This window comes from Bufo bufo, chromosome 3, assembly GCF_905171765.1.
Source record: "Bufo bufo chromosome 3, aBufBuf1.1, whole genome shotgun sequence".
NCBI lineage: Eukaryota > Metazoa > Chordata > Amphibia > Anura > Bufonidae > Bufo > Bufo bufo.
In genome coordinates this window covers 136725689-136869867 of record NC_053391.1, presented here as the reverse complement: position 1 = coordinate 136869867, position 144179 = coordinate 136725689, and positions in this window count along the sequence as shown.

Below are 144179 nucleotides of genomic sequence, written 5' to 3'. Positions count from 1 at the left end.
CCCATTTCGGAAAGAAGACACCCCAAGGTATTCCGTGAGGGGCATATTGAGTCCATGAAAGATTTAAATTTTTGTCCCAAGTTAGCGGAAAGGGAGACTTTGTGAGAAAAAAGAAAAAAATATCAATTTCCACTAACTTGTGCCAAAAAAAAAAAAAATTCTATGAACTCGCCATGCCCCTCATTGAATACCTTGGGGTGTCTTCTTTCCAAAATGGGGTCACATGTGGGGTATTTATACTGCCCTGGCATTTTAGGGGCCCTAAAGTGTGAGAAGAAGTCTGGGATCCAAATGTCTAAAAATGCCCTCATAAAAGGAATGTGGGCCCCTTTGCGCATCTAGGCTGCAAAAAAGTGTCACACATCTGGTATCGCCGTACTCAGGAGACGTTGGGCAAATAAATATCTTGGTCAAATGCCATCTTTGTATAAAAAAATGGGAAAAGTTGTCTTTTGCCAAGATATTTCTCTCACCCAGCATGGGTATATGTAAAAGGACACCCCAAAACACATTAACTAACTTCTCCTGAGTACGGCAATACCACATGTGTGACACTTTTTTGCAGCCTAGGTGGGCAAAGGGGCCCACATTCCAAAGAGCACCTTTCGGATTTCACCTGCCATTTTTTACAGATTTTGATTTCAAACTACTTCGCACGCATTTGGGCCCCTAAAATGCCAGGGCAGTATAACTACCCCACAAGTGACCCCATTTTGGAAAGAAGACACCCCAAGGTATTTCGTGATGGGCTTAGTGAGTTCATGGAAGTTTTTATTTTTTGTCACAAGTTAGTGGAATATGGGACTTTGTAAGAAAAAAAAAAAAAACATCATTTTCCGCTAACTTGTGACAAAAAATAAAAAGTTCTATGAACTCACTATGCCCATCAGCGAATACCTTAGGGTGTCTACTTTCCGAAATGGGGTCATTTGTGGGGTGTTTGTACTGTCTGGCCATTGTAGAACCTCAGGAAACATGATGGGTGCTCAGAAAGTCAGAGCTGCTTCAAAAAGCGGAAATTCACATTTTTGTACCATAGTTTGTAGATGCTATAACTTTTACCCAAACCATTTTTTTTTACCCAAACATTTTTTTTTAATCAAAGACATGTAGAACAATAAATTTAGAGAAAAATTTATATATGGATGTCGTTTTTTTTTGCTAAATTTTACAACTGAAAGTGAAAAATGTCATTTTTTTGCTAAAAAATTGTTAAATTTCGATTAATAACAAAAAAAGTAAAAATGTCAGCAGCAATGAAATACCACCAAATGAAAGCTCTAGTAGTGAGAAGAAAAGGAGGTAAAATTCATTTGGGTGGTAAGTTGCATGACCGAGCAATAAACCGCTAAAGTTGTGGAGTGCCGATTTGGAAAAAAGGGCCTGGTCACTAGGGGGGTATAAACCTGTGGTCCTTAAGTGGTTAAAGGCTATGTACACCTTTTGGGGCAATATTTTTTTATTATTGCATTGTACTCATTTTGGATTAAAAATCATTTTTTCACTTGGTCTTTATTTTTAAAAAAAAATTTCAGCCCTTCTGTCACAAAGGGTTAACTGTCTAGCTCTGTGAATCCTACTTTCATGAGGTTTAACACTGACAAATGTAAGGTTATGCATGTGGGAAGGAATAATGCAAGTCACCCGTACATACTAAATGGTAAAACACTGGGTAACACTGACATGGAAAACTAAGTTGCAGAAACCATTGTCAGGCCAAAAGGATAATCAGTTACATCAAAAGGGGCATAGATGCCCATGATAAGAACATAGTCCTGCCACTTTACAAATCAGTTCTGGGCTCCTGTGAACAAGGCAGACATAGCAGAGCTGGAGGGGGTTCAGAGGAGGGCAACTAAAGTAATAACTGGAATGGGTGGACTACAGTACCCTGAAAGATTATCAAAATTCGGCTTATTCACTTAAAAAAAAAGAGAACTAAGGGGAGATCTAATAACTATGTATGAATATATCAGGAATCAGTACAGAGATCTCTCCCATCATCTATTTACCCCCGTGACTGTGACGAGGGGACACCCTCTGTGTCTGGAGGAAAGAAGGTTTGTATACAAACACAGAAGAGGATTCTTTATGGTAAGAGCAGTGAGACTCTCTGCCTAAGGAGGTAGTGATGGTGAGTTCACTAATAGAGTTTAACCTCTTCAGGACACATGACGTACCGGTACGGCATGTTGTCCTGGTACTTAAGGACACATGACGTACCAATACGTCATGTATAGTTCCGATCACCGCCGCCCGGCGGGCGGTGATCGGAACCCGATGCCTGCTCAAATCATTGAGCAGGCACCTTGGCTAGATGCGCCCCCCATGTCGGCGATCGCAGAAAACTGCAGGTCAATTCAGACCTGCGGTTTTCTGCGTTTCCGGGTTATTCGGGTCTCTGAGGACTCGATAACCCAGAACAGGATGGTGATCGGTGGTGTGATTTTACCCCACCAATCGCCATCCTGCGATCCTGAGATGTGACGGTGACATCACCTCTCAGGATCGCCTCTGATTGGTAGTAGGGCGGGCCGGCGGGAGATTCAAATGATAGCAGCGCTCCTCTCCTCCTCCTTTTGTGTCCGGAGCCTGAGGAGAGAGGAACGCTGCCTGCCCCCTGCCGGTGAACTTGTCTGGTGTACCCCAGAGCGATTTGAGCCCGTGATTCCTGATTTTGTAGGCCAACCAGGAATCCAGATTTCCACAGTGGGCTTCACTGAATATGACTTTTTTAGTCATTTTTTCAGTGACCAACTGGTAAATCTAATGGTGGAGCAGACAAACCTGTACGCACAACAGTTCGTTGCTCAACACCCGGGCTCCTTTTTGGCTAGGCCCGGTGGCTGGACGCCGGTCAGTGCAGCCGAGATGAGGACATTTTGGGGCCTCGTGCTGCATATGGGCCTAGTCCAGAAACCCAATGTCAGGCATTACTGGAGTGGGGACGTCCTCTACCAGACCCCACTTTACAGTACGGCCATGACACGCTCCCGGTTTGAGGCCATCCGGAAATGCCTGCATTATTCAGATAATGCAGCATGTCCCCCCCCCGAGGTGATCCTGCCTATGACCATCTGTATAAGATACGGCCGGTCATCGATCACTTTAGGGCCAAATTTGTACAGGCCTATGTACCTGGAAGGGAGGTCGCGGTTGATGAGTCTCTCATTACGTTCAATGGGAGACTAATTTTCCGCCAGTATGTTCCCTCAAAGCGGGCGAGGTATGGCGTGAAGCTTTACAAACTTTGTGAGAGTACCTCAGGGTACACTTACAAGTTTCGTGTGTACGAGGGGCGAGATTCCCGTATTCAACCCCCAGAATGTCCCCCAACTCTGGGTGTTAGCGGGAAACTTGTGTGGGACCTTTTGCACCCACTGCTAGATAAGGGTTACCACCTTTACGTGGATAACTTTTATACTAGTATCCCCTTGTTCCAGTCCCTCGCCGCCAGATCCACGTCCGCTTGTGGGACCGTGCAGAAAAATCAACGCGGCCTCCCTGCCCACCCCCTCCAGGTACCTATCCCAGGGGTGAGACCCGTGCCCTTACCACTGGAAACCTGTTGCTGGTCAGATATAAGGACAAGAGGGATGTCCTTGTACTGTCCACAATTCATGGTAACGGCATCACCCCTGTCCCTGTGCGAGGTACCGCGGCAATGGTCCTTAAGCCCAATTGTATCGTCGACTACAATCGGTATATAGGAGGAGTTGATCTCTCTGATCAAGTTCTCAAGCCATATAATGCCATGCGCAAAACCGGGCATGGTACAAAAAAGTTGCGCTCTACTTGGTGCAGGTTGCCATGTACAACTCTTTTGTGCTGTCCCGGAGCGCTGGCAACACAGGGACATTCCTTTAGTTCTATGAGGCAGTCCTCAAGACCCTGATCTTTTCAGACCGGGAAAGAGCAGGCCAGAGTACCTCGGGAACTGGAGGCGCCCGGATCGTCCCTGGCCAACACTTTCCAGGTGTGGTCCCCCATACTGGAAAGAAGGGACGAACCCAAAAAAGGTGCAGAGTGTATCACAGGAGGGGGATACGGAAGGACACCACTACTCAATGTGACACGTGCCCTGATCATCCGGGCCTCTGCATTATTGGTTTCTTCAGGGAGTACCACACTTCCATGGTGTACTACTGTAAATTTATATCCCAATGTAGCCACTGACAGTCGGATAAAAAAACTATGGTTCTCAGACTTAAGAGACACCCCAAAAAATTGTAAAAACTAAAATAATAAAAAAAAGTATACAAATTAGTTATCTCCTCTATAAAAATACCCCATGACCTAACCCCCTAGATTAACACGGTCCAAAAAAAAAACGGTGCAAAATTTTTTTTTTTGTCACCTTACATAACAAAAAGTTTAATAGCAAGCGATCAAAAAGTCATATAGCCCCCAAAATAGTGCCAATAAAACCGTCCTCTCATCCTGCAAAAAATGAGACCCCACATAAGATAATCAGCTAAAAAAAAAAAAAAAAAATGACTCTTAGACTTTATAGATACCAAAAAATTTTTTTTTATCAAAAAGGATAATATAGTCTAAAACCTAAATAATTGTAAAAAAAAGTTGACTTATTAGGTATTGCCACGTCCGTAAGAATCTCCTCTATAAAAATACCCCATGACCCAACCCAAAGATTAACACGGTCCAAAAAAAAAAAAAATGACTCTTAGGCCTCTTTCAGACGGGCGTTGCGGGAAAATGTGCGGGTGCTTTGCGGGAACATGCGCGATTTTTCTGCGCGAGTGCAAAACATTGTAATGCGTTTTACACGCACGTGAGAAAAATCGCCATATTTGGTACCCAAACCCGAACTTCTTCACAGAAGTTCGAGCTTGGGATCGGTGTTCTGTAGATTGTATTATTTTCCCTTATAACATGGTAAAATAGCGCTGGAGGGGTTAAAAAAATAATAATAATAATTTAACTCACCTTAATCCACTTGATCGCGCAGCCCGCATCTCTTCTGACTTCTTTCTTTGCTCTGTGCAGGAACAGGACCTGTGGTGACGTCACTCCGGTCATCACATGGTCCATCACATGATCCATCACATGATCCATCACCATGGTAAAAGATCATGTGATGGATCATGTGATGACCGGAGTGACGTCACCACAGGTCCTGTTCCTGCACAGAGCAAAGAAAGAAGTCAGAAGAGATGCCGGCTGCGCGATCAAGTGGATTAAGGTGAGTTAAATTTTTTTTTTTTTTAAATTTAACCCCTCCAGCGCTATTTTACTTAGCATTCTGTATTCAGAATGCTATTATTTTCCCTTATAACCATGTTATAAGGGAAAATAATAATGATCGGGTCTCCATCCTAGCAACCGTGCGTGAAAATCGCACCGCATCCGCGGATGCTTGCGATTTTCACGCAACCCCATTCATTTCTATGGGGCCTGCGTTACCTGAAAAACGCACAAAATAGAGCATGCTGCGATTTTCACGCAACGCACAAGTGATGTGTGAAAATCACCGCTCATGTGAACAGCCCCATAGAAATGAATGGGTCGGGATTCAGTGCGGGTGCAATGCGTTCAATTCACGCATCGCATCCGCGTGGAATACTTGCCCGTGTGAAAGGGGCCTTAGACTTTAGAGATACAAAAAAAAAATTTGTATCAAAAAGGATAATATAGTCTAAAACCTAAATAATTGTAAAAAAAAGTAGACTTATTAGGTATCGCTGCGTCCGTAAGAATCTCCTCTATAAAAATACCCCATGACCTAACCCCCCAGATTAACACGGTCAAAAAAAAAAATTTTAAACGGTGCCAAAACAGCTATTTTTGGCACTTTTCCATTTCAATCCGTTTTGTCCGGTAACAAAGCAAGGGTTAACAACCAAACAAAACGTAATATTTATTACCCTGATACTGCAGTTTACAGAAACGCCACATTTGTGGTCGTAAACTGCTGTATCAATAAAAGGGAGGCGCAAAAGGAAAGGACCGACATGGTTTCTGAAAGGCCAATTTTGATGGCCTTTTTTATTGCCACCATGTACCTTTTGAAGCCCCCTGGTGCACCCCTAGAGTAAAAACTCCCTAAAAGTGACCCCATCTAAGAAACTACACCCCTCAAGGTATTCAAAACCGATTTTACAAACTTTATTAACCCTTTAGGTGTTCCTCAACAGTTAATAGCAAATGGAGATGAAATTTCAGAATTTCAATTTTTGGTAACCTTGCCTCACAAAATGGTAATATAGAGCAACCAAAAATCATATGTACCCTAAAAATAGTCCTAACAAAACCGCCACCTTATCCCGTAGTTTCCCAATTGGGGTCACTTTTAGGGAGTTTCTACTCCAGGGGGGTTGAAACAAGACACGGTGTAAATAAACCGGTCCATAAAAATCAGCCCTCCAAAAACCACACGGCGCTCCTTTCCCTCTACGCCCCGCCGTGTGGCCGTACAGTAGTGTACGACCACATATGGGGTGTTTCTGTGAACGGCAGAGTCAGGGCAATAAAGATACAGTCTTGTTTGGCTGTTAACCCTTGCTTTGTTTGTGGAAAAAATGGGTTAAAATGGAAAATTGGGTAAAAAAAAATGAAATTCTTAAATTTCATCCCCATTTGCCAATAACTCTTGTGCAACACCTAAAGGGTTGACGACGTTTGTAAAATCAGTTTTGAATACCTTGAGGGGTGTAATTTCTTAGATGGGGTCACTTTTAGGGAGTTTCTACTCTAGGGGTGCATCAGCGGAGCTTCAAATGGGACATGGTGTAAATAATCCAGTCCAGCAAAATCTGCCTTCCAAAACCATATGGCGCACCTTTCCCTCTATGCTCTACTGTGTGGCCGTACAGTAGTGTACGACCACATATGGGGTGTTTCTGTAAACGGCAGAGTCAGGGAAATAAAGATACAGTCTTGTTTGGCTATTAACCCTTGCTTTGTTAGTGGAAAAAATGGTTTAAAATTGAAAATTTGGCAAAAAAATGAAATTCTCAAATTTCATCCCCATTTGCCAATAACTCTTGTGCAACACCTAAAGGGTTAACAAAGTTTGTAAAATCAGTTTTGAATACCTTGAGGGGTGTAGTTTCTTAGATGGGGTCACTTTTAGGGAGTTTCTACTCCAGGGGTGCATCAGGGGGGTTGAAACAAGACATGGTGTAAATAAACCGGTCCATAAAAATCAGCCCTCCAAAAACCACACGGTGCTCCTTTCTCTCTACGCCCTGCTGTGTGGCCGTACAGTAGTGTACGACCACATATGGGGTGTTTCTGTAAACGGCAGAGTCAGGGCAATAAAGATACAGTCTTGTTTGGCTATTAACCCTTGCTTTGTTAGTGGAAAAAATGGGTTAAAATGGAAAATTTGGCAAAAAAATGAAATTCTCAAATTTCATCCCCATTTGCCAATAACTCTTGTGCAACACCTAAAGGGTTAACGACGTTTGTAAAATCAGTTTTGAATACCTTGAGTGGTGTAGTTTCTTAGATGGGGTCACTTTTGGGGAGTTTCTACTCTAGGGGTGCATCCAGGGCCGGGCCGACACAGAGGCTGGTGAGGCCCCAGCCTCAGGGCGCAGGCCAGCTCCCCAGCCTCTGGGCGGCAGGCAGGCCACTGAGTCAGAAGATCCGATGGTATATTCTAACCCCCAGGCGTTCCAATGGTGACGGGGACGCTTGCCTGGGGGTTAGAATATACAGGGCCACGCCGCCCCCAGGAGCACATTTATAAACTAATCAGTAACTTTAACTTTAATCATTGCTGATCACTTTACTTGAATATCTTACTCTGTCTTAGCTCCGGTAACAGCAGTAAGTACGTGCGGGCGGCGCTCACTCACCGACGTCACGCGCCTGCTCCTCCCACTAGGCGGCGCAGGCGCGTGACATCAGTCAGTGAGTGCCGCCCGCCCGCACTGCCTGCTGTTACCAAAGCTAAGACAGAGTAAGATATTCAAGTAAAGAGATCAGCAATGATTAAAGTTAAATTTACTGATTAGTTTATAAATGCACTCCTGGGGGCGTCGGGGAGGGGGATCTGTGCATGGCACTGCTATGGGAGGGGGATCTGTGGATGGCACTGCTATGGGGAGGGGGATCTGTGGATGGCACTGTTTAGGGGAGGGGGATCTGTGGATGGCACTGCTATGGGGAGGGGGATCTGTGGATGGCACTGTTTAGGGGAGGGGGATCTGTGGATGACACTGTTTAGGGGAGGGGGATCTGTGGATGGCACTGTTTAGGGGAGGGGGATCTGTGGATGGCACTGTTTAGGGGAGGGGGATCTGTGGATGGCACTGTTTAGGGGAGGGGGATCTGTGGATGGCACTATTTAGGGGAGGGGGATCTGTGGATGGCACTGTTTAGGGGAGGGGGATATGTGGATGGCACTGTTTAGGGGAAGGGGATCTGTGGATGGCACTATTTAGGGGAGGGGGATCTGTGGATGGCACTTCTATGGGGAGGAGGATCTGTGTATGGCACTGTTTAGGGGAGGGGGATCTGTGGATGGCACTGTTTAGGGGAGGGGGGATCTGTGGATGGCACTATTTAGGGGAGGGGGATCTGTGGATGGCACTATTTAGGGGAGGGGGATCTGTGGATGGCACTGTTTAGGGGAGGGGGATCTGTGGATGGCACTGTTTAGGGGAGGGGGATCTGTGGATGGCACTGTTTAGGGGAGGGGGATATGTGGATGGCACTGTTTAGGGGAGGGGGATCTGTGGATGGCACTATTTAGGGGAGGGGGATCTGTGGATGACACTGTTTAGGGGAGGGGGATCTGTGGATGGCACTGTTTAGGGGAGGGGGATCTGTGGATGGCACTGTTTAGGGGAGGGGGATCTGTGGATGGCACTGTTTAGGGGAGGGGGATATGTGGATGGCACTGTTTAGGGGAGGGGGATCTGTGGATTGCACTATTTAGGGAGGGGGATCTGTGGATGGCACTATTTAGGGGAGGGGGATCTGTGGATGGCACTGTTTAGGGGAGGGGGATCTGTGGATGGCACTATTTAGGGGAGGGGGATCTGTGGATGGCACTATTTAGGGGAGGGGGATCTGTGGATGGCACTGTTTAGGGGAGGGGGATCTGTGGATGGCACTGTTTAGGGGAGGGGGATCTGTGGATGGCACTGTTTAGGGGAGGGGGATCTGGATGATGATTAATAACAAACATACATATCTAAATGGCGGCGGGGGGGGGGGGGGGGCGCACTTGGGCAGCTCAGCCTCTGTTGGTGGTGGACCTTGTCCCAGCCCTGGGTGCATCAGGGGAGCTTCAAATGGGACATGGTGTAAATAATCCAGTCCAGCAAAATTTTCCAGAATGGGGTCATTTTTGGGTGGTTTATATTATGTAAGCCTCGCAAAGTGACTTCAGACCTGAACTGGTCCCTAAAAATTGGGTTTTTGCAAATTTCTGAAAAATTTCAAGATTTGCTTCTAAACTTCTAAGCCTAACGCCCTGGACTCACTAGTTCATATGGAAGAATTAAGCGCTAGAGATTTAGGATCTGCTACAGCCTTTAGGGGGACTTGGGACCCATGGAATCAATTTCGTACCTCCACATCTTTCCATGATTGGTTGACAACAGGTATTGTACCCGGTAATAGCTCCTAAAATACTAAACTAAGTAGAATCTCCTATCCTGTCCTATACACCTCTCCCCCTCCCCTTCCCTTATGTATATGTCTTGGTTTTGGTCTGTCATGTCTTGTGATGTCTTCCCGGTCTTATGTGGTTATTAGTTTGGAAGTTAGAGAATAAATGCCGTGTATGCTCTTAGATTCATTTATGGAAGCCCCAACGGCACTAATACTTGAAATTTTGTTCCATAAGACTAATTATTGAATGTAATACTACCTCAGACTTATTGGTATGTTCAGTTTTTGACCTTGTACTTTACTGTTTTGTATACTCATTGGATGTATTTATACATTATTCAATTATACGATTTAATAAAATAATGATTGAACCGTAAACTTCTAAGCCTTGTAACATCCCCAAAAAATAAAATAGCATTCCCAAAATGATCCAAACATGAAGTAGACATATGGGGAATGTAAAGTAATAACTATTTTTGGAGGTATTACTATGTATTATAGAAGTAGAGAAATTGAAACTTGGAAATTTGCAATTTTTTACAAATTTTTGCTAAATTTGGTATTTTTTATTTAAAAAAATTAATTTTTTGGACTTCATTTTACCAGTGTCATGAAGTACAATATGTGACGAAAAAATAATCTCAGAATGGCCTGCATAAGTCAAAGCGTTTTAAAGTTATCACCACTTAAAGTGACACTGGTCAGATTTGCAAAAAATGGCCTGGTCCTTAAGGTGAAATAAGGCTGTGTTCCAAAGGGGTTAAGAGGGGCCTGGATGTATTTCTGGAGTGTAATAATATTGCAGGTTATATAGAGATGGGTCATTGATCCATGGAGTTATTCTGATTGGAGTCGGGAAGGAATTTTGTTCCCTAAAGTGGGGAAAATTGGCTTCTACCGCACAGTTTTTTTTTTTTTCCTTTCCTCTGGATCAACTTGCAGGATACCAGGCTGAACTGGATGGACAGATGTCTTTTTTCGGCCTTATAAACCATGTTACTATGCTACTTTTTTTTTTATTCACTTTTTATTAAATATTTTGATTATATAAACATACAATGGAATATCAGTAAATGCAAACAAAGAACTCGACTATTACATCCATTGCAAAAAACAAAAAAAACTTATGAAGAGGAGAGGATAGGACAGGGCAGGAATAGATAAGGAAAGGGAAGACGGAGGGAAGTGGAAGGTGCAATTCATTAATGGCTTACGGCAGACCCATAAGAAAGAGACTAATGTACTGAACCATCAATGTATTGTCAGAGTACTATTTAGCATTCAGAACAGCAATTTAGTGATACCAAGGGTCCAATATTTATTTAAAGGTGGCATTGGAGTCATTTACCCAACTGGAAATGTCCTCCATTCTATTTATATGATGTAATTTGTCACTCCAGAGCTTCAACAAAGGTGGAGAAGTATTCAACCAACGTAGAGGTATAAGCGCTTTGGCAGCGGTTTTAAGTGAATTAAGTGTGCAGTGAATTCGGGGACAAAACCACCAGATGTGCATCAGAGTTTCTATTTCTCCCTGACACCTACAACATAGGTTTGAGGCTGTAAATGTAATCTACAGAGAACATCTGGTGTTCGGTACCAGCGTGTTAATAGTTTTAAGTGATTTTCTTGTAACCTTAAACATTTTAAATAACCATAAGAATGCCTCAGAATTTCCATAACTTCATCAGTATTGAGGGTGAGATTTAAATCTTGCACCCAAGCAGTAATATACGAAGGGTTACAAGGTGACTATGAGTAAGCAAAAGGTCATACAAAGCAGACACCTTGAACAGCTTATGAAGACCACTCCACATTGTCTTCTCGAACTCACTTAATGAGAATGGGGGAGGAAATTGTCAAGCTGCCTCTGAGAGAGTAGACCGAAATTGAAGAAATGCGAAGAACCCTTCTCTATGCTCTCCCACTAATTCCCGAAACTTGATTTCAGTTATCTTTTCACGTTTTTGAAGAAGGTCTATTATAGAAGTGGACCTCAGGCGGTCGGTCCCACCATTCCAACTGATTATGACATTCCCCAGAAAGATAACAAGGTAGGAGATGTGTTTGGGAAAGCAATGAAGGCAAGGGGAGTAATTTAAATCTATTATTTAAGTCATGCCAACTTTCATATCGTTATTTGTTAGAACACTGCACAAACCTAAAGGAGAACTAAGTCTCATGGGGAGCCACAGAAGGTCTCTTATGTCCTTGCATGAAATGATAAGCCAATAATAAATATGAAGATCTGGCAAAGCCATGCCTCCCTCATCTCTCTTCCTAATTAAAATGTGGCGTTCCAATCTAGGGCGTCTCTTTTCTAAAGGAAGGTGGAAAATAGTCACTTTACAGTACTGAAAAAAGTCTACATGTATAGCCAGAAGCTGCATTACATGAAGCAGCTTCGGGAGAACATAGCTCTTTGAAAGGTTCTTATGACACATCCAGGAAATCATTAGGTGGTTATAATCAGACAATAATTTCTAAACTTGGGTCAGCAAGGGCAGGTAATTCTCTTTATAAAGATCCTCTGGATCAGTAGTTAGTAAGATACCAAGGTATTTCATCAAGGACAAATGCCATGAAAAAGGGGATGAGGCCTGCGATCACTTGTGAGGGTAGGTTGACATTCAAAATCTCCAATTTATCCACATTCACTTTGAAACCGGACAAGGTAATTAAATGTAGAGAAAAGATCATTAAACCGAAGTAGAGCTTGTTGACTGTTAGTGACAAGAATTAGCAAATCATCTTCAAATGCAGCAGTATGATGTGTCACACCTCGAACCTCTAACCCCTGAATAATTGGATCCTGCCTAACATGTTGAATTAAAGTCTCTAAAGTGAGTATAAGTAAAGAAGGAGACCAGGTGCCACGACAAGGTCCCATTTATGTGGAGCCTGGCATGCGGGCTGGAGTAAAGGGATAAAATCACTCCGACAAAGGAATTAGGCAGACCAAACTTAAACAAGGCCTTCTTCATGAATGAGATCTAGCATAACAAACAGTGTGCACTAAACGTGACACATTATCCTTTCCCTAGCTTTCACAAAACTTACTTTTTCACCTGAAATAAGATGGGGAAGGAATTTACTAAGTCAAGTGGCCAGCAGCTTTGCTCAGATTTTCACATCTACGTTTAAAAGGGATATGGGGCAGTAACTCCGGCAAGCGTTAGGATCCTTACACTCTTTTTGGCAATATGGTAATATATGCCTCAAACATGGTTCATGATAATGAGGAACCCTGTAGCAAGCAATTACAAAATGTGGTGTCAATATAAAGCTAAATGTCTTATAGTTTGCAACTGGAAACCCATCCAGGCCAAGGCTCTTACTAGAGGGAAAAGAGGCTATGACCAATTTAATTTTGTCCACAGTAACGAGATGCCATAACTCTTCTTGATATTCTATAGATAGGGAGTAGAGTTGAGCGAACACCTGGATGTTCGGGTTCGAGAAGTTCGGCCGAACTTCCCGGAAATGTTCGGGTTCGGTATCCGAACCCGACCCGAACTTCGTCCCAAACCCGAACCCTATTGAAGTCAATGGGGACCCGAACTTTTGGGCACTAAAAAGGCTGTAAAACAGCCCAGGAAAGAGCTAGAGGGCTGCAAAAGGCAGCAACATGTAGGTAAATCCCCTGCAAACAAATGTGGATAGGGAAATGAATTAAAATAAAAATTCAAAAAATAAAAATTAACCAATATCAATTGGACAGAGGTCCCATAGCAGAGAATCTGGCTTCACGTCAGCAGAGAATCAGTCTCTTCATGCCATAGCAAAGAATATGGCTTCATGTCAGCAGAGAATCAGTCTCTTCATGTCATAGCAGAGAATCTGGCTTCATGTCAGCACAGAATCAGTCTTTATGTCATAGCAGAGAATCAGGCTTCACGTCACCCACCACTGGGACAGGCCACTGTCACATATTTAGGCCCCGGCACGCAGACAGAGGAGAGAGGTCCCGTAACAGAGAATCTGGCCTTATGTCAGCACAGAATCAGTCTTCATGTCATAGCAGAGAATCAGGCTTCACGTCACCCACCACTGGAACAGGCCACTGTCACACATTTAGGCCCCGGCACCCAGACAGAGGAGAGAGGTCCCGTAACAGAGAATCTGGCCTTATGTCAGCACAGAATCAGTCTTCATGTCATAGCAGAGAATCAGGCTTCACGTCACCCACCACTGGAACAGGCCACTGTCACACATTTAGGCCCCGGCACCCAGACAGAGGAGAGAGTTCCCGTAACAGAGAATCTGGCCTTATGTCAGCACAGAATCAGTCTTCATGTCATAGGAGAGAATCAGGCTTCACGTCACCCACCACTGGAACAGGCCACTGTCACACATTTAGGCCCCGGCACCCAGACAGAGGAGAGAGGTCCCGTAACAGAGAATCTGGCCTTATGTCAGCACAGAATCAGTCTTCATGTCATAGCAGAGAATCAGGCTTCACGTCACCCACCACTGGAAGAGGCCACTGTCACATATTTAGGCCCAGGCACCCAGGCAGAGGAGAGAGGTCGCGTAACAGAGAATCTGGCTTCATGTCAGCACAGAATCAGTCTTCATGTCATAGCAGAGAATCAGGCTTCACATCACCCACCACTGTCACACATTTAGGCCCCGGCACCCAGACAGAGGAGAGGTTCATTTAACTTTGGGTTGCCCTGCAATATAATGGTAAAATGAAAATAAAAATAGGATTGAATGAGGAAGTGCCCTGGAGTAGAATAATATATTGTTAAGGGGAGGTAGTTAACCGCCTCACGTCCGCCCATAGGATATAAACGTCCTATGGGTGGACGTCTATTTCTGACAGCACGTTTTAAAACGTCCTGTCAGAAATAGCAGCTGCACGCTAATCGTGCAGCTGCTGATCGGGTTGCCCGCTGTCAGTGACAGCAGGGCAACCCTAAGACAAGGCAGGGACAGTTCCCAGGTGTCCCTGCCTTCACGATTGCTGCAGACACAGCGCTCACCGAGCGCTGTGTCTGCAGAGAAGGAAGCGCTGTGCGATTCCTGTTCCGGCCCGGCGGTCATGTGACCGCCGTGACCGGAGTGTGCAGGAGCTGTGTGAGGTCTCTCAGAGACCTCGATCAGCCCTGCACTGAGGCTGTACAGCGCTGGATTGCTGCTGTACAGCCTCTCTAGGGGTGCATTTGTCCTGTAACTGGGGCTACTATGTCAGCCCCAGTTACAGGAGAAATCAACAGTGTAAAAAAAAATAAAAAGTGAAGTAAATGTCCCCCAGAGGTCTTGTATGACCTTATGGGGGACGAAAAGTGTAAAATAAAAAAAAATAAAAAATAAAGGGTTGAAAAAATAAAATAAAAAAAAGTTTCACATGTAAAAAAAAAAAAAATCCCAAGTAAGGAATAAAAAAAAATAAAATAGACATATTTAGTATTGCCGCGTCCGTAAAAACCAGCTCTATAAAAATATCACATGACCTAACCCCTCGGGTGAACACCATAAAAAAAAAAAAAAAAACTGTGTCAAAACAAGCAATTTTTGTCACCTTGCATCACAAAAGGTGCAACACCAAGTGATCAAAAACGCGTATGTCCCACAAAATAGTACCAATAAAACCGTCACCTCATCCCGCAAAAAATGAGCCCCTACATAAGAAAATCTCTCAAAAAATAAAAAAACTATAACTCTCAGAACATGGACACATTAAAACATAATTTTTTGGTTTCAAAAATGCTATTATTGTGTAAAACTTTAATAAATGAGAAAAAGTATACATATTAGGTATCGCCACGTCCGTAACAATCTGCTCTATAAAAATGTCACTTGACTGAACCCCTCAGGTGAACGCTGTAAAAATAAATAAATAGAAACTGTGCTAAAACAACCAATTTTTTGGTCACCTTGCCCCATAAAGTGTTATAATGAATGATCAAAAAATCATATGTACCCAAAAATAGTACTAATAAAACTGGCACCTTATGCCCTAGTTTCCAAAATGGGGTCACTTCTTGGGAGTTTCTACTGTAAGGGTGCATCAGGGGGCTTCAAATGGGACATGGCATCTAAAAACCATGTGGAGTTCCTTATCTTCAGCGCCCTGCCGTGTGCCCATACAGCAGTTTACGACCACATGTGGGGTGTTTCTGTAAACCGCAGAATCTGGGTAATAAATATTGAGTTTTGTTTGGCTGTTAACCATCGATGTGTTAAAGAAAAAAATTTATTAAAATGGAAAATCTGCCAAAAAAGTGAAATTTAAAAATTTGATCTCCATTTTCCTTTAATTCTTGTGGAACGCCTAAAGGGTTAACAAAGTTTGTAAAATCGGTTTTGAATACCTTGAGGGGTGTAGTTTCTACAATGGGGTCATTTATGGGGGTATCCACTATGTAGGCCCCACAAAGTGACTTCAGACCTGAACTGGTCCTTATAAAGTGGGTTTTGGCAATTTTCTTAAAAATTTGAAGAATTGCTTCTAAACTTCTAAGCCTTCTAACGTCCTAAAAAAATAAAATGACATTTCCAAAATGATGCCAACATAAAGTAGACATATGGGGAATGTTAAATAATAAATATTTTATGAGGTATCACTTTCTGTTTTAAAAGCAGAGAAATTGAAATTTAGAAAATTGCGAATTTTTCAAATTTTTGGGTAAATTTGGGATTTTTTCATAAATAAAGGTGAAATATTTTGACTCAAATTTATGACTATCATGAAGTACAATGTGTCACGAGAAAACAATCTCTGAATGACTTGGATAAATAAAGGCGTTCCAAAGTTATTACCACATAAAGTGAGATATGTCAGTTTTGCAAAATTTGGCCTGGTCAGGAAGGGGGCAAAGGGCCCAGATGGGAAGTGGTTAATATCTAATCTGCACAAGGGATGGACAGGTCCTGTGGGATCCATGCCTGGTTCATTTTTATGAACGTCAGCTTGTCCACATTGGCTGTAGACAGGCGGCTGCGTTTGTCTGTAATGACGCCCCCTGCCGTGCTGAATACACGTTCAGACAAAACGCTGGCCGCCGGGCAGGCCAGCACCTCCAAGGCATAAAAGGCTAGCTCTGGCCACGTGGACAATTTGGAGACCCAGAAGTTGAATGGGGCCGAACCATCAGTCAGTACGTGGAGGGGTGTGCACAGGTACTGTTCCACCATGTTAGTGAAATGTTGCCTCCTGCTAACACGTTCCGTATCAGGTGGTGGTGCAGTTAGCTGTGGCGTGGTGACAAAACTTTTCCACATCTCTGCCATGCTAACCCTGCCCTCAGAGGAGCTGGCCGTGACACAGCTGCGTTGGCGACCTCTTGCTCCTCCTCTGCCTTCGCCTTGGGCTTCCACTGGTTCCCCTGTGACATTTGGGAATGCTCTCAGTAGCGCGTCTACCAACGTGCGCTTGTACTCGCGCATCTTCCTATCACGCTCCAGTGTAGGAAGTAAGGTGGGCACATTGTCTTTGTACCGGGGATCCAGCAGGGTGGCAACCCAGTAGTCCGCACACGTTAAAATGTGGGCAACTCTGCTGTCGTTGCGCAGGCACTGCAGCATGTAGTCGCTCATGTGTGCCAGGCTGCCCAGAGGTAAGGACAAGCTGTCCTCTGTGGGAGGCGTATCGTCATCGTCCTGTGTTTCCCCCCAGCCACGCACCAGTGATGGGCCCGAGCTGCTTTGGGTGCCACCCCGCTGTGAACATGCTTCATCCTCATCCTCCTCCACCTCCTCCTCATCCTCGTCCTCCTCGTCCTCCAGTAGTGGGCCCTGTCTGGCCACATTTGTACCTGGCCTCTGCTGTTGCAAAAAACCTCCCTATGAGTCACTTCGAAGAGACTGGCCTGAAAGTGCTAAAAATGACCCCTCTTCCTCCTCTTCCTCCTGGGCCACCTCCTCTTCCATCATCGCCCTAAGTGTTTTCTCAAGGAGACATAGAAGTGGTATTGTAACGCTGATAACGGCGTCATCGCCACTGGCCATGTCGGTGGAGTACTCGAAACAGCGCAACAGGGCACACAGGTCTCGCATGGAGGCCCAGTCATTGGTGGTGAAGTGGGGCTGATCCGCAGTGCGACTGACCCGTGCGTGCTGCAGCTGAAACTCCACTATGGCCTGCTGCTGCTCGCACAGTCTGTCCAGCATGTGCAAGGTGGAGTTCCACCTGGTGGGCACGTCGCATATGAGGCGGTGAGCGGGAAGGCCGAAGTTACGCTGTAGCGCAGACAGGCGAGCAGCGGCAGGGTGTGAACGCCGGAAGCGCGAACAGACGGCCCGCACTTTATGCAGCAGCTCTGACATGTCGGGGTAGTTGCGAATGAACTTCTGCACCACCAAATTCAGCACATGCGCCAGGCAAGGGATGTGCGTCAAACCGGCTAGTCCCAGAGCTGCAACGAGATTTCGCCCATTATCGCACACCACCAGGCCGGGCTTGAGGCTCACCGGCAGCAACCACTTGTCGGTCTGTTGTTCTATACCCCGCCACAACTCCTGTGCAGTGTGGGGCCTGTCCCCCAAACATATGAGTTTCAGAATGGCCTGCTGACGTTTACCCCGTGCTGTGCTGAAGTTGGTGGTGAAGGTGTGTGGCTGACTGGATGAGCAGGTGGAAGAAGAGGAGGAGGAAGCTGAGTAGGAGGAGACAGGAGGCAAAGAATGTTGCCCTGCGATCCTTGGCGGCGGAAGGACGTGCGCCAAACAGCTCTCCGCCTGGGGCCCAGCCGCCACTACATTTACCCAGTGTGCAGTTAGGGAGATATAGCGTCCCTGGCCGTGCTTACTGGTCCACGTATCTGTGGTTAGGTGGACCTTGCCACAGATGGCGTTGCGCAGTGCACACTTGATTTTATCGGACACTTGGTTGTGCAGGGAAGGAACGGCTCTCTTGGAGAAGTAGTGCCGGCTGGGAACAACATACTGTGGGACAGCAAGCGACATGAGCTGTTTGAAGCTGTGTGTGTCCACCAGCCTAAATGACAGCATTTCATAGGCCAGTAGTTTAGAAATGCTGGCATTCAGGGCCAGGGATCGAGGGTGGCTAGGTGGGAATTTACGCTTTCTCTCAAATGTTTGTGAGATGGAGAGCTGAACGCTGCCGTGTGACATGGTTGAGATGCTTGGTGACGCAGGTGGTGGTGTTGGTGGTACATCCCATGTTTGCTGGGCGGCAGGTGCCAACGTTCCTCCAGAGGCGGAGGAAGAGGCCGAGGCGGCGGCAGCAGCAGGAGAGGCCGAGGCGGCAGCAGCAGAAGAGGTAGCAGGGAGAGCCTGAGTGACTTCTTTGTTTTTAAGGTGTTTACTCCACTGCAGTTCATGCTTTGCATGCAGGTGCCTGGTCATGCAGGTTGTGCTAAGGTTCAGAACGTTAATGCCTCGCTTCAGGCTCTGATGGCACAGCGTGCAAACCACTCAGGTCTTGTTGTCAGCACATTGTTTGAAGAAGTGCCATGCCAGGGAACTCCTTGAAGCTGCCTTTGGGGTGCTCGGTCCCAGATGGCAGCGGTCAGTAGCAGGCGGAGTCTCTTGGCGGCGGGTGTTCTGATTTTGCCCACTGCTCCCTCTTTTGCTACGCTGTTGGCTCGGTCTCACCACTGCCTCTTCCTCTGAACTGTGAAAGTCAGTGGCACGACCTTCATTCCATGTGGGGTCTAGGACCTCATCGTCCCCTGCATCGTCTTCCACCCAGTCTTGATCCCTGACCTCCTGTTCAGTCTGCACACTGCAGAAAGACGCAGCAGTTGGCACCTGTGTTTCGTCATCATCAGAGACGTGCTAAGGTGGTATTCCCATGTCCTCATCATCAGGAAACATAAGTGGTTGTGCGTTAGTGCATTCTATCTCTTCTACCCCTGGGGAAGGTGGATGCCCTTGGGAAACCCTGGCAGCAGAGTCTTCAAACAGCATAAGAGACTGCTGCATAACTTGAGGCTCAGACAGTTTCCCTGATATGCATGGGGGTGATGTGACAGACTGATGGGCTTAGTTTTCATGCGCCATCTGTGCGCTTTCTGCAGAAGACTGGGTGGGAGATAATGTGAACGTGCTGGATGCACTGTCGGCCACCCAATTGACTAATGCCTGTACCTGCTCAGGCCTTACCATCCTTAGAACGGCATTGGGCCCCACCAAATATCCCTGTAAATTCTGGCGGCTACTGGGACCTGAGGTAGTTGGTACACTAGGACGTGTGGCTGTGGCAGAACGGCCACGTCCTCTCCCAGCACCAGAGGGTCCACTAACACCACCACGACCATGTCCGTGTCCCTTACTAGTTGTTTTCCTCATTGTTACCGTTCACCACAATAAGAAAAATATTATTCGGGCCAATGTATTGAATTAAAATTCAGGCCTTTTTTTACAGACACCTAACACTGTCTGGCTATCTATTTAGGTACCGTATTACACTAATACAGGCACACAAGTAATGACAGATTTGGTTGAATATAAATGTGAGGCCTATTTTTTACGCGCTGTGTGACAGATATACCTTTAATCACAGAATTAGACTTGTATCTGCACGGTAGCGTGTGTGTTAAGTTTTTCAGAATGACACTATCAGCACCTTGAATCAAAGATATCCTTTTTGGGATAGATTTAAAGTAGGCCTGATATAGCAGAAACTACTAATTTTGAGAATGGCAAATTTGGGAATAGTTTTTCAACCCAGAACAAAAACTGTGCTTTTACGGTCACTAAATATAACTTGACCAGCTAAAACAGTACAGATTTGGTTGAATATAAATGTCAGGCCTATTTTTTAGGCGCTGGGTGACAGGCTCAACCTGCCCCTGATGTAGTATATGGCCAAAAAATAACCACACTATTGATGGTTAAATGCACTTGGGTGACACAGGCTCAGCCTGCACCTGATGTAGTATATGGCCAAAAAATAACCACACTGTTGATGGTTAAATGCACTTGGGTGACACAGGCTCAGCCTGCACCTGATGTAGTATATGGCCAAAAAATAACCAGACTAATGATGGTTAAATGCACTTGGGGGACACAGGCTCAGCCTGCACCTGATGTAGTATATGGCCAAAAAATAATCAGACTGTTGATGGTTAAATGCACTTGGGTGACACAGGCTCAGCCTGCACCTGATGTAGTATATGGTCAAAAAATATCCACACTGTTGATGGTTAAATGCACTTCGGTGACACAGGCTCAGCCTGCACCTGATGTAGGATATAGCACAAAATAACCACACTATTGATGGTTAAATGCACTTGGTGATAGCTTGTGCTGGCGCACCACAAGCCACAAAATGGCCGCCGATCACCCCAGAAAAAAGTGATCTAAAAACGCTCTGGGCAGCCTAAAAAAAGTGAGCAATTGAATATCAGCACTTCAACGATCCACAGCTGGAGATCGATCACTGAATTAAGTCTTTTGGAGGAGTTAATCTGCCTAATCTCGCCCTAACGTTGCAGCAGCAACCTCTCCCTATGCTTGAATCAGCAGAGTGACGTGCAGCGCTATGTGACCCAAGCTTATATAGAGGCTGGGTCACATGCTGCACTGGCCAATCACAGCCATGCCAATAGTAGGCAAGGCTGTGATGGCCCCTTGGGGCAAGTAGTATGACGCTTGTTGATTGGCTGCTTTGCAGCCTTTCAAAAAGCGCCAAGAAAGCGCCGAACACCGAACCCGAACCCGGGCTTTTACGAAAATGTTCGGGTTCGGGTCCGTGTCACGGACACCCCAAAATTCGGTACAAACCCAAACTATACAGTTCGGGTTCGCTCATCCCTAATAGGGAGGGTAAATTAAGCTATTGCAAAAAGCATGCTATCCTAGAAATCCTATCTGTGGCCTCCACCAAAGACTCTTGACCCTTGATATAATATAATGAAGTGTAGTAGGAATGAAAAACCTCTGCTATGTCTTTAGTGGCCACCTTCTCAATCCCCTGCACATCTCTAATCCTAGTCTTTTTTAACATGGAAGCCATCAATTTTTCCATCCTTGTCCCCATGATCATAGAACTGATGCTTGGTGCGCATATATGTCTTAGCTGTTTTTAAATTCAGTAAATCTATGTCACAAAGTCACTAATCTGACTAATTATACAGCTCTGGACCTCATATACCCTTTCTATCATTGATATCTGAGCTTAAAAGGAATCTCCCTGTGTGTTTAAAAGTGAAGAATTCAGTTAACTTATCTGATAGTTCCTGGACATGAGAGTTGTTCCCCAGAAGGTTCTCTTTTATACGCCATATCCACTCTCTCGGAGGCAGCTGGGCAGCTGAGGTGTCAATAATGACAATAGGAGAATGATCAGAGATCATGTAATACTGCTGCCGATTACACGATGAATTAGCAAACACTCGTTCATCGGGTAATTGGAATCTTTCAACAGGTTTAAAAATCCTTTTTTGCTGGCGGCAGATCATGCTGTGTAATCACGATCTGCTGCTGGCAAACAGTGATTCAGTATGGGGATGAGCTGTGGCATTAGCGATCTCACCTCCCCATACAGTGGAGGAGATTGCTGCATGTAATAGCAGCAGTCTCCTCCGCTGATGAACAAGCAATTGCCAGGAAGGAACGCTTCCCTCCTGACAATCGCCTGCATGATCTACTTATTTAATATTATCTTTAGAAACATTGCACAGACATGAAGAGATAAAGATATAGTCTAATTGCTGGAAAGAAAGATGTCTATTGGAGTAAAAAGAATAATCCTTCTCACATGGGTGCAATGCTCTCCAGGACTCAATCAAGGATAAATCCCATTGAGCACTATTTTTATGCATCTCAAAGCCCGAAAAGTAAGAGCAGATTTTCCAGTGAAGGAATCACATAGGGGGTGCAGTGTGACATTAAGATCCCCAGCTAATAGGATCGTACCCTCAGCGAATTGTTTCAAAATCTGAAGAATAGATGGAATTCAGTGAGATTGGCCTGAATTAGGGGCATACAAGGAAACCAGAGTGTACTTTAAAGGGGTATTCCCATCTTGGACATTGGGAACCTGCACCTATACCAGGGCTGTGGAGTCGGTAGATAAATGGTCCGACTCCTCAGTTTTTGGTACTTCCGACTCCCCGACTCCGACTCCTCTGTATTTAACCACCTCAGCCCCCCTAGCTTAAACACCCTTAATGACCAGGCCACTTTTTACACTTCTGACCTACACTACTTTGACCGTTTATTGCTCGGTCATGCAACTTACCACCCAAATGAATTTTACCTCCTTTTCTTCTCACTAATACACTGCGTGCAGAATTATTAGGCAAATTAGTATTTTGACCACATCATCCTCTTTATGCATGTTGTCTTACTCCAAGCTGTATAGGCTCGAAAGCCTTCTACCAATTAAGCATATTAGGTGATGTGCATCTCTGTAATGAGAAGGGGTGTGGTCTAATGACATCAACAGCCTATATTAGGTGTGCATAATTATTAGGCAGCTTCCTTTCCTTTGGCAAAATGGGTCAAAAGAAGGACTTGACAGGCTCAGAAAAGTCAAAAATAGTGAGATATCTTGCAGAGGGATGCAGCACTCTTAAAATTGCAAAGCTTCTGAAGCGTGATCATCGAACAATCAAGCGTTTCATTCAAAATAGTCAACAGGGTCGCAAGAAGCGTGTGGAAAAACCAAGGCGCAAAATAACTGCCCATGAACTGAGAAAAGTCAAGCGTGCAGCTGCCAAGATGCCACTTGCCACCAGTTTGGCCATATTTCAGAGCTGCAACATCACTGGAGTGCCCAAAAGCACAAGGTGTGCAATACTCAGAGACATGGCCAAGGTAAGAAAGGCTGAAAGACGACCACCACTGAACAAGACACACAAGCTGAAACGTCAAGACTGGGCCAAGAAATATCTCAAGACTGATTTTTCTAAGGTTTTATGGACTGATGAAATGAGAGTGAGTCTTGATGGGCCAGATGGATGGGCCCGTGGCTGGATTGGTAAAGGGCAGAGAGCTCCAGTCCGACTCAGACGCCAGCAAGGTGGAGGTGGAGTACTGGTTTGGGCTGGTATCATCAAAGATGAGCTTGTGGGGCCTTTTCGGGTTGAGGATGGAGTCAAGCTCAACTCCCAGTCCTACTGCCAGTTTCTGGAAGACACCTTCTTCAAGCAGTGGTACAGGAAGAAGTCTGCATCCTTCAAGAAAAACATGATTTTCATGCAGGACAATGCTCCATCACACGCGTCCAAGTACTCCACAGCGTGGCTGGCAAGAAAGGGTATAAAAGAAGAAAATCTAATGACATGGCCTCCTTGTTCACCTGATCTGAACCCCATTGAGAACCTGTGGTCCATCATCAAATGTGAGATTTATAAGGAGGGAAAACAGTACACCTCTCTGAACAGTGTCTGGGAGTCTGTGGTTGCTGCTGCACGCAATGTTGATGGTGAACAGATCAAAACACTGACAGAATCCATGGATGGCAGGCTTTTGAGTGTCCTTGCAAAGAAAGGTGGCTATATTGGTCACTGATTTGTTTTTGTTTTGTTTTTGAATGTCAGAAATGTATATTTGTGAATGTTGAGATGTTATATTGGTTTCACTGGTAAAAATAAATAATTGAAATGGGTATATATTTGTTTTTTGTTAAGTTGCCTAATAATTATGCACAGTAATAGTCACCTGCACACAGAGATATCCCCCTAAAATAGCTAAAACTAAAAACAAACTAAAAACTACTTCCAAAAATATTCAGCTTTGATATTAATGAGTTTTTTGGGTTCATTGAGAACATGGTTGTTGTTCAATAATAAAATTAATCCTCAAAAATACAACTTGCCTAATAATTCTGCACTCCCTGTAGAGCTTTCATTTGGTGGTATTTCATTGCTGCTGACATTTTTACTTTTTTTGTTATTAATCGAAATTTAACGATTTTTTTTTGCAAAAAAAAGACATTTTTCACTTTCAGTTGTAAAATTTTGCAAAAAAAAACGACATCCATATATAAATTTTTCTCTAAATTTATTGTTCTACATGTCTTTGATAAAAAAAAAATGTTTGGGTAAAAAAAAAAATAGTTTGGGTAAAAGTTATAGCGTTTACAAACTATGGTACAAAAATGTGAATTTCCGCATTTTGAAGCAGCTCTGACTTTCTGAGCACCTGTCATGTTTCCTTAAGTTCTACAATGGCCAGACAGTACAAACACCCCACAAATGACCCCATTTCGGAAAGTAGACACCCTAAGGTATTCGCTGATGGGCATAGTGAGTTCATAGAATTTTTTATTTTTTGTCACAAGTTAGCGGAAAATGATGATTTTTTTTATTTTTTCTTTTTTCTTACAAAGTCTCATATTCCACTAACTTGTGACAAAAAATAAAAACTTCCATGAACTCACTATGCCCATCATGAAATACCTGGGGGTGTCTTCTTTCCAAAATGGGGTCACTTGTGGGGTAGTTATACTGCCCTGGCATTTTAGGGGCCCGAATGCGTGAGAAGTAGTTTGAAATCAAAATCTGTAAAAAATGGCCGGTGAAATTCGAAAGGTGCTCTTTGGAATGTGGGCCCCTTTGCCCACCTAGGCTGCAAAAAAGTGGCACACATCTGGTATTGCCGTACTCAGAAGAAGTTGGGCGAAGTGTTTTGGAGTGTCATTTTACATATACCCATGCTGGGTGAGATAAATATCTCGGTCAAATCCCAACTTTGTATAAAAAAATGGGAAAAGTTGTCTTTTGCCAAGATATTTCTCTCACCCAGCATGGGTATATGTAAAAAGACACCCCAAAACACATTGCCCAACTTCTCCTGAGTACGGTGATACCAGATGTGTGACACTTTTTTGCAGCCTAGGTGGGCAAAGGGGCCCACATTCCAAAGAGCACCTTTCGGATTTCACCGGCCATTTTTTACAGATTTTGATTTCAAACCACTTCTCACGCATTCGGGCCCCTAAAATGCCAGGGCAGTATAACTACCCCACAAGTGACCCCATTTTGGAAAGAAGACACCCCAAGGTATTTTGTGATGGGCATAGTGAGTTCATGGAAGTTTTTATTTTTTGTCACAAGTTAGTGGAATATGAGACTTTGTAAGAAAAAAAAACAAAAAACATAATTTTCCGCTAACTTGTGACAAAAAATAAAAAATTCTAGGAACTCGCCATGCCCCTCACGGAATACCTTGGGGTGTCTTCTTTCCAAAATGGGGTCACTTGTGGGGTAGTTATACTGCTCTGGCATTCTAGGGGCCCTAATGTGTGGTAAGTAGGTAAATGACCTGTGAAATCCTAAAGGTGCTCTTTGGAATGTGGGCCCCTTTGCCCACCTAGGCTGCAAAAAAGTGTCACACATGTGGTATCGCCGTATTCAGGAGAAGTTGGGCAATGTGTTTTAGGGTGTCTTTTTACATATACTCATGCTGGGTGAGAGAAATATCTCGGCAAAAGACAACTTTTCCCATTTTTTTATACAAAGTTGGCATTTGACCAAGATATTTATCTCACCCAGCATGGGTATATGTAAAATGACACCCCAAAACACATTGCCCAACTTCTCCTGAGTACGGCGATACCACATGTGTGACACTTTTTTGCAGCCTAGATGCGCAATGGGGCCCAAATTCCTTTTAGGAGGGCATTTTTAGACATTTGGATCCCAGACTTCTTCTCACGCTTTAGGGCCCCTAAAATGCCAGGGCAGTATAAATACCCCACATGTGACCCCATTTTGGAAAGAAAACACCCCAAGGTATTCAATGAGGGGCATGGCGAGTTCATAGAATTTTATTTTTTTTTGGCACAAGTTAGCGGAAATTTATTTTTTATATTTTTTTCTCACAAAGTCTCCCTTTCCGCTAACTTGGGACAAAAATTTAAATCTTTCATGGACTCAATATGCCCCTCACGGAATACCTTGGGGTGTCTTCTTTCCGAAATGGGGTCACATGTGGGGTATTAATACTGCCCTGGCATTCTAGGGGCCCTAAAGCGTGAGAAGAAGTCTGGAATATAAATGTCAAAAAAATTTTACGCATTTGGATTCCGTGAGGGGTATGGTGAGTTCATATGAGATTTTATTTTTTGACACAAGTTAGTGGAATATGAGACTTTGTAAGAAAAAAAATAATAATTTCCGCTAACTTGGGCCAAAAAAATTTCTGAATGGAGCCTTACAGGGGGGTGATCAATGACAGGGGGGTGATCAATGACAGGAGGGTGACTAGGGAGTCTATATGGGGTGATCACCCCCCTGTCATTGATCACTCCCCTATAAGTCTCCATTCAGATGTCCGTATGTGTTTTGCGGATCCGATCCATGTATCCGTGGATCCGTAAAAAACATACGGACATCTGAATGCAGCCTTACAGGGGGGTGATCAATGACAGGGGGGTGATCAATGACAGGGGGGTGGTCGATCCAAACAAAAGGGACCACCAGAGGACCAGGTAGCAGGTATATTAGACGCTGTTATCAAAACAGCGTCTAATATACCTGTTAGGGGTTAAAAAAATCACATCTCCAGCCTGCCAGCGAACGATCTCCGCTGGCAGGTTGGAGATCCACTCGCTTACCTTCCGATCCTGTGAACGCGCGCGCCTGTGTGCGCGCGTTCACACGAAATCTCGCGAGATGACACGTATATGCGTGACGCAGGGCTGCCGCCTCCGGAACGCGATCCTGCGTTAGGCGGTCCGGAGGCGGTTAATATGCAAATGTATTTTATACATTCCTTGAAGGAAAAAAAGGCAACAATACATGTCATTACCACAGAACTACTGGCTAGGAAGCTGCTGCCTTCTCCTTTGTGTGCTGATCTTCTGCTGAAGATAGGGCAGTGGGAGGATCCAGGAAGGGGCATTTATTTTAAAACATGATTTCCCTAGTAGAATCCCATAGTCATGTTTAAAGTTTAAGCTAACAATCTGAGTTTTTGAATGACAGCAGTTTTTCAAATGGTTTACAGCTTCAGTCTTGAGCTATTGACTATCCATTCTTTTCACTTATACAAGTGTCTAGTCCTGCAAAAAACATATTTACTTAAAGAGGACCTGTCACCGATCCTGACATTGTGAACTAAGTATCATGGCATATACAGCGGCGCCCAGGGATCTCACTGCACTTACTATTATCCCTGGGCACCGCTCCGTTCTCCCGTTATGTCCTCCGGTATGTTCGGGGACTTGGTTATAGTAGGCGTCTCCTTCTCCTAGGCTGTAGTGCTGGCCAATCGCATCGCAGAGCTCACAGCCTGGGAGAAAAAAAACTCCCAGGCTGTGAGCTCTGTGCTGCAATTGGCCAGAGCTACAGCATAGGAGAAGGAGACGCCCAGCAGAACCCGCCTACTATAACCAAGTCCCCTAAGTCTCTGCCTACTACAGGGAATGCAGAATTATTAGGCAAGTTGTATTTTTGAGGATTAATTTTATTATTGAACAACAACCATGTTCTCAATGAACCCCAAAAACTCATTAATATCAAAGCTGAATATTTTTGACATTCAAAAACAAAACAAAAACAAATCAGTGACCAATATAGCCACCTTTCTTTGCAAGGACACTCAAAAGCCTGCCATCCATGGATTCTGTCAGTGTTTTGATCTGTTCACCATCAACATTGCGTGCAGCAGCAACCACAGCCTCCCAGACACTGTTCAGAGAGGTGTACTGTTTTCCCTCCTTGTAAATCTCACATTTGATGATGGACCACAGGTTCTCAATGGGGTTCAGATCAGGTGAACAAGGAGGCCATGTCATTAGATTTTCTTCTTTTATACCCTTTCTTGCCAGCCACGCTGTGGAGTACTTGGACGCGTGTGATGGAGCATTGTCCTGCATGAAAATCATGTTTTTCTTGAAGGATGCAGACATCTTCCTGTACCACTGCTTGAAGAAGGTGTCTTCCAGAAACTGGCAGTAGGACTGGGAGTTGAGCTTGACTCCATCCTCAACCCGAAAAGGCCCCACAAGCTCATCTTTGATGATACCAGCCCAAACCAGTACTCCACCTTGCTGGCGTCTGAGTCGGACTGGAGCTCTCTGCCCTTTACCAATCCAGCCACGGGCCCATCCATCTGGCCCATCAAGACTCACTCTCATTTCATCAGTCCATAAAACCTTAGAAAAATCAGTCTTGAGATATTTCTTGGCCCAGTCTTGACGTTTCAGCTTGTGTGTCTTGTTCAGTGGTGGTCGTCTTTCAGCCTTTCTTACCTTGGCCATGTCTCTGAGTATTGCACACCTTGTGCTTTTGGGCACTCCAGTGATGTTGCAGCTCTGAAATATGGCCAAACTGGTGGCAAGTGGCATCCTGGCAGCTGCACGCTTGACTTTTCTCAGTTCATGGGCAGTTATTTTGCGCCTTGGTTTTTCCACACGCTTCTTGCGACCCTGTTGACTATTTTGAATGAAACGCTTGATTGTTCGATGATCACGCTTCAGAAGCTTTGCAATTTTAAGAGTGCTGCATCCCTCTGCAAGATATCTCACTATTTTTGACTTTTCTGAGCCTGTCAAGTCCTTCTTTTGACCCATTTTGCCAAAAGAAAGGAATATAGGGTGTTGATGTCATTAGACCACACCCCTTCTCATTACAGAGATGCACATCACCTAATATGCTTAATTGGTAGTAGGCTTTCGAGCCTATACAGCTTGGAGTAAGACAACATGCATAAAGAGGATGATGTGGTCAAAATACTCATTTGCCTAATAATTCCGCACGCAGTGTATAACCAAGTCCCCGAACATACCGGAGGACATAACGGGAGAACGGAGATAGTAGTAAGTGCAGTGAGATCCCTGGGAGCCGCTGTATATGTCATGATACTTCATTCACAATGTCAGGATCGGTGAAAGGCCCTCTTTAATCAGTTAGCAGTGAGAGGCTAGGTTAACCATGGGCATTGCGTTCCCTGTAACAGCGGAACACAACACAATGGAAAGTATAAGTATTGCCGCTCCTTAACTGTGCGTTGCGTGCCATATAGTGAAGCACATGAAAAGCATGCTTCTTCACGGTCACTTAACGTGTTCGTTTTGCGGCAATGTGACGCACTGCATGCATTGGCCTTTATTCTTACAGTAGAGAAGTACCGTATTTTTCGCAAAAGTGGGGGAAAAATAGCAGTGCGTCTTACGGGGGCGAATGCTGCGACCGTCCGGTGAATAGGCTGAGAGGGAGGAGGGGCTGGGGGCTGGCATCTGTTTCTGTAATGGCAGCGGGGCCCGGTGCAGTCACTGTATTCTACTACACTGAGGTATACGGTAATCATATCTAACTTGTGGGTATTGTTAAAGTATTCCAATCATCTTAAAGGGGTATTATCAACACGCCGTTTCATACTTACCTGCTCCCGGCGCGCTATCCACTTACTGGTTTCGGCACTCGGCAGGGGGCGGGCTGCAACTTGATTGAAGTCTTCTCCCGGCCGGGCCGCGCGCTGGATTGAACGCGCACGCCGAGGCCGCGCATGCGCCCTGGTGACTTCTTCCTGGCAATTATACTATACTGGACAGGAAGAAATTACCATAGCGCATGCGCGGCCTCAGCATGCACTTTCGGGACTGTGCACGGTCGGCCGGGAGAAGAGAAGTCATCTGCACAAGTGCGGCCACCGCGATTCCTGAGAAGAGCAGTGGCCATAACCAGGGGAGACGGAAGACAACAGTCAGGTAAGTATATGTTTATTTTCTTCTAAGGGGTGGGAATTAGTTAATTAAATATATTTAGAAAAATGATCACTGTTAAATCATTAACAGATTTTACAGTGATCATTAAGATGAGAATACCCCTTTAAATCTAGAGCTGTACTACTTACTACTAACTTCTTGGCAGTCAGAATCCTGTGTATATATGAAAAATAACAAAACACAACATAACATAACTAAAAATTAAAATATACGAGAACCATTGCTACAGTTGAAATATGAAATGACTACAATAACAAGTGCAGAAGCACTAGAGGGTCAGAGCACATTCTAGTCAGTGATGGCCAGTTCGCAGTGTTCGCCAGCGAATACACATACGGGCTGCCATCTTGACTCACCCGTCCGACGATGCACAGGTAAGCCCTTACCTGTGCCTGTGCCGCAAGCCGGTCTGAAATCAAATGCGGTCACCGGGAGCAGGCAGTTCCGAGAACAGCCACCGGGGGCCTTCATCGGGCTGTTCTCGCCGGACTTGTGAGTCAAGATGGCAGCCCGCATGTGTTCGCTGGCAAACACTGCGAACTGGCCATCACTGATTCTAGTTTCCAATCTAATCAAGTAAGACTCCAACCTGTCAGAAAGAGCCCTGTATATTCCAGGGAATGGGTCATTATACAGACCCCCTCAATAATAAGGCAGAACAATGTATCTGCTAAAGAAGGACCTACAAATGAAGTATAAAAAAATAATCTAAATATAAACAAAAATTAAATTGACGTCCTCAGCAGTTAGGTAGCCCCTGTTCACCGCCTTTGTCTTGATCCATTGTAAGCAATAGGGATCCTGTACCGGTAACAGAACGTCCTCCAAATGGCTGCTTGTTCTGTTTAGGCGATCTTTGCTTGGTCACAGATTGCCCACTATCCAGCTTCTTCATAGTGGGGGCGAATACCACATTGTTGTTACCATCTGCCAGAATTTCCAATGACTAGATACCTAGGCATTGCCAGGCTTTTGGTAAATCAGTTGGAGTGCGGATAACCACCAAACAACCTTCTTTAGTAAAATGCAGCCTAAAAGGAAAAAGCCACTTGTACTGAATGTTCAGTTCCTTTAACTGGAGGAGGTAGGGTTTCAAACTTCTCCTCTTTGCCAGTGTCGATACCGCCAGATCCTAACAAATGCTCAGTAAGCCACAGATAACATCATACAATGGTGCCGTAAACTCTGGTTTAGGTCTCGAGATCCATTGGATACGTTCAATAACTATGTTTTTGGCCTTGTTTGGGCCCAGCATTGATTTGATCTGCCGCATTGCGCAGGGCATCTGCTGTACACAGTTCAGAGAGGCCTTTTATGCAAATATTACAGAGCCTGCTCATATTTTTCTAATCCCTCAGCATATCAAAAGCTTGATTAAGTTGCTCATCTTTCAGCTGCAGCTTGGCTTGTGTCAAATCTGCAAAGCACAGGAAATCTGCCTCGGCCATCTCAAGTTCCTCTACCCTGTGGCCAATACTGTATGAAGCACATCACTTTTAATGTCTCCAAGCTCCTTCATAACTGGCTTGAGCGACAAAGCGATAGTCTTTTTAAGGAACTGCTTGGAGAAGGAGAGATGTTCCAGGCTACTTGCATCCTGCTCACCTCCACTCTTTTCCTCCAGTTCCTCAGACACCATGACATCTTCGGGTGCTATCTTGGAGAACCGCGTGACGGACAGTTAAACCGGTATAGTGAGGTATGTCCGCTTGATTCTGTAATTCGGGATGTTTTTCCCCAGTGCCCCTGGCGATCCTTTCCAATCTTGACCATGGTCACAGTGGTTCTCGGCTGTAAAAGCAGGATTCTCAGTGGCAATGGCAGGGAGCGCTCCCGCTATGCGTCCATCACGGCTGACAGACAACCTCCATAATCCTACTTTCACTTTGTGCTGGTCATCTAATCACCCTTATCTCTAAATTACTAAAATGTCATAGACACTTAGTTAAGCCACATTCTTATCAATAAGATAAGAATTAAACTATAATGAGTGTTTATAAGGTCAGAGATAAGGAGCCCTCAGCTGAGCTGTCTGACGGAAAAGAGTGAAAATTCAGAGCCTGCTTCTAGAAAAACTCAAGGCTGCACAAAGACAGTGGTTTAAATATTTTTAATACAGGCTTTAGACTCTTTGAAAATGTTCGCTGAAGGGATTGTAGTACTAGGAGGAGATCTCAACCTTGCACTAGATCAAGGGATGGACTCCACATCTGCCACGTCTCAGCTATCGGGAAGACAGAAGCGTAGATTGCAGATAACTTTGGCAGATATGGGCTTATCTGATGTGTGGAGAATGATTCACCCAGATGAGAAAGATTTCACCTTTTTCTCTAAAGTGCACGGCTCCTACCAGCGCATTGATTATTTATTTTTATCCAACACTGCTATTCCCATGGTTAAAGAAGCCTCCATAGGGTCGATCACAATATCAGATCATGCCCCGGTGAGCTTGAAGTTAGTATTGAGTGGTATGCCAGTGAGGTCCTGGTCATGGAGGCTCAATTCAACTCTTTTGGAGGAGAATGAACATAAAGATAGGGTTGAGAAGGTACTCCTAGACTACTTCAGCTTAAATGAAACCCCTCAGATGTCATGCCCGATGTTGTGGGAAGCCCACAAAGCTGTAGTAAGGGGAGAGTTTATCAGTATAGGTTCCAAAGTTAAAAGACAAAGAACACAGTTGATAAACTCTCTGCTTTTACAGATTGCCACACTGGAAAAGCTACATAAAAAGTCGCAGACAATTGAGGTTTTGAATCAGCTGAAATCCCTAAGGTCACAGTTAAAAGACAAACTGAACATAAAATCAGCTAAAATATTACAGGCTTTACGTTTTAAATACTATTCGCACGGAGATAAGGGCTCTAAATTGATGTCGAACTTACTAAAGTCCCAGAGGAATAAGTCCTTTATCCAAGTAATTAAATCTAAAGATGGCCACAGATTAACGGCGACACCAGCCATAGCGAAAGAATTCTGCAAGTTCTACACGTCGCTATATAATCTAGAGGGGGAAGGGAGGCCCGAAACTAGGGATAATGCGTTGCTGCAAGATAACATAGATGATTTCCTGAAATCTATTGATATGCCTGCCTTGTCTGCCGAAGATAGGATAGATCTGCTGAGACCGTTCACTGAGGAGGAGGTTGCCAAAGTTCTAAATAGCATCCCATTGGGAAAAAGCCCAGGACCAGACGGTTTTCCTATAGTGTACTATAAGAAATTTACGGATATATTGATTCCACATTTCACTAAGATGTGCAATTCCCTCCTCGGTGGCTCGGTCCTCCCTCCGCAGGCTCAGGAAGCGACTATCACTATCATCCCCAAGGAAGGGAAAGATCCTGAGGCGTGTGGTAGTTATCGCCCAATCTCGCTCCTTAACACAGATTTAAAATGGTGGGCTAAATTACTAAGTCACCGTATAGCAGGTTTGCTTCCTGGGTTGGTGGGGGAGGAGCAAGTGGGGTTCGTGCCCGGCAGAGAAGGCAGGCATAATGTTAGTCGAGTGGTAAATGCAGTTTGCTATGCCAAAAAGAAAAACATACCTTTAATATTGCTAGGGACAGATGCTGAAAAGGCTTTCGATAGGGTTGGTTGGCCTTTCATGCGTAGTACTTTATTGGCGTTTGGCTTCCCTGATACATTTGTCAGAGCAATTTTCTCCCTGTACTCAGCTCCCACAGCCCGTATTTTAGTTAATGGTACAATGTCTGATCCCTTCATTATTAAGAATGGAACCAGACAGGGTTGCCCCCTATCCCCGTCTTTATTTATATTAGTCCTAGAAACGCTTCTACTTAAGTTCAGGCAGGACCCTAATATTAAGGGAATCAAATTAAAGGGGGATTCGCAGAAAATGGCAGCTTTTGCCGATGACCTGCTACTATTAGTCACCAACCCTATCGAAGCAATGAAGCAAATACTAGACACCTTTAAAACCTTTGGGGAGATCTCCAATTTCAAAATTAATATGGAAAAGTCTGAAGCCATTGGGGTTTCTCTAACCCCTTCCCAATTGAAAAAGATTAGAGGTATGTCCCCCTTTAAGTGGCCCTCCACTGCGATTAAATACCTGGGAGTTATGATTCCAGCCAATCCCACCCAGCTGTTCCAGCTTAACTACACTCCGTTATTAACCAAAGTGCAAACGTTCCTGAATAAATCCTTATCACCCAGGATTTCTTGGTTAGGAAGGAAAAGCGTATTAACCTCATATATCCTACCACAAATACTATATATGTTTCGATCCCTCCCAATAGCAATACCCAGATCATTTCTGAACAGATTGAGATCTATTATGGGGAAATTTTTATGGGGCAACAAAAAAGCTAGATTACCTTATTCCCTACTCATAAGGAAGAAGAGACATGGGGGAATATCTTTGCCGGATATCTCTACTTATGTTCAAGCGATCCATCTAGAGAGATGGCTGAATTTGACTAGATCTGGAGATAGTCCCCTGCATGTACGCTTTGAAAGAGAAGTATTGGGGAAAAACAGTGTACACTGGCTATGGCGTAAACCTCCAACCTTAAGTCCTCAGGAACTTATAAGTGTTATAACTAAAAGCACTATTAAAGAGTGCCAGAGGTCACCAGCGTTAAACCTAAGCAAGGGAGATCTATCCCCTATTGCTCCCCTTAATATACTGCCCTATGTCCTTTCAGAAAGAGTTATAGAGGCCAACCCGGTGTGGGAATCTGTATCAGAGCTAAAGGTAGGGGACCTTTTGAAGCTGCCTCTGGTCGCAGATATCTATGAGTCTCTCAAAGGGGAGCCACCGAAAGTAGGGACAGACATTCAAAAATGGGACTTTGAAGTAACATGTAAGAAGTTTAAGGTATCTAAAAACCACTCGAAGATAGATCCATCTTGGTTAGAGACCATGGTCCTTTTACCAAATTTGCCATCTAAAACTTTATCCCTAATATACAGACAGATTCTAGAAAAAAAAGGGGACAATTCGCCCACTTACCTTAAAGAATGGGAGAGGGAACTAGGGATAAGCCTTGATGAACCTAGCAGAAAATTTATTCTGTCACACTCGCATGGTTTTTCCAGATGTGTCAGAGTGCAGGAGAATTCACTCAAAACCTTAACCAGATGGTACCGTACACCCGAATTCCTCCAAAAAATCCACTTAATCAGCTCCAGTGAGTGTTGGAGATGTATGGAGGATGTAGGTAGCATTTCCCATATATGGTGGCATTGTCATAAAATTAGACAGTTTTGGGATTCAGTGGAGGGTGTAATGAATAGGATCTGTATAGGAAAATTGTCACTTACTCCCCCCCTAGTCCTACTGTGGAAACCAGAGGGCAATTTCACCCCTAATAAAAATAATCTGCAGACACACATGATAACAGCCGCTAAGTTGTTGGTTCCAGCATTGTGGAGAACTACAGAACCGCCTAGTATAGATATGTGGTATGAGAAAATGAATCACCTATGCAGGATGGAGGAATTGGCAAGTTGGGAGTCTCATAACAGAGAGAGATTTTTGAAAACTTGGCAACCTTGGCTGTCGCACATGGTCACTCAACAAGTTCAGAGATCATGAGATACCCCCTTCCAGAAAGTGCTTGAGAGAAAGAGGTCCTTTAACCCAGAAGGGTACTAGTCTGAGTGTAAGGATAGATTATATCTAAGTATGTGTCTACAGTTTTTGCGGAAGATAAACAGGCTACAACATATACTAGCTGGTATATAGACTTCAGAATGTGACTGATCAGGCCTAGGAGGTGAACCAACTCGACTTTTATGTTTTGTTTTAAGATTATGCTTTAGTTTGATATGTGATTTATTGAATGTTCTTTGAAGTGGGAAAATTAATGTATTGAACTTGCAATATCACAACGCATGATAAGTTAGGTTTGTGAACCACCTGCTGTATTTTGATAGAGGTTATACTTGTGACTTGCACTAATTTGCCATTTAGATCAGTTGCACTGGTCATGCCTTTTCCTAAATATTCAAAATGTATATGTGATACTATGCTTTTATTGTTGTCTACTTTAATAAAAAGAGAATGTTTAAAAAAAAAAATATATATTTTTAATAAAGACCAAATGAAAACATGATTTTTATCCCAAAATGAGTAAAATGCAATCATAAAAAATGCCCCTGAAGGTGTACATAGCCTTTAATAACCTGGAAAACCCTTTAAAATAGTAAACAGAAATGTGTTACATCAGAATATGTTTTATGTTTTATATTCTTAAAAGTGTCCTCCTTTTGCTTTGATGACAGCTTTGCACACTCTTGCCATTCTTTCAGTCAGCTTTATGAGGTAGTCACCTGAAATGGTTTTCATAAATTTAATTTAAAAGGTGTGCTTTGTCAAGAGTTAATTTTGTAGAATTTCTTGCCTTCATAAAGACAGAGCCGGACTGGGGGCGCAGCCTTGGGGGGAGGCGACCATGACGGGGGGCTGGTTTGAGGGAGCCCCTGGGGAGGGATTGGTCAGTTTAAGTTATGGGGGCGGTGGAACGAGGGGTTAAATAGGTGAGGGCCCGGGATGAAGGAGGCCATTTTGTGGATAGAACGGAGCTGTATACACCTACACTCCGTGCGCACTTACATTTATCATGGACGTGGAATCACTCCTGTCGGATCTCAGGTCGGCAGCAGCTGCTCGGGGACCCGGCTGGCTCCAGGAGCAGGTCCAGCAGCTGCTCAGAGGGGCGGCTGAGGCTCCCGCTTCGCCTCAGCCACGGGCATCCCGGCCGCGGCGGGCCCGGCCGCCGGCGCGCCTCAGCCCAGATATGGCCTCCCCTAGGGCTCAGCGCCGCAGACGGAGCCCTGCTTTTCAGGACCCTTCACGCCTGCAGGCGCCGGGTGCAGCTCCTTCCCGGGCGTCCAGACGTGGAAGGAATCCAGCCAGGAGGCGGAGCCCTCAGGCAGGCCTCAGTAGGCCTCTTCAGCAGCGCAGCAGCGCCACCTTGTGGTCGGGACCAGGAACGGCGGGCTCTCTCCAGGATCCTGATGTGGATGAGGCCCCTCAGCCAGAGCAGTGTTCCAGAGGGCGCGGGGCTGCTGCGGACCTTGGCAGCAGGCCCTCGGCGGCCAGGCAAGTCGAGGAGGAGGTCGTCGCTGGGCAAGTCGTTTCCAGAGAAGATCCGGAAGATCGCGTCCCTGGCCCCAGCCCGGCCAGGGGACATCCGTGGGAGCTCGCTGTGCCAGGACCGTCTCAGAGGACCGAGCGGCGGGAGTCAGGACCTTCGGCTGATGGGGTCACAGCACCCAGGCAGCCAGGTGAGGCACCTTGGGGACCTTTATGTCAGTTAGTGTCTGGGGGGGCTGGGGGGTCTCAGTCGGATTTGAGTAAGGGACTGGGCCAGCTCTTGGGGGGTTTGGTGGGGTTGTTAGCAAATTTGGGGGCGGCAGGGAATCCCGTGTTACCGGTGGGGGGCTTGGGGGGTGGCGTCGGCGGGGCGGTAGCGTCAGGGCCATTGCCGGCGTGGGGTGTGGGGGCGGTCGCTGGGGGGCCGCCAGCTTCGAGTGCACCCACGGTGGTTTCATGTGGGACTTCGGCGTCCGTTCAGACGCAGGTAGGTGGGTCTGATCAGGAGGATGGAATGCGGTTAGACGATAGGGCTAAGGGGGAAGTTTATGTTTGTTTCGAAGGCCCGTTGGGGGCACATTTGAAGCAGGAGGTTAGGGAGCGCATTTGGAAAGGGGAGTATGTGGATATATTTTCCTTACTCCCTTTGGACAGGTTCAATTTGGATAGGGCGCGGAAGGATGAGGGTAAGAGGGAGGACGAGGAGAAGCGTAGGCACCGCCTGATACCGCGGACGTTCCCAAACTGGTTGCAGGCGTTCGCGATATTGGCCAGTGTGATAGGGGAGAAGGCGCCGGAGTGCTGCTCCGCGCTTTTTTGTTACCTCGATGCTATTGGGGAAGCTTACCGGGTGTATGGGGGTATGGCCTGGCTGCGTTACGACGAACAGTTTAGGCAGCGGAAGGCGGTACGCCCTAGCATCAAATGGGACCACAAGGATATCGCTTTGTGGCTCAAAGTGACGGCGCCGGTTCGGTCGGGTCAGCCCTTTCGGAGTGAATCAGGGGCAGGGGGACAATCCGGATTCGCGGCAGCATCTGCGAAGGGGTTGTGTTTTTTATTCAATGAAGGGGGGTGTAAATTTGGAGCCAAGTGCAAATTTAAGCACGAATGCTCCACCTGTGGTGGGTCTCACGGAGCCACGCGCTGTTTTAGAGGGGCAAGACAGAAGGGGGGTGAGAGTTCTGGAAAAGGGGGAGACGCCAGTGCGGCTGGGAGAGATGGACCGGTTTCTCGCTAGATATCCGGATAGGGAGGCTGCGCAATTGTTGCGGGAAGGTTTTTTGGGGGGGTTTAAAATTCCGTTTGTTCCTTCGGGGCCTGTGTTGCTTAAGAAGAATTTGCAGTCGGCTAGGGAGCACCCTGATGTGGTGACAAAAAAGTTAGAGAAGGAAGTTAGACTTGGAAGGATGGCTGGCCCGTTTTTGGAACCACCTTTGCAGAACCTGCGTGTGTCGCCTCTGGGGGTGGTCCCAAAGAAGGAGGCGAATACGTTTCGCCTGATTCAACATCTATCCTTTCCTAAGGGATCGTCGGTCAACGATGGTATTGACCCGACGCTGTGCTCGGTAGTCTATACCTCGTTTGATGCGGCAGTGAAGTGGGTTAGGAAGTTTGGGAGGGGTGCGTTGATGGCGAAAACAGATATTGAGTCAGCTTTTAGGTTGTTGCCGGTGCACCCAGAGAGCCTGCATTTGTTGGGATGTTTTTGGGAGGGTAAGTTTTTTGTTGATCGTTGTTTGCCAATGGGGTGTTCGTTGTCCTGCGCGTATTTTGAGAAGTTCAGTTCTTTTCTAGAATGGGCGGTAGTGGATTCCTCCGGATGTGAATCACTTATTCACTATCTGGATGATTTCTTATGTATTGGCCCCCCGGGATCCAGGGTGTGCTCTTTGCTGTTGCACACGATGGAGGCGTTGTTTGATTCTTTTGGGGTTCCCTTGGCGGCAGGGAAAACGGTGGGGCCGACCACGGAATTGAGCTTCCTAGGCATAGTGATTGACTCAGTGAGGATGGAATGTAGGCTGCCCTTGGACAAGGTTGAGGACTTGAAAATGGAGGTCGACAGGGCGAGGCGACTGCAGAAAATCCAATTGCGGAGCCTACAGTCACTCCTGGGGAAGCTGAATTTCGCCTGTAGGATTATCCCCATGGGTAGGGTATTTAGTAGGCGTTTGGCGGCGGCAACGGCGGGGGTGGCGGCGCCGCACCATTTTATTAGATTGGGGAAGGAGCTTAGGGCGGATTTGCAAGTTTGGGCATCGTTTCTGGAGTGTTATAATGGCAGAGGTCTGTTTATGGGTGAGGCGGTAGACTCATTTGATTTTGACCTTTTCTCTGACGCGGCAGGGGGAGGCGGTTTCGGGGTCTATTGTGGGGGGCAGTGGTGTGCGGGGGGTTGGCCTGATACCTGGGTGGAGAGAGGCTGGGTCAAGAATTTAGCGTTGCTGGAATTGTTCCCCATTGTGGTGGCAGTAATGTTATGGGGGGAGGAGTTTAGGAACAAGAAGGTTCGTTTCCATTGTGACAACTTGGGGGTGGTGCAAGCGATTAACGGGTTGTCAGCTTCTTCACCGTTGGTGGTGCGTCTGTTACAGAGGCTGGTGCTGGAGTGCTTGTCACTCAATGCTTGGGTGGTAGCAGTACATGTACCAGGGGTTGATAACTGTATTGCTGATGCTCTCTCTCGTTCACAGTGGGAGCGTTTCCGCCAGCTGGCCCCGGGGGCAGAGGAGCGCGGGCTGGACTGCCCGAGTGGCCTGTGGGAACTTCTGGAGACACCGTAGCGGGTCTCATACGGGCTTCACTTGCACCCGGTACGTGGGACACATATGATAGGGCATGGCAATGCTGGGAGGATTGGAAGGCCAGGTTGGCTGTTGTGTCGGATGACTTTGAGATTCCCTTGCTATTGTTCATTGGGCATTGTAGAGAGGAGGGGTGGTCTGTCGCTAGGATTAATAGTTGTGTTTCAGGATTGGCTTTCGGTTTTCGTCTTAGGAATCTGCCAGACGTCACCAAGTCTTTTCTGGTGGTGAGGGCTTTGAAGGGTTGGCGGCGTTCTCAGTCAGTGCAGGATGACCGTAGGCCGGTGTCTTTTGCTTTGCTGTTGAGGCTGGGGGATCAACTAGTCGACGTTTGTGCCTCGCCGTGGGAGTTACGTTTGTTTCGGTTGGCTTTTTCGCTGGCATTTTTTGGGGCCTTGCGTTTGGGCGAGTTGGTTTCTCCGTCGGTTAAGAAACAGGGTGGTTTGTTTAGGGATGATGTAGACCTTTTTCAGGACAGGGTGGAGTTTCGTATTAGGCGGTCAAAAACTGATGTGGAAGGGAGAGGTCGGAAGGTTGTTTTGTTTGCGGTCCCGGGTTGCGCAATGTGTCCGGTATGTTGCTTGAGGGAGTACGGGGTCGCGGTGGTGGGGATGAATTCCCCTCTCTTAGTGCATGCGGACGGGTCTTTCCTTTCCCGTTTCCAGTTCACGGCGGTCTTCAAGCGGTGTCTAGGGCAGTTGGGCTTAGCGCTTGGGGGTTACTCTAGCCATTCTTTCAGAATTGGGGCTGCGACGGAGGCGGCCAGACGCGGATTGGGGCAGGATGTGATCATGCGGATAGGAAGGTGGGAATCGATTCGCTTTAGATCATATATTCGTCTAGATCGGTTGTGATATTGCATTGTATTCTGTCTCATCCCGCACGGTATGCTTTTGTTATTGTTATTTCGTTGCAGGTTCGGACCCAGCGCTGATCTGGATAATGGGTCACTCCTATGTTTTCTGGGGAGCCATCCGGGCAGCGGTTCGGCCGGATGGACAACAGTTGGGGATTGACCGGTCGGTGGCGGTGGTAAGATGGTTGGGGCGTAGGGGTATGGTGTGGGGGGGGCGTGCTACCTGAGGTCCACAAGTTTGTGAGGTTGGATAGGGTGCCGGATGTGTTGGTGTTACACGTGGGGGGCAACGATTTGGGGGCGCGGCCGTTGCGGGAGTTGGTGAAGGACGTTAAATTCGATCTACTCCGGTTGTGGGCGCTGTTCCCGGGTCTTATTTCCGTTTGGTCGGACATTGTTCCCCGCAAGGTGTGGAGGGGGGCGCGTTCAGTGGAAGGGATAAACAAGGCTAGGATAAAAGCTAACCGGGCAATAGGGCGGTTTATGGCAAGGAATGGGGCAGTGGTAGTGCGGCATACCGAGCTGGAAAAAGGGGTTGGAGCTTTTTGGCGGTCTGACGGCGTTCATTTGAACGCAGTGGGGATTGACATGTGGTGTCTGGCAATACAGGAAGGCATTGAGACAGCTTTGCGGATGTGGAGGGACGCACATGCTTAAGGTGTCAAGCATGGGCGTTCATGGCGGTGGGAGGTCCTTGAAGTTGGAGAGATTCAGGTGACGAGGATGGGAGGGCCCCACGGTTGGGGCTGGACTCCTATGGCTGGTGGTCGGTTGTGGCGGAATTTGGGCGAGCCGTCAGTGGTGCCTCTGAGCTGGTGCTTAACGGCTGGGGGCAAGTCGGCTCAAAAAGGATACTGGGAAAATTCCGAGGTTTGGGGCTTCCAGGACCTCCCCCGTGTTACTCAGGTGAATTAAGTTGGTTATATCTTATGGGGATGTTTTGTGGGAAATAAAAGGTTAATTATTCATGTATATGTTTTCAATAAACGGCTGCTGTGGCCGATATAATCCAACTTGGTGTCCGTGTCTTATTGGGGTTCTGACGGGGCCAGTTTAGAAGGTTGGGGCTTGTGGTAAGTGAGTCAAGGGTTAGTAGGTGACTGATCATGAGGGGCGAGCGGGTAATAACCAATACCCCGTCAAGACAGAGCCGGACTGGGGGCGCAGCCTTGGGGGGAGGCGACCATGACGGGGGGCTGGTTTGAGGGAGCCCCTGGGGAGGGATTGGTCAGTTTAAGTTATGGGGGCGGTGGAACGAGGGGTTAAATAGGTGAGGGCCCGGGATGAAGGAGGCCATTTTGTGGATAGAACGGAGCTCCCACCCACCCACCCTTGTTGTTCAGGTTCCAGAGCCTGGGTCAGATGGGGGGGGTTGGGGAGGGGACGGAGTGGGGTGATCGTGTAATGAACAAGTAAAATAAAATGTTATTTATTTTGTCACGGCGGCTGTGGCGGTGGGAGGTCCTTGAAGTTGGAGAGATTCAGGTGACGAGGATGGGAGGGCCCCACGGTTGGGGCTGGACTCCTATGGCTGGTGGTCGGTTGTGGCGGAATTTGGGCGAGCCGTCAGTGGTGCCTCTGAGCTGGTGCTTAACGGCTGGGGGCAAGTCGGCTCAAAAAGGATACTGGGAAAATTCCGAGGTTTGGGGCTTCCAGGACCTCCCCCGTGTTACTCAGGTGAATTAAGTTGGTTATATCTTATGGGGATGTTTTGTGGGAAATAAAAGGTTAATTATTCATGTATATGTTTTCAATAAACGGCTGCTGTGGCCGATATAATCCAACTTGGTGTCCGTGTCTTATTGGGGTTCTGACGGGGCCAGTTTAGAAGGTTGGGGCTTGTGGTAAGTGAGTCAAGGGTTAGTAGGTGACTGATCATGAGGGGCGAGCGGGTAATAACCAATACCCCGTCATGTGTTTCAGACCATCAGTTGTGTTGTGCAGAGGTAGGAATGGTACACAGTTCCATATATTGTTTTTATTATTCTACTGTTATAATCCTCATTATGGCAAGAGCCACTCAACTAAGTAAAGGGACAAGACAGTCTATAAATACTTTAAGACATGAAGGCCAGTCAATACAGAAAATTTCCAGAACTTTAAAGGTATCCTCAAATGCAGTCATGAAAACTATCAAATGTATGATGAAACTGACTTTCATGAAGACAGCCCCAGGAATGGAAGACCAAGAGTTAAGGTTACTTTACACAGGACAATTTAGGCGATTTTTGGGAAGGAAGCGTTTTCTTCCCGGCAATCCCCCTGCTCGTCAGTGAAGGAGACCACAGCATACACATGCAGTGATCACCTCCACAGTATGGGGAGAAGAAATTGCTAATGCTCTTGCTCCTTCCTGTACAGACTCGTTTGCCAGCAGCAGATTGCTGTTTAGACAGAATGATCTGCTGCTGGCAAACGACGATTTAGGCGCCTGCACAAACGAGCATATTACCCGACGAACAAGGGTTTTGCTCGTTCATCGCCTAAACGGTGGAACCATTACAGTGCCAGATAACTGCTAACGAGCATTCCTATGGCCTGTGTAAAGGGGCCATAACCTCTGCTGCAGAAGATAAATTCATTAGCGTTATCAGCCTCAGAAATGACTAATTAACAGCACCTTAGATTAGAGCCTACAAAAATGCTTTACAAAGATCAAGTACCAGACATATCTCAATATCAACTGTTCAGAGGAGACTGTAAAAATCAGGCCTTTGTGGTCGAATTGCTGTAAAGAAGCCAGTACCAAGGAAAAAGAAGAAGAACAGAAATGCTTGGACCAAGAAACAAATAGAATGGACATTAGACTAGTGGAAGTCTGTACTTTGGTCTGGTGAGTCAAAGTTTGAAACTTTTGGTTCCATGTTTTTGTGAGACGCAGAAAAGTTAAGCGGATGGTTTCTACATGTGTGGTTCCCACTGTGAAGAATGTAGGGGGAGGTGTGATGTATAAAAAGTGAGGGGGCACACACACACGGGAAACACCAGATGATTAACTATATATCATTTAATATTCTAAAAACAGACCCATAAAATGACTAAAATATATACCATATAATATTACAGCCCCAAAGATACAGATATATGTCAATGCTAACAGATACGCTGGCGTGTTGAATTCATATATAGTCCATACAGTGTCCCAATTGAAGTGCTACAGTGTAGAAGCTACTATGAGTATGGTAAGGTTACATAGAGTCCATCTACACACTGTCTCAATTGGTATAGACAAGTGGTAGCACAATATGTTCCAATGCCTGTAGTGTTAAGTCGCCGGAGGTTTTATGGGCTTAGTCCAATTGTAGTGGAACACTCGTGTCCAATGTTCAGAGATCAGTAAGACGTATTTGGATAAACTTCCCAGTTACTTACTGTATCCAGCCGCTTGCGCTCCCCCGGTCTCTCCCCTCCTTGCTGTCTGGCCACAGCGTTGATTTCTCAGGTGGCCAAACCAGGCCGACTGTGGCGTCCCACGTGACCTGGTGGTATGGGGTTCCGGGCGGATGCTTTGGTGACGTCACTGTTGTGCGGCGGCAGTTTCAAATCTGGAAGTATTGGAAGTGAATCTCTGAAGTGCTTACAGCTCGATGTCCAGTCTCTTTGGTCTCTTTGGTCTTTGACTTGAATCCACGCTCACTCTGTGATGCCAGACGCGTTTCAGGGTCCTACACCCCTTCCTCAGTGGCCACCGAGTGAGTGGATTCTCACTCCTTTTAAATGGTATTGACCCACCATTGTGCTTTTTTCAGCTTTCTCCAATATGTGGAATGGATTTTATAAATATTGCCTTACAATGGTGCATAAGACAGTTTAAAAGAACATAATAATAAATATTAAACCCCACATAGTAATCACAATGTTAAAACATTAAAATAATATTCTCAGAGAGGAACTGCAAGGTCAAAAATGTATTTTAAGGAGAAAACGCATCAAAACCGCAGCCATGTGAACTGCGTTTTGTATGCGGTTTCTGTAGTTCTGTGTACTACAGGGCAAGCTGATCCCCATCCAAGGGACTTGGACCAAAACCGCACCGTTATAATTAGTTTTTTTCTGCGGTTGTATGATTTGTTGGTTTATTCCTCAAGATCCGTGTGTTAATGGGGTAATTGATAGTAATGTATAAGAGGAGCCGTCCCGTGGGGAGGAGGATCACAGTATCGATTAAAACTAGCTGCGATATCTCATCCCCACCGGACAACCCCCCATGATCACAGGAAACCGAAGACCTCCATCTCGGCATTTAGACCCTTCGGCATAATGGTATCATACTCGAAAATTCTACGAGATTCCTGTCGTGACATGTGTGCAATGTGGTTGCCTCCTCTCCACATTTTTTTGACCCTTTCTATGGCAGTGAATTTTAGGCCAGTTGGGTCACAGTTATGTTGTATTTTAAAATGTTTCGATAGGCAGTGTGTTTCTAGACCTTTCTTGATATTGGCCACATGTTCAGCTACCCTCTTCTTAAGTGTCCTTTTGGTCCTGCCTATATATTGTTTCCTACACCCGCATTCCAACAGATATATAACATCTGTAGAATCGCAGGTTAGGCATTCCTGTATTTCTACACTAAAGGGATTTGTTGTGGATTTTACCCAAGTTGTTTTTTTGGGGAAACTAGTGATCTTGCAATTTGTGCATCTGCCACATCTAAAAAATCCATTGGTTGCTAACCAATTATTCTTTTGTGGCTGTTGCCTATCCTTTTTGTTTTTCACTGTTGGGGCTATTTTGCCTGCCAAATTGTTTGCCCTTGTGTACGTTATTTTTGGTACATCGCTCAAAAGTGGGCCGATTAATTTATCGTTTAGCAGATGTCCCCAGTGTTTACGAATGCTTCTTTCCATCACTCTATATTGTGAGCTGAATGGAAGAATAATTCTGAGTGTTTCATCTCGCAGTTGTGGTGCCCCTATCTCAAAAAACCCCTTACGTTCCATCTTCTTGACTTTTTCCAATGATTTGTCTATCAGCTGGACTGGGTAGTCTCTTTCTAGCAGTTGTTTCTTCAAGTCCGCAGCCTCTTCATCAAACTTGTCCTCAACCGTACAGTTCCGCTTAAGTCTGCGGAACTGACTGGTTGGTATGTTGGTCAGCCACCGCGGAAGGTGGCAGCTAGCAAATCTGATGAAGCTATTTTTGGCTACGGGCTTGAAAAACGTATTGCATTGCAGCCTGCTGTCCCTAATCCATATCTCTAAGTCTAGGAATTCAACTTTTTCTTGACTGATAGTTGGACTAAATACAAGGTTCTTGTCATTTGTATTGAGGTCACTAAGGAATACATCAAGAGACTCAGCAGTATTAGACCAAATAAACAAGATATCATCAATGTACCGCCGCCACAGCACCAGATCCGTCCCCAGCCTGGGTCGAATGGTCTCCCTCTCCCATTGAGCCAAAAACAAGTTGGCATAGCTGGGGGCGAATCTGGTGCCCATGGCGGTACCGGTACACTGCAAATAAAACTCCTGCTCAAAGGAGAAGTAATTGTGAGCTAAAATATATCTTACTCCATCCAACAGGTATTCTAACTGTTCAACAGGGAGCCCAGCATCTCCCGACAATTGCTCATATAGTGCCTGTGTCCCCCTGGTGTGTTCAATGACTGTGTAGAGGGATCCAACATCCAATGTCCCCAAGATCCACCCATCAACCCAATTGACTTCTTCCAATGTTTTAATAATGTCAGTGGTGTCACGGATATATGATGGCACTCGCTTGACATAGGGTTGAAGCCATTGATCGATGTATTTAGAAAGATTGCATGATATAGATTGTATCCCCGACACTATCGGGCGACCTGGAGGTGCTTCCAGGTTCTTGTGGATCTTGGGGACACAATAAAACATGGGAATTCTCCTCTCTGTATCCAGGATGAACTTGGCTTCCTGGTCGGAAAGAAACTCAGCTTTTACCCCCCTTACACAGTACTCTTTCAAAATATTATAATATTCCTGTGTGGGGTCTCCCCTCAGTTTTTTGTAGGTGTTTTCTGATCTTAGTTGCCTATAGCATTCCTCTATATAGTCTGTCGTTTTAAGAATGACTACGGCCCCACCCTTATCAGCTGGTCTGATTACGATATTGTTCTCTTCCTGTAGGGATTTGATAGCTCTAACCTCCTCTCTGCTTAAATTTGTATTGATCTTGCGGCTCTTTATTCGTCTCAGGTCACGTTCAACATTGTTCCTGAACGTGGCCATTTCGCTGCTGATTTCCTGCCTCGGGAATTTTTTTGATCTAACTTTAAGATCTGTATGTGCATATTTATTGATGTTCCCTCCCATGTCGGTCTCCCTGTTAATGGGGTTTTTTAGAAAATATTTTTTGAGACATAGGCGTCTGATGAATTTTTCCACTCCTATGTATGTGGCAAATTTGTCCATAGCATTCGTAGGGGCAAACTTAAGGCCTTTATTGAGAAGTTGCACCTGGATTTCTGTGAGTGCAACATCACTGATATTTATTACATTGGTGGTTGGTGCTTTTAATTCTTGTGTTTTCTCCTTTTGTGAATGTCGTCCTCTCCGAATTCTTCGTTGTGATTGTGCCTTTGTGATCTGCTGGTGGTCGGTGTGTGATGGTGTACTGTGTTGTGATGGTGTCTGTGTTCCTGTCTGTGTGTCTGGTAGTGCCCCTTGCCCTGTGCATATTCCCTCGGACGCTCCCTCAAATTGTAATCGTGAACATACCCTTGTGCTTGGTGACTGCGTGTTCTTGTCTCTTGTCGTGGTGGAGTGGGAGTGCGTGTGCTCCTTATTCGTGCCTTGTGGTGTGGTGGTGTGAAATCTAAAAAATGCGGTGTTGCAAGTGTTTCATATCTGTTTGAGATTTTGACATTCTCAAACTGTGCATTTGTGTGTTCAACCTCCCTTTGTCCGTATATCTCAGTGCTCTCTTTTCTTTCCATGTGTTGTAATTTTCTAGATTTTTTGCCTATTATTTCCCTTTCCAATATATCTAAATTTTTGCAGATTCTTTCATGCCATTTATGGACTACATCGGTATCTGGGAATGTTTCCATTTCCCTTTTTAGGGTATCAATTTGCCCTGCCATTTCCTCTGTCATTTGTATCCTCCTTTTGATAATCATTTGGACAAGGGCCTCTGACTGTGTTTTCAAGAAGCCATCCCATTCCTTCTTGAATTTCTCACTCATCAGGTCAGACGCAGGTGTCTTGGCCAATGTTAAGCCTTTAGGGATGAAACCCTTGTCCAAATATTGCGTGAGAGATCTTATCTCCCATTTATTACGCAATTGACGTTGCAGAATCCTCTCTAGAGTTTTAAAAACATCATCCATTGATCTTGTGCTTTCTGTTGATACTTCTCCTTCTGTTGATGTGTGGGTGTGCTTTGCGTGTGATACTGTTGGGGATTTATTCAAAATTCAAGGCCCACAACCAAAATATCTTCTGGTAGATCTCTTTTGACACGTGACACGCTTCTATAATTTTGTGCAATAAAGTGATGTGCAGCTTGACACCACCTAAACACAATCATCATAAAATATATACCGTACTTGTCAATGGAACATTTTGTATGAAACTCATCTCAAGTCTGATGTTAGTGGGGGTTGTGGTTGGTGAGGGGCTCTGACTTGTTTCATGCCATAGGCCCAGGAAGCTGAATCTAGATCATTGTGGTAAGCTCTACACTATGTAGGCTTTCAGCAATAAAAAAAAACGGCTTGGTGGTGAAGCAGTTAAAGGGTTGCTGAGATGAGCAGCCTGTAATCACTTCCCCTGGGTTGTATATAGAGAGAGGAAGGAGTGGTTTGTCACATCTTATCTGTGTAGACCTAATACAGGAGTTATAGAGAAATGAAAGCTCAGTGCAAGGTCAGAGCAAAACCGTTTTTTGTACTGCATTTTATATATATATATATAGCGATTTAGAGGATAATGATACTTTAAGAGATGTTGCAAACACCCCCACATACTGTAAACCATGGCAACTAAACATCTGCATTCATTACCCTTTTGTATTTAAAGAGGATCAGTATCATTGTAAAGTATGCCTTGTTGTGACCATGGGTGGATCATTGGACCTATTCCCATGTAATACTCAAATTATTGGTTGGTCATTTGCAAAGAGTGCAGGAACACCCACCTAAAGTGAGTACTTTCTTAATAATTTTGAGTTAAACCAACCATTATATAATCCTATATTGCTGAGGACACCATCATTGTTATGGACATTGCAAAAAGGTAATGTACTGTATATATTCGTATTTGCCTCATTTTTAGGCTACTTTCACACTCGCGTTTTGGCTTTCCGTTCAGGGCTCTCACAAGCGGTCCAAAACGGATCAGTTTTGCCCTAATTCATTCTGAATGGAAAAGGATCCGCTCAGAATGCATCAGTTTGCCTCCGATCCGTCTCCATTCCACTCTGGTGGCGGACACCAAAACGCTGCCTGCAGCGTTTTTCTGTCCGCCATGTGGTGCGGAGCAAGACGGATCCATCCTGGCACACAATGTAAGTCAATGGGGACGGATCCGTATTCTCTGACACAATAGAAAACGGAACCGTCCCCAATTGACTTTCAATGGTGTTCATGAGGGATCCGTCATGGCTATAGGAGACATAATACAACCGGATTCGTTCATGACGGATGCATGCGGTTATATTATTGTAACGGAATCGTTTTTGCAGATCCATGACGGATCCGCAAAAAACGCTAATGTGAAAGTAGCCTTAATTTTAGCTAGTTTACAGTGGAGAATACCTCTGTACATTCATAAGGAATCCAAGCTTTTTCCTCTGGATGAAATTGGTACAGTAGTGGTAGCATCCACTTGGATTGGTACTCTATTTTGATAAGGCACCATAATTCAGATTGATAACCTAGAAATACCAGCAAGCGCTTTGTAGTTCAATCGGGTATATCCTTTATTGTATTCCAGCAGATATAATCTCAGGACGCGTTTCGGCCCGTCCAGCCTTCCTCAACTGATACACATGTAACAAAAGTACAATATTTTTTATAGGAGAAGTAATCAAGTCACATACAAATGACGTCAGACGCACCATATGTAGTGCCAATATCATTTTTATAATACCACATTTAGGACGTCTGACATCGCTTGTAAGTGACTTGATTATATCTTCTATAAAATACTGTTCTTTTGTTACATGTTTATCAGTTGAGGAAGGCTGAACAGGCCGAAATGCATCCTGAGATTATATCTGTTGGAATACAATAAAGGATATACCTGATTGAACTACAAAGCGATTGGCGGGATTTCTCTGATATTGACTTGGGGAATGCCCCTTCCCGTTGCAGCGTGCACAACTGATCGAGTGCTGGCTGAACTGTGAGACATAATTCAGATTGATGTCTGAAATCATAGCTGTAACACCTGGACAGATTTAGATCACAAAGGATAGTAAAACTGCGGCACACCTCCTTTGCAATGAAGCAGTAAAGACTTTATTCACCAAATTGTGCAACACTTCGATACAACTCTGATTCACCTGAGTGCAGCTGATCAGCGGGCGTGCCAGAAGTCAGACCATCACCTTCAATATTTAAAGGGAATGTGTCACCTATAATTTTTTTTACGATTTACAACCAGATTTTGACAAGTATCCTGTTTTTCTAGTCTGTTTTTATTTTCTGATTGTAGATTTTTTTATTCTATTTCCTGAACATGATTATGGGCTGTCATCTTGCATGAGCTGTTCTTAACAGCATTTAAATATATATATTTTAAAGCAGCCACATGGGGGAACCCGTTGACTTCTATGGGAGAGTTTTCTAGGCATGCTCTGTGACCTGTGCAGAGGTCATTGCATAAGGAAGGAGTACGGATAAGCTTTGACAATCACCTAATGTGAATGGTGGATCCTGTGGACTCTATCTATCTATCTATTTTTGAAAGATAATAGTGGTATAAAAAATGAAATATAACAACACCAAAGATTCTTTAAAAATATGTTTAACATAAAAACTTGATTTAAACAATAGGTCATTTTATGATGACATATTCCCTGGAAAACACCATTAAAATCAGTAGCAAACTATTGTAACATCTATAAGGACAGACAAGCTTAAAGTCAGCAACAGGTACAGTTTCAAGATGGGGAGAGAAAGATGAAAAAACTCCCAGGCCTTTATTAGGAGTGAAGCTTAAAGGGGTTGTCCGGGTTCAGAGCGGAACCTGGACAAACCTCCATTTTCACTCAGGCAGCCCCCCTGACTTGAGCATCGGAGCAGTTCATGCTCTGATGCTTTCCTTTGCCCTGCGCTAAATCACACAGGGAAAAGGCTCTTTTGTTTACAAGAACACACTGCCGGGCGGTGGCTTCTGCCCAGCAGTGTGTTCGGTGACGTCACGTGCTCTGATGGGCGGACTTTAGCACTGCCTTAGCCGTTTTACTGGCTAGAGCAGTACTAAAGCCCGCCCATCAGTGCCGGTGACGTCACCGGGCTCCCAGTGCAGCCGGAAGAAGAGGCTTCAGCTCGCCTGCAAGAGACCCGGTACGTCACCAAGTATAAGAAAACAGTCACTTCCGGTTAAGAATTTCCTATATGAAAACGGGGCTTCAGAAATATGTGGCAAAGGTAGGACATGCATGTATGTAATATGTATGTCCCTCTAGTACTATTACACCAATGTCCCCAATCCCGGACAACCCCTTTAAAGTCAATTATGTAGTAAAATAGGTTTTGTATTACCCAAGATGAGTCCAAGATATAAGGCGGTGGCTTCTGGTGCATGTTCATTGTGCATATGCAGAAAGTACAGTGGTTATCGCAGGTAATGGATTAGATCTATTACACCAGGGATGCCCAACCTGCAGCCCTCCAGCTGCTGCAAAACTACAATTCCCAACATGCTCTGAAAGCTGTAGGCCATCAGGGCATGCTGGGAGTTGTAGTTTGGCAACAGTTGGACGGCTGCAGGTTGGGCATCCCTGTATTATATAATGAAGGAAGAGAACCATCACACTAGCGCCACCTCTTGGAATTGGCTCCCTGTAGCTGGCCAGCTAAGACCTGTCCTAGGTTGCTAATATAGATTATATGTTTATACAGCTAGACCTGCCAATAACCTTAATACAGTTCCTATGTTTTTGTGTTAGGCAGAGTTATTTACAGATAATTCATGTTTGGATGTCATATAACTGTTATATATTGTGTTCAAAGAAGCAGAAAAGATAATATGCCTTCAAGATTCATTATATAATGTAAGGTAAGCTCAATGACACAGCAGACACAACAGAAAGCATAGAGTTAAACTGTTGTTGCTAAGCAGGAGTCTTGACCAATCCTAGCTAGCCTCACACAGCCCAGGAGTTTTGACCAATTACAGCCAGCCTCACACACAGCTTGTGTGGGAAATTCCCCTAGCAGGAGCTGCTAGAAATCATAACACCAGAGGAGAGAAGCTGAACAGACATTTACTCCACTAAGAGCTGTGTTTTATGGAAGCAGAGAGGCCAAAATAGGTATTTAAAACAGTTGTTCCTACTGTTCCTACTGTTAATATAGTGATTAGAACTATATATTGAACCAGTTATATGTGTTTACTTACAGTTCCACCAATTGCAAACTACAAATACCATACAAACAATTGCAACCATTCAAATTCCATATTGCAATCCAAATTGCATACAACCATACCAGATCATACTCAACCAATCTGCAATTAGTTACTGCTAACTGCATATTAAAAATTGCAACCAAATTCAGCAAGTGAACTATTAGTTAGACCTCAGATATACCTCTGAGAGAGATCATAAAGTGCTTAAATAACTTAAAGTGAGAGTACAGACACTCAAGAGAGAAATGTATCCACCATTTTATGTTGAATGACAAGATTGAACAGTTGGACCACCATCTTATGCATACCGCCATCTTGTGATATCTTTTCAACACGTTTTTTGTACATGGACTATCTGCTGCAGAGGCGGCAGTGTTATATATGAAGAAAAGTTGAAGTTAATAAAGAAGTTATTTCAAGCATTTGGTGTGCTCTTTAAACCTACTGTTTCCATAGAAGGGCGCTAGAGGAATTACAGAGTAACAGACAGTCTGGTTAGACTAAAAGTCAGAGATATCAAAATTCTTCTAATGCCACAGCGCAAAAGGCACTTCATACTTCTGCGCCTGCCACAGTGGAACTATTACCCTTAGAGGGCGAAGTGATAGCGCTCCTCAACTTGCATAGTAAAGAGCGCATTAGAGCAGCGGAGCGCCAGCATATACTGTACCGCCACGCAGCAACTTTTCCCTGAGTGAGCAAGCAAAGACACCTCAGCGGAGCTACCATAGAGGCCATAGAACGTGTGCAATAGTCAAACTGCAGCCGACACTTAAAGTGACAGAACGGCAAAGGCAAAATAGTCAGAGAAAGAGCGCCAACCCTCCTGCGATCCCTAGAGAAAAAAAGAGACGCATGGTGGGAGGCCAAAATCCAGAGCTAGAGTGCCCGCACCGATATCCACAGAGAGACCACGTACTGCAGCCAGCTAGTTTCATGCCACTAGGCCCAAGGTCTGCAGCAGCGTATCCAAGCCAGCGCATCGCAAGTTAGCACAAAGAATCGCAAGTCATCACAGTGCATCGCAAGTCAGCGCAGAGCAGAGTATCACAGCAATAAAAGACACGTCTCCTGACATTTGTTCCTGCTCTTCAGAATAAGGTCAGAGCTTTCCTTGTATTACTTATTATTGCACATAGGTTTTGGTATAAAGCAGTGGTCAGCAACCTGTGGCTCTAGAGCCACATGCGGCTCTTTAGCCCCCTGATGTTGGCTCTTCCAGGTGCGGGCTCACATGTACAGTGTGATAGCATTTTCGTATCCCGTAGCAAAAATAGGCAGGAGGGTGAAGACCAGGAAGCGGTGAGGGCTCTGTACTCACCGTTTCCTGGTCCTCGGTTGTAGGCTGTGCAGGGCTGCGCACAGTGTGAGGCGCTCTGTGACGTCACGCTGTGCACGCCAGTTCACAGCACAGCCGACAGCAGGAGGAACACAGAGCGCGGGTGGTGAGGAGCAGCGGCATCCAGGAGCCGGAGAGGTAAGTGCTTTTTTATTTTATGAAACTTGGGGCTGATCTAAGGCAATGGGGTGATGAGAATCATAATGGGGGATATGAGAGGCATCATGGATGATGAGAGGCATCATGGATGATAATGGGGATGATGAGAGGCATCATGGATGATAATGGGGATGATGAGAGGCATGGGGCTCTTATCTGAGGTCTGATTGAGGGGGTCATTTACTTTGGGGTCTGAGCTGACGTCTGATCTCAGGGAGGTCTTATTAACATTGGGGTTCTGATTAGTGGTCTGACCTGAGGTGTAATGAAAAATATTTTTTTCCATATTTTCCTCCTCTAAAACCTACGTGCGTCTTATAGGGTGAAACGTTGTGGAGTGAAAGAAGATGTAGTGTCGAGGATTGCGAAAGGTATGTTCAGATGGTTAGGAATACCCTTATGAAGTAAATAACAATGTACCTTCCTATATATTTGAAGTTTAAAAAATTTGGCTCTCAGAAAAAATAAAATCGCTGTTTTGTCGATATTTGGCTCATTTTACTAATAAGTTTGCCCACCACTGGTATAAAGGAATAAAAGACAAAGGACAGTTTGTAATACACGGACTCTATTACATTTAAAGTGAAAGTCATTTATTGCCTGCATTTATCGCTGTTACATTTAAAGTGAAAGGCATCTTATTATTCGTATTGATTGTCAGTATTGCATTTAAAGTAAAATGTCTGAGCCTAGTATTACCATGCCACTGTTAGAGGATACAAAGATAGATAGAGTAGAAGTTGAAGAGCAAGGGAACCTGTCTGATGCAGCATTAGTCTTACCTCAAACAAATATAGCCCAAACAGATGAACTAAAACGTTCATCACGTGCCAGAAAACCGACCTCAAAGTTCGCCCGGATGTATAATAGGTGGAATTCATACATTAAAGACATTCGTAGAAAGCTAAAGCAAAAAAGTATAAAAAGGAACTTGAGTGATATGGTAGAGATCGTAGAAGAATCGGAATCAGAGCTTATGGCGGCATATGTCAACCTGCTGTCATTTGAGACACCTTCCCAGGATATTGTAAGTAACATGGACACATGTACGGCAGTCACTAAAGATTTAGTAAAGCTCATGAGAGAACTTTCATCTGCAGCTAATTATGATGAAGTTAAAGCAAGAAGTAGAATGAATGAGCTTTTTATGAGAGAATATGCTAGGTCCTTATGGGGAACCACAATCTCAAGTGTGACTTCCTTCGCTAGCAGAAGTGCCACCCATATATCAGAGTCCTCAAATACTTCAGCCAAAAGAATTAAGGAATTAAGCAAAAAGGAATTAGTTGAACAACTTGCTGTCAAGAGAGCAGAAATTGAAATGAAAGCTGCCATCGAGGCACAGCGCTGTCAAATGGAAGCACAGCACCATCAAATGGAAGCTGAAATGGTTGCACAATGCCATCAGATGGAAGCTGAAATGGAGGCACAGTGCCATCAAATGAAAGCTGAAATGGAAGCACAGCGCCAACAGATGAAAAGTCTGGAAAGGCAGAAAGAAGTTAAGATCATAGAAGCCAGACTCAGAGTATATGAGGAGGATATGAGTCAGAGTAGTCATAGTTTCAAATCTGTACTAAGTGAAGAAAAAGACCCCTATTTTCCTTCATACACTTAAGAGAATGAAAGGAAATCTCCAGCATATAGTGAAGAAATAAGTCATTATCCTTCCATCCCTGCTCAGAAAGACAAAGAGAGGCCAAGTCCAGTGTTAGGAAAAAGGTGTGTGGATTTACCCTTTATCTCTACCGGAAAAGAAGAAGAAAGAGACTCACCTATTTCAGAACTAAGTGAGAAAATAGAACCGGATGATTCAATTCCTAGATGCCACGGCAATGCTCAGGAGAATGTTATAACCATTGTCCCAGCAAGACCACAAAGAACAGTCCTAGCTAGACTTCCCGTTCCGGAATCTACTGTATTTTCAGGAGATGCACTGAAGTTCATAGAGTGGAAGGCAAGTTTTGAAATGATCATTGCTTCAGTCCAGTCGACAAGTTATTCTACCTTCAGAGATATGTTGGTGCGGAAGCAAAGAAAGTTCTTGAAGGTAACTTCTATAGAAAAGACGAAGAAGCCTACAAGCAAGCTTGGGGAAAATTAAATGCAAGATATGGTCATCCTTTCTTAGTACAAAGAGCTTTTAGAGAGAAATTGAATAACTGGCCTAAAATAGGTCCTAAAGAACACTTCAGACTCCAAGAGTATGGTGACTTCCTGCAAACATGCAGCAATGCCATCCCACATGTTAAAGGTCTAGAAGTACTGAACAACTAGAAAACCACAGGATGCTAGCCAAGCTACCTGAAGAAGTGGCTTCTAGATGGAATCGCTATGTGACTAAATAGTTAGATCTAGGCAAGAACTTCCCAAGTTTTAAAGAGTTCTCTGAGTTCGTCAATAAGGAAGCCCGGATAGCATGTAATCCAGTAACATCATCTTACGTCTTAAAATCCTTAAAAGAAAGACCTGCAAGAGAGATAAGACGTGTAAGAGCAAATAAATTTGCAACCAACGCAGGAGCTAAAGATCCAGATACCTACGAAAGCAAGTTCAAAGTCACTACTGGGATCAGTAAAGAGACAGAACCGACAAATCTTCAGACTACCTTCAAGTGTATGTTCTGTGGAGAGAACCTCTCCATACACAAGTGCCAACAATTAAAGTTGAAGCCCCTAGATGAAAAGAAAAGGTTTGTACTTGAGAACCAACTGTGTTTCGGTTGTCTAAGAAAAGACCATGTTACTAAGGAGTGTAAGAAAAGGGCCACATGCAGCATTTGCAAAGGACGTCATCCTACACCACTACATGAAAAACGTCCAAATATAGATAAATCCTCAATACCTAAAGATACTGAGGAAGGAAAGAAAGTATTGGTATTCTCTTGCAGAGTGAGGGAAGGAGAAAGCAACGGAACATCAATGGTTGTACCAGTTTGCATTTCAAATCCTAAAAGGATGAACAAGAAGGTATACGCCTATGCGCTACTGGATGCCCAGAGTGATGTCACCTTCATTGATCAAGAAATTACAAGTGGCTACAGAACCAGTGAAGCTCAAACTCACCACAATGATGGGGAGAGACACATTAGTGAACAGTCAAAGGGTCAAAGAACTGAGAGTTAGAGGACTTCATTCAAACTTCACATTAGATCTACAGTTGTGTTCCAAATTATTCAACCCCCAATGCTGTAAAAGGTTTTAGGGAATTTAGTGTACATTTGTAATTGTGTTCAGAATGAAATCTTACAAGGACTTTTTAAAGAACCAAATGCAACTAAAATGACATCAATTGTTTTTGTAATACAGTATTAAATGTTTTTTTTGTGATTTCTTCCTTGACACAATTATTCAACCCCTTAAAGACTACTACTCTTAAGAACAGAGGTTCATTCAAGTGTTTTCGATCAGGTATTGAAAACACCTGTGGATGTCAAGGAGCAGCAATCAAGCATAATAAGCACCAATTAGGCAGATTTAAAAGGACTGTGATACTCAGCTCCTTCTAGACATTTACTGGTGTGTTTACAAACATGGTGAAGTCAAGAGAATGGTCCAGGAAGACAAGAGAATAGGTGATTTCTCTTCACAGGAAGGGCAATGGCTATAAGAAGATTGCAAAGATGTTAAACATACCAAGAGACACCATAGGAAGCATCATTCGCAAATTCAAGGCAAAGGGCACTGTTGAAACGCTACCTGGTCGTGGCAGAAAGAAGATGCTAACTTCGACTGCTGTGCGCTACCTGAAGCGCAAAGTGGAGAAAAGTCCCCGTGTGACTGCTGAGGAACTGAAAAAAGATTTGTCAGATGTGGGTACTGAAGTTTCAGCTCAGACAATAAGGCGCACACTGCGTAATGAAGGCCTCCATGCCAGAACTCCCAGGCGCACCCCCTTGCTGTCTCCAAAGGATAAGAAGAGTCAACTGCAGTATGCCAAAAGTCATGTGGACAAACCACAAAAGTTTTGGGATAGTGTTCTGTGGACTGATGAAACAAAATTAGAACTGTTTGGGCCCATGGATCAACGCTATGTTTGGAGGAGGAAGAACAAGGCCTATGAAGAAAAGAACACCTTGCCTACTGTGAAGCATGGTGGGGGGGTCAATCATGCTTCGGGGCTGTTTTGCTTCTACAGGTACAGGGAAGCTTCAGCGTGTGCAAGGTACCATGAATTCTCTTCAGTACCAGGAGATATTGGATGAAAATGTGATGCAGTCCGTCACAAACCTGAGGCTTGGGAGACGTTGGACCTTTCAACAGGACAATGATCCCAAGCATACCTCCAAGTTCACTAGAGCATGGTTGCAGATTAAAGGCTGGAACATTTTGAAGTGGCCATCGCAGTCACCAGACTTAAATCCGATTGAGAACCTCTGGTGGGACTTATAAAAAGCAGTTGCAGCGCGCAAGCCTAAGAATGGGACTGAACTGGAGGCTTTTGCCCATGAAGAATGGGCGAAGATACCCGTAGATCGCTGCAAGACACTTGTGTCAAGCTATGCTTCACGTTTAAAAGCTGTTATAACTGGAAAAGGATATTGTACTAAGTACTAAGATTGAATGTCACTTGGGGGTTGAATAAAACTGATAATGATGTGAGCACAGAAAAGACATTTGTGGTTATTTCATTATAAATGTTATGTTATATTTGTCTGACTTACAAGTGCCTCTTTGATTTAATTGTAAACAAGATGACTGAAATGATCAAAATCAATGTCAAACTGGCCAAAACACTCAATTTCAGTGGGGGTTGAATAATTTTGAAAACAACTGTACCTCCAGCTTATACGAAAGACGATCTACCTCTAGATCGAGATCGCATACCTACATGTGAAACAGCCAATAAATGGGAGCACCTATCTGTCATATCTCATGAAATGTCACCGCTGAAGGAGTTTGGTGTTGGACTATTGATAGGTTATGATTGCCCCAAAGCCTTGGTACCACGAAAGGTAATCACAGGAGGAAAGGGTGAACCCTACGCTGTTCAAACTGATCTAGGATGGGGTGTTGCTGGAGGAAAACAGCAGATCGCAAACTCAAGACAGGTAACAGGATTGTGTCATCGAATATCTGTCCAAGAGTTACCAACTGTAAGTCCAGCAAAAGTAATCAAGATCCTTGAATCCGACTTTGCAGACATAAGTTCTAAAGAAAAGAGTGTATCCCAAGAAGATATAAAATTCGTACACTTTCTAGAAGAAAGTATTCAGCAGAATCAACCAGGTCATCTTGAAATGCCCTTACCTTTCAGAGAATGACCTCGTCTGCCAAATAACAGAAATCTTGCCCTAGTAAGATTGAAATGTTTGAAGAAAAGGATGGGATGAGATCCCAAACTCAAGAATGATTATTTGAAATTCATGGAAGGCATCCTCAAAGAAGGACATGCAGAGAAAGTTAATAACCAACCTAAAGAAGGAGAAGTGTGGTACATCCCACATCAAGGTGTTTACCACTCAAAGAAACCAGATAAGATTAGAGTAGTATTTGATTGCTCAGCAAAGTACAATGGTGTTGCATTGAATGATCATCTACTAAAAGGACCAGATCTTACAAACACTCTGCCTGGAGTACTCTGTATATTCAGAAAGTATCCCATAGCAGTCATGTGTGATGTTGAAAAGATGTTCCACCAGTTTCATGTGAAGAATGAAGATAGAGACTTCCTGAGGTTTCTATGGTGGGAGGACGGAGATACAGATTCAGAGCCAGCAGAATACAGAATGAAAGTACACTTGTTTGGAGCAGCATCATCTCCAGGTTGCGCCAATTATGGTATGAAGTATCTGGCCAATCAGAATAAAAAGGATTTCCCGTCAGCAGCAAATTTTCTGAAAAAAAACTTTTATGTAGATGATGGTCTCATAAGTCTAGAGTCTACAGAATCTGCAATCAAGCTAGTGAAAGAAAGCCAAGAGTTATGCGCAAGAGGAAACCTATGCCTTCATAAATTCATCTCAAACAACAAAGAGCTACTGGAATCCATCAATGACTCTCAACGTGCATCAACAATGAAGAATGTAGATCTCAATTATGATCATCTTCTAGTTCAAAACGTACTTCGATTGGGATGGAATGTAGAGAATGACAAGTTCTTCTTTGCAGTATCTATTGAAGAGAAAGTTGCAGCTAGACGTACCATTTTTTCCGCAGTGGCTTCTATATTTGATCCATTGGGATTCTTGGCCCCAGTAATCCTCAGAGCAAAATAAATACTACAAGAATTATGCAGACAGAAGTTGGGATGGGATGAGCCCATACCTGAAAATTTTAGACCAAGGTGTGAGAGTTGGATAAGAGACTTGCAAAACTTGAGAGGAGTTTGGATACCCAGATGTTTTGTACCTCATGATTTCGGAAAGTACAAGAAAATAGAACTTTATCATTTTTCAGATGCCAGTAATTATGGTTATGATCAGTGCTCCTACATCAGAGTAATAGGAGAAGAAAAGATACACTGTGCCCTGGTTATGGGGAAGGCCAGAGTTGCACCTATCAGTATTCAGACAATACCAAGACTTGAACTGACAATTGGAATTGAAAATAGATGAAGAATACTCACAAGTTGTCCTAGGATACATAAGCAACGAAGCTCAAAGATTCCATATCTTTGTCGCCAACAGAGTTGAGAAAATTTGAGAAATAACAAATCCGGAACATTGGCATCACATTGACACAAAGTTGTACAAACATTAAGCACTGCTGCCAAGTGTCAAGATGACATACTTGAAAGACTAGCCAGATGTTCAAAATGGAATACAGTCATAAATATAGTAGCTCGAATTCAACGTTTGGCAAAGTGAATCAGAAAGAAGGAATTATTGAATGTAGAAGAAAAAATGAAAGCTGAAGAAACAGTCATAAGACTCATTCAACAGAGATTCTACAGTGAAGAGTTGAAGAGATTTAGTCAAGAACCTAAAAGGCTTCTAAACAGCCACCGATTGTATAAGCTTAATATTGTTCTACAGGATGGTATACTGAAGGTGGGAGGAAGACTGTAAAATGCATCATTACCTAGCAGAGTGAAGCATCCAGCAATTCTACCCAAAAACTCTACCTTCACAAGATTGATTATTGATCACTACCATAACAAATCCTTGCATCAAGGAAGAAGCTTTACCCAAAGCTGTTTGAGAGAAGGTGGTTACTGGATTGTGAAAGGAAGCAAAGTTATAGCAAAGTATATAAGTAAATGTGTAGTCTGCAGAAAGGCACGTAGACCTACCAAAGAATGGCAGATTTACCGGCAGATCGTGTAAACCGATCACCACCAAAAATATGTCGGGCCCATCTACCAGACGACAAGGTGGCTTCTAATCAGATGGGGCCTACTGTAACATGCCTCTCCTGGGCTTACAGCCTACAATCTGGGCAAAGTAGCACCCAGCTATATCCTACACATGCCTCCCCCAGGCTGTCAGCCTGCAATATGGGCAAAGTAGAATACAGCTGTACAATCTATCTAATTAAAAGCACATGGTAAATGGTTGGTGGTGCACGGTTCAAACTCACCACCAGGGGGCGCCACCCCCCCCCCCCCCCCCCCCCCAGTGGCAGTGACAATAGGGAAGAAAAACAAACGATCAAGCACCTCCATCTACTTTGCCCATATTGCAGGCTGACAGCCTGGGAGAGGCATGTGTAGGATATAGCTGGGTGCTACTTTGCCCAGATTGTAGGCTGTAAGCCCAGGAGAGGCATGTTAGAGTAGGCCCCATCTGATTACAAGCCACCTTGTCGTCTGGTAGATGGGGCCGACATATTTTTGATCAATTATATGCACAAAGAGCTTCTAACTGCCCTTGCAGTAAGTATGGCCACCAAGCAGCTATTTTTATTCAGTGTTTGCTTATATCTTTGTGCAATTGACCAAACACCACGAGACATGTAACACCAAACTAGACATACCAACTCCCTGAATATAACCCACTCCATACAAATAGGGACAGGAAGGGAAGGAGACATCGGGATAACATTGATGACCACAAGGGTGGCCCTCACTGGACAGATGGAACACCCTGGACTGGAGCAGAGCTCCAACCACAGCTGAAGTACAACTCACTCCAGCCAGGAAACCACAGAGGATATAAGCCAAGTGACCACACCCAGTCAGGGAGTTAACCCTTACAGCACCAGACAGAGGGAGGCTACAACTTAAAGGGGAAGTGCATACACAAGCATACAAAACCATACGTTATCACCGGCAACAGCATGCGTGGCAACCATGTCACGGCAATCACCCAGAAGGCCGAGACACTGCTACTGCATGCTCTCACAGCAACATATTGCCGCGGGAAACCGCAAGTGTGGCAACAGTGTCACAGCGCAAACCAAAGGCCGTGACATCTCCTTAGCCATCGTGTCCCCGCGCTGCAGAGGCGGGGATCCGATTTTTGCCATGGCAGCCCCAAGCCATTCCAATACACTGATAGTCAATGCAGTACAATACAGATGTATTGTGCTGCATTGAAACAGGGATCAGACCCTGTAATGTTGAAGTCCTGTCAAAAAAATAACATAACACCGTCAAAAAAATAACATAAAAACCGTGCCAAAAAAAGCCATTTTTATCACCTTACATCACAAAAATTGCAACACCAAGCGATCAAAAAGGCATATGCCCCCCTAAATAGTACCAATCAAACCGTCACTTCATCCAGCAAAAAATGAGCCTCTACCTAAGACAATCGGTCAAAAAATCTAAAAGCTATCACTCTCAGACAATGGAGACACTAAAATTTTTTATTTATTTTTGCTTCAAAGCTGTTATTATTGTGCTAAAGTGAAATAAATGAAAAAAAAGACATATTAGGTATTGCCGCGTCCATAACAACCTGCTCTATAAAAATATCACATGACCTAACCACTCAGGTGAACACCGTAAAAAAAAAAAAGTAAAAAGTGTGTAAAAAAAAAACATTTTTTGTCACCTTGCATCACAAAAAGTGTAATACCAAGCTATTAAAAAGTCCCATGCACCCTAAAATAGTACCAATCAAAACGTCATCTCATACCAAAAAAAATGAACCTCTACATAAGGCAGTCGCCCAAAATGTAAAAACACTATGGCTTTCAGAATATGGAGACACTGAAAATATATATTTTTTCAAAAATGCTTTATTATGTAAAACTGAAACAAACAACCAAAAATAGCAGTCATATTTGGTATCGTCGTGTCCGTAACAACCTGCTGCTCTATAAAGAATACCACACCACATGATCTAACCTGTCAGATAAACACTGTAAATAACAAAAAATAAAAACGATGCCAAAACAGCTATTTTTTGTTACCTTGCGCCTCACAAAAAGTATAATATAGAGTAACCAAAAATCATATGTACCCTAAAATAGTACCAACAAAGCTGCCACCTTATCCCGTAGTTTCCAAAATGGGGTTATTTTTTTGGAGTTTCTACTCTATGGATGCATCAGAGGGTCTTCAAATGTAACATGGCAGCTTAAAATTATCCCAGGGAAATTTGCCTTTCAAAAACTATATGGCGTTCCTTTCCTTCTGCGCCTTGCAGTGTGCCCGTAATGCAGTTCATGACCACTTATGGGGTGTTTCTGTAAACTACAGAATCAGGGCAATAAATATTCAGTTTTGTTTGGCTGTTAACCCTTGTTTTAATACTGGAAAAAAATGGATTAAAATGGAAGATCTGCTAAAACAGGGAAATTCAGAAATATTATCTCCATTTTCCAATAATTCTTGTGGATCACCTAAAGGGTTAACAAAGTTTGTAAAATCAGTTTTTGAATACCTTGAGATGTGTAGTTTCTAAAATGGGGTCACTTTTTTTGGAGTTTTAACTTTAGGGGTGCATCAGGGGGTCATCAAATGTGACATGGCAGCTTAAAATTATCCCAGTGAAACTTGCCTTCCAAAAACCATATGGCGTTCCTTTCCATCTGCGCCCTGGCATGTGCCCGTACAGCAGTTTACGACTACATATGGGGTGTTTCTGTAAACTATAGAATCAGGGCAAAAAATATAGAGTTTTGTTCGGCTGTTAACCCTTGCTTTGTTAGCGAAAAAAATTGATTAAAATGGAAAATCTGCCAAAAAAGTGAAATTTCATCTCCATTTTCCATTAATTCTTGTGGAACACATAAAGAGTTAACAAAGTTTGTAAAATCAGTTTTGAATACCTTGAGGGGTGGTTTCTAAAATGGGGTCATTTCTGGGTGGTTTCTATTATGTAAGCCTTACAAAGGAACTTCAGACCTGAACTACAGTATTTTTGGAGTTATTACTATCTATTATAAAAGTAGAGAAATTGAAATTTGGAAATTTGCAGAGTTTTCCAATTTTTCTGGTAAATTTGGTATTTTTTTAGAAATAAAAATGTTTTGACTCAATTTTACCACTGTCATGAAGTACAATATGTGACGAGAAAACAATCTCAGAATGGCCTGGATAAGTAAAAGCGCTTTAAAGTTATTGCCACGTAAAGTGACACATGTCAGATTTGCAAAAAATGGCCTGGTCCTTAAGGTGAAAAATGGCAAGGTCCTTAAGGTGTTAAGGAGATTGAGCACGCTACATAAATGACAGAATGCTAAAATGGATGGCTGGTTTTGACAGGGGCTTCTTTGGATTGATAAAACTTATCTGCACAAGAATATGTTGGTGGTTTAGTGGTCTCAAACCTAGTGACAGGTTCCTTTTAAATGTACAGCAGGAGGGGTGGCCACAAGGCGACCTGTCGCATGACAAGAAAGTTGGGCAACATTATTACTATCATTATTATTAAAGTACCATTTTTTCCATGGTACTGTACATATGATAAGGGGTATACATACATAATACAGACAATTGCAATAACTATGAACCAGGCGAATTACAAACTGGTACAAAAGGAGAGAGGACCCTGCCCGCAAGGGCTTACAATCTACAAGGGATAGGAGAAGGACACAGTAGGTGAGGGTAAAACTGGTCATGACAGTATAGAAGCAGTAGGGTTACTGTAGGTTGTAGGCTTGTCTAAAGAGGTGGGCTTTTAGGTTTCTTTTGAAAGTTTCCACTGTAGGTGGAAGGTTGATATGTTGGGGTAGAGAGTTTGAGAGTACGACGAAGACACTTCATGTAATGTCGTTATGTGACATGTCGGATTGTGTCGCAGGTCATGCGCGACCAGGGCCGGCGTGGGGGGAAACAGTGTGGGGTAAACTACTGTGTGGGGGCAGTAGGGGGAAATTACTGTGTGGGGGCAAACTACTATATGGGGGCAGTGTGGTGGAAATTACTATGGGGGGATTACTATGGGGGGCAGTGTGGGATAAATTACTGGGTGGGGGGCAAATTATTATGGGGGGATTACTATAAGGGGGGGCAGTGTGGGGGGAATTACTGTGTGTGGGGGGGCAAATTATTATGGGGGATTACTATATGGGGGCAGCTTGGGGGGCCTTGCTATTTGGGAGGCACTGTAGGGGCAATGCTATTATTTTTGGGGACACTATACAGGGATTATTACCTGGAGCACAATATAGGGTGTTATTATTATTACTGGGGCACTCTAGGGGATATTATAGCTGCTGTGGACACTATAGGGACGTTTGGGGTAATTTATCAAACTGGTGTAAAGTAGAACTGGCATGGTTGCCCATAGCAACCAATCAGATCTCACCTTTCATTTTTGACAGCTCTTTTGGAAATCCAGTTCTACTTTTCACCAGTTTGATAAATGACCCCAATTATGTCTATTAGGGTCACTATTTTATCGGAAGTATAGTACCTGGGACATTGGGGAGCACAACAGGCACAATATTGGGGGTGGCAGCAGGATGACACTGTGGGGACACCAGGATGGGGAGGTTGATGGAAAATTGAGAAATCTAACGTGTCTGTATTACAAACTCTGTGGAGACTAGATGCGGCTGAAAGAATTTGTCATGGCGGTCTGGGTCAAACGGAGGAGAAGAGGAAAGAGAAGGTCTACATGACAGGAGATGTCCCTGTATGTAAGAGGTATGTGGTCACTATGACATGTAGAAAGTGTTTTTAAAGGAGAGTTACACTTTAAAGGCTATATTTGTTTGTCTTTCCAACCTGCTTCTTGTTTTTTTCAGTTAAAAGGTTTACCTGGGAATTTGATATGGATGGTCTATCCTCAGGATAGGTCATCAGTATCAGATCAGTGGGGATCCGACTCCTGACACCCCTGCTGATCAGCTGTTTGAAGAGGCCATGGCGCTCACAAGAGCTCCGGTGAGCACTGTGGTCTCTTTATAGTTTACCAAGCACAGCGCCGTACATTAGACAGCAGCGATGCTTGGTATTGCAGCTCATCTCCTTTCACCTGAATGGGACTGAACTGCAACTAGGCCATGTGACTGATATACAGTGACATCACTGGCCTCCCAACAGTTGATTGGCAGGTGTCCCGGGAGAAGGACGCCCGCCGATCTGATATTGATGACCTATCCTAAAGATAATCTTATACACCTTGCTGGTACTGTATTACACTGCAGTTTCTCTGCACGAGAATCTGCGTGGAAAAACCATGTGTAATCTGCAATCACTGCAGGCAGGCTATGTGTGAATGTGTTGTCTGAGCAATATTTATTTTCGGGCCCCACTTAAAACTTTGCCCAGGGCCACACTTTGTGCGTGACTTTTACCCCATTGACTCTAAGTCACTCGTACGCAACAGGTGACTCACCTGCAACTTGGTTATGTTTTCTCAGTTCTAAAATAGTTGCACGACAGCAAGTTGCAAACAAGTCGTACAAATTTTATGGCCAAACACTGTACATATGAGCGCTGAAATCTGAAATATTGTACAAGGAAAAATGATTCAATAGGAAGATACCGAGTAGCAAACACAAGCCTGCAGGGAGGTGACTTCCGTGATTAATTAAAGATAGAACAAAGATAACATTTTTACCACAAAGTTAGGGCTCATGCACACGAACGTATTTTCTTTCCGTGTCCGTTCCATTTTTTTGCGGACCGTATACGGAACCATTCATTTCAATGGGTCCGCAAAAAAAACGGAAGGTACTCCGTGTGCATTCCTTTTTCGTATGTCCGTATTTCCGTCTCGCAAAAAAATAGAACATGTCCTATTATTGTCCGCATTACGGACAAGGATAGTACTGTTCTATTAGGGGCCAGCTGTGCAGTTCCGCAAAATACGAAATGCACACAGACATCATCCATATTTTTTGCGGACCTCAAAATACATACAGTCGTGTGCATGAGGCCTTACTCGTATGTTGGCACATTAAAGTGCTGTGAGAAATCTGTCGCTTGTCATGCTGGAGCAGTAATAGTCTGATGACAGCGCAGGAACATTTTCTGAAGTGTAATTTCATCCATGTGATGTGTGGATGTGTCAGTCTCGGGGTGATTGAGTGCATTGCGTCCTAGTTTTTTTACTGTCTGGAAAGTACCCATGTGCCATAACAATACAAATGTATCATTTCTTTTCTGCAGGATCCGTCTTGTAGCCCAGGGCCCATGCTTCATACCGCCTAGGTGATTGTTCAGTTCTGAGATAATAAGCCAGAAAATAGGACTTGTGAACAGTAGAAGGGACAGTAAATTGCGGAGGAGCTCAAGATGACATCTGTGCAGCTTGTTCTTGTAAGAACCCTGTAATTTGTGTGCTGGAGAACAATTGCGTTGGTGTGCAGTCATCTGCCGGCAGGATGCATTCCTCACTGTAAAATCATTGATGATCTATTTTTCTATTCTTTGCAAAAATCTATATGCAACTTGATGAGCAGAAAAAAAAACCTTGTAGGGAATTGTCCCAGAAAAAGAGCTTATCACATATCCACTTCATAGGTAATAAGTATCTGATTGGTGTGGGCCTGATCACCCCCACTGATCATGAGAACTGTGTCCTAGAGTGAATGGAGCGACAGACGTACATGCACACCGCCGCTCCATTCATTCTTTATGGGACTGCCAGACAATGGATCATAAAAGGAGACAAAATATAGAAGACGGATTCGACTTCTCCTCTTTTTTTAATTTACTTCTGGTTTTTGTCTTTCAAAACTGCATTCAGACCCTATTTAATATTGCATAGTTCCCTCTAAGCTGTGCTCCTGGGAAAGGAGAGGGTTAAAACAACAAACTAATGAGGATTAACAAGCCTAATAACAGCTTTAGTGTCCATTCAAACATCCGCAATTTCATTCCGCATTTTGCGGAACGGAATTGCGGACCCATTCATTTCTATGGGGCAGCACGATGTGCTGCCTGGACACGGAATTGCAGACCCGCACTTCCGGGTCCGCAATTCCGTTCCCGAAAAAAATAGAACATGTCCTATTCTTGTCTGCAATTACAGTTCCAGTGAACACAGTTTAAGCTTATATTATGCGGGCAGATAATCTTTCAGATCATTGCTAACAAGCGTTCGCATGAACACTCATTAGCGATGATCTGGCAGTGTAATACTGCCGCCGATTACCCGATGAACGAGCAAACGCAATTCTCTTTCAACAGGTTTAGAAAAGCTTGTTTGTCAGCGGCAGATCGTGCTGTTTAATCACGATCTGTTGCTGGCAAACATTAATTGAGTATGGGGACGACTGATGGCATTAGTGATTGCTCCTCCGCATACAGTGGAGGAGATCGCTGCATGTAATAGCAGTGGTCTCCTCTGCTGACAAGCAGGCGATTGCCGGGACGGAAAGCTTCTCTCCCGACAATCACCTGTCTGATCTACATGCTCCGTGTAGGAGTATGATTTCCCGTCCTAGGGTGCCTTCACACATGGCAGATTTTGTGGCAAAAATTCCACGACTGAAAATCAGTTCCATTCATTTGAATGAGGCAGCAAGCACAGGAATTTTCTGCCAGAAGAACCCAAGGAGGTCGTGGTATTGTGCCCATAATATGGGTGCTAAAATGCGCCCATATAATGGCACTTTAGGTGCCAAAAATGCGCCTCATATAATGGCACAAGAGCTCTTTAAGGCAACTTTCACACTAGCGTTCGGGGCTCCGCTTGTGAGCTCCGTTTGAAGGGTCTCACAAGCGGCCCCGAACGCATCCGTACTGCCCCAATGCATTCTGAGTGGATGCGGATCCGCTCAGAATGCATCAGTCTGTCAGCGTTCAGCCTCCGCTCAGCAAGCGGACACCCGAATGCTGCTTGCAGCGTTCGGGTGTCTGCCTGGCCGTGCGGAGTCAAACTGATCCGTCCAGACTTACAATGTAAGTCAATGGGGACGGATCCGTTTGAAGTTGACACAATATGTCTCAATTTTTTAAACGGATCCGTCCCCCATTGACTTTCAATGTAAAGTCTGGACGGATCCGTCTGAACAACTTTCACACTTAGAATTTTTTCTAAACTATAATGCAGACGGATCCGTTCTGAACGGATCCAAACGTCTGCATTATAGGAGTGGATCCGTCTGTGCAGACATCAGATGGATCCTCTCTGAACGCAAGTGTGAAAGTAGCCTAATGTTGTCACATTTTTTGGGGGGTGGGGGGGAATTTGCACTTTTTTTTTTAGTATTTAAAAGTTTGTTTGTTTTTTACCGTTTTTTATGCGGCCAGATGTTAATTTAAAATATATAGTGGATTATGAAATTTAAAAAGCAATATGGTCTAGGTATTGTATGTTTTGGCACAGATTTAGGCCTCTTGCACACGGCCGTTGTGGTTCTGTTCCGTGCATTGGGGACCGCAATTTGCGGTCCCCAATGCACAGGCAACGTCCGTGCGGCGGCCAGAACGGATCCAGAAGCATTCAACTTGAATGGGTCCATGATCTGCCCGTTCCGCAAAAATATAGAATAAGTTCTATTTTTTAGCGGAACGGAAGCACAGATCGGAACCGTTCCATGCTTCCGTATCGCACCGCATCTCCAGATTTGCGGATTCAATCAAGTGAATGGGTCCGCATCCGTGATGCGGAATGCACACGGCCGGTGCCCCGTGTATTGCGGAACCGCCATATGTGGCCTGCAAAAGGCCACGGGAGCACAACGGCCGTGTGCAAGAGGCCTTACTAATATGTCTGTCTAAAAAGTCTTGCAAATTGGCACAATTTGGTGCAACAATAGTTTCTTTACATTCTTCTAACTTGCTTGAAAAGGGGGTGGAATTTAGCAGGAAGGAGCACGGCTTTGTGGGGATAGTGGCATCACCTATGATGCAATGTTTTATGGCAAAATGGCACCACAATTCTTGGAGTTAGACAAAGGTGTCAATCCCTGCACCACATTTATCATCCAGCCTTAGCCACTGTGATAAATTTATAGTAAACCTGCTCATTATAAGTGTTAAAAAAAAAACTATGTAAAAATGCTGCATGAAACACAAAATGCTATAAATTGCGTGGAATATTTCAAAGCAAAAAAAGAAAAGGAAGGAATCCTTATGCACATGTGTTCAGACACTGGTCTATAAGTAATTACCTTGTGTCTAGTGATAAGGGCAGCTCATAAGTACAGTTGCACCATTTCTGGGTATGCAGCCTTAGTGTCACAACTACGGTATATCCTTGCATACCCACAGTGTCAGAATTGCAACACTTGCTTCCTGGAACTGATAAAGTAATGCAAAAGGGCTTGGTTTTAAACTTGTTGAAAAAGAAAGATGATTTAATTGGAAGAAAGAAAATGGCCAAGAGCAAAGCAAGATAAAAGAAAGCTAGACGTTTATCCATAGCAACAAATCAGATGTGGAGTCTTTCACCTATACTGACCGTTATAGAATTCACATATGGGGACTATAATGCTGATAATGGTGTTAGTGTTCTATAATGGTCAGTATAGGTGAAAGACTCCCTTTAAACCTATGTACATAATAATACATATAATGTGAATAGTTGTCACGGGAAACACTACTGTTTGTCCTTTGTTTCTGTTTGTCCTAGTTTTAAGAAATACTATATAACTAATTGTTATAAATTATTGTTTCATGCGTCCACCTTTTGTCTGTTTCAATCTCCCAGGAAATGGTGTGATCATATCACCTATATAAAATCTAGAAGGTAAAACACAACTAAAACATGTAGATGTGTTAAAGATGACCTGCCATGTCTATTTTATAAAATAATTGTATTCCTGCTGAAATAGTAACTATGTAGCTACTTTTCTTGTTGGAGGTGAGTCTCTACCCATGTTGACACTGTCTAATCCATGCTTGCAGTGTCTGTGTTTATGAAATGGTAACACCCAGTTGTCAATTTATTCATAAATCTCTAGGAAGAATAACTCCATATAAAGTGTTATTTTTGTTTATTACACTCCTGAACATTGAAATTGCAACACCAAGAAGGACAAGCCAGAAGGTTATTCAAATCAAGGAAGCAGGTGCTAAGATCTGCAGATGATCACATTTTCAAGCACCTAGCTTCAATTTGTGGCATGTGGGAGGGGCATAAAAGCAAAGTTTTTGAACCACATGAAACCTCAAAAATTGTTTGACATGCTAGTTATTACCACTTGTCACAAACTGAGAGGTACAGAATTCTTTAAGAGAAAGACCTTGGTTTATTACTCCAGCAGATCACTACACGCTTAGGCCATGATGTCAGCACTCTTCAATGTTGCATGTCCTAGTGGTTGGGAGAACAGTAACTAACTGGAAAGACAGCAAGAGGTGCACAGAGGAAAACTTCCGCACGGACAGGTCGTCTGATTAGAAGAATGGTGCATAGTGATCCATTCTGTATTGCTAGTGAAATTGGAAGTCACATCCCAAGCCTAGGGTGGCAAACAGTATCTATACAAACCATCAGAAGGCGGTTGCGTGACATTGGGCTATGAGCCAGACGTCCAGCTACAGTTATTCCATTGACCTCACACCACCGTTCTCTAAGACTATTATGATGCACAGCAAGACGGCAATGGTGGCTGGAATGGAGGTCTATCCTTTCCATCAATAAGTTGTGCTTTTGTCTTGGAAGCATTGATAGCTAGAGATTGGTCTGGAGAAAACGTGGGCAACACCATAAAGAGGCCTTCACAAGGGAATGTCACACTGGTGCTACTCTCGGACCCCTCTAGTCTTTATTTCAGAGACAATAACAGCTCAGCATTACATTGATTTGGTCGTGGAACCAGTGGTACGGGCATTTCTTCAGGAGCTGTTTTCCAATAGGACAATACCAGGCCGCATGTTGCTCGTGCTGCTGTTAGCAGCCTGTGTGGCCTAAACGTGCTACCATGGCCTGCAGTGTCTCTGAACTTGTCTCTCATTGAGCACATCTGGGATGTCATTGGTCAGGCAAATGCAAAGGGAGCTGCCAGCTGCATATCTTGATCATTTGTATGACCAAGTGCATTCAGTGTGGCAGAACATTCCTCAGACAACCATTAATAACCTCATTGAAAGCCTGCCAATGCAAGTAAGTGCATGTATTTCTGTGCGTCACACTCAGACTTGATGCAGAATAAATTGAGATGTTTAGAATATTTTGTTTCTATTTTATTTTTATTTTCAGATTATTTACAAGTCTATCCTTAATTTCCATAATTCCACGATTGTGGGGGGTCATTTACTAAAGTTTTGTGCCAGGTTTTTGAAGTACAAAGTATCAAAATTTGGTGTAAAGGCCATTTTACATTTTACACTTTACACTTTTTGTGTTTTGAAAAAGTGTGTAGGTTATAGCAGAAGGGTGCTCCACACATTTACAATAATTTATGCAGGAAAACTGGTGTAAATTATAACTGAAATTTACTCTGGCACCCAGCTGGAGTATATTTTAGTTTCTGGAGCACAGCAGATGATGCAACATATTTATTAAGAGTTGTGCTCCTACTAATAAATTGGTCGGATCTTTCTCCACTGGGCTGGTGTATGAAATGGTGGTCTTAGTAAATCACTCCCAGTGAGTGTGTTTTGTAATATACTTTATTAGGGTTGTTCAGCATGTTCATGAAGACTGGCTTGAACATTTAATCATGTGCATTTAGCAGAATGGTGGACACTTCAAACACGTCATGTAAAGCACTTTAGAAAACTTTGACCTTGCTTAAAGATGCACTCCCACAAAGACTTTTATTCTCTGACCCGAAAGGAACATGATGTAATTTGTAGTGAATGTAATCCCACCAGTCTCTGCATTTGTGAGTTTTCCCCTCTCTTCTGATCTTCAGCTGTGTCTTGTGACCAGCAATCAGACTTTCCAAATAACACAGCATCTTATGTGTCGGCAAGAAGCTAGTTTCTCTTTGTATTCCTATGGGAGCCTCAATGTCAGTCTCGTTAGAATAAATAGAGAAGTAACTGATCAGAGAGTTGGTCCCATGATACAGCTGAGGATCAGAACGGAGGTTATAACTCACAAATACAGTCACTGGTAAGAAGATTACCTCCACTATTGAGTACATCATGCACCTTTCTAACAGGGAAGAGAATTAAAAGAAACTTTGGTAGTGTTACTTTAACCCCTTCAAGCGACAGCCTGTTTGGACCAAATGCCGAAGCCCCATTTTTCAAATCTGACATGTGTCACTTTATGTGTTAATAATTTTGGAACACTTTTACTTATCCAAGCCATTCTGAGATTGTTTTCTCATGACACATCGTACTTCATGATATTGGTGAATTTGAGTTGATACGTTTTACCTTTATGCATAAAAAAAATCCCAAAATTGCAGAAAATTTGGAAAAATTCGCTATTTTCAAAATTTGAATTTCTTTGCTTTTAATAGTGATACTTCATAAAATAGTTATTACTTTACATTCCCCATATGTCTACTTTATGTTGCCATCATTTTGTAAATGTCATTTTATTTTTTTTAGGAAGTTAGAAGGCTTAAAAGTTTAGAAGCACATTTTAAAATTTTTAAGAAAATTTCCAAAACCCACTTTTTTAAGGACCATTTCAGTTAAGAAGTCGCTTTGTGGGGCTTACATAGTAGAAACCACCCATAAATGACCACATTTTAGAAACTACACCCTCAAGTTATTCAAAACTGATTTTACAAACTTTATTAACCCTTTAGGTGTTCAACAAGAATTAAAGCAAAATGGAGGGAAAATGTAAAAATTTTATTTTTTTGAGCAGATTATCCATTTGAATCCAATTTTCCTGGAACACATCAAGGGTTAACAGCCAAAGAAACTTTAATATTTATTACCCTGATTCTGCAGTTTACAGAGACCCCCCATATGTGGTTGTAAACTGCTGTATGGGCACATGGTAGGGCTCAGAAGGAGCCATATTGTTAACGGAGGGCAGATTTTGCTGGAATAGTTTTCAGGTGCCATGTCATATTTGAAGAGACCCTGAGGCACCCCTAGAAAGAAAACCCCAAAAAGTGACCCCATTTTGGAAACTAACCCGCTCAAGGAATACATTTAGTGGTGAAACAGATTACTTTGAAAATGAAAAATTTACTTTTATTTCCAATATAAAGTTGCTTTAGCCTCAAATTTTTCATTTTCACAAGGGGTAACAAGGAGAAAATGCACCCCACAATTTGTTATGCATTTTTTCCTGAATACGGCAACACCTCATATGTGGTCACTAATGTAGCTGTGTGGGGACTTGTATTTTGCGGGATGGGCTGTAGTTTTTATTGGTATCATTTTGGGGTACATATGTCATTTTGATCACGTTTTATAACATTTTATGTGGAGGTGAAGTGGGCAAAAATGCCAATTCTGTCAGTGTTTTTAATTTCTTTTTTTTATGGGGCCACTCTTGTTTTAAATGTTATATGATTATTTTATTCTGTGGGTTGATACGGTTATGGCAATACCAAATTTATGTAGTTTTTTTATGTTTTACTACTTTTTCAGCAATAAATTCACTTTTGTGTTAAAAATAAATTATATCTTGCACCGCCATAGTCCATAGCTTTTTTATTTTTTCCCCAATGTAGCTGTGTCAGGCTTGTTTTTTGTGGGACTGGCTGTAGTTTTTATTGCTATCATTTTGGGGTACATATATCTTTTTGTTCACTTTTTAGACCATTTTTTGTGGAGGTGAAGTGGGCAAAAATGGTAATTCTGTCAGTGTTTTTTTAATTTTTTATGGGGCTCCTCTTGTGGTAAATATTATATGCATATTTTATTCTGTGGGTTGATACGGTTATGGCGATACCAAATTTATGTATTTTTTTTATGTTTTACTACTTTTTCAGCAATAAAATCACTTTTGTTATATTTTGCATCGCCATATACTAAAGTCCATAACTTATATATTTTTTCCACCAATGTAGCTGTGTGGGGGCTTGTTTTTTGCGAGAAGGACTGTAGATTACTGGTATAATTTTGGGGTACATATCTCTTTTTGATTACTTGTTATTTATTTTTTTGTGGACGTGAGGTGACAAAAACAACAATTCCTTAATTTTTTTCTGCATTATTTTTTAAGGCGTTCTACGCGTGGGATTAGTAATATGATATTTTTATTGATCAGGTCGTTACGGACACGGTGATGCCAATTATGTGTATTTTTTAAATTTATTTAATTTTTTTAATTACCGTGAACGAATGTGAGAAAAGACAATTTTTATTTTATTTTTATTAAAATTAGTATTTTTTTTTCCTTCACTTATTTTTTTTACATTTTTTTATTTATTTATCAAGAGCCATCTGGATCTTGAAGATCCAGTGGGCCTGATGGCTATAGAGTGCATTGCAATAGTCATCTATTGCAATGCACTGTATAGTGTCTATTACAGTTACACCAAGGCTGATTAGACCCTCAGGGTCTGATCAGCCTTAGGCAGGGTGGGCATTAGGGGGGGCAAACTAGGCAATTACCCTGAGCCACCATCACCAAAGGGGCCCTCTTCCAGTCAGTGGCGGATGAAGTTCAGGTCAGCAGTCCCGGGCCCAGCACAGTCCCGGGCCCAGCACCGCTGGAGGGCCCAATGCTGACCCGAACGCCCACATACTGCGGCGGGGCACCGGAGCACATAGTTCCTTGCCCCGCCGCTGATCCCCGCCATACGCGTCAGGCCTAGTAGCCCTGAGGCCTATGCGGTAGTGAAATCCTGGTGCAGGCGTGCGTGATGACGTCATCGTGCGTGCCTGTGCCGGGACGCAGTACAGTGAAGTGTGTGCACCTGGACATAGGTGAGTAGCTTTTATTTATTATTTTTTTTTTTTATGTGCCAACTTTGGGGGACATGGGGGGACACACAGGAGGACATGTGAAGAGACAGTACATCGGGGGGAATTTGCAGTATGGGGGCAAATTACGTGGGGAAAAATATTATGGTGGGATTACTGTGTGAGGGCAAATTATTATGGGAGGGATTACTATGTGGGGGCAAATTATTATGGGAGGCTGCTGTACTGCCGCCGGAACTATGCCCCGCCCCCCATTATAGTCAATGGGGCCGGAGCGGTAGTCTGGGGGCACGCGTTCACTAGCGGCAGGACGGATCCAACAGGCTGGTCACCCACCGGAACAGCCTGCCGGAGGTCGGTGCCGCTAGTGTAAAAGTATCCTGATTAGGACAGGTTTTGTCTGTACTAATAGGACGGCGGCCATTTTTATTTCCCCTAATGATTGCTCCCTAGACAAAATGAGCCATTATAACTAATGAAAGGTATTTGGGAATATATTTATAATAAAGTAATATGTAAGTATTTGCATTTTCTTATTTCCCTGAGAACCCCTTTAATAGCCTGGTAATGACCTGGACTGTGTTACAAGGAAAACCTCTACTGGCCAGGAAGGGAATGATAGGCTCCACTATGAAATCCCACTCGAAAACAGGATTTACCAAAGTCTTTAACAAACTATTATTTTTTTCTAGCAATACTCAGTGTGCACATAGTGGCATGGAGCCAACATATTTCACAGCACTGTACAATTGGAGGAAGCAATAAATGTACAAAATGAAAAAGATTGAAAAATGACGAATGTCATCAAAATATGAGACAAGAGGAGAACATCCTGCCTATATGAGCTTACAATCGTCTCATATAGCATAGGTTATTGCAGGGGCGTAGCTAGAAATTACTGGGCCCCATAGCAAAAAAAAATTATGGGCCCCCCCTCCCGGATCTCCCACCCCCACATACCTCTCGGACCTCCCACCCCAACTTCCCCACACCACACTATTAAAGGGATTCTGTCATCAGATTTAACCCCTCTAACCTAAACATATGCTTATGTCCAGACTAATAAGAAGAATCCTAAGTTGGCCTTATTAAACCTCACTGTGGCTCTATTTGCCCAAAAAACAGGTTTTCATAACCTGTCAATCACTTACTTAAGGTGCCCAAGATGAGGTCCGTTAAAACAGGGTGCCCGGCCGCACCCCTCGTCGTCCGTTGCCCAGCGCCGCCTTCCCTGTCTTCAGCACCGCCTTCTACAGCTCAGCGCTGCCTCCGCAATCCTCCGCGTCCCTCTGCCAGATCCCACGCGTGCGCACTAGGCTCAGCCAATCTGCAGGTCATATCAGGGTTGAGCGAAGTGCGCATCAGGCCGGCGCATGCGCACTTCGCTCAATGAAGCCGCTGCCAGGAGTCCACATGGGCGCATCAGGCTGAGCCTAGTGCGCAGGCGCGGGATCTGGCAGAGGGACGGGGAGGATTGCGGAGGCGGCGCTGAGCTGTAGAAGGTGGCGCTGAAGACAGGGAAGGCGGCGCTGGGCACCAGATGGCAAGGGGTGTGGCCGGGCACCCTGTATTAACGGACCTTCCCTTGGGCACCTTAAGTAAGTGATTGACAGGTTATAAAAAACTGTTTTTTGGGCAAATAGAGCCACAGTGAGGTTTAATAAGGTCAGCTTAGGATTATTTTTATTAGTCTGGACATGAGCATATGCTTAGGTTAGAGGGGTTAAATCTGACAGAATCCCTTTAAATAATGCAGCTGCGCCTCCCAGGCTTGAGCAGGTATATGTGTGAATATGGATTAGGGAAGATGCTGAGATCTGGCTGTACCTCACTGTGAGGTACAGCCGGATCTCAGCATCTTCCCTATTCACACATATACCTGCTCAAGCCTGGCAGGCGCAACTGCGCCCGCATTATTTAATAGTGTGGTGTGGTGTGGTAATGGTTAATGGCATTGGCGAAGACACAGCCACCTAATCCTATCTGAGGGGTCACAGCTGCTAGGTATATGTGTGAATAGGGAAGATGCTGAGATCCGGCGGTAGCTCACACACACAGATGAAATAACTCCAGTCTCCTCCACTTGTCCACTACACTAGTCTCCAGAGTGACTCCAGTTACAGTACTCCAGTCTCCACATCTCTCCACTGACTGACGCTGCCGCTTCGGTCGGAGACTCAGTCAGACTCAGTCCCGCTCCCCAGCCAGCCCTCACCTCAGCCACTTGAAGTCGAACCAACCGAACTGTACCCCGTACTGCGCATGCGCCGCCCGCCGACCCAGCCAGCCACCGACACTCCAGCAGCTAAACTCGCAGCTTCCTAGTACGTGCCGCTCCTAGTCTGCGACCCCGCCTCCTCCACCTCCGGTGAACTGCCGTCCAGTCTGCCTCTCTACCTCCGCCGGCTCCGAGACCTATCACAGCACCACGCCCGGCCCACTCGCCACATTTTTTTATTTATTTTTTATGGCTGCTATGGCGATCCCTACGCCACTGCGTTATTGTTACTCATCTGTCTTGGATCCTCGCTGCCCTGTTCTGTCTGGCTCATTTTTTCTGCCATGGCAACCTGTTGCATGGTGATGATGTCATGCTACTGGTTTGTTTTAAAGCTGGCACAGGCGGTGGGATGGCATCCAGTTCACATAACCATTATGGATTTCATTTTTGTTTTCCATTATAACATGGTTATAACGGAATCCATAAGACGGAAGTCAAAATGGAAGCCTTTAAGTGGCATTCCGTTTTCATCCATCATAATTGAAGTGTATGGGCAATCATAACGGATCCATATGGTTTCCGTTATGCAAGATGGAAAACAAAGTCCTGTCGACAGGACTTTTTTTTCCATTCTGCATAACGTAAACCAGACAAATCCGTTATGATTGCCCATACACTTGTATTATGACGGATGAAAACTGAATGCCTTTTAAAGGCTTCCATTTTGCATTCCTTTATAATACAAGTTTATGGGCAGCAGAACGGATCCGTCCTGGTTTCCGTTTTGCAGGACTGGACTCCTGCATAATGGAAACCAGGACGGATCCATTATGCTGCTCATAGACTTGTATTATGAAGGATCAAAATGGGATGCCTCTTAAAGGGTTCCATTTTGACTTATAAGCATGTTATAACGAAAAAAGTAACGGAATCCATAACGGTAATGTGAACTCACCCTTTGCCTTGTTCCACTGCATCAGCCATCGGCAGCTACATTACTCTTCTATACTGTTTTCCAGTATGCTGCTACAACTGTGCTACAATGCTGCTACATCACTCTGCTATACTGCTCTTCAGTATGTTGTCACAACTCTGCTGCATAACTCTGCTATATTGGTCTCCAGTACACTGCTGCAACACTGCTATCTCACTGTGCTATACCAATCTCCAGTACTCTACTAGAACTCTGCTACATCATTCTACAGTACATTCATCTCCCATTGAGCCCTCATCCACATTTCCATGTCAGTGACACGTCCGTGAAAAAAGTGTACATGTTTCATTTGTGAAGATGTCCATGAAGGATCCGTGGTTGGTCCGTGTGTCTGTTTTTACCATCCGTGTGTCACCCATAATCCACAGACGCTGCTCATCTAAAAAATGAATTTCCAAAGAATCTTCTATTAGTCCTCAGTGAAAAATGGACGCACCACGGGTGCCATACGTGTTGTGGCCGTGATTTTCACGGCCTAATAGACTTCAATGGGTGTGCTTGGTCCACATCACAGATCAAAGTAGTGGATGTCCCCATAATTTTTTTACTCACCCATGGTCAGTAAAAAAAATACTGAAATGTGAACAGACACATTTAAATCAATGGGTACACGTGCTGTCCACAAAATGCGGACAGAACACGTCAGTGAAAAACGGAAATGTGGGCAGGGCCTGACTCTATAACTCCACTACTCCAGTCTCCAAGATAACTCTGCTGCATCGTTCTTCACTCAGCTTTGCTACATCAACTGTGCTTCATCCAATCTCCAGCTACCATATCAGGTCTACCGCCCCACTATACCATCTCTGCTGCTCTGCTACACCAGCTATCTTGCTCTGCTGCACCAGAGCAGCTTATCCGCGTAGCTAAAGATCTGACCTTCAGCACAAGCATCTTTGTGGATCCACCTCACACCAGTTGAGAACATAACAGCATACAAACATCATTCCTGTTAAGTATCCGGCTGTGCAGTATGCCAGAGTCAAAGCGAATGGGTTTCTTTCCTGCTGTTAATACAGTTAATATATTCTAATGGTGATATCTGAGGAATTCATTATGCATCATATTGTCACAATCTGTAAATGATTCTGGGATAAGAGCCAGGGCATATAATTAGGTACAGGAAAATGTATCAATGATTGAAAGCTTATGGGGGTCATTTGTTAAGGTTGGCACATTTATCCGTCTGACAAATGCATTGAAATGGCATTTATTTATTTTTTTACATTATTTGCGGTCTGAGCATGGGCAGACCGCAAAAACTGATCCGTTTTACCGGAACACTCGGCATTAATGTATTTCAATGGGAAAAAATACCTGCATTCCGGCAAGTGTTCCGGAATTTTGGACGAAGATAAAACTGCTGCATGCTGCGGTATTATCTCTGTCCTGAAAAGGCAAAAAGACTGAACTGAAGACATCCTGAACTGATTGCTCTCCATTCAGAATGCATTAGGATAAAACTGATCAGTTTTTCAGGTATTGAGCCCCTAGGATGGAACTCTATGCCGGAAAAGAATAACGCTAGTGTGAAAGTACCCTAAAACAGGAGTAGAAAATTATAAGTGAGACAGGCTTGCCAGCCCATCCCCACCCATGCCACACCCACCCACCTGGCATGAAGAGGGGGGAAAGTCGCAGATTGCGGCACACGGCACAAAGGTTATTTAACAATATAGGCGTGTTTTTGGGTTGTAAATGACCCCCTATATGTTTAGTATAACATTAAGATTATCTGGATCCAGCCATCCAGTGCAGAAAAAGGCGCTGTGTGTTTCTATACGAGTGAGCTGTAAATGGGATAATCATATTTCTTCAAGAACATCATTTACCATAGATATAATTTTCAGTCACAAGTAAAATCATTAAGTGTCAAGGTCCAATTAAACCAGCACACTGCAAATGCCTAGCTTTATGGGTAGAACTATGGGTGCTTAGCAAAGTAAAGGACAGCATTCCTATGACTCAAGGTGAACAAGTGACATCTACTGTTCAAATGTGGAATAACACGATATTTACTAGTAACGATAAGGAATTATAAAGGGGAGTTAGGGGGAAAAGATGAGGTAGGATATGGGATAAAAAGTTGATGGCCATATGACTGTTAACAATGAGAAATATGAGGGTTGGGAAGTGGAGCAACTGCCTTAACTCTGACTGGCCTGGTTCAATGTGTTGGGAGCAGGTGGGCCCTAGCTCATGGAGGGGGGCATCACTGTGTCACAACTAATCAGGCTTCATTGTATTTTAATTATTTCTTTAACAAAAGGTGGTACACGAGCACTCACACTATGGCGTCCTGTGCAATTGATTTATTGATAAAACAATGATATAGATATCGTATTAGAATATATTAGAATGGTAGCAGCATAGATGATAGCACTAGCAGCATTAATTGATAGCAGCAATGTGGTATTAATAACAGCAGTAGGAGATAACCTAAATCTTCCCAGTATGTTGATATAAATGAATATAAATCAGATGAATATAACAGGTAGTATTTGTGGTTCAAAAAGTGATACAAAAGTCAACAAATGTTGAGATAAAAGTGAAAAAAGTGAAAAAATATAAATCCCAAAAAAATAATTAAAAATGTGAAAAATGTGAAAAAATTCAAACACAATGGGATGTGTAATTCTCTGAATAAAAAACGTCAACAATAATCCTGGTCACACATGATTGGTGTAAAAATGTCCAAAGGTGTAATTGATATTTAGTAATTGGTATCCAGTGCATTCAGTGTGTATATTGGTTAAATCTCCGGCGGTCTCAGTTAAACGGTACACTCCCGAAATCCAAATGAATAGCAACAAAAAGGAGTGCGAAAAAACACCATATATGGATAATAAAATATATAACGTTTATTGATACCAATTTTAAAAGAATGATTCACAGTGCATACTTGTGAATGAGCAGGGACAAAACACAGTAGCACACCACCTTGTTGATATCCCCTAAAGCTATGACAATAGGCAGCAATACAGCAATGACCTCGGCTGATGTAAATAACAAATCCCAAGCTGGGTAAGGAAGGTCATATCAATATAAAGTGCAAATGCAATGACAGGTGTGCCAAAAAGTGACCTGTGCATAGGGAACATAGCAAAAAGACAGACAAGTATATAGGCTATATGGTTCATGTAGCAAGAATGGCGACATACCAATAAAACAGGGGATGAAAACCTGTTTCGCGAGGAAGGTGGCGGTTGTATCTTAATATTCCAACTTGCTGTGTAGATCTTAATTAATGGCTTTAGATTATAGGTTAATAGTTGTGATTTATCTCACTTCCTTCTGTATATTGCAGGATAGGTTACTGTCAAACTATCCCAGAAGGCAGATGATATGGGAAGTGCGGAAGGCGCTGTGGCGTCTCACTGCACGTGTCTCTTGGTTGTAATAATGTGTACAGTCACAAAAGTAGCGGCCACGTATCAGCACTCCAACTCACTCAATAGTCGACCCAGACTATAAGCCAGCAAGTATAGGTAATCTTACCTCCTTCTGTATATTTTTCAGAATAGGCTGTTTTCAAGTAGTCCTAGGAGGCGAATAATACGAGTGGTATGGAAAGCGCTGTGGCGTCTCACTTCACGTGTCTCCAACTGGCAGTACCCAAGTATGGCGATGGATCAGGTGAGACTTTCAATTTCTCTTTTCTGGCGTAGTCCCAATGTTAGTAGATAGCGAAGGTCTGAGCAGTTGATTCAATGTTCGGATCCTATGAATTTAGGATTGCATGGCCATGCTTTTTCTTTATTTTTAATGGAGGTATTGCAAAGATATCCGATATGTATCTACCAGACGCGTTTCTGGATGATTCCACACCCCTTCCTCAGTGGTCATATTAGGATCTTTGAACCTCCTTCTTTTATATCCTTCTGGATCCTCTATAAGATGTGGTGGCTGGATTAGATTCCGGCTTTAACCTTCGTCTAAAAGACATTGCGATTCCCATGCGGCATTGTTGCGGTTTTTCATCTATATATGCGTTTTATTGGTCAATAAGTGTATCATATTGTGATAGATAACTGTATGTAATAAAAATTTAATAAAATATACAGAACTGTATTAATTTGTAGCTTTTCCCTGGAAATATAGAACCCTTTATTATATATATAAAAAATCTCTAAAATTCAACTCCAAAACTGTGCCAGACTGGATTGGATTCCAGCTTTAACCTGCATCAAATGAACGTTACGGTACCCATGCGGCAATATTGCGGTTTTTAATCTATATATGCGTTTTTTTAAAGATATGTGTATCACATTGCGGTAGATGACTGTATGTAATAAAAATTAAATGTGATATACATAACTATATTAATTTGCAACTGTTCCCTAAAAATATAGAACCTTTTATTATATATAAGATATCTCTATGTTATACTTTTAGAACTGTATTGGGCTAACCATTAAAATTTATAAAAGGTAGATGCTAATATTAATAGGTAGGATGTGTGTTGGAAGATAAATCACATCTTATCCTATTATTGAGTATTCATTCATAAAGTAAACCCTGCATCTATGGGGCAATATTGATACAATGTCCATGTATGTGTTTTGTATCTAATGAATGAAATATATTACTATAAGTGTCTCAATTATATAACTACGATATGATGTGTGGAATTCCCGAACCTATATCTACTTTCTATCTATTTCAGAAAAACCGTCTATTTCTTATTTGAATTGTCACTGGAATGTTTTTAATATTAAAAGGATAATAGTATTTTGAATATGAAAGAGACAGATATCATATAGGTGATACGTTGTTCACGTCGTATATCAAAGTAGGTGGATCGTGGAAGTAGGAAGAGGTCCCAAATCAGAGGGAAGATCACAGTGCCGGTAAACGGCCAGACATGTGATCCACCATCGGACATGGGGCGTTATATTGATGATGTTATTTTTATTTGGAAACAGGGAGAGTCACTACTTGAAGAATTTCTAAAAACATTAAATATTAATGACATGAATTAAATTTTCACCTCAAATATCAAAGATCAGACTGAGTTTTTAGATTTACTAATAAACAAACGCGGGAATAAATATTACTGCAGTAGTTATCAGAAACCTACGGCGACAAATAATTTTATTTTATTTTCTAGCTGTCACCTACCGTTTTCAAACCAGCACCTGGATCTGAATTCTTTTGTAATTGCATGTCATTAAAACTTTAGCATAGCCACTGAGTTATTAAATAAAATGTATCTGTATAGCGCCACCTGCAGTTTTTTTTTCTTACTGAGATGGCTGCACATGATAGGGAGAGCATGGACACGCCCCCTGAGCTACAGCAGAAAAGACACTCCCCCTGAGCTGTCAGCTTGATATAAATCTAGTAGAGCACTGAATGGGGAGATCTCTGGATCCATGTGAGGTACAGGGCTGGTTATAGCTTTGTTAGAAAGAGATTGTCATGTGCTGTATGATCATGGATTTTGATTTTTTACATTTTTACATTAGTCATGTGATAACCCCATTAGTCATGTGATAACTGGAGTACAAGGGTTAGTTTCTAGGGGTTAGTTTGTGCACTTCTTGAGGTAAATCCACACTTACTGGGGAAAAATTGTTATAGATTTCTTGTATTTGTTATAAGTGGCTTTTGCTGTTGATTTTGATGAGATTCACCACATATTTCTCTCCTGCTACATTGAAATGGATGAAAATCCGCAACTGAAATTGACAATAAAATCTACACCGCATTTTACTTGTTGCAGCATGTAAAATCTCCTACACTTGCTTGGTACCGTTATCCAATGTAATCTTGTCCCAAGTGGAGAAGAAAATGGACATACATTTTAAATTTGTCTAGTGTCTACCCTTCAGTCCTCTCACATCTCACTGTCTGTCATGGAAAAGCCCTTGTAGAAGTATTCCACTCACTTAAAGGGATCCTGTCATCAACTTTATGCTGTCCATACTTACGGCAGAATAAAGTAGAGACAGGTGAGATGATTTCAGCGGTCTGTCATTTATAAGTTAAAAGTAAGTGGTTGCCGAGAACCAGCATCACAATCATTGCAGACTGGGCCTGGAAAAGAGTCACGGCCTCCTGAGAAGAGTCCTGGTTATTCATGAATTCCTGCTCTCCTGCCCACCTGCTGATGACTGACAGTCTTCTACCTAGTTTTCTCTCTTTCTCTCTAGGAGAGAACTGCCAATCATCAGCAGATGGGTGAGAGAGCAGGAGATTATGTATAACCAGGACTCTTCTCAGGTAGATTTGACTCTTTTCCAGGCCTGAGCTGTAATGATTATGATGCTGGTTCTCGGCAACCACTTACTTTTAGCTCATGAATGACACAGCGCTGAAATCAGCATTTCTGTCACTACTTTATGCTGTCCTTAGTGAGGTCAGCATAAAGTTGATGACAGGTTCCCTTTAATCAGATAAAATGCTTTTACCAGCTATCATGTTATAGAAACTTTTTACTGGTCTATGTGCAGGATGCAAGATTTCGAGGGTATTTTCCTCTATCACAAGCACAACTTTAAATCAGATAAAGAGGTTTTAAAAAGCAAATAGCTGATTCTGAAATAATTTTCTCAGAAAATATTATTTTATGCGTATAACCAAGTGCATATATCTATTTATAATGTTTTTTAGTAATGTTATGAAAAAGGCATAAAAAATAATCTCAGAGACATAACTTGTAGCTCATGGGCAAAATCTGCAAGAGTACCCGGCCCCCCCAACTACCAATGCACCATCTATTATACTGTCTAACAATGTTGTAGAGATTTGGACCCCCTTATGCACCAGGACCATGTGAGAATGCTTTCTTGCATTAGCTAAATAGCATTGGCATCTGATAGGTGGGAGGCCTTATTACAGGTTTTGCATTTGAGCCCAGGAGCTTCAAGTTACACCTCTGACTTATGCCATGGGAATAATGGAAACATCAGAGTGTAAGAGGGGCCTTCGATCACATTAACAGTAATATGCAGCATCCCAGTGACTATTAGATTGGATGTAAGAGGCTGAGCTAATGAATTTCATAGTTCACAATTTCTGGTGAATTGTTGGAAAGACGTAAGCGGACGTTCTATGATGAGAGAGCAAGGTGCCCAAATACTGCTCTTGCAGTCTATATCTGCCCCTGAACTGTGTAATATTTAATTTCTCCTCTAGAGGCACTGTAGTTATATAGAGCATGTGCTTTCAAATTCCGTGGAATACTTATTTTCTCCTCTAAAGGCAGATGGGCCTGGGCCCCGATGCAAAGTTGGGCCTCCAAAATATCATTTGCTATTTATGGCACTGGTGCCCTCCTATAGGCCCCCTCAGGCTCCATGGCCTGGGTATGAGTGCAATCTCTGAATACCCTACAGTTACACCTCTGCTTGCTTTTGTACAGCTAAACAGCAAAGAAGGCAAAGTAACATAGCTTGTACATAAATGCTGTAAGAACCCAATGTTCATTGCATAAACTAAAGATCATCTGTCAGCATTATAAACCCTATTAAACTAGGCATACAGCCTGGTACGGTTGATCATGTTAATAAAAACGATACCCTGATTATGACTATCCGTGGCCCTGTGGCTGAGAAAAATTCCTTTTTTTTCATAAATAAATGACGTTACTAGAGCACCAAGGGGCCCTCCAGAGCCCTCGGAGCACTAGTTTGTTACGCCCCTTCAACTTTAGCCCAGAACCCCTTCCCCTGAATTGACAGGGCTAGACATCTCATCTAGCCCTGTCTTCTGTTGCCTGCTGCACTCCGAGAACCAAGACCTGTCATCTTTTTCCTGTGCTGCATCTTCCGGTCTTGGCACTTGCTCAGTTGAAATCTACACTACTTGGAGAGCAGCAGGATCTTCACTAAGCAAGTGTCGAGACTGGGTGATGCAGAGCATGAATGAGCTCACAGGTCTTGGCACTTGGAGAGCAGCAGGCACAAAAAGACAGGGCAAGATGAGATGTCTAGTTCTGTCAATCCAGGGGAAGAGGGGAAGGGGCTAAAGCTGAAGGTGTGTAAGAAACTGGTGCTCCGAGGGCTCTGGCTGGCCCCTCTGTGCTCCAGCAAGGTCATTTGCATATAAATAAAAATGTGTTTTTCTTAGCCATGGATAATCATAATCAGGGTATCGTTTTGTATGAGCTTGATCAACCCTACCAGGCTGTATGCCTGGTTTAATAGGGTTGATCATGTTAACAGATGCTATTTAATCCAGTGTCTATAAAAGGTGTGTCTAATTTGTCCCAAACACAATAGTAGAAACCAAAGTAAATTAAAAGATGGTGCTAACAAAAAACAGCCTAAACCCTCATTCACACAGTCATTGTTCGGTCAGTGATTTCCATCAGTGTATAACCTACACAGAAATGCCAGACCGCTTATGCTGATTAAATACTTTATTACAAAAAATCACAATTAATGTCACAATAGAATACATACATGATCAAAAGAATTGGTACAGGAGATAAAACCGACGACATCACTGGAGGAAACATACAGTGGACGCAAGTCCCATTGATCCTAACATAACTATTTGTTAAAGTGCATATATGATGTACAATTGAACATAGGACATAGGACAATTACCCATACTGTGTCTCCTCCAGGATGGTGCCAACCCCAACGCGCGTTTCAGCGTACCTTCGTCAGTGACTGTGAGCCAAAACCAGGTGCGGCTCTAAACACAGAACAGCTGCAGATTGTTCCAATCCTGGTTTTGGCTCACAATCACTGACCAAAACACTAACATGTGAATGGGGCATAACTGTGAATGATATAAAAAATTGGGTGATTATCTCAAAATCTTTCAAAACATCTCTTACATACTATATCCATGATCTTGCATAAGTATAGTGAAAGATAAGACAGAAGAAAAGGAAGAGGAAAGAACAGCAGGAAAAGGGGAAGAAAAAAGAAGAAGTAGGAAAGGAGAAGGAAATACTGGAACCTCAGGATTTTTCTGTGTTCTCATGCCTTCCATATTCAAACAGGTTGTCTGACTGATACAAATGATTTAGAAAAGTCTCACAATTCTGTGAAATAACCAGACAACCAAATTAAAGAGGTTGCCACATTTTATGTATTGAATAATGAAGGTTATGCAGTTCCTTTAATTTTCAGTTTTCCTGCGGTCAGTGCGTGGGAAAATTCCTGTTTTCATCCAGAAGATGTGAACCAGTACAGACCTAACAGCTGACAATTTACTATAGTTGTGCCCAGTCTAGCTAGCTCTGTGTCCTGTATTGCCTGGACTCCAGACTGATACATTTTAATTTTTGTGCCATGCCCATGATATACATCTTGAAGATGAGACTTTGATAGATTCCTGTTCCCAGAATAAAACAGGTTCCCCACTCACACCTGATTGTCATCCCATTGATTAAAAACACCTAAGTCTAATTTCACCTTATCTGCTAATCACAGGCATGTGGTGTTAGATCATTTTCCTGAATAAATAAATGACCAGGTCTAATATTTTTGACTCATTTGTTTGATTTGGTTATCTTTATCTACTTTAAAGACGTGTGTGAAAATCTGATGTAGTTTTTAACTCCCAGCCTTCCTAGAGCCATAACTTTTTTATTTTTCCATTCACATAGCCATATGAGAGCTTATTTTTTGCGGGACAACTTCTACTGGCACCATTTACCTTTGCATATGATGTAGTGGGAAGCTGGAAAAAATTTAAAATGGGGTGGAATTATAAAAAAAACAAAATTTTGCCACAGTTTTATGGGTTTAGTTTTTACAGTGTTTCATTTGCGGTAAAACTGTTACCTTCATTCTCTGTATTGAATAACACAATTACAATGATGCCAAATGTATATACTTTTTCTCATTTTAATACTGAAAAAAAAACTTTGTAAAAAACTTATTTTTTCTTGCATCGCCATATTAAGACTTTTTTACTTTTATATGTACACAGCTGTGCGAGGGCTCATTTTTTTGTGGGACGATCTGTATTTTTTATTGCTACCAATTGGAATGTGTATAATTTTTAATCGCTTTTTATTAAATTTTTGGGGGAGTTAGCACAAGCAGCATTGCCCATGATGTTTATTTTTTCAATTGTCTATTTTAATTTTAATTTTGGGGAAAGGGTGGGGTGATTTGATTTTCTATATTTTTTTATTTTTTCTTTCTTACATTTTTTAATAGTTCCCCTATTTAACTTGAACAAGCAATAATTAGATTGCTTCTCTCAGACTCCAATGCATTAGCATTGGAGTCAAGGAGAATTTCACTGTGTTCCTATGGAGTCCTGCCACAGACAGGGTTTTCATAGGAACCTATCTGAATCCTCGGTTCATTTTGAAATACTGAGGCTGCCCTGATCCCCACTCACTCCTGGATTTTTGAGTTCCCAGATGCCAAGATCACAGTGGACCACAGCAACCTTCAAACACTAGTTTCCAACAACCTGCTTGTGTAAAGGTGCAGTAGATCACTCACCTGATGATCGCTCGTTCATCAGGTGAAACTGTCATTCGTGCAGGTACTCAATTGATCATTTCTAGGCAGCATATCATGCTGTCTAAACTAGAGTTATTGCGGGTATCGAAATATAAATACCCAATCAATACTTTTATCCCGATACATTTATCGATACTAGACGACCTACTGCACAGCCTAGCATCACAGAACATGAGCGCGCTGCTGTCGGCGCGCTCATGTTCCCTCAGCAGCACAGGGGAGAAGGAGTCACTCTCTCCCTCCCCCTGTGCCACAGCTGCTGCCAATAAGAAGAGAGACGGGAGGAGGAGGGGCGGGAGCACTGCGCCACCAATGATAGTAGAGGACCTTTCATGGGTTCAAACATTGTAAACTAACTATCGGGATATGTAGAGCGGCACCAAAGGGATCTCACTGAACTTACTATTATTCCTTGGCGCCGCTCCGTTCCCCGGTATATTCTCCAGCTCTGTATGCTAATTACTAGCATCGGAGCAATGGGGAGGAGACCGCCCTTTTTTTCAATGGGAGTTCCATCTCCCTGGCTGTAGCTCTGTCCAATTAAAGCACAGAGTGTCACAGCCAAAAACTCACCTTCTCCCTGGCTGTGACGCTCTGCGCTTTAATTGGACAGAGCTACAGCCAGGGAGAAGGAATGCCCATTGAGAAAAATGGCGGTCTCCTCCCCATTGCTCCGATGCTAGTAATTAGCATGCAGAGTGGGAGAATATACTGGGGGCCACAGTGGGCGATGGAGCCGCGCCCAGGAATAATAGTGAGTGCAGTGAGATCCCTGGGCGCCGCTCTACATATCCTAATAGTTAGTTTACAATGTTTGGACCCATGAAAGGTCCTCTTTAACCTTTAATACAGGAGGCAGGTGCCGGCAGCAGAATGACATAGCTGCCTCTGACAGCAGCACCTGAGGGGTTAACTGCCGCTGATCTGCTGCCTCCACACGCCCCCTGTATTAAAGGTTAATTATCATTGGTGGCGCAGTGTGCCCGCCCCCCCTCCCCAGTATTAAAAACATTGGTGGCGCAGTGCGCCCCCCCCCCCCAACCCCCCAGTATTAAAATCATTGGTGGCAGTGGCCACAGGGTCCCTCTCCTTCTCATTGGTGGCAGTGGCAGTTCTGATCGGAGCCCCAGCAGTGTAATCCTGGGGCTCTGATCGGTTACCATGGCAGCCAGGACACTACTGAAGCCCTGGCTGCCATGGTAAACTCCCTGCTGCTGTGTGCACAAGGCAGCAGGTAGAGTGTGAAGTCCTATTCACCGTAATAGAGCTAACTGGATACATAGTCTGTAAGGAAAAGTAATAACTTAGAATAAGCATACAATGCCATCATTTACAGGCATTATTTAACACCACTAGTAGATTTAATACTGTTATTCAGTGAACATTGGGCCATGGTACTCCGGTGGTGCGGTCCATTCATTATTTACACAGGCATAGTGAAGCACATTGTGACTTTGTACTGGAGCTCAGTCTTATTAATTTGAATAGGACTAAAGCTCGGCAAAGCATGAATATGTAGCAAATGGAGACAGTGAAGAAAGTCACTGCCAGACTCTCCTGGCAGTGGATTTGGTGAGAATAGATTGGGCAGTTGAAATCCAACATGCATGATCCTTATCTCCACCAACAGCATTGATCAGGGGAAAGTCGCAAGGCCCCAACACATTAGTTGGTCAGCGGAAGCGAACCCATTGGTGGGTTTGACCAACATAGATCTAATGTATATGGCCAGCCTAAAGGAGTTGTCCGAGGTATTTAAAAATCTCGAACAGTGGCTTAAAATAAAAGTATACAGTAAGTGAATCAGGCTGAGCGGCATCTAGGCCATTGAACCTATGATCGTGACGTCACTGGCCTAGGGTAAGCAAAGACAAGGCAGCAGCGCTCACAGGAGACCTCTCAAAAAGCTGATTGGTGGGGATCCTGAGTGTCAGACGCCCCACGATCAGATGCTGATGACCTATCTAGATAGGTCACGAGTTACAAATAGTCAGATTATGCCTTTAAGCCTGTGTTTCGACTGCTAAGGTTTCTGGTTTGTATACAGCGGGTCCTGGATTCAAGACCTGGCAGTAGATGATCTAGGGAAAAAACTGAAATCAAAGTTTTAAATACACAGAGGTATCCTCAAAAACTATTAGAACACTGGTGGACTCTGTAGAAAAGAGCAGCAACTCCTAACTATGACTCTTCAAAGAAGTGAAGGGACTCTTCACACTGCGACGGAACTGCTTGTCAAATCACTCTGCCACAAGTGTGAAAGTAGCCTTAATTAGCTTTCTATTGCAGATAAGGATTGAGGTGTGTAATGGCAATCTCTGACTATACAAAATAAAAAAAAGATTATTAAAATTGAAGGCTAAATAAATTTGGAAATTTGAGCTACATGTATTTGGACAATTATTCAGGCATATGATTTGATATGATTAAAGTAATTTGATAAGAATAGAAATAAAATATAGAATATTTATATTATTGTATGTTTGCCATACACCGCAAAAACATAGGAAATCTAAGTTAAAGAATGAAAGGGTGTTTTGAAATATTATAAATCATTAATATTTAAGTAAAATGCTGTTTAAATCTAGAAGAATGATTTGGGTAGCTATACAGTATTTAGGAAGACTTGAATGATTTAATTACGAGCCTCACATTAGGCATCCCTTTTCTTGTTACATGGTTAAAAAGGAGTCCACTCTTACCTGTCTCTTGCTAACCTTCAACTGGCCACCGTATGGACCTGTGCAGGCCCCTTTTAATGTGTTAATAATGTATGAAATGGGCCAACTACATAAAACTACATTTTATTTTAACATGAAGATACTGTAACGGTCACGTCCACATACACAGGGGGAAGGATAGTGACCACTGCGCTCCACCCTCACCCCTGGCCCTGCCTACTTGCCTCACGAGTCCTGATGACAGGGGACAACTGGACAACAGTCCCTTACTTAGGATATGTGCAGGGAAGACAGACAAGACAAAATACGGAACGTGAACGGACTGGGTCAGAACCAAGAGAGCTACGCAGTACAAAGGATTAAGCAAAGAATGGTCAGGAGAAGCCGGGGTCAAATACCAGGAGAGTAGAGAAGTACCAGAGGAGTCCGCAAAGAGTAGTCAGGTGGGAGCCGAGGTCACAATACCAGGAGGGATGCGCAGTACAGGAGGAGCAGGCAAAGGATCGTCAGGGAACAGGATCAGGTGAGTATTCAGTAGTCCAACAAATAGCCAGGAACCTAGAATTAACAGGCAACCTGTGGCCAGCAGGCTGCCTGTATTTATAGTGGGGTCTGAGGGTCATGTGACGTGGCCAGCGTCACATGACCGACAGACAAGTCGAGCACCGAGTGATCAGCTCGGCGCTCAAGGCAGACCTAGGAGCAGGGAGCCTCCCAGCTAGCAAAGCCGCCCTGGGAACGAGGCCAAACACAGATCCTCGCTCCCGAAGCTAAGCAGCAGGTCTGCGGCTGATGGGAGACCGAGTGCGCCTTTGGTGCCCCGTGCCAGATACAGTGGATATAAAAAGTCTACACACCCCTGTTAAAATGTCAGGTTTCTGTGCTGTAAAAAAATTAGACAAAGATAAATCATTTCAGAACTTTTTCCACCTTTAATGTGACCTATAAACTGTACAACTCAATTGAAAAACAAACTGAAATATTTTAGGTGGAGGGAAGAAAACAAAAAAAAACTAAAATAATGTGGTTGCATAAGTGTGCACACCCTCTTAAACCTGGGGATGTAGTTGTGTTCAGAATTAAGGAATGACATTCAAAATCCTGTTAAATAGGAGTCAGCATACACCTGCCATCATTTAAAGTGCCTCTGATTAACCCCAAATAAAGTTCATCTACTCTAGTTGGTCTAGTAATTTTCTTAGTCGCATCCCACAGCAAAATCCATGGTCCACAGAGAGCTTCCAAAGCATCAGAGAGATCTCATTGTTAAAAGGTATCAGTCAGGAGAAGGGTACAAAATAATTTCCAAGGCATTAGATATACCATGGAACACAGTGAAGACAGTCATCATCAAGTGGAGAAAATATGGCACAACAGTGACATTACCAAGAACTGGACGTCCCTCCAAAATTGATGAAAAGACGAGAAGAAAACTGGTCTGGGAGGCTACCAAGAGGCCTACAGCAACATTAAAGGAGCTTCAGGAATATCTGGCCAATACTGGCTGTGTGGTACATGTGACAACAATCTCCCGTATTCTTCATATATGGGCTATGGGGTAGAATGGGAAGACGAAAGCCTTTTCTTACGAAGAAAAACATCCAAGCCAGTAAACATTTTGCAAAAACACATCTTAAGTCTCCCAAAAGCATGTGGGAAAAGGTGTTATGGTCTGATGAAACCAAGGTTGAACTTTTTGGCCATAATTCCAAAAGATATGTTTGGCGCAAAAACAACACTGCACATCACCAAAAGAACACCATACCCACAGTGAACCATGGTGGTGGCAGCATCATGCTTTGGGGCTGATTTTCTTCAGCTGGAACTGGGGCCTTAGTTAAGCTAGAGGGAATTATGAACAGTTCCAAATACCAGTCAATATTGGCACAAAACCTTCAGGCTTCTGCTAGAAAGCTGAACATGAAGAGGAACTTCATCTTTCAGCATGACAACGACCCAAAGCATAAAGCCAAATGAACAAAGGATTGGCTTCACCAGAAGAAGATTAAAGTTTTGGAATGGCCCAGCCAGAGCCCAGACCTGAATCCGATTGATAATCTGTGGGGTGATCTGAAGAGGGCTGTGCACAGGAGATGCCCTCGCAATCTGACAGATTTGGAGTGTTTTTGCAAAGAAGATTGGGCAAATCTTGTCAAGTCAAAATGCACCATGCTGATAGACTCATACCCATAAAGACTAAGTCCTGTAATAAAATCAAAAGGTGCTTCAACAAAGTATTAGTTTAAGGGTGTGCACACTTATGCAACCATATTATTTATTTTTATATTTTTTTTCTTCCCTCTACCTAAAAGATTAAAGGTGGAAAAAGTTCTGAAATGATTTATTTTTGTCTCATTTTTTTACATCACAGAAACCTGACATTTTAACAAATAACAAGTTCCAAATTGTCAATCTTACTTTGAGCGCTGCTGGTTACGGGTGCAGTGGGTCCTGTTCACACCAAGTTTTACTTCACAAGATAGAAACCGTGCTGCTCCTCAATAGGTACTCTTTCAACCATTCCAGCAGATGCAGACCTTTGATAATGCACCAATTCACTGTTTCAGTGCTTCACAATCCAATATTGCTAATTTCTCCTAAAAAGTGTTAGGACGAAAGGAGTGAAACAAAAGTGAAGCACCGCAAAGAACGTTCTTTATCAGATTTTTGATACTCACAGGATTAAAAGAATCATAGGCGTAACAAATACTAAAAACCGTCTTCCGGTCTGTCACCCGACCCGGGTTTCACCTTTGCTTCGTCAGGGGTGCATGTTCTGCCTCTCTAGGGCATACCTTTTATACAAAAAAATCGTTCCTCCCTTCACTTATATGGGTATCTAAAATACAATCTTGAAGCCATTAAAATACACATATGAAATTCCTTATAAACCCTCCATAAAGGGTAAACATTTAAATGAACAAATTTCCACAAAATTTATCTATCTCCATCATTCCTTTCACCAAAGGATTCTTTCACTTCATGATCACATGTCACTATATGGCCAATAGAAACGTACTATTCTTTCCATTCACATATATCTTTATCACCTCCCTCCCCGATCACATGTTAGTATCACCCAATCAGCACTCTCTCCAGGATCTTCATTTATATACTGCTGCCATTAAAATCACGCTTTTTCTCACTTATACAAAAATTTATATATTATCATCTGGACAAAGTGCACTAGAATTATTTCCCAATATTATCAATAACTCTTCTTCATGTTAAGCAGTGCAAGATGGGCTAATGGTTCTTGGAGAACAACGGCAAAAAAGAATATTTATTTGTGAGTAAGGGTGGGTACACATATTCTGCTATCCTGTCCCCTTATAACTGGAATTTAAGGACTGAATGCAAATGGAAACCTTTAAAGGCATTCCGTTTTGAACCGCCCTAAAAGAGTTCTATGGGCACAAATGATGGTTCCATCTTGTTCCGTTATGTAAGACGGAAAAAAAAGTAGTTCCTGACAAAGAGATTGCAAGGATTACCAAGCCAATACTGTATATGAGTGGAAAAGACGCAATGATAATGTGAACACACCCGAATCCATTCTCAACGACAAAGGTAAAAAAAATCATAGAAATAAAAATGGAATGTCAGCTTCAGCTCTACAGAGCCAGACATATCTGAAGGGTATTCTGACACTACGGACACAGACACAAGCAATCACGGTGCAAAAAACGACACAAGGCTGGAAGGAAACACCAACGAAAGAAAAGCAAGATATCCAAAGAGGAGGCCCAAATAATACATTTCCTTTAATGGAAGTCAAATGTAATTAATCTTTCATCTACAGTTCTCACTCAGGATCAACTAACTATATCATCCAAAGGTCTTTTTAGTACCAGATGTGCACTTTGATTTATATTCCACCTTACTGGATATTAACAAGCTCATACACCTGATTACAGTCAAGAAACACCTTTTTCGTGATGAATCGACCATCTGTAAGGAGGAAAAAAAGGAAAAACAAAGAAAACCATTCTAATACAACTAATGCTTTTCAGGGACTTAGTTTCCAAAAGCCACTGACTATACCAAACCTGTATGAATTGAGTGAAGAATCCACACCCAAAATAGCTCTTGATCAGGTAGTACCTGTAAAAACAGCTAACCCTGATTTCTATCCGATCCAATCTAGAACAAAAAGCATGAACACATTTCAAACAATTATGGAACAAGAACTGAAGATATTAGAAACAAACATCAAAAATAATAAAAAAGAGTTGAAGAATATGTGCTTTTCCCAATGCAAAGCGCTAAAAGAACTACAATGTAATAAAAAAAATCACTATCCGTAACTCTGATAAAGGAGGAGCAGTGGTGGTATTAAACAGTGAAGATTGTGAACAAGTTATTGCCAACATCTTACAGGACAAGGAAACCTATCACCAACTTACTACCTAACACAGGATCTTAGTGAAGCACTAAGAGGAAGGATTGTCTGCAGGAGCTATTAGCAATAGAGAAAAGGAATCTTTATATGTTGCCAACCCGTGCATTCCAATAATGTATGATCTTCCTAAAATTTATAAAAATGACCCTGTATTGTCATACCGCCCCAATGTATCCTTTTGGGGTCATTATTTGAGAAGCTCTGCCAAAGGCTGGACAGTCACCTTCAGCCTTTGGCTGCACGGGTTCCAAGCTTTTTGAAGGACAGTAAAGACATTTTGAATGCCATGAACAAAATCCATTGGGACTCTTCTTTTTGCTCGTGGGTTCCTGTGACATCCAGGCTTTGTATCCCTCCATTCCCCATTCAGCTGCCATCTCTGCTTTATCATGCCATTGTCATAAATATAGTGATTATCCTGAGACTAAAAGAATATATGCTTGAAGTCACTCATTTTCTGCTTATTAATAATTATTTTTCTTTTAATGATATGTTTTTTCTTCAGACAAAAGGCTGCCCTATGGGCGCCAGATTATCACCTACATTAGCCATTATGTTTATGGCATGGTTTGAGGAAGGCTATATTTACTCCGAGGGTAACCCCTTTTTGTCGTGCATAGGCTGGTACGGACACTATATTGATGACCATCATCATGGTCCAATGGCGTCTGTGCCAGTCTTTGTACAATACATCAACGATAACCCTTTTCCTTATGGTTTACTAATGCTACTCACCCCAACATAATTACCTTACTTGATCTAACCTTGATAGGTATGATAGAACTAAAAAAATTTATACTAAATTGTATCGTAAACCAACTTGCTGCGGATAGCTGTCCTCCCAAGCACACTATTTGCAGCATACCTGTAGGTGAATTTATCAGGGCACGCCGCACCTGTTCACATGATGCGGATTTTGAAAGAGAGTGCCACCATTCTCCATTAGCGATCGTCTCAAAGGACCCCGTTACCCCGAATGGATGATAAAATGTGCCATAAATATTGTACAAACCAAAAATAGGACTTTTTTGCTAATAAAAAATAAAAATAAATAATAAACATAAAACAATGAATGTATTACATTCTTCACTTATTTTTCCCTTGAGTATAATCACATTATTTCCTTGGTCACCAAATACTTACCTATATTAGATGATGACCCCAAGTGAAAGAAATATTATCTAATGGGTGTAGGTTTGTGGTGAGACGGGGTGTAACCCTAGGCAACCTGGTGGCACCCACTTTGTATTCCTCCCAGACTAGTAAACACACTAACTGGCTTTCCAGTAAAGCCTCATTCCCATGTCTGTGTCCATGCTTAAATCTGTGAAAAGGTGGTCAATGATGCCTCTGTGAAGATGTCTGTGATGGATCCGTGTGAGGTCTGTGTGTCCGTTTTTTGCTGCCCGTGTGTCATCCGTGTTTCACAGATACTGAACAGCTGAAAAAATTATTTTCAAAGCATCTCTTCCTAATGATTCGTGAAACACAGATGCAACACGGATCCATAGACTATAATGGCCGTGATGGATCCATGAACACGGACAAAATAGAGCATGCTTCTGTGCTAAAAAAAAATGGACCGTGCTAAAACACTGATGTGTAAATACACACATTAAAATGAATGGGGACGTGTGCATTTGGTGAACATTTGAACAGTATAGCCAATCCTGAACACAAAAGCCTGTCCGGTGCTGTATTGCACTTTGTGAATATGCACCAAGGAGATACAAGCTCACTCCAGGTGAAAGCAATTGAAAAGGTGCATCTACCCAAACGAGGAGGGGATTGGAGGAGGGTTCTCCTCAGACGTGAAGCCTTTTGGATACTGACTATGGGCAGCCGCTATCCAAATGGCTTAACCCTTAAAACTGATTTGGCTTATTTTTATTAATCATGTAATTATTCTTTATTATTTTTTATTAGCGTCTGTTCACATTATGTTACTGAAAACCATGTATTCTTGTGGTTTCTTGCATATTCTCTATACAGTTAGGTCCATAAATATTGGGACATCAACACAATTCTAACATTTTTGGCTCTATACACCACCACAGTGGATTTGAAATAAATGAAACGAACAAGATGTGCTTTAACTGCAGACTGTCAGCTTTGATTTGAGGGTATTTACATCCAAATCAGGTAAACGGTGTAGGAATTACAACAGTTTGCATATGTGCCTCCCACTTGTTAAGGAACCAAAAGTAATGGGACAGAATAATAATCATAAATCCAACTTTCACTTTTTAATACTTGGTTGCAAATCCTTTGCAGTCAATTACAGCCTGAAGTCTTGAAAGCATAGACATCACCAGATGCTGGGTTTCATCCCTGGTGATGCTCTGCCAGGCCTCTACTGCAACTGTCTTCAGTCCCTGCTTGTTCTTGGGGCATTTTCCCTTCAGTTTTGTCTTCAGCAAGTGAAATGCATGCTCAATCAGATTCAGGTCAGGTGATTGACTTGGCCATTGCATAACATTCCACTTCTTTCCCTTAAAAACTCTTTTGTTGCTTTTGCAGTACGCTTTGGGTCATTGTCCATCTGCACTGTGAAGCGCCGTCCAATGAGTTCTGAGGCATTTGGCTGAATATGAGCAGATAATATTGCCCGAAACACTTCAGAATTCATTCCTGCTGTTTTTGTCAACAGTCACATCATCAATAAATACAAGAGAACCAGTTCCATTGGCAGCCATACATGCCCACGCCATGACACTACCACCACCATACTTTACTGGTGAGGTGGTATGCTTAGGATCATGAACAGTTCCTTTCCTTTTCCATACTCTTCTCTTCCCATCACTCTGGTACAAGTTGATCTTGGTTTCATCTGTCCATAGGATGTTGTTCCAGAACTGTGAAGGCTTTTTTAGATGTCGTTTGGCAAACTCTAATCTGACCTTCCTGTTTTCGAGGTTCATCAATGGTTTACATCTTGTGGTGAACCCTCTGTATTCACTCTGGTGAAGTCTTCTCTTGATTGTTGACTTTGACACACATACACCTACCTCCTGGAGAGTGTTCTTGATCTAGACAACTGTTGTGAAGGGTGTTTTCTTCAGCAGGGAAAGAATTCTTCGGTCATCCACCACAGTTGTTTTCCGTGGTTTTCCGGGTCTTTTTGTCTTGCTGAGCTCACCGGTGCGTTCCTTCTTTTTAAGAATGTTCCAAACAGTTGTTTTGACCACGCCTAATGTTTTTGCTATCTCTCTGATGGGTTTGTTTTGTTTTTTCAGCCTAATGATGGTTTGCTTCACTGATGGTGACAGCTCTTTGGATCTCATCTTGAGAGTTGACAGCAACAGATTCCAAATGCAAATAGCACACTTGAAATGAACTCTGGACCTTTTTTTTTTAAACATATTTTTATTAACTTTTGTCACAAAACTACAAAGTTATCTGTAGTACATAACTTGCATAAGTTTACATATACACTTGTGATCAAGACAATTGTGTAATACAGATCATTTCAGTATTCCAAGCATCTATCCCTCCCCTCCCCCCTCCCTAAATGAATAATCCCACAGTGCAAATTAACAACCCAATTGGGTTAATAGAATACTATCCTTCTAAACTAAGCTCATGTTTCATACCATCACTATCACTTCAGTTAATTTACTTTGTGAATACAACCCTTGCGTTATCCTAGCCCCATGCCTTTGTTTATATCAAATCCCTAGTGTCATTTTCAGAAAAGAATGCCAGTATAAACGCAAGCCATTTTGCTTGATATCTTTTTGTGGCTTTCTGGCCTTCCCTGTCTGCCGCCCATTTATCTGCCAGTATGCACTTCTTTGTATGCTTTATTATTTCTTCAGCTGATGAGATCGTTGGCTGTAACCAGTGTGTTAGGATACACCTTTTTGTGGCTAGTAGAACTACCTGTACTGCTAAGGGAACCCGTGGGCCTGTATCTTGGAACAAGATGTCTTTTGGATCCATAGATAAGTTTGTTTTTAACTTTATATTTAATTCTTTGGTTATCTTTTGCCACAATTCCCCAATGTCCCTGCATTCCCACATGCAATAATACATGTTTGCATCTGGAAGCGAGCATTTAGGGCAAGCGTTCAGCCTATCACTAACGGCAACAGTACTGTTACCTTTGATATCAAAGCCATATATTGCTCTATGCATCAATTTAAAGTGGGTCTCTCTCCATATTTCACTAGAAACTGCTTTACGCACATTTTCCCATCCCCTCAATATATCTTCGGTTTTTGCTTTTATATTCATTCCTCCTGTCCATTTCTTAAAGAGAGTATCCACTATGCCTGAGGATAGTGTTTTCCTCACCCTCTGATATAGGGAGGCAATGGAAGGTTTACCATATCCAGGAGACAGTATATCATCAAAATCATTCTGAGAAAATTCAAAAACAGTATTTCTGAGTCTCTCCTTCAAGAATCCCATGATCTGATGATATGCTAGAAAGTGTTTCGAGGATATACCATATATTGTTTGCAGGTCCATAAATGAGTACTACTGCGCTTTCTGCTTATCCCACAAATCCGACACCTTATTTATCCCTTTACTTTCCCACTCTATAAATTGTTTGTTCAAAGACCCTAATTGGAATTCTGGATGTTTCCATGGAGACAGGTATTTTGACATCAGAAAAGGGAGTTTATACAGTTTCCTGACTACCTTCCAAGCTGCTACAGTGTCTTTAATTAGTACACTATGTTTAATCAATGACGGGAAAGCCGAGTATCTAGTGTATAATAAAGCATTAAGACTCCATGGTTTTGCCAATTGAGATTCCAAAGAGAAATTAGTAAAATAAGAGGATCGTCTAATCCAGTCTATTCCGTATCTCAATAAGCTAGTCACGTTATAATGCCTTATATCGGGAAATCCCAAGCCCCCCTCTTCCCTAGTAAGCATAAGAGTTTTCAGTGCTATTCTCGATCTTTTCCCGGCCCATATGAATTTGCGAAATGCACTTTGCAGGGCATTAATATCAGAGTGCTTTAGTAACACAGGTATTGTCTGCAGTTGGTATAACAGTTGTGGGAAGCTTATCATTTTTATTAGGTGACATCTGCCCATCAGTGATAATGGAAGGTGTGACCATCTTTCTAAATCTGCTTTAATACGCTTGATTAAATCAGGGTAGTTTAGCATATACAAGGATTCTGGCGTCTTTCCAATGTGAATTCCCAGATATTTGATCGATGTCGGCACAATTTTTACCGGAACATCCTTTTTAACTACTAAGTGCTTACTGTTTGTAAGGTATAGCATTTCACATTTCGACACATTAACTTTGAAGCCAGACACTGTGCCGAAACTATTTAATAGTTCGAATAGTTTGGGCAAATCATTATTTGGGTGAGCCAAAAAGACTAGCAGATCATCTGCGAACAGTGCGTGTTTAACCATTTCATTTCCCACTTTAATTCCTCTGATGTCTTCATTACCGGCTATAACTCTGGATAATGGTTCGATGGCTAGATTGAATAATAAAGGGGACAGCGGGCACCCCTGTCGTGTTCCCTTTTGTAAGTCGATTCTAGATGACAGATACCCCGGCGTATATATTTGCGCGAATGGTGACTCATATAATGCAGTAAGGTAACGTCTAAAAGGGCCCCCTAGTTTTACTGAATCCAAAACCCGGTCTAGCCAGTCCCAGGCCACATTATCAAACGCTTTTTCCGCATCTATTGTCACAATGGCCGGCGACTGGCCTAACCTGGGCCTCATCTTCAATTCGTCCAGTATCGTTAACACTTTTCGGATGTTAGTTACCGCTGCCCTATTTTGTGTGAATCCTGCCTGTGCAGTGGACAATAGATCCGGCATTAGTCTTGCCAACCTACCGGCTAAAATTTTGGATATTATTTTTATATCCACATTTATCAATGAGATTGGTCTGTATGAAGCTGGGGAAAGTAAATCCTTCCCTGGCTTAGGGAGCACTTTAATGTACGCGGTTTTGGCCAAGTCCGACATCTTTTTTCCTGACATATAGTCATTTGCTAATTTTACTAAGATTGGGGCTAGCTTTCCTTTCAACACTTTGTAAAATTCAGCAACGTAACCATCTGGTCCAGGTGCCTTATTCGTTGCTAAGTGGCTTATAGTCTCTATGACTTCCTTCTGCGTGATTGGTTTATTCAGCATTTCTAGATCTTCCCCTTTAATCTTTGGCAATGTCACTTTTTGCATCCATTTCTCTGCTAATACCCTGCTTCTCGGACTGTCTGAATATAATTCCTTATAATAATCCTTCAAAACCTCGCTAATTTTCGACGGTAATGTATGAGTGACCCCTTTGTTGTCTTTTAGTGCTAATTTTGGGTTATTTTCATATGGGCCCTTTGCTAACCGCGCCATCAGCTTTCCTGCCTTGTTCCCATATTTAAATAACTGGGCTTCAAATTTCGTCTGGTATATTGCTTCTTTTTTACTTATCCATTCCTCATATTCTAATTTCGCCTGAGTCCAAGCCTTTTTATGTAATTCAGTTGGGATGGTTTGAAATAACGTATACGCCTCTTTTAGTTTGTGACTGCATTTGTCCAGCTTTTCCACCATCCTTTTCTTTAAGGATGCCGTGAATGCTATTATTTTCCCCCGTAGAACAGCTTTACCTGCCTCCCATAGTGTTTGCGTACTATCTGTTGTAGCATTGAAGCTCATATATTCATCCCACCAATTAGACAAAGCAGTCTCAAATTCTTCATTTCCTATCAAATTAGAAGGAAACCTCCATATATAATCTGATCCTCTGGGAATCGTGTCAGCCAGCGATAAGTACCGGCGAATGATCAGAGACCACCAACTCCCCTATTGATATTGATTTCGTTCTAAGTTGTATTGATGGGGACACTAGTATGTAGTCCAGCCTTGACCAAGAATCATGAGGATGAGAGTAATGGGTGTACTCCCTACCCTCAGGATTTTTTGCTCGCCATATATCACATAATTTGTATGAGGTACATAGTTGTTTCAGTGAAGTACATCTATCTTTTAATGAGGATTTTTTATCTCGTACCCTTCGCCTGTCTTCAAGAACGTTAGATACATCATTCATATCTCCCGCTGTTATTTGATTTGTATATTCATCCGCTTGTATTCTCGTCCCTAGATCCTTATAGAACGCCACATTATTTTCATTTGGCCCATATACATTAAATATGCTGAGTGAATCAGAGGGTGAGTCTAAATATACCTGTAGCAGACTTCCCTCATTATCTTTGTACCCCTCACGAAATGTATAAGGGATGTTTTTCCGAAGTAGCGTGATCACTCCTGCTTTTGTATGTACTGATGGAGAGCAGAATACCTCTCCCACCCATAGTTTACGCAATCTCATGCTTTCAGCTATGCTTAGGTGTGTCTCCTGTAATAAAGCTATATCAGTTTTCAACCGTTTTCTAGTGACGTAACACTTTCATTCTCTTTTGAGGGGACTTTAACCCCTTCACGTTCCAGGTTATTATTCGCATATTTCTATCCTATTTCCATTATTGTTTTGGCTCCAAGATAGTGTATTGCCCTCTAATACTGTGAAGGACGAAACAAGATAGCATCTGGCATGTAAGCGTGGTAGCACCCAACATAACCCGCCCCAACTCCCCTCCCTCCCAAGAACTTCCCCAACAAACTGTCTCACTAGACATATAAATTCTAACTGGTTTGGATTCTCTAGAAACCAGTCCAGGAAAGATAGTATGACCTCCATTAGTCCTACTTTCCCTTGACTGTCATCGACTTCACTTTTTTCCAACATGGTAAAAAATTTGTGATTTTCAACAATACATTTCTACTCTGCTATGTATTACTTCTTTTACATATTAGAACATGTGTTCATTATCATATATCTAACGCAATAGCAGGCATAGATAAAAGAGAAAAGAAAAGAAAAACAAATAAAAGTTGCTTAGCGTATGAATTTTCGTGGAGAGACAAAGTCCACTTTATCCCGCTGAAGTCAGGCAGTTGATCAGTCCCCTTCTTGATCCCAGGACGACTGCGACCTTCCTTGTCTGAATGTTCCTCTTGGAGCTTGCTGAGGATTATGTAGATCCAAGGCGTCTTTGGCGTCTTGTACTTTTGTAAATGTGAGCGTTTGGCCATCCTCCTGAAACACTCTCAAAATGGCTGGATATAGTAATGCAAATCTCGTATGATTTTCATATAATGCGGTGCATATTGCTGAGAACTCTCTCCTTTTCCTCTGTACCTCCATAGAGTAGTCTCCAAAAATTAACAGCCTCTGGCCATCTATCTCTAACGCTGTCTTGCGTCTCTTATATGCTCTTAAGATCGCCACTTTATCTGTAAAGTCCAGATACTTAACAATCACTGCCCTGGGGCGGCGGTTCAAGGCACCCTGGAGGTTGGTATTATTTTCATCTTTACCAGGCCTTAAATCTGGGCCCAATCTGTGTGCTCTTTCCGCTTTACATTTTGTAGGTATTCCTAGCGCTTCTGGTATAACTACTTCGCAGATGCGGATAAGATCCTGAGATGGCACGCTTTCAGGTAAGCCCACGATCCTTAAATTGCTTCTGCGTGAACGATTCTCCAGATCATCGACTTTATCTTTTAGGAATCTATGATCCCTGAGAGCCGACTCCAACTTTACTTGCAGTTTGTGGCACTTGTCATCCATCTCCTGCAGCTTATGTTCCGCCACATCTAGTCTGCTGCCATGTTCTGCGGCGGTATGCTGGAGTTCTTGTAGCTTCACCCCCACCGTGCTAGATAACGACTCCTGGAAGGATCCTTTTAGCTACTTCTATAGCTAGCTTTACGCAATCAATGTTACTGCCTTCCACTTTCGAGTCCTCATAGTCAGCAGTTGCGCTCTCAGCCAGGTCAGTGTCCTCTACTGTGGCGGGGTCTTCATCCGCCATTTCAGTTTCCCGCGCTGCCTGCTTCTGCGGCTTACTTTGGTCTTTGGTTTTGTTCCTGCTCCCCATGTTACGTATGTATCGCTCCATACGGAGCCGCTTGATCACTGGTAACGGTGGTCCCGAAAATTTCTCCGGTATGCAGGGGATTAAGGTTATGCAGAGTGTCTCTTCACAGAGAAGCGATCAGACACGTCTCACCATGTTGGCGCCGGAACCGGAAGTAACTCTGGACCTTTTATCTGCTCATTGTAATTGGGATCAGGAGGGAATAACACACACCTGGCCATGGAACAGCTGAGAAGCCAATTGTCCCATTACTTTTGGTTCCTTAACAAGTGGGAGGCACATATGCAAACTGTTTTAATTCCTACACCGTTCACCTGATTTGGATGTAAATACCCTCAAATTGAAGCTGACAGTCTGCAGTTAAAGCACATCTTGTTTGTTTCATTTCAAATCCATTGTGGTAGTGTATAGAGCCAAAAATGTTAGAATTGTGTCCATGTCCCAATATTTATGGACCTGACAGTATCTGTATCCAGTGATGTGCTAGCGTAATTTACTAATTCTGTACCTAGTGATGTGATAGAGTCTTGTCATAATTCTGTACTGTACTGCCAGACTGCAGTTTATTACATGAGGTGGAGAGGGAAAACCTATTTATCTAGTAGCCATAGCACAGAAGGAAGGATCCATTGAGGGTGCCCAATTCAACCCACAGCTGTCAGAGGCCCAGAAGCTCTAGCTATGGGTGGTGTTTACTACTTTCTTATCCACCTTTACAGGGAAACCTGGAAGAACCCAGCTAGCAGTCCACCACGTGAACACTGGAGATCACCTCCCTCTAAGGCAATCAGCCTATCGCATCTCCTTAGAGGTGCTGGCTGATGTGAAGAGAGAGATTGATGAGATGCTATGGCTGGGCGTGATCCAGAAGTCGCATAGTGTGTGAGCCTCACATGTACTCCTTATACCCAAGAAGGATCGGATGACCGGTTTTTGCGGGGACTACAGGAAATTTAATGCCATCCCCGTGTTTGATGCATACCCGATACTCTGCATAGATGAGTTACTGGATCAGCTTGCAGTGCCAAGTACATAATGATTATGGACTTGAGTAGGGGATACTGGCAAATCCCAATGTCCAAAGAAGCCCAAAAGGGATCTGCCTTTCTCACCCCTTTTGGGCTTTATGAGTACCTAGTAATGCCTTTTAGCATGAAAAATGCAACTGACACTTTTTAGCACTTGGTGAACCAGCTGCTTGAGGAGTTTGAAGAGTGCAGGGGCTTATCTGGATGACATTGCTGTGTTCAGTCATACTTGGGAGGATCACCTGCGAATCCAAACTTCAGGTCTGGCAATCAAGCCTGTGAAGTGTCAGATAGCCATGACAGAGGTACAGTACCTTGGACACAGAGTGGGTGGAGAGACACTGAAACCAGAACCAGGGAAGGTAGATGCCATATTAGCTTGGCCCACTTCCAAAACCAAAAAGCAGGTTATGTCCTTTTTAGGGACTGCGAGGGTACTATAGGAAGTTTGTTCCTAATTATAGCACCATTGCTAAACTTTTAACTGACTTCATCAAGAAGAAACTGCCTCAAATAGTCAATTGGACTACAGACTGTGAGCGTTCTCTGTCAGCTCTGAAATCTGTCCTTGCCAGCTTACCAGTCTTGCAATGTCCGGATTTTACTCACAAATTTGTGATACAGACTGATGGCAGTGCCTATGGCTTAGGCGCGGTGGTCAGCCAGGTAAATATGGAAGGGGAGGAACGTCCAATCATATACTTGAGCAGTAAACTTCTACCGAGGGAGGTGGATTATGCCACTGTAGAGAAAGAATGTTTGGTTATTGTGTAGGCCTTGCAGAAGTTGCAGGCTTACCTGTATGGAAGCCGATTTATTGTAGTGACTGATCACAACCACCTTAGTTGGTTACACAGGGTAGCCGGTGATAACTGGAAAAAGCTGCGATGGAGTGTGGTCTTGTAGCAATATGATTTCACTATCCAGCACAAGAAAGGTAGCAACCATGGCAATGCTGATGGCATCTGACCAGGGAGAAATGGCAGAAACTGTTGTGGGATATTGATAGATATATCAATAACCTATGCCATATCTAAAGGGGGAAGATGTGGTGGTTTATATAGCAAAATAATTTGTAGATATCAGAGCGGAGAAAACCCCCCTGACATTCATGTGGCTGGTCATAAAGTCATTGATGCCTTATTCCCAAAACCAGAACACAAGGGCTGTCTAAACAAAACCTGGGGAGCAGAAAAATTTCACTAAGCAAATATATGACCTATCATAAATCTTATTGTAGCCTTTGATATGTTCTCAGAGCCCCTAGTCCTGGTGAAGCCATTGGAAAGGTCAGGTAGATGATGATACGACCTGCAGTAGTGGTCAGGTATCAAAAACCATACAGATGGAGATTCATCAAAGAAATACTTGAACTGATTTATAACTTGACTGTGTGCTGCTCAGGATTAGAATAAGGCCATCCCCCAGCATCACCTGTGTGAATGTCACCTCAATCAGGGTTCTGCAAGTGGTAATAATTAAAGAACACAACTGATGGGTTGGATAAAAGTGGTATGAAGTCGCTATGATGCCCACAGGAAAATGTATCTTAGTGGACAGATTCTGAGCCAACCACTGACCTCATAAAGCCTGGTTGAAAAAGACCATTAGCATGCACACTAGCCTTGTTCTGACATTACAGAGGGGGGGGGGGGGGGTTAGTGGGGGAATTTTCAGACCTTAAGGTGTATGTGTTGCTGTAGAAAGTTGCCATTTCTTTGGAGGACAACTCATTTGACGATCTTGCCGACTTTCCTGCTAACCCCAGGCAACTGGACTAGATATTAACACTTCACTTTAATAAGAGCCTTCTTGTGTTCTAAATGATTTCACGACCTCAGAAGAAGCATTTTGTATATTGGAGTAGAAACCATGTGAATGCTAGAGAGAGTAGTGGGTTGGAGTGGGTAATTGTGAGTTACCTAGTTTAAGGTGTCTTGTCCTCTTAAAATGACAAGTGGTGGAAGCTAATATTCCTTAGATGTGGATGTTAGATAGCTAAAGGGGGAAGATTTTGCCTTGTGGCTCAAAGTAGTAGAATGGGAGGTTGACGTTAAAATCTGGGTGTCCCTTTAAGCTAACATCCTGAGTCTAAAGCCTGTATTACACCTGACGATTTCTCAGCAGATGATCGCTAACGAGTGTTTGTGAACGCTCATTAGCGATCATCTTGCAGTGTAATACTGCCGCTGATTGCCCGATGAATGAGCAAACACTCGTTCATCTGGCAAGCCAAATCTTTCAACGTGTTAAAAAATGGCAGATGGTGGTCCTGCACATATCTGACATTTATGACATATCCTAGCGATATGCCATAAATGTTGAGATGGGACAGCCTCTTTACACCGGGAGGGGAAGGAGGGGGTGGGGGAAACTATGCCAAAAGATATAAAGGCCATACACTTCAAGTTGGAACAAGCAACAAAGAAGAAACAGAGGCAAAACTAACAATAACTTCAGTTTTACTGGAACATGTCTCAGCAAGAGAAGCAATAATTACAGTCATCACAACATTGGGTTAGTAGTGACCTGGCACCCTCTTTCTCATGGATCAGTCTCTACCAGTTTCTAATTCACACCTGCACCATTTTTTCATTACGCCACTCGGTGGCAATCTCTCCACCATGCACTTGTCACTGGCCATTGCCCTACTAGCATGCACTGTGCTTAAGACTATACTGGTGGGAAATGGACTGTTAAATATACCCCCCCTGGCGGGTGATGCTGCACTCCTGCACTCCTGGGTTTCCACGCTGGTGAACCGGAGGTGTTATCTCCTCCTATAAATATGGCCTCTGGGACGTCCCTCCCCTTGACCTATTACATACATCGAAGGAGTCACACCACCACCTTTACAGATATATAACACATATTACACACATACTAATGAGAGTAGTGGTAGTCCTAAGGGGCAATGTTCTGACCTTTAGGCTTCAAGTGTCTTGTTCAGGGTGTCCTCTCACATGCAGTTGTTACATTTGCCTGGGGCACTACTCCTTCTCCAGTATTCCCAGAGGCTTCTGTATAGACTACAGAGTTGGCTACTCTTTGGTCTAGCGACAATAACCTATTGCCTCCTCTGAAGGGACCCAGTTTCTCACCTGACACTTTGGGCACTTTAGGTGTCACTGCAGTCTGTTGCGCGTATTTTACGCACTTATATAAGGCTACTACATTCCGCAGTTCTTTACAGACATTAGCATCAAGCTGTCCCCAATGGAGCTCACAATCTAAGTTCCAGTATGTATTTGGAGTGTGGGAGAAAACCAGAGTACCCGGAGGAAACCCATGCGAACACGGGGAGAACATAAAACTCCATGTATATGTTATCCTTGGTTGGATTGGAACCTGCTAGGAACCAGTGCTAACCACTGAGCCTCTGCACAGCATTTGCAGACATCTTGTCTCCAGGGTTATTGTCTGGTCAGTGCATTTCTACGCCTCAGTCAAGGACGTCAACTTGGGCCTCATGCTTAAACCCATAGGCCCCCTTAACATCTTGGGCCTTTCTTTGGTGCACCCTCCAGCTAGAGAATGTACTACTTGCCCCACATTTTTTTGCAGCATACACATTTGCAGGGGCCTGCACTTGACTGCTGCTGCAGCAGCCACAGCAGAAGCAGGCCTTTATTCAGTGCTCACCCCCAGCAGGGAGGGTGAAATCATGACACATGGCTCATGCCGGACTCTCCAGCATTGCAATCAGTCAGGCGCTTATATTTAGGCCCACCAAGCTGGTGACCTTCTAGGTGTGTCAGCGCTCATCCTAGCAACAGGGGTGGCTTTTTCTGTTACGGCCTCTGGTGCTGAGAGCAGTACATTCATTTGTGGTGCAATAGCATCATCTAATGGCTGGGCTGGGGCAGTGCCTCAGGTCCGGCACGTCTCTCTCACAAGCCATAGAGGTAGCGCCATTCACCTTTCCTCTGTTGGTCACCTGGCGAATACAGAGGCCACTCTTTGTAAAGTTGGTGTTGGGCCCTCACATTACATTTGCATGGTATATTCTCTGCTATAGCTCTGCAAATAGCTGAGACTTGAAACGTTATATACATTTCACTTTAATGCTGTTATTTTTTGTGAAAAAGATATTGTTTGCTTTACAAATAAGATAAGGGCAGCGAGAACACAATGGTGCAACAATCTTAAACAAACACTAAAAAAGTTCTTCACATCTAAAAGGAACTTATTAAACTTGAGCAAAAATATAACCGCAGGGCAGAGGGGAATAACAGACGTGTAGAAGTTGAAACGATAACAGTTTCTATGTAAGCTTATCTGCCCGAGGAGAGGGACTCGGAACAATGTGCAGACTTCACATAGTAAAGGGCAGCTGCACCGTCCACCAATAGGATTGTCAAATCCAGTGACACGCCCTAGTCACGACCATTCAACCTCTTATCCCTTGTAGTTTGATCAGGACTAATAGAAGGTTGGCAGTAACCTCTTCACTGCTATAGGGCTCAGCAGATAGAAGAAAGAACAACCAAAATCCTGCATACTTAGCTTTTTTAGCCCCACGGTAAACATGATGAGTTTTCTCAGAATGGGCAGCACAATGGCAAGAGTTCAAATAACATTATAAGATTCAGAAAGAGTGTAAATACTTTGATGATGACTGCGGCATATTTGATGTATACAAATCAGGACCCTGCTGGCAGACGATCAGCAAAATAGTAGTGGAACATAGTGATCTGTATCACTAGATAAACTTTATTGCATATGAAAACCTGCCTAACCGTAAATAAGAAAAGCAGTAGCTTCTGACTTTGGTATCAGTGCCAATTTAGATATGAACTCTGGAGTACTTAACCCTAATCATGCCCTACTTAATAATTCTAACATATAATTTCAGTTAATGTAATAATCTGTCAGTATATTTTTCCAATGCCACTCCTTACTGAAATTACAGAGGCAGTTAAAGTTATCAAGAGTCACATCTATAGACTGACCCATATACAGAGGTGAAAACTAAAGCGTCCAAGTTCCAGTAGGCAGGTTCTCATGTGCAGTAAAATACACTGATCAGGTGTATAACATAAAAAGGCTTTTCCAGGGGATTCATTTTATTTAAAAACAAGTTCAAAGTGGGTTATAGGGAACCTGTCACCGGGATTTTGTGTATAGAGCTGAGGACATGGGTTGCTAGATGGCCGCTAGCACATCCGCAATATCCAGTCCCCATAGCTCTGACTCATCTCAGGGACAGGACTCATGTCAGGTTAATTTGCATATGTATCAAATCATTTTTTTTACACAATAAAAGCACACAGAGCTATGGGCACTGGATATTGCGGATGTGCTAGCGGCCATCTAGCAGCCCATGTCCACAGCTCTATACACAAAATCCCGGTGACAGGTTCCCTTTAAAAAAGAATCAATATTCACCTGCCCCTACCTATTGTGTAGGTCTCCCTTGTGTCACCAGCACAGCTCTAAACCCATCAAGGCATGAGCTCTGCAAGAACTCTGAAGATGTCCAATGGCATCTGACATGAAAAAGGCCATATTTACAGCTCAAGCCTCCATAGGCAGCAAGGCTACTTTCACACTAGCGTTTTCCTGGATCCGGCAGGGCTCAGTAAAAAACGTTTCTGTTACTGATAATACAACCATCTGCATCCGTTATGAACGGATCCGGTTGTATTATCTTTAACATTGCCAAGACAGATCCGTCATGAACTCCATTGAAAGTCAATGGGGGAAGGATCCGTTTTATATTGTGTCAGATGGTGTAAGATTGTCTTGCTCCACATCCCATGACGGAAAGAAAACCGCAACATGGGAACGCAACCAAACGGAACAGAATGCATTGTGGAGCATTCCGTTCAGTTTTTTCCCCATTGAGACCCTATGACGGATCTCACAACTGGAAAATAGAAACCCTAGGGTGAAAGCAGCCTAAGCCTGAATATGTCCCCATTAAAGGGCCTCCAGTTAACATTATGATAACTGGGAAATACAGGGCACACTATGCTGTATCAGAATCTGGAATCTGTATACATAAAACAGCACTACCTGCTAATAAAATATAGTGCAGGGGCACTCATCTACTTTTTGTAAAGATCTACATACGGTACCTGGGTCTGCTTTTGGTTGAAGATCTAGAGCTATAAAAAGATGTAAGGAAGGACAACACCAGTGGCGCATAGCGCACTGCAGTAATAAGCCATGCCTCTATTCCTTTGTGCCTCCCTAGGCAGTAGTGATGCCTCTGAACCAGAATAATGCTCCGTTAGTGCCCCTGGGGGCATTTACTAAGCATGTTGCGCCAGAATTATGGTGTAAAATGTGCCAAAAAGAATAGTGTTTCGATTTGTGCCAAATATATCAACGGTTTTCTCCAGAATTTTTTTTACCAAAAAGAATGCATCGCGCCAGAAATTAGTTATAAATGTGGCCTGAGCTATCAAATTGGCGCGCATTACGCCATCCTCCTATCGGCAGAAATGGCTCAAATTGTTGCAGACAATTAAGCCAGCTTACGCTGTGGTGTTTTGTGTAAAAAGTCGCATTTATGGCAGAAAGATGTAACTTTTTGTCAAAATGACGCATTTATAAAAAGAAAAAGCAACTTGTCGTGGGAACAACTGATAGGTAAGTATTAAAACACGAAGCATTTATTTTTATCTAATATAAATGAGCTAAACAACAGGCTATGAGCTGTGCGCTATGATTGGCCAGCGCTGCAGCAAGGGACAACCCTAATACAAAAACTCCGCCCAGTACAACAGAGGGAGCTGCAGACACCGGAGCCTATACCGGGAGAACGGAGCGGCGCCCAGACATGCTAGTAAGTGCAGGGGGACCCCTGGGCGCCGCTCTGCCCACTGATATAGTTTTTAGTTTTTAAACTAGTGAAAGGTCCTCTTTAAAGGGAATCTGTCACCATGATCTTGGACTATTATCTGCAGTAATAAATAAGTAGGAATCACATATGGAGTCTAGATCGCCATTTTTCCTACTGCCCCGTTCAGCTGTACTGAAATACACAGTCAGGACTGCGCCCGCCCGGCTGAATACGCTTGATTCTCATAGGCAGACAGGCTGTCAGTGTATGGTGCCATATTCAACAATAAATACTTACATAATAAAATAAACACAAACCTCATATGGATAAAAAAGGCTGCGGTCTTTATTAAAATCTTGGGGGTTACATAAATCAACCAACTTTAAATCCAATATAAATACCATTTTGAATAAATATTAAAGTCCATTCCTGAAATAATTTAAGTCCACCCAGAATTCTGAGCGACTAAGCCCCCCCAAAATGAAACAAAGACCGCGACAAAATTGCAGGGAGGGCGGGCGGGACAAGCTTCTTCTCTGCTCTTGACACGCTGACTGAACTCCGCAGGTAAGCTGTCACAATAAAAGGGTGAGTTTCCCGCCACACCTCACCGCTAACCAATCCAGACACTAGATAAAAATAGCCACAAGGCCCAGCAACCGGACAGCAACAGATTTATCCAATGGTAACGCTGACCATTCCGCCAACTGACCAATCCTGAAGCTGTCCAGTTCTCATACCGGCTCACTTAACCTGAGGAGAAATAACAGGAGACAAAGAATAAAAGGGGGGGGGGGGGAAGAAAATACCACATAGAAAACCATATGTTTCAATGGCACCATGAGGTGCAAAGCCCATTCAGGCCATGCCCCTATCATTACACTAGTAATATATCGTATTTTTCGCCCCATAATGGAAGCGCTCATTAGTACTGGAGGACCAGGGAGCGGTGAAGGCTTTGTACTCACCGCTTTCTGGTCCTCGGCTGTTGGCTGCGCACAGCGTGAGGGCGCTCTGTGACCTCACGCTGTGCACGCTGGTTCACAGAGCACAGCCGACGGAGGAGGAAGACAGAGCGCAGGCAGTGAGGAGTGTCCAGGAGCAGGAGAGGTAAGTGATTAATTTTTTTGTGATCTGAGGCTGGGGGCTGCTTAAACATGGCTGGGGGCTGATCAAACATGGTTGGGGGCTGCTGAAAAATGGCTTGGGGCTGCTGAAACATGGCTGGGGGCTGCTGAAACATGACTGGGGGCTGTTGAAACATGGCTTAGGGGCAAAGAAATATGGCAGGGGGTTATGAGATATAGCACAGGGCTGATATGAGCCATGGGGTCTCATCTGAAGTCTGAATGGGGGGTATTCTTTATATTGGGCTCTGATCTGAGGTCTGATTGGGGTCTTATTAACATTGGAGTCTGATCTGAGGTCTGATTGAGGATCTTATTAACATTGGGGGTCTGATTGGGGCTGTGAGCTGAAGTCTGATTAATATTGGGGGTCTGATTGGTAGTCTGACCTGAGGTGTAATGAAAAATATTTTTTTCTTATTTTCCGCCTCTAAAACCTAGCTGCATCTTATGGGCTGGTGTGTCTTATAGGGCGAAAAATACGGTACTTACAACCAATGCATTACAATACGCATGTATTGTAATGCATTGTAGAGGGGATCAGACCCCCAAAAGTTAATGTCCCACAGTGGGACAAAAATAAAAAGTAAAAAAAAGTTTTTCTTAATAAAAAAATATTTAAAAAAAAGTTTTCCCTTTCCCATAATAAACACATATAAAATTGTAGAAAAGAAAACAATAGACATATTAGGTATTGCCGCATCTGTAATGCGGCAATCTGATCTAAAAAATCTGCTGCAAAACAGTCATTTTTTGGTCACTTTGCCCTTACAAAGGGCCCTTGCACATGACCGTATGCCCTCCGAGACATACGGTCTGTGAGCAGGCCTTATGTCACGGAGCAGCATTGATCGTGCGCACAGGAGCACACAGCATCATAGATTACAATGATGCTGTGCACTTTGGGCCGCCCGCGGGACTATTGTCCCGCACTCATAAGATCATGTGAGTACGGGACAATATTCCTGCGGGCTCAAAAAGTGTAGTAGCAAGTGATAAAAAAGTACAATGTACCCCACAATAGTACCACTGAAAAATAAGCCCCCAAACAAGTTGATTGGCAGAAAAATATAAATAAAATGGAAATGGCAACACAAAAACAGCATTAAAAAATAAATAAATTTGCTTTTAAAAATCTAAACTTTATAACGTCCTAAATAAATAAAATGACATTCACAAAATGATGCAAACATTAATAGACAGAAGGTTGATGTTAATTAATAACTACTTTATGAGATATCACTGTTCATCTTAAAAGCAGAGAAATTCAAATGACAGCTTCCCTTTAAATGTCCCCCCACACAGAGTGGTACCCCTTATTGCTTACACTCTTTATACTCACCTATTCCATGTTCCTCCTGACAAACAAGGCAGTTGCTCTGTTGTCACTGCATTGCGCCTGCCTGTGTTGAACAGCAGATGGCAGAAGAATGAAGAAGGTGGGAGCTGGTGGCTCCTTGCTTCACCATTGTATTCAACTGTACCTTTGTCCTGAGCATAACACCACCACACCATGACTGAATAATACCAGTGAGTTGAATACTGGAACCAAATTATATATTTTTGGGGTTATTTTTATTTTACCAAGTTTAACCCCTTGTAGGGCTCTGCCATTTTTCAACTTTAGGACCAGGCCATTATTTTTTTTTAAATCTGACATAATTTTATGTGGTAATAACTTTGGAGCACTTTTTACTTTTCCGAGCCATTCTAAGATTGTTTTCTCTTGTACTTCATGTTAGTGGTAAATTTGAGTCGATATGTTTCACCTTTATTTATTAATAAAATCCACAATTTATGGAAAATTTTGAAAAATTTGCAGTTTTCAAATTGTGAATTTCTTTGCTTTTAAGACAGATAGTAATACCTCATAAAATAGTTATTACTTAATATTCCCTATATATCTACTTTATGTTGACATCATTTTGTAAATGTCATTTTATTTTTTTAAATGTTAGAATGTTTAGAATTTTAGAAACTATTTTTAAAATTTTCAAGAAAATTTCCAAAACCCACTTTTTAAAAGACCAATTCCGTTATGAAGTCACTTTGAGGGGCTTATATAATAGAAACCATTCATAAATGACCCCATTTTGTAAAATACACCCCACAAATTATTCATATATATAACTAATATATATAACTAATTTTACAAACTTTATTAGCCCTTTAGGTGTTTCATAAGAATTAAAGGAAAATGAAGGTGAGACCTCAAAATTCACTATTTTTTTTGTGATTTTATGTATTTTAATAAATTTTTCCTGTAATGCAGAAAGGGTAAACAGCCAAACAAACTTCAATATTTATTACCATGATTCTGCAGTTTATACTGTATAAACACCCCATATGTGGTTAGAAACTGTTGTATGGACATATGGCAGGGCTCAGAAGGGAAGAAGCACCACCAGGGCAGATTTTGCAGGAATGGTTTTCAAGTGCCATGTCGTGTTTGAAGAGACACTGAGGTACTGTCACGTTCGGGTGTGGGAGGGAAACACCACACAGAACATAGGGGGAAAGGGGTGAGTGTCATGCCCCACTCTGACGATGTGCGGAGGTCGGCCAGGATTGCAGCACGAGTTTAGTGTTTGTTTTGGAGCCGTGCTGGATCCGCCTCTCATCAGGTACACTGGGTGGGGTCATTAGTTTAAATAGCTCACCAGCCCAGTGCTCTGAGCGGATTATACAAATCATTGTGGTCTTGGAAGCTAGGAAGGAAGGTTTTCTGTCTGTTCCAGCTCAGAGAGATAAGTGTGATTTCTGGTTTAGTTATTTTGTGTCATCTTGTCCATCCAGGTTCTGTGGGAGCAGGCTGCTCCCATTTCCCCTCTTCACCAACTCAGGGAAGTTAGGGTTTAGTCAGCCCAGGAATGGGGACACCTCATACCTACCTTAAAGGTCTGCAGGTGGGCTGAGCAGTGCAGGGAAAGCGGTCAGGGATTAGTTAGGAGGTGACCCTTCCCCTGTCTCTCGCCCAGAGCCTGGTTGGTAGGTTTTCTGTGATTCTGAGTGCACGCCCGCCGTGACATTATAATCCGCCATACTGTGACTGCCATCACTCAGCGGTTTTGTGATGGCGTCAATTGATGCACTGGTTGACCGCATGCAGGGTTTATCCCTAGAGGTTGCGGATCTGCGTAGTTCGGTCACACAGTGTCAGAGGGTTCTGGCATCAGGTACAGGTCCAATTGGTGGGGAGCCTAGAGTCGCTCTTCCCGAGAGATTTACAGGGGGTACGGATGATTTTTTCCGTTTTAAAGAGTCATGTAAATTGTATTTTCGACTGCGTCCATTTTCGTCAGGTAAGGAAGATCAGAGGGTTGGCATCATCATGTCTCTGCTTAAAGGGGACGCGCAATCCTGGGCTTTTTCTCTGCCGCCCGGTTCTCTGGCCCTCCGGTTGGTGGAGGAATTTTTCATAGCCCTGGGATTGATTTACGATGATCCAGATCGGGTCTCGATGGCAGAATCGATATTGCGTAACTTACTACAGGGTAAACGTACTGCAGAGGTTTACTGTATAGAGTTTAGGAGATGGGCTACTGAGTCGGGGTGGAACGACCCCGCGTTACGTAGTCAGTTTTGTCAGAGGTTGTCTGAAAGGTTGAAAGATGCCCTGGCTTTTCATGAGTACCCGGATACTCTGGAGAATGCTATGTCTTTGGCTATACGGTTGGATAGACGTATCAGAGAGAGGTGTAAGGGTCCCTCCGTGCAGGGGATCCCTCCTGCGTGTGGTTTTGTCTCACCTGCTGCCCAGGGGGATATTACTTATAACTCTGGGGTAGGGGAGGAACCCATGCAGTTGGGTCAGATATCTTGCCATTCTGATAGTAGAGACTTTAGGAAAGTGCACAATCTATGTTACTATTGTGGAAAGAGGGGTCATTTTATTTTTTCTTGTCCTTATGTTAAACCACAGGTGGAAGAGAAAAAGAAAAAAGAAAAAAAAACTTCCCTCACACTTGGTAGAATGAATGGTGTGGTGGAGCAGACAGGTATGCAAGCTCCCTGCAGTTCCCGTTTTCTCCTTCCAGCTATGGTGGTGCTAGAGTCAAAAAGTGTGTTTGTTGATGTATTCCTTGATTGTGGTGCTGGGGTAAACCTAATTGACTTTCTTTTCCTTCAAAACCTAGGACTAAGTACTTGCACTTTGGAGAATGAGATTCGTGTTTTTGCAATTGATTCTTCCCCTCTTTCTCAAAGGAGCCTTACTCACATTGTTCATGGTATTCATTTAATGGTGGGTGATTCACATGCTGAAATTATTTCTTGTTTTGTCATGAAGGATTTGCCAGCTCCTATAGTTTTGGGGTTGCCATGGTTGACTAAACATAACCCAATTATAGACTGGCAAGAGAGACAGATCATCGGTTGGAGTGAGTTTTGTTCAGATAATTGTTTTGGCACTTCTATCTCTGGTGTGTCCACTTCGGCTTTACCTCCGTATCTTTCAGATTTTGCGGATGTCTTTTCGGAGGGTGGGGCCCAGGAATTGCCCCCTCATCGTGACTATGATTGTCCAGTCAATCTCGTCCCAGGGGCTAAGTTGCCAAAGTCTCAGCTTTATAACCTTTCTCAACCCGAAAGAGAGGTCATGCGAAAGTATATTGCCGAGAGTTTGGCAAAAGGGCATATTAGACCATCTAAGTCTCCAGTGGCAGTAGGTTTGTTCTTTGTAAAGAAAAAGGATGGATCACTGAGAACATGTTTGGATTTCCGGGAATTGAACCGTATTACAGTCCGGGATCCATATCCCCTTCCTTTGATCTCTGATCTTTTTGATCAGATTGTTGGAGCCAAGGTGTTCTCCAAGTTGGATTTGAGGGGGGCCTACAATCTGATCAGAATCAAGAAAGGGGATGAGTGGAAAACGGCCTTCAATACGCACGAGGGTCATTTTGAGAACCTGGTGATGCCTTTTGGGTTGACGAACGCGCCAGCAGTATTTCAGCGATTCGTCAATGACATTTCTCATCACTTGGTGGGGAGGTTCGTAGTAGTTTACCTGGATGACATTTTGATTTATTCTCCTGATCTGAAGACCCATCAGGATCATGTGAGACAGGTTTTGACGATCCTTCGGGAGAATAAGTTGTATGCCAAATTGGAGAAATGTTTGTTTGCGGTGCAAGAGCTTCCGTTCTTGGGATACATGCTTTCTGATTCTGGTTTTCGTATGGACCCCGAAAAGGTCCGGGCGGTTCTGGAGTGGGACCGACCAGAGAATCAGAAAGCTTTGATGCGGTTCTTGGGGTTTACAAATTATTATAGAAAATTTATTTCGAATTATTCTACCATAGTAAAACCTCTTACTGATATGACCAAGAAGGGCGCCGATGTCTCTGCCTGGTCGGATGAGGCATTGCAGGCCTTTTCGGCTATTAAGGAGCGTTTTGCGTCTGCTCCCATTCTGGTGCAGCCGGATGTGTCTCAACCATTCGTAGTGGAGGTTGATGCATCAGAGGTGGGGGTCGGGGCGGTGCTGTCTCAGGGTTCATCTCCTGGCAAGTGGGTCCCGTGTGCCTTCTTCTCCAAGAAGCTCTCGGTCACCGAGAGGAATTATGATGTTGGAGATAGAGAGTTGTTGGCTATCAAGTTGGCCTTTGAGGAATGGCGTCTCACCCCGTTACGGTGTATACTGACCATAAGAATTTGGCTTACCTGCAATCTGCCAAGCGTCTGAACCCTAGGCAGGCCAGATGTTTTTTACCAGGTTCAATTTTGTGGTTACCTTTCGCCCAGGGGTCAAGAACGTCAAGGCAGATGCCTTGTCTCGCAGCTTTCCTGGGGGAGGTGATTCAGAAGATCCTGCTCTGATTTTGGCAGATGGGTTGGTGGTCTCCGCTCTGTACCCTGAATTGGAGATGGAGGTGTTGGGAGCTCAGGAGGGGGCTCCTGGTTCTTGTCCCCCAGGGAGGTTGTTTGTTCCTGAGGGCCTACGATACAAGGTGTTCAAGGAACATCACGATACTGTTCTCGCTGGACATCCTGGTGGTAAGTCCACCTGTGATCTAGTATCCCGGAGGTTCTGGTGGCCAGGGTTACGTAAGAGCATTGAGAATTACGTGACTGCTCGTGAAACCTGCGCTCGGTCAAAGGTTGCTCATACTCGACTGCCTGGTTCGCTTCTTCCATTGTCTATTCCGTCTCGTCCTTGGACGCATTTGTCTATGGACTTTATTACGGATCTGCCGAGTTCCTCCGGGAGAACAGTGATTTTGGTGGTAGTTGACCATTTCAGTAAAATGGCTCACTTTATACCACTAACGAATCTGCCTAATGCTAAGACTCTTGCACAGATTTTTGTGGATAATATTGTGAAATTGCATGGTATTCCTTCAGACGTGGTCTCTGATAGGGGCACGCAGTTTGTCTCCAGGTTTTGGAGGGCGTTCTGCTCTCGGCTTGGCATTCAACTTTCATTCTCTTCGGCTTTTCATCCGCAGTCGAATGGTCAGACGGAGCGTACTAATCAAAACCTGGAGACCTACTTGAGGTGCTTTGTGGCTGAGAATCAGGAGGACTGGTCCTCATTCTTGTCCTTAGCAGAATTTGCGTTGAATAACCGTAGGCAGGAGTCCACGGGTAAGTCACCATTTTTTGGCGCATACGGTTTCCATCCTCAGTTTGGTACCTTTTCTGGGTCTGGTTCCTCTGGGATGCCAGAGGAGGAGAAATTCTCTTCTGCCTTATCCTCCATCTGGCGGAGGATTCAAGGGAATTTGGAGAGGATGGGTGAGAGGTATAAACGAATGGCTGACAAGAGACGTGTGACTGGTCCGGACCTGTGTGTGGGTGATCTGGTGTGGTTGTCCACTAAGAATATCAAATTGAGAGTGCCATCTTGGAAACTGGGTCCTAGATTTATTGGTCCGTATAAAATTTCTGCGGTAATTAATCCTGTGACGTTTCGGCTGGATCTTCCGCAGACTTGGAGGATCCATGATGTGTTTCACAGGTCTTTACTAAAAAAAATACGTGAGACCGGTGGAACCTTCGCCATTGCCTCCTCCTCCTGTTCTGGTTGAGGGAAACTTGGAGTTTGATATCTCCAGGATTCTCGTCTCGAGAGTTCTTCGGGGTTCCCTTCAGTACCTGGTGCACTGGAGGGGATACGGTCCTGAGGAGAGGATGTGGGTTCCGGCGGTGGATGTCAACGCCAGCCGACTGGTGAGGGCTTTTCATAGGTCCCATCCGGATAAGGTTGGTCCGGGGTGTCCGGAGGTCCCCCGTAGAAGGGGGGGTACTGTTATGCCCCACTCTGACGATGTGTGGAGGTCGGCCAGGATTGCAGCACGAGTTTAGTGTTTGTTTTGGAGCCGTGCTGGATCCGCCTCTCATCAGGTGCACTGGGTGGGGTCATTAGTTTAAATAGCTCACCAGCCCAGTGCTCTGAGCGGATTATACAAATCATTGTGGTCTTGGAAGCTAGGAAGGAAGGTTTTCTGTCTGTTCCAGCTCAGAGAGATAAGTGTGATTTCTGGTTTAGTTATTTTGTGTCATCTTGTCCATCCAGGTTCTGTGCGAGCAGGCTGCTCCCATTTCCCCTCTTCACCAACTCAGGGAAGTTAGGGTTTTGTCAGCCCAGGCACGGGGACACCTCATTCCCTGCAGTGCAGGGAAAGCGGTCAGGGATTAGTTAGGAGGTGACCCTTCCCCTGTCTCTCGCCCAGAGCCTGGTTGGTAGGTTTTCTGTGATTCTGAGTGCACGCCCGCCGTGACAGTGAGGGAATAAGGCCTGGAAACTAGGGAAAGGAGATGGACACCTCCTAGTAAAACCCTAATCAAAGTGCTGACTAACTACCAGTATGAACAGACCCCAGAGGTAGGTGAGTTCATACACAGGAATACCTAATGTCCTAACTCACCCTATAGGACCCTGGTACTAATGTCAGGACTGAGACAACCTGTTCCTCCAAAAGGAAGGACAAACAGGATCTCTCTCAGGCCTTAATACAAATTACAGGGAAATGCAACACACAAAATAACCCCAACAAAATACAAAAGGGAAAGAAAACACTTAACTTCAAGTAGCTATGGCAGCACCAGGAACTCAGCCGAGATCCACACACCAGCTATCCACAACTCAAATTGAAGCTATAAACCGCATAGCATAGTGGGAGAAACTACAATAAATAGAGAAGATTAAATGACCATAATAGCCACACCTGGGGAAAAAAGGTGTGGAAAGCACCAGAAGCAACACAGGCGTCATTTGATCCAAACAGAAAACATGTCAGATCAAACCACGTGTTGCCAGTCTCACCGATCTCCTGCCACCTGTCGCGGAAACATCCGTGACAGGTACTCCTACAGTGGAAACCCCCAAAATATGGTCCCCTTTTTTAAACTACACCCCTCATGTAATTTTTTGAGTGGTGTAGTGAGTGCTTTGATCCCACAAGTGGGAATTCCATGTTCAAACACATGGCTGTGAAAATGAAAAATGACATATTTTACAAGAAAACGTTGCTTTAGGTCCAATATTTTTATTTTCACAAGGGGTAGCAGGAGAAAAAGTGCAGTGTCCCACTATGTGTATATGTGGGCACTTTAAACTTTTGCTGCTAAATGTCATATTAATGTATTGTGGTATCAAGCTGTAATTCCTATTATCAGGCTGTTAGGAGTCTCATTTCATGTATTTGCCCCTAGATGTTGCTGGCACTACTCATACAGTGGATATAAAAAGTCTACACACCCCTGTTAAAATGTCAGGTTTCTGTGATGTAAAAAAATGAGACAAAGATAAATCATTTCAGAACTTTTTCCACCTTTAATGTGACCTATAAACTGTACAACTCAATTGAAAAACAAACTGAAATCTTTTAGGTAGAGGGAAGAAAAAATATAAAAATAAATAATATGGTTGCATAAGTGTGCACACCCTTAAACTAATACTTTGTTGAAGCACCTTTTGATTTTATTGCAACAGGAGGCTCTCATTGTGCATTAACTTTCTTTACTACTCCCATAGCAGCAAGAATAACTATTACAACAGGTGAAAGAGTTTTTTCAAACAGGTACTAAATATGTAAATGAGGAAGTCCAGGTAGCCAATCCGTGATCTTCCTAGTGTATAACAGGTGATGACAACGTAGACTCTGCCTCTTTCTTGCTGCTCCCAACTAAGAGAGATACGTATTAATGATTTTGTCTTTTTCCTAATTATTATCTGTGTTTTTCGATGCATAAACTGTAATAATTACTGCTATATATCAAATTGCCATTCTGTGCTGCACTTCAACTAGAGAGTTGCGTGTTTCTCGGTCAGACATCGTGACCGAAGCCTCCGCTTTTGTTTTGTCAGTGGTTGTCGTTTCTCCCCACTTTCCCCTGACTTCCGACGAGTTTTATCAGGCTATTGTTGCCTTCTTTCTTCCCCAACTTACCTCCTTCCCCTCTCCAGTCCTCAGACGCCATCTTTCTCTCCTTCAGCGCCGAAGTCTCATGTATCGCGAGACTTCGGGCGCTCCGCTCTACACAAGGTGAGGTGATTGCGCGCGCTTTTCAAATTACCTCAGCGCATCTAATCACCTCACAGAATTCCACTACGTCTCTACAGTTCTGCACAACTACAAAACATTAAATATATATCTTTATATATATCTCCTTCTTCTGCCCAATTGTAAGTATTCCCTGTACATCTACATTTACGTGCACACAGTCATTTTTATACTTATCTGTATATATTTTATATACTGAAAGTGTATATTACTTAAATGCGCGTATTTGTGTATGTATATGTATAAAACACTTTTTTCTTCTATACCACATTCATCTAATTTTCCCATTTTTCTCTTCTATTCATACTCATATATTTAGCAACATGAATCCTTCTGAAGAACAACCTAATCCCCAATCTATTCAACCCATACCCATTGGCTATGAAGTATTAATTTCGGATTCTATCCAGCAAATGGTGGATCAATCCGTCTCTAAATCAGTATCCGTAGCGATACAGTCAGCCATGGTATCTATTCAAGACTCCATTACTAGATCCCTTTCCTTGGTAGTAAACCAAAGGTCACCTCAAAATTACCCTTCTACTCCGACCGACAACTTCCTTTCAGCGGAAGATTCCATTACGAAACTAGCCAAAGGATTTAAAAAATCAGGCAAATCTGCCAAAAAAAGAAGGTTTACGACGACCCAAAATCCCACACCCTGGGAAAAGGTCAAGATACTAATGAACGGCAGTATAAACTAGGCGGTAATGATAATGGTGGCGAAAACCCCCACAAAAGACCCTCCACCCGGGAGGAGACTACCAATATCCGGGCTATGACAGCCAGTAAGAGGGCTAAGATCATCTCTTACAAAGATATATCTTCCTCCTCCTCATCCGATGACTCTGATTCTGTTTTGAAAGATGAATTACCATTTTACTATGAAAACAACTATTCTGAGAATCCTGAGGACTCTTCTTCAACTAGATCCTCCAGAAACAGGATAGATCCTCCAGAAACAAACTAAAAGCAGAATGTCCAAGACCTACTCTACCCCACAAAAAATCCCAAACTCCAGAATTAGACCCCATCATTTTTAAATACTTAAATAGAACAGGAAAAAATCCCAGAAGAGGTCTGGACAGATCATTTAAACTATGTCCGGATAAACTTTTAGACCTTTTAGGACCCCTCACTAAAATATTGGATTTGTCTGAACAAGCCGTTACTACAGGCCAACCAGTAGACACATCAATCCTACGTGGCTGGGCCCAAAGGGCCATCTGTTTCTTTGGAAACATTAATTCTGCCCTTAGTGCGGAGAGAAAACGTAATGTCCTAATGAAATTGGACCCACAACTTTCTCATCTGGCCAATTCAGACCCTGATGCGTCTGCTGAAGGTCTCCTCTTCGGAGACTCTCTCATTAAAGAGATGGGAAAAATTTGTCTGAGTATTTCCTCCCTCGATAAAAGCCAAAACATCCTTGAAAAAAGTAGGTCAACCCAAAATTTTTGGCAGGGCTGGGAAAGGCAGGGGCCGCTTTCCCAGCCGAACTTCACAGTTCAGACAAACTCAGCAGGCTCCCTTCCAATCAGACAGATCTACCACCTTTACACCATCCACTACACCATTTTTCCCTACCAGAGGACGTCCATGGAGAACCCGAGGCCATCAAGGTTTCCCTAGATCCAGACCATCATCAGGTAAGCTTTTTTATCCCAAACTATCCCCACATTCCTCTAGGGGGAAGACTGAAACATTTTTTCAAAACATGGTCCTCTCTAACCTCAGATTCATGGATCCTGAACACCATCTCAGGCTATCAGATAGATTTCCAATCCCCCCCCGTCACAGAACCACATCCCTCAACTAATACATTTATCCACTCTAGATTAAAACCTCATAGAGTTAGAGATACAGGATCTTTTCTACAAGAAAGCTATCATCCAAGTATCACCTCTATCTCCGGGTTTCATCAGCAACATCTTTCTAGTAAAAAAGAAAGATGGGGGTCACAGACCTGTCATAAATTTAAAAACCCTCAACGATTTTGTGACTTATCATCACTTCAAAATGGAAGGAATCCACCTTCTCAGGGACCTATTACCCCCTCAAGACTGGCTAATAAAAATAGATCTAAAAGATGCCTATCTCAACGTACCCATACACCCTTTACATCAACCTTTCCTACAATTTTTCTGGAACAACCAGAAATGGCAATTCACTTGCCTTCCATTTGGCCTATCATCAGCCCCTTGGTGCTTCACCAAATTAATGAAGCCAGTGATCTCATCCCTAAGATTCCGAGGTGTACGTTTAATCATATATTTAGACGATATTTTAATTATGGCACAATCACTCCCACTAATCCTTATTCATTCACAATGGACCATTTCTCTTCTAACCAATCTTGGTTTTCTAATCAATTACAAAAAATCCGTCCTATCCCCATCCAGAGAAATAGAATTTCTGGGTTTCAATTCAATACCGTCTCCGCTCTATTGAGTCTCCCTACCAAAAAACTCTCCCTGATTCGAAAAGAAATCCGTTCAGTATTAAACAAACATCTAGTATCACTATGGACCATTGCACGGATTGTGGGCCTCTTATCGGCCTCCATACAAGCCATCTTCCCAGCCCCATTACACTACAGAGCCCTCCAACGCCTAAAAACACAACATTTACGGGAAGGTCTACAATATTCGAACAAAGTTCCCCTATCTCCAGAAGCCAAAGAAGAACTTCTTTGCTGGCTTCAACATATCCAGATCTGGAATGGGAAAATGATATTCAATTCCTTACCAGACCTGGTACTAGAATCAGACGCCAGCCTATCGGGCTGGGGTGCTCGTTGCGGTCCTTATTCCACAGGAGGAAAATGGTCAGAATCAGAATCTCGTCTACACATCAATTGTCTGGAACTACTAGCCGCCTCTTTCGCCATGAAAAGTTTTGCGAAAGACAAATCACACTGCTGCATCCTACTGCGTATGGACAATATTGCAGCAGTTCAATACATCAACCGTTTAGGGGGCACCACCTCCAAGATTCTAACCGACAATGCCAAAGATTTTTGGCATTTCTGTCTGGACAGGGATATCACTCTAAAAGCAGAATATCTCCCAGGTTTGATAAACTCAGTTGCCGACTGGAATTCCCGATACCTTTCGGATTCCAGCGATTGGCAATTAAACCCTTTCATCTTCCAACAGATCAACAAACTATGGGGTCCCCTCCTCATAGATCTATTCGCATCACGACTGAACACCCAAATACCCACCTTCTTCAGCTGGCGTCCGGATCCAGACGCTTTAGCTCTAGATGCTCTTCGCCAAATTTGGCCACAAAAACGTCTCTACGCTTTTCCCCCCTTCGCATTAATCCCCAGTTCTACTTCAGACAATTGCACAGGGATCCACACTAGTGATCATCACTCCATGGTGATGATCACTCAAGCATTGTTTCCACACTACTCAGTCTGACGATAGATATCCCGAGAATTCTCCCTTCTCCCCAGGATCTCCTCCGAGACCCTTCGGGACACCTCCACCCTCTGATCCTATCGGGACACCTAACATTAATAGCTTGGCTGATTTCAGGCAATCAACAATCGATCTCGGCCTTTCACAATCTACTATCGACATCCTCTCTGACGCATGGGCCCCAGGTACCAAAAAGGCTTATAGATCAGCCTGGAAAATTTGGCTTCATTGGTGCACTCAACGGAATTTGGATCCCATTCACGCACCTATTACCCACATATTAAACTTCCTTTCTGAATCCTTTGATATGGGGAAAGCTTATAGGACCATAAACCTTTACCGTTCCGCTATATCATCAGAACATGCCCCTGTTAACTCCATTCCTGTTGGCAAACACCCAATGGTCTGAAAGGCATTCGTTTAAAAAAAAAAAAAAACCTAGATACCATTCCACTTGGGATGTTACATTCCTTCTAAATCTTTTTTCTAATTGGGAAGACAACGAACATCTTTCACTAAAATTACTCTCATTTAAAATCACGACCCTTTTTTGTCTCTTCTCCATCAAAAGAGTTTCAGACGTCAGAGCCTTGGACATTTCTCACAGATCCTTCACCCCTAACGGAGTAACCTTCCAAATCACCAGAAGAACCAAAACCAACCTACATATGGTCTTCTACCCAGCTTTCCCTTCTAACGATAAACTATGCGTTGTCCGCTGTTTAAAAACATACGAATCCATGACCCAATCTCTACGCACCCCTCAATCTTCCCAACTTCTTATTTCATTTCGTAAACCACATCTTCCAGTATCCTCCCCTACTTTAGCCAGATGTATTAAACTTACCATGCAAATGACAGGGATTAATACATCAATCTTTGGTCCCCATTCAATCCGAGGAGCAGTTTCCACTAAAGCCTTCCAAAAAGGAGTTTCTCTCTCTGATATTCTGAAGGCCGCAGACTGGTCTTCGGAATCCACTTTTAAAACATTTTATTGCAAACCTGACACTCATATATCTATGTCCATCCTATAAATTATAATTGCGGCATTCTTATACACATTTAGCTTTAAACTTGCACAATAAGAGCCTCCTGTTGCAATAAAATTGGAGATTTTCCTAGCTATTGTAACGGAAAATATAGATTTTATTGAAGACAGGAGGCGAACATTGTCCCCCCTATTAACCCAACCCTGATTGTACATATATATTTTCTGTCTCCATAGCATACTAGAATATCTTCAACTCTTCAATCCTCCATCCATCTTCAAACGTTCCTGTTAATCCGAATTTATATCATCTAGATCTACTTTGCATTCCTTTTACTTCCAAGATCCGGTTAATTCAAGCTACTTCATCTCGGGTCACCATCAAGAAAGAGGCAGAGTCTACGTTGTCATCACCTGTTATACACTAGGAAGATCACGGATTGGCTACCTGGACTTCCTCATTTACATATTTAGTACCTGTTTGAAAAAACTTTTTTCACCTGTTGTAATAGTTATTCTTGCTGCTATGGGAGTAGTAAAGAAAGTTAATGCACAATGTTCGCCTCCTGTCTTCAATAAAATCTATATTTTCCGTTACAATAGCTAGGAAAATCTCCAATTTTATTACGGCACTCAATCTTTTGGGGTATGAGTCAATCAGCATGGCACATTTTGACTTGGCAATATTTGCCCACTCTTCTTTGCAAAAACACTCCAAATCTGTCAGATTGCGAGGGCATCTACTGTGCACAGCCCTCTTCAGATCACCCCACAGATTTTCAATCGGATTCAGGTCTGGGCTCTGGCTGTGCCATTCCTAAACTTTAATCTTCTTCTGGTGAAGCCAATCCTTTGTTCATTTGGATGTATGCTTTGGGTCGTTGTCATGCTGAAAGATGAAGTTCCTCTTCATGTTCAGCTTTCTATCAGAAGCCTGAAGGTTTTGTGCCAATATTGACTGGTATTTGGAACTGTTCATAATTCCCTCTAGCTTAAAGGGAGTCTGTCACCCACATTTGAGCCTATTAGACAGATCCAAAGCGTTATATGTGCCACCCAGAAGTTTAAAACGGTACCTTTGTTGCATATACCGGAGTCTTGTTTCAGCCAAAAAATGAACTTTGTAGGTTTCTTCGTAAGAAAAGGCTTTCGTCTTGCCACTCTACCCTATAGCCCAGACATATGAAGAATACGGAAGATTGTTGTCACATGTACCACACAGTTAGTACTTGCCAGATATTCGTGCAGCTCCTTTAATGTTGCTGTAGGCCTCTTCGTAGCCTCCCAGACCAGTTTTCTTCTTGTCTTTTCATCAATTTTGGAGGGACGTCCAGTTCTTTGTAATGTCACTGTTATGCTATATTTTCTCCACTTGATGATGACTTCTTCACTGTGTTCCATGGTATATCTAATGCCTTGAAAATTCTTTTGTAACCTTCTCCTCACTGATACATTTTAATAATGAGATCCCTCTGATGCTTTGGAAGCTCTCTGTGGACCATGGCTTTTGCTGTGGGATGCAACTAAGAAAATTTCAGGAAAGACCAACTAGAGCAGCTGAACTTTATTTGGGGTTAATCGGAGGCACTTTAAATGATGGCAGGTGTATGCTGATTCCTATTTAACCACCTCAGCTCCCCTAGCTTAAACACCCTTAATGACCAGGCCACTTTTTACACTTCTGCACTACACTACTTTCACCGTTTATTGCTCGGTTATGCAACTTACCACCCAAATGAATTTTACCTCCTTTTCTTCTCTCTAATAGAGCTTTCATTTGGTGGTATTTCATTGCTGCTGACATTTTTACTTTTTTTGTTATTAATCGAAATTTAACGAAATTTTTGCAAAAAAATGACATTTTTCACTTTCAGTTGTAAAATTTTTCAAAAAAACCGACATCCATATATAAATTTTTCTCAAAATTTATTGTTCTACATGTCTTTGATTAAAAAAAAATGTTTGGGTAAAAAAATAAAAATGGTTTGGGTAAAAGTTATAGCGTTTACAAACTATGGTACAAAAAGGTGAATTTCCGCTTTTTGAAGCAGCTCTGACTTTCTGAGCACCTGTCATGTTTCCTGAGGTTCTACAATGCCCAGACAGTAGAAAAAAACCCACAAATAACCCGATTTCGGAAAGTAGACACCCTAAGGTATTCGCTGGTGGGCATAGTGAGTTCATAGAACTTTTTATTTTTTGTCACAAGTTAGCGGAAAATGATGATTTTTTATTTATTTTTTTCCTTACAAAGTCTCATATTCCACTAACTTGTGACAAAAAATAAAAACTTCCATGAACTCACTATGCCCATCACGAAATACCTTGGGGTGTCTTCTTTCCAAAATGGGGTCACTTGTGGGGTAGTTATACTGCCCTGGCATTTTAGGGGCCCTAATGTGTGGGAAGCAGTTTGAAATCAAAATGTGTAAAAAATGCCCTGTGAAATCCTAAAGGTGCTCTTTGGAATTTGGGCCCCTTTGCCCACCTAGGCTGCAAAAAAGTGTCACACATGTGGTATCGCCGTACTCAGGAGAAGTTGGGCAATGTGTTTTGGGGTGTCATTTTACATATACCCATGCTGGGTGAGATAAATATCTCGGTTAAATGCCAACTTTGTATAAAAAAATGGGAAAAGTTGTCTTTTGCCGAGATATTTCTCTCACCCAACATGGGTATATGTAAAAAGACACCCCAAAACACATTGCCCTACTTCTTCTGAGTACGGCGATACCAGATGTGTGACACTTTTTTGCAGTCTAGGTGGGCAAATGGGCCCACATTACAAAGAGCACCTTTCGGATTTCACAGGGCATTTTTTACACATTTTGATTTCAAACTACTTCTCACACATTAGGGCCCCTAAAATGCCAGGGCAGTATAACTACCCCACAAGTGACCCCATTTTGGAGAGAAGACACCCCAAGGTATTCCGTGAGGGGCATGGCGAGTTCCTAGAATTTTTTATTTTTTGGCACAAGTTAGCGGAAAATGATGATTTTTTATTTATTTTTTTCCTTACAAAGTCTCATATTCCACTAACTTGTGACAAAAAATAAAAACTTCCATGAACTCACTATGCCCATCACGAAATACCTTGGGGTGTCTTCTTTCCAAAATGGGGTCACTTGTGGGATAGTTATACTGCCCTGGCAGTTTAGGGGCCCTAATAAGTGAGAAGTAGTTTGAAATCAAAATGTGTAAAAAATGCCCTGTGAAATCCGAAAGTTGCTCTTTGGAATGTGGGCCCATTTGCCCACCTAGACTGCAAAAAAGTGTCACACATCTGGTATCGCCATACTCAGAAGAAGTAGGGCAATGTGTTTTGGGGTGTCTTTTTACATATACCCATGCTGGGTGAGAGAAATATCTCGGCAAAAGACAACTTTTCCAATTTTTTTTATACAAAGTTGGCATTTGACCAAGATATTTATCTCACCCAGCATGGGTATATGTAAAATGACACCCCAAAACACATTCCCCAACTTCTCCTGAGTACGGCGATACCACATGTGTGACACTTTTTTGCAGCCTAGATGCGCAAAGGGGCCCAAATTCCTTTTAGGAGGGCATTTTTAGACATTTGGATCCCAGACTTCTTCTCACGCTTTAGGGCCCCTAAAATGCCAGGGCAGTATAAATACCCCACATGTGACCCCATTTTGGAAAGAAGACACCCCAAGGTATTCAATGAGGGGCATGGCGAGTTCATAGAATTTTTTTTTTTTTGCCGCAAGTTAGCGGAAATTGTTTTTTTTTTTTTTTCACAAAGTCTCCCTTTCCGCTAACTTGGGACAAAAATTTCAATCTTTCATGGACTCAATATGCCCCTCAGCGAATACCTTGGGGTGTCTTCTTTCCGAAATGGGGTCACATGTGGGGTATTTATACTGCCCTGGCATTTTAGGGGCCCTAAAGCGTGAGAAGAAGTCTGGAATCTGAAAAAAAATCTGAAGTCTGGAATCTGAAAAATAATTTACGCATTTGGATTCCGTGAGGGGTATGGTGAGTTCATGTGAGATTTTATTTTTTGTCACAAGTTAGTGGAATATGAGACTTTGTAAGAAAAAAAAAAAAAATCAATTTCCACTAACTTGTGCCAAAAAAATGTCTGAATGGAGCCTTACATGGGGGTGATCAATGACAGGGTGGTGATCATTGACAGGGGGGTGATCAGGGAGTCTATATGGGGTGATCACCCCCCTGTCATTGATCACCCCCCTGTAAGGCTCCATTCAGACGTCCGTATGTGTTTTGCGGATCCGATCCATGGATCCGTGGATCCGTAAAACACATACGGACCTCTGAATGGAGCCAGCCTTACAAGGGGGTGATCAATGACAGGGGGGTGATCAGGGAGTCTATATGGGGTGATCACCCCCCTGTAAGGCTCCATTCAGACGTCCGTATGTGTATTGCGGATCCGATCCATGGATCCGTGGATCCGTAAAACACATACGGATGTCTGAATGGAGCCTTACAGGGGGGTGATCAATGACAGGGGGGTGATCAGGGAGTCTACATGGGGTGATCACCCCCCTGTCATTGATCACCCCCCTGTAAGGCTTCATTCAGACGTCCGTATGTGTTTTGCGGATCCGATCCATGGATCCGTGGATCCGTAAAACACATACCGACATCTGAATGGAGCCGTACAGGGGGGTGATCAATGACAGGGGGGTGATCAATGACAGGGGGGTGATCAGGTAGTCTATATGGTGTGATCAGGGGTTAATAAGGGGTTAATAAGTGACAGGGGGGGTGTAGTGTAGTGTGGTGCTTGGTGCTACTTATTACAGAGCTGCCTGTGTCCTCTGGTGGTCGATCCAAGCAAAAGGGACCACCAGAGGACCGGGTAGCAGGTATATTAGACGCTGTTATCAAAACAGCGTCTAATATACCTGTTAGGGGTTAAAAAAATTGCATCTACAGCCTGCCAGCGAACGATCGCCGCTGGCAGGCTGCAGATCCACTAGCTTACCTTCGGTTCCTGTGAACGCGCGCGCCTGTGTGCGCGCGTTCACAGAAAATCTCGCACCTCGCGAGATGACGCACGGATGCGTCCAGGAGAAATGAATCGACCGCCGCCAGGACGCATCCGTGCGTTAGGCGGTCGGTAAGCAGTTAACATGATTTTAAATGTGATTGCTTAATTCTAAACACAGCTACATCCCCAGTTATAAGTGTGCACACTTATGCAACCACATTATTTTAGTTTTTTTGTGTTTTCCTTCCTCCACCTAAAAAATTTCAGTTTGTTTTTCAATTGAGTTGTACAGTTTATAGGTCACATTAAAGGTGGAAAAAGTTCTGAAATGATTTATCTTTGTCTCATTTTTTTTTACATCACAGAAACCTGACAGAAAACTCCTCAACTTACAATTGCCAAGCCTGTTATAAGGAATACAGCTGAACCAATATTTGGAATTATTGCCATATACATGAACTGTACTGACTACATGAAAACAAGTGATTTAGTAAAAGTTCTGTTGTTTACTACAATTGACTCTTCATCCTTTCTACCAACTTCATTTGCACCTAACTGTGCTGGCGTCACGAACACCAGGACCCTGCCGCCAAGGCACTTTAAACCCATACCATCAAGGGCACCTCAAGTACCATCTGGCAGGAGTTCCTGGACAAATAGAGAGTGCCCTGGAGGATTTAGTGCTGTCTTCCCCATCACTGCATGCCGGCCCAGGGAGGCTCTGCTAACATTGAGTACAAACAACTTCTACCCCCATCGGCCCACCGTAGCTCACGTGTTGCCCCTGCAGTCCCGATCGCTGCAAAAGCACCCCACATTTTGTTACCCATTTTCTTCTGAATACGGCAACACCCCATATGTGGTAATAAACTACTGTATGGGCACACGGCAGGGCTCAGAAGGGAAGGAGCACCATATGGCTTTTGGAGTGCAGAGTTCATTGGAATAATTTTCAGCGCCATGCTTCATTTGTAGAGACTCTGAGGGACTGTCACGATCAGTGTTGGGGAAAAACTCCAGACTGAACACAGGAGGGAAGGGGAACAGTAACTGGGCCTGGAAACTAGGGAAGGAACAGGTCACCTCCTAAACAACCCTAATCCGGGCTCTAACTACCTATCAATATGAATAGACCTTGAAGGTAGGAATATTCATAAGCTGTATACCTGGGCCCTTATATCCCTATAAGGCCCTGGAATGAGGTTAGGACCAGAGACAACCCATTCCTCCCCAGATGGACGAATGGAAGTCTCTGTCTCAGGCCCAGATACAAACAACAGGGAATATAACAAACATAATACATAAAGAAAAGACAAGACTTAGCTGAAAACTAGCAACTCAAGAAACACCACAGAGTACAACCGACCAGCTGGTTAGAAGACAGGAAGAAAATCTATAAACCGAACCTCCAAAAGTGAAAAGCGACTGCTTATGGGAAAGGTACATTACCAACAAGCAACACCTGAAGCAAGGGGTGTAGCATTCACCAAAACACAGACACAATAAGATCCACAGGGAACTTGTCAATTTAACCCATGAGTTGCCAGTCTCTCCGATCTCCTGGTACCTGCCACGGGAACGTCCGTGACTGTACCCCCCCTTCTACAAGTGACCCCCGAGCACCCAGGACCGACCCTATCCAGTTGAGATCTATGAAAGGCATTCACTAAACGATTGGCATTAACGTCAGATACCGGCACCCACATCCTGTCCTCCGGTCCATAACCTCTCCAGTAGACAAGATATTGAAGGGATCCACGGAGAACTCGAGAGTCAACTATTTTCGCAATCTCGAATTCCAAATTATCGTCCACAATGACCGGAGCGGGTGGCAAGGAAGATGGCTGTAAAGGTTCCACATATTTTTGTTCAACAAAGACCTATGGAACACATTATGAATTTTCAGTGCCTGAGGAAGCTCAAGACAAAAATCTACAGGATTAATAATAATGGCTGTGATATTATATGGGCCGATAAACCTTGAACCCAACTTCCAGGAAGGTACCTTCAACTTAATGTTTCTTGTGGACAGCCACACAGAATCACCCACACTTAGGTCCAGACCATTCATACATTTCCTGTCAGCCACACGTTTATATTTGTTGCTCATATTTTTCAAGTTATTTTAAATTTTTCGCCATATCGATGACAATAATGACGAAAAACTTTCTTCCTCAGGGATACCAGAAGTATTAGAACCAGAAAATGTGCCAAACTGCGGGTGAAACCCATAGGCCCCAAAAAACGGCGACTCACCAGTGGACTCCTGACTACGATTGTTTATGGCAAACTCTGTCAAAGACAAAAAGGAAGACCACTCCTCCTGGTTCTCAGATACAAAACATCTCAAGTAAGTCTCCAGACTCTGATTAGTGCACTCCGTCTGTCCATTCAACTGAGGATGAAAAGTCGGAGAAAAGGACAGTTGAATTCCCAGACAAGTACAGAACGCCTTCCAGAACCTGGAAACAAACTGAGTGCCTCGATCTGAGACCACGTCAGAGGGAATGCCATGGAGTTTCACAATGTTGTCAACAAATACCTGTGCAAGGGTTTTAGCATTAGGTAGGCCTGGTAATACAATAAAATGTACCATTTTACTAAAGCGATCAACTACCACCAGAATAACTGTCTTTCCTGAAGAATTAGGTAGATCAGTGATAAAGTCCATGGATACATGAGTCCATGGTCTGGATGGAATGAGTAACGGAAGTAAAGATCCAGAATGTCGAGTATGTATCACCTTGGCACGTGCACAGGTAGTACAGGTTGACACATAGTCCTTCACACACTTACGCCACCCCGGCCACCAGAATCTACGAGATATCAGGTTGGCAGTGGACCTACTCCCCGGATGTCCTGTAAGAATCGTACAATGATGTTCCTCCAACACCTTGTGACGCAATTCCGGTGGCACAAATAGTTTCCCAGAGGGACACGAGTCCGGTGTGTCTCCCTGAGCCTCTAACACCTTCACCTCAAGGTCAGGGTAGAGGGCGGATATCACCACACCTTTAGACAGTATGGGATTCAAAATCACCACCTCCAGGGAAACTATGTGACAAGGCGTCCGCCTTGACATTCTTAATCCCAGGACGATAGGTGACAGTGAAATTGAATCTGGTGAAAAACAGGGCCCATCTGGCTTGTCTTGGGTTAGGTCGTTTCGCCGACTCCAGATAAGCCAGATTTTTGTGATCAGTGAATACCGTGATCAGATGAATAGCCCCTTCCAACCAATGACGCCATTCCTCAAAAGCCAATTTAATGGCCAGCAACTCCATGTTACCCACATCATAATTTTTCTCAATGGGGGATAGTTTTTTCGAGAAAAATGCACATGGTCGCCATTTATCAGGTGATAGGCCCTGTGACAAAACTGCTCCTACCCCCACCTCAGATGCGTCCACTTCCACAATAAACGGTTGTGACTCATCTGGCTGCACAAATATTGGAGCAGAAGAGAAGCATTCCTTAATCGCAGAAAATGCTTGCAACGCCGAATCAGACCATCCAGAGACATCCGTCCCTTTCTTAGTCATGTGTGTTAAGGGTTTTACTATTGTCGAAAAATACATTTTCGGTAATAGTTGGTGAATCCTAAAAACCGCATAAGTGCCTTCAGATTTTCAGGTCAATCCCAGTCCAATACAGCACGGACCCAAAGATGACACCAGATAGCCCAAGAACTGCACCTCGTGTACTGCAAAAACACACTTCTCTAATTTTGCGAACAATTTATTATACCTTAGGATCTGTAACACCTGTCTAACGTGATCCTTATGTATCTCCACGTCTGGAGAATAAATTAATATGTCATCCAAATACACTATCACAAACCTCCCCACCAGGTGATGAAAGATGTAATTCACAAAATGTTGGAAGACCGCCGGGGCATTGGTCAACCCAAAAGGCATGACCAGGTTCTCAAAGTGCCCCTCAGGAGTATTAAAAACTGTCTTCCATTTATCCCCTTCCTTGATCCTAACCAGATTATATGCCCCCCTTAAGTCCAACTTGGAGAACACCTTGGCACCAATAATCTGGTTAAACAAATCAGGAATCAAAGGAAGAGGGTAAGGATCACGGATAGTAATCTGATTGAGTTCACGAAAATCCAGACATGGCCGAAGACCTCCATCCTTCTTTTTTACAAAAAAGAACCCTGCAGCAAGGTCTTATGTGCCTTTTCTTCAAACTCTCGGAAATATATTCTCTCATGGCCTGCCTTTCAGGTTCAGAAAGATTATACAACCTAGATTTAGGCAATTTAGTCCCGGGAATAAGATTGACAGGACAATCATATTCCCGATGGGAAGGTAAATCCTGACATTCACTCTCAGAAAACACATTGGCAAACTCGGATATAAAAGAGGTTACAGCTAGAGTTGAGCGGGCACCTGGATGTTCGGGTTCGACGGGTTCGGCCGAACTTCACAAAAAAGTTTGAGTTCGGTACCCGAACTTGACCCTGAACCCGAACCCCATTGAAGTCAATGGGGACCCGAACTTTTGATCACTAAAATGGCTGTAAAAATGTAATGGAAAGGGCTAGAGGGCTGCAAATGGCATCAACATGTGGTTAAGAGCATGGCAAGTGCTCTGCAAACAAATGTGGATAAGGAAATTACTTTAAATAACATAAAATATTTAAAAATAAAAAAAAATAATCTTAATCTTGGAGGATGAGGTCCATATGGAGTAGGAGGTTGAGGAGGCGGTGGATGTGGCGGTGTAGGTGGAAGCGGCGGTGAAAGTAGCCTACACTGTTAAATTATTATTATTTTTTTAATTAGGGTACACCCCAAAACATTGGCAAACATAACCTGTGATACCCCCTCCAGTCGTGCTAAACACACGTTCAGACAATACACTGGCTGCAGGGCAGGCCAGCACCTCCAAGGTGTAAAGGGCAAGCTCAGGCCATGTGCCCAATTTGGAGACCCAGAAGTTGCAGGGGGCAGACCCATCAGTCAGTTCGTGTAGGCATGTGCACACATACTGCCCCACCATGTCGCACGTCCCCGTGATGTTCACGATCCAATTGGATATCTGCTCTATCAACTTTCGATGTTCTTTTCTGCGCCTACCATGGTGATCACGGTTAGCGGCGAATCAGGGTTCCACGCCGGAGAGGGAGCTTGAGAAAGGGATACTACATCCAAGGGAGGTCAATGGATGAAAGTATTGAATCAAAAGCTTCTAAGTTAAGGAGGGGGCGCGCAGTAATTACCCACTCCCGACTCGGAGAGGTAGTGACGATAAATAACAATACAGGACTCTTAAGATGCCCTGTTATTTGAATGATTAATAAAAAATTATAGGGAATGTCACTGGGGTATTTTGGATTTGGAAACATTAGCCAGGAGAGGCCTTGCTGCCGCTTTGTTGACTCTAGATTACTTCTGCCCGTTCGCACCTTCCTGTGACGTCCACCATCCATTTGGATATCTTCTCTATCAACTTTCGATGTTCTTTTCTGAGCCTACCATGTTGATCACGGTTATCGGCGAATCAGGGTTCCACGCCAGAGAGGGAGCGTGAGAAAGGGAGACCTCATCCAAGGGAGGTCAATGGCTGCAATGGGATGAAGGGGAAATGTGGGACAAATTATTAAAGCAGAAGGATCGAAGGAAAGGGCCAATTAAAGACGAATTTTTGAAATTTAAGTCCCTGTCACCTATGCAGAGCAGGGGTTTTTCATCGCCAGAAATTGGTTAATGTCACCCACCAATGGAACAGATAATTTTTCAAAAATTTCAGTCCCTGTCACCTATGCAGAGCATGGATTTATTCACGGCAAAAATTGGAAAATGTCAACCCAAGAATGTAACAGTGAAATTTATTAACCTGTCTACTAGATAGAGCAGGGGTCTATCACAGCCAAAGATTGTTGAATGTCACTCGAAAATGTAAAAGAAAAATTAGTGAAATTTATTAAGCTGTCAACTAGGTAGAGCAGGGGTATATCACAGCCAAAAATTGGTTAATTTCACACGAAAATGTAACAAACAAATTAGTGTGTTTTTTTTTAAATCTGTCTACTAGGTATAGCAGTGGTATATCACACCCAAAAATTGGTGAATTTCACCCGGAAATTTAACAAATGCTGTTATGGAGATATATAAAGTCCCTGACCATGCTTACTGGTCCATGTATCCGTAGTGAGGTGCACCTTGCCACAGATGGCGTTGCGCAGTGCGCACCTGATTTTGTCCCCCACTTGGTTGTGCAGGGAAGGGATGGTACGCCTGGAAAAGTAGTGGCGGCTGGGCACAACGTACTGTGGGACAGCCACCGTCATAAGGCTTTTAAAACTCTCTGTCTCCACCAGACGGAATGACAGCATTTCAAAGGCCAGTCATTTTGAAATGCTGGCATTCAGGGCCAGGGATCTCGGGTGGATAGGGGGGTACTTCCTCTTCCGCTCCAGTGTTTGGGAGATGGAGAGCTGAACGCTTCAGTGGCACATTGTGGAGATGCTTGGTGACCCTGATGGTGGTGTTGCTGGCAGATCCTTTGTTTGCGGGGTGGCAGATGGCACTGTCACTCCAGAGGTGAATGAAGAGGCCGAAACTGCAGCAGAAGAGGAAGCAGGAGGAGCCAGAGACCTTTCTTGGTTTTTGAGGTGTCTACTCCACTGCAGCTCGTGCTTTGCACTTATATGCCTGGTCATGCAGGTTGTGCTCAGGTGTAGAACGTTTATGCCTCGCTTCAGGCTCTGATTGCACAGCGTGCAAACCACCTCAGCACATTGTCTGAAGAACTGCCACGCCAGGGAACTCCTTAGAGCTGGCTTTGGTGTGCTTGGTCCCTTGCTACGGTGGGCAGTAGCAGGTGTACTGTCTAGGGGATGGCCGCTCCGCTTTTGCACCCTGCTCCCTCTTCTGATGTGCTGGTGGCTCTGTGCGACCATGGCCTCTTCCTCCGAACTACACAGGTCACTCGCATGACCTTGATTCCATGTGGGGTCGATGACCTCATCGTCTTCCACATCATCTTCCACCCAGTCTTCACCCCTGCCCTCCTTGTCGGTCTGCACACTTTCAAAAGCCCCAGCAGTTGGCACCTGTGTTTTGTCATCATCCGAGACGTGTTGCGATGGTCCTCCCATGTACTCATCTTGAAACATAAGTGGTTGGGCATTGGTGCACTCAATCTCCTCCACTTCTGGCGCAGGGCTAGGTGGATGGCCCTGGGAAACCCTGCTAACAGAGTCATCAAAAAGCAGAAGAGACTGCTGCATGACTTGGGGCTCAGACTGCTTGGCTGATTTGCAAGGGGGTGAGGTAAAAGACTGATGGACATCGACTGCAGGTGCCAACTCTGATCTTTCAGCAGGAGACTGGGTGGGAGACAATGTGAAGGAACTGGAGGCACTATCAGCAACCCAATCTACTATCGCCTGTACTTGTTCTGGCCTCACCATTCGTAGAGCCGCATTAGGCCCGACCAAATCCCGCTGCAGGTTCTTGTCGCCTACTCGCACCTGAGGAAGGTGTTTCACTTGTGCGTGTAGCTGGCACAGATCGACCATGTCCTCTCCCTGCAACAGGAGATCCACCAGCAGCACCACGACCGGGGACACGTCCCTTATTTGACGCTCTCCTCATATTTCTCAAATTTAGGATCTTGCCCTAAATGGGTGTTTTTTTTAATAGCAGAATAGAACCACAGTATCTAAATTGTGTATCTCACACGTATAGATGCAGACTAGGCCGAGATTTAAGATTTTTGCCATAAATGGGTGTTTTTTTAATAGCAGAATAGAACCACAGTATCTAAATGGTGTATCTCACATGTACAGATGCAGACTAGGCCGCAATTTAAGATTTTTCCCCAAGATGGGTGTTTTTCAAATAGCAGAATAGAACCACAGTATCTTTAGGGTGTATCTCACACGTACAGATGAAAACTAGGCCGCAATTAAAGATTTTTCCCCAAAATTTGTGTTTTATTAATAGCAGAATAGAACCACAGTATCTAAAGGGTGTATCTCTCACGTGCAGATACAGACTAGGCCGCAATTAAAGATTTTTGCCCAAAATGGGTGTTTTATTAATATCAGAATAGAACCACAGTATCTAAAGGATGTATCTCACATGTACAGATGCAGACTAGGCCGCAATTAAAGATTTTTGCCCAAAATGGGTGTTTTATTAATAGCAGAATAGAACCACTGTATCTAAAGGGTGTATCTCACACGCACAGATGCAGACTAGGCCGCAATTAAAGATTTTTGCCCAAAATGGGTGTTTTATTAATAGCAGATTAGAACCACAGTATCAAAAGGGTGTATCTCACAATGACATATGCAGCAAGGGCTGCAAAATTAAGATTTTTGCCCAAAATGGGTGTTTTTTTAATAGCAGAATAGAACCACAGTATCTTAAGTGTGTATCTCACACGTACAGATGTAGACTAGGCTGCAATTAAATATTTTTGCCCAAAATGGGTGTTTTATTAATAGCAGAATAGAACCACAGTATCTAAAGGGTGTATATCACACGTACAGATGCAGACTAGGCCGCAATTAAAGATTTTTGCCCAAAATGGTTGTTTTATTAATAGCAGAATAGAACCACAGTATCTAAAGGGTGTATCTCACAATAACATATGCAGCAAAAGCTGCAAAATTAAGTTTTTGCCCAAAATGGGTGTTTTATTAATAGCAGAATAGAACCACAGTATCTAAAGGGTGTATCTCATAATGACATATGCAGCAAAGGCTGCAAAATTAAGTTTTTGCCCAAAATGGGTGTTTTTTAATAGCAGAATAGAACCACAGTATCTAAAGGGTGTATTTCACAATGATATTTGCAGCAAAGGCTGCAAAATTAAGTTTTTGCCCAAAATGGGTGTTTTATTATCAGCAGAATAGAACCACAGTATGTAAAGGGTGTATCTCACACGTACAGATGCAGACTAGGCCGTAATTAAAGATTTGTGCCCAAAATGGGTGTTTTATTAATAGCAGAATAGAACCACAGTATCTAAAGGGTGTATCTCATAATGACATATGCAGCAAAGGCTGCAAAATTAAGTTTTTGCCCAAAATGGGTGTTTTTTAATAGCAGAATAGAACCACAGTACCTAAAGGGTGTATTTCACAATGATATAGGCAGCAAAGGCTGCAAAATTACATTTTTGCCCAAAATCAGTGTTTTTTTTATAGCAGAATATAATTACAGTATCTAAAGGGTGTATCTCACACGTACAGATGCAGACTTGGCTGCAATTAAAGATTTTTGCCCAAAATTGGTGTTTTATTATTAGCAGAATAGAGCCACAGTATCTAAAGGGTGTATATCACACGTACAGATGCAGACTAGGCCGCAATTAAAGATTTTTGCCCAAAATGGTTGTTTTATTAATAGCAGAATAGAACCACAGTATCTAAAGGGTGTATCTCACAATAACATATGCAGCAAAAGCTGCAAAATTAAGTTTTTGCCCAAAATGGGTGTTTTATTAATAGCAGAATAGAACCACAGTATCTAAAGGGTGTATCTCATAATGACATATGCAGCAAAGGCTGCAAAATTAAGTTTTTGCCCAAAATGGGTGTTTTTTAATAGCAGAATAGAACCACAGTATCTAAAGGGTGTATTTCACAATGATATTTGCAGCAAAGGCTGCAAAATTAAGTTTTTGCCCAAAATGGGTGTTTTATTATCAGCAGAATAGAACCACAGTATGTAAAGGGTGTATCTCACACGTACAGATGCAGACTAGGCCGTAATTAAAGATTTGTGCCCAAAATGGGTGTTTTATTAATAGCAGAATAGAACCACAGTATCTAAAGGGTGTATCTCATAATGACATATGCAGCAAAGGCTGCAAAATTAAGTTTTTGCCCAAAATGGGTGTTTTTTAATAGCAGAATAGAACCACAGTACCTAAAGGGTGTATTTCACAATGATATAGGCAGCAAAGGCTGCAAAATTACATTTTTGCCCAAAATCAGTGTTTTTTTTATAGCAGAATATAATTACAGTATCTAAAGGGTGTATCTCACACGTACAGATGCAGACTTGGCTGCAATTAAAGATTTTTGCCCAAAATTGGTGTTTTATTATTAGCAGAATAGAGCCACAGTACGTAAAGGGTGTATCTCACACGTACAGATGCAGACTAGGTCGCAATTAAAGATTTGTGCCCAAAATGGGTGTTTTATTAATAGCAGAATAGAACCACAGTATCTAAAGGGTGTATCTCACAATAACATATGCAGCAAAAGCTGCAAAATTACGTTTTTGCCCAAAATGGGTGTTTTATTAATAGCAGAATAGAACCACAGTACCTAAAGGGTGTATTTCACAATGATATATGCAGCAAAGGCTGCAAAATTAAGTTTTTTGCCCAAAATCTGTGTTTTTTTTTATAGCAGAATATAATTACAGTATCTAAAGGGTGTATCTCACACGTACAGATGCAGACTTGGCTGCAATTAAAGATTTTTGCCCAAAATGGGTGTTTTCATTATTAGCAGAATAGAGCCACAGTACGTAAAGGGTGTATCTCACACATACAGATGCAGACTAGGCCGCAATTAAAGATTTGTGCCCAAAATGGGTGTTTTATTAATAGCAGAATAGAACCACAGTATCTAAAGGGTGTATCTCATAATGACATATGCAGCAAAGGCTGC